Raw genomic sequence first — 111,508 nt, 5'->3', positions numbered from 1 at the left:
GAGGTCGACTTCTTTCCTTCAGGGACGTTTGGCTGGCCGCCGTGGAGGACGCCTGGGTCAGGGAGGTCGTATCCTCAGGATACAAGATAGAATTCGTCTCTCTCCCACGGGATCGTTTCTTCGAATCCCGGCCTCCAAAGGATCCAGCCTTGATCCCGGGGTTCTCTACGGCTATCGCCGCTCTCCTCAGTTCCGGGGTGATTGTGCCCGTTCCCGAATCGGAGCGCTTCACAGGGTTCTACTCGAACCTGTTTGTAGTGCCGAAAAAAGACGGCGCAGTTCGACCCATCTTGGATCTCAAGCTGCTCAGCAAGAGGGTCCGCCTTCGCCACTTCCGCATGGAGTCGCTTCGCTCGGTCATCGCCTCCATGGAGGAGCAGGAATTCATGTGCTCAATAGACATCCAAGATGCCTATTTACATGTTCCAATTTTCTCCGGACATCAGAAGTTCCTGCGCTTTGCGATTCGACAGCACCACTACCAGTTTGTCGCACTGCCCTTCGGTCTTGCCACCGCTCCCAGAGTCTTCACGAAGATCATGGCTGCGTTGATGGCTTTGTTGAGAGTCAGAGGCCTCGTTCTTTTCCCGTACCTAGACGATATTCTGATCAAGGCTCCCTCATTCCAACAGGCTCACCAAAGTTTGTCAATCGTCCTGGACACTCTTTCCAATTTCGGGTGGATCGTCAACAGGAAAAAGTCCTGTCTGGTTCCTACCCAACGCCTGGTCTTTCTAGGTCTTCTGTTCGACACTCGTCGGTCAAGGGTCTTTCTCCCACAAGAAGAGATTCTCTCTCTGCAGCAGGAAGTACGATCGCTGCAGACCTCGCGATTCCCATCCCTCCGTACAGCCATGAGGGTCCTGGGAAAGATGGTGGCGGTGATAGAGGCAGTTCCCTTTGCCCAATTTCACGCCAGGCCTCTCCAGCAGGCCATTCTGTCGAAGTGGAACAGGTCGCCTCGGTCCCTGGATCGCCCTGTCCATCTTTCTTACCGGATCAAGTGGTCTCAACTGGTGGTTGTCGTCACCTCTCATTCTATCGGGTCGATCCTTCCTTCCCATTCACTGGCAGATAGTAACCACAGATGCCAGTCTCCTCGGTTGGGGTGCTGTGTTCCGCAACCACACTGTTCAGGGTCGATGGTCGGATCGGGAATCAGCGCTGCCGATCAACGTTCTGGAGATTCGAGCGATCCGTCTTGCTCTGGTCCACTGGGAAAGGCTCCTCAAGGGACTGCCGGTACGGATTCAGACAGACAACGCCACAGCGGTGGCATATGTCAACAGCCAAGGGGGAACACGGAGTGTCTCAGCCCTGGCGGAGGTGTCCAAGATTCTTCGTTGGGCGGAGATTTCCGTTCCGACAATTTCCGCGGTTCACATTCTCGGCGTAGACAACTGGGCCGCCGATTTTCTCAGCCGCGAGGGTCTCGCGGCGGGAGAATGGTCCCTACATCCGGAAGTGTTTCATCTGCTCTGCCTTCGGTGGGGAACCCCGGATGTAGACCTCATGGCGTCTCGCCTCAACAGGAAAGTCCCACAATTCGTGTCCAGGTCTCGGGACCCTCTGGCAGTGGGCGCCGACGCCCTGGCCGTTCCTTGGTCCCAGTTCGAGCTTCCCTACCTGTTCCCTCCTCTGCCTCTTCTTCCCAAGCTGTTGAAGAAGATCAAGGCAGAAGGACTTCCGGTCATTCTCATCTCCCCGAATTGGCCCAGAAGGTCTTGGTTCGCGGACATTGTCAACCTTCTCGCGGACGCCCCCTGGAAGCTTCCAGACAGAACAGATCTGCTGTCTCAGGGTCCGATTTGCCACCCCAATTCTCAGCCGCTCAATTTAACGGCGTGGCAGTTGAGACCGAGGTTCTGAAACGAGCAGGATTTTCCGACCACGTAATTCAGACCATGATCCGAGCCAGAAAGCCATCATCTTCCAAGATTTACTACCGTACTTGGAAGGCCTATTTCACTTGGTGTGAGACCAATGACGTCGCGCCCATGTCCTTTTCACTCCCTTCAGTCCTAGCGTTTCTTCAGGCAGGATTGGATGCGGGGCTTGCCCTCAGTTCCCTGAAGGGTCAAGTTTCGGCGCTGTCCATTCTGTTTCAGAAAACGTTGGCTTCCCGTCCTCAGGTTACGACCTTTCTTCAGGGCGTGGCTCACACGGTCCCGCCGTACCGGGCGCCCGTGGATCCATGGGATCTTAATCTGGTTCTTGAGGTTCTGCAAGGTCCGCCCTTTGAACCCCTTAGGGATATTTCCCTTTCTCTCCTTTCTTGGAAGGTAGCATTTCTGGTGGCCATCACCTCCGTCCGGCGCGTGTCGGAAATTGGCAGCTCTTTCGTGCCGCTCTCCCTTTCTGGTTCTCCACCAGGATAAGGTAGTTCTGCGGCCTCCGCCCTCGTTCCTTCCGAAGGTGGTGTCCTCGTTTCACCTCAACGAGGATATCGTGCTACCGTCCTTTTGTCCGAATCCAACTCATCCCCGAGAGCGGTCCTTGAACAAGCTGGACCTGGTTAGGGCGGTAAGAGTCTATCTGTCTAGGACGACTTCCTTGCGAAAGACAGAGTCTCTTTTCATTATCCCTGATGGAGCGCGGAAAGGTCACCCGGCGTCAAAGGCCACCATTGCTCGCTGGATCAGATCGGCTATCCTGGAAGCCTACCGTGTTAAGCGTCGCGGAGCCCCTCCGGGTATCAGGGCCCACTCTACTCGGGCAGTGGGTGCCTCCTGGGCGGTGCGCCACAGAGCTTCCGCACTGCAGCTTTGCAAAGCTGCAACATGGTCATCGGTTCACACATTTGTGAAATTCTACAGAGTCCACACCTACGCTTCGGCGGACGCCAGCCTAGGTAGACGGATTCTGCAGGCCGCGGTGGTGAGTCCGCTGGCCTGATGGAAGTTTGTTTCCCACCCCAGGGACTGCTTTGGGACGTCCCAAGGTCTCTGTGTCCCCCAATAAGGCGAACGAGAAAACAGGATTTTTGGGTTGCTTACCGTAAAATCTGCTTCTCGGAGCCTTCATTGGGGGACACAGCACCCTCCCATGTTTTATAGCTCCTGTTCTTACTTTGGTTGAATGGTTACAGTTGAGTTGTTTATGTTGTCAACCTATTCTGTTACTTCTCCTACTGCTTTCTCACTAACTGAGGAATTCTCTGCCGGTCGGTGGGGTGTACACTGCGGAGGAGGAGCTAACCTTTTTTTGTGCATAGTGTCAGCCTCCTAGTGGCAGCAGCATACACCCAAGGTCTCTGTGTCCCCCAATGAAGGCTCCGAGAAACAGATTTTACGGTAAGCAACCCAAAAATCCTGTTTTTAATGTTTCAGTCAAAACCTAAGATAAAAACAAAGTGAGCAAATATTCTGTAGTAAATAAGTAACAGTACATGAAAATATCATAGCGTAACTGGGCAATATAATTTTGATTAAAAAAGAAGTGTAAAAGTCATCCCGCCAAGTCAAGGTGATCCTATTCTGATTATATCTATACTAATTGTAAAACTCTGCATTGCTGTTTCTGAGAGATTCAGCTTTGAATTCATATGGAAATGAGGTGCCAGTGCTCAGGAGAGGGACATTGCACTTGCAGCTCTCCCAGCCTATTACCCACCAGCCATCTGTGTCTAACAGGTTAGGAGAGCAGTCATCTAAACAAGAGGATATAGTTGGAGGATGGGGAATTGGGAGGGAAGCTGTGATTGCAATGTCCCACCTCAAAGCATTTGCATTTTCCATTGTCAAAACTGGAAAAACTGATTTCTTCAATCAAGGTATGGATTTAGGCAGCATGAAAGTATCTGCATACAGTACATGTCATTAGTTTGAGGAAAAAATCCTCATGAAATGTTCCCTTTGCACTGCGAGTCCATTGTGAGAAGAGCGCAATGCAAATGTTTGTTAAAGGACTTTCCACATACGTTCGGATGAGAAGCCAGACCAAAAACTCCATCTGCATACATTTTTCAGTATTTTTGCATATGTTGACGTTTCCAAGGGGAGCATTGCAACTTGGTCCCCTCCGAGGAGAAAGCTTAACCCTTAGATTTGTTTTGTATGGATGAGAAGCATATAGCCCAAAACATACAGGGGTTGGACAAAATAATGAAAACACCTAACGTGTTGTCATCATAATCTTCGAACATGTTATAAACATGCAAACCGTGACATATGGTAATGTTTTGTAGTTGATTATTTGTGGTATATGTATGTAAATTAACTGTTTGTTTTGCAGAATTGTAAGAACATTGATGAGAACCTGATACCAGTGGCAGACCTCTCGGATTTTCAAAGAGGCCAAATTGTTGGTGCTCGTATGGCAGGCGCTAGTGTAACAAAGTGTCCGAATGCTTGGCGTGTCAAGAGGTACTGTCTCCAAAGTAATGACTGCGTTTGAAAGAGAAGGAAAAACGTCCGCAGCAATGCACAGGTCCGGCCGAAAGTCGAAGTTGACTGAGAGAGATCGTCGGACTCTAAAGTGAATTGTGAGAGAGGATCGCAAGACCACGGCTTCGAAAATCACAGCTGAGCTCAATGAACACCTACAGAACCCAGTTTCCACGAAAACTGTTCGTCGGGAGCTGCACAAATCTGGATTCCATGGAAGAGCTGCAATTAGAAAACCGCTGCTCTCAATGACAAATTTTTCCAAACGTTTAGAGTGGTGTAGAAACCTCCAGAATTGGTGCCTCGAGCAGTGGAAGCATGTGATATTCTCAGACGAATCATCGTTTACCCTATTTTCGACCTCCGGCCGAGTGTCTGTTTGGAGACAGCCAAAAAGCATTCCATCCAGACTGCCTTCTCCCAACCATAAAACATGGCGGAGGTTCTGTGATGATCTGGGGTGCTATTTTGTGGAGATCCGCCGGGCCAATGATATCCCTTCATGGAAGAATTAACAGCCGTGATTATTTAGGCATTTTGGGCGACCAAGTGCATCCTATGGTTCCAGCACTGTTCCTGGAGAGGAACGCCATCTTTCAGGATGATAATGCACCAATTCATACAGCTAGAATCATTCAAGCATGGCACGAGGAACATTGTAATGAAGTTGAGCATCTCATCTGGCCCCCACAATCCCCAGACCTCAACATTATTGAGCATTTATGGTCGATTTTAGAGATTCAAGTTAGACGTCGATTTCTGCCGCCATCGTCGCTCAAAGAACTGGAGAGTGTTTTAACTAAAGAATGGGCTAAAATTCCTTTGGAAACAATTCACACTTTGTATGAATCCATACCTCGGAGAATTGAGGCTGTAATCGCCGCAAAAAGTGGACCTACACCATATTAACCTAAGTTTTGTTGATGTTTCCATTATTTTGTCCAACCCCTGTATTTTGAAGTGAAGTTACTGATTTGACTTCTTATTCTAAGTCATAGCAAGGGTTTATATTGACTCTAAAGCCCCCCGTCACACATAGCGATCTCGCTAGCGAGATCACTGCTGAGTCACAAGTTTTGAGACGCAACAGCGATCTCACCAGCGAGATCGCTGTGTGTGACACCAGCGACCGTCCCCCCTGCCGGTTATCGCTGATCGTCCTGAAATGGCCAGGACATTTTTTTGATCGCTGGCCAGCACGCATCGCTGCGTGTGACAGGTGGGAGACCAGAGATCTGCGCTGGTAACTAAGGTAAACGCAGGGTTTCTAAGCAGCACGCGGTGCTTAGAAACCCTATGTGTACCTTAGTTACCAGCGCGCTGATGCAGGGAGCTGGTAACCAAGGTACACATCAGGTTTCTAAGTGATGCGCGCTGCTTAGAAACCCGATGTGTACCTTAGTTACCAGCTCCCTGCATCAGCGTGCTGGTAACCAACGTACACAGAGACGCGCCCGCTCGGCGTCGCTAGTGCTGGTCGCTGGTGAAGCTGCCTGTTTGACAGCTCACCAGTGACCCTGACAAGCTGATATCGTTGTCGGGATCGCTGGGGAGTCACTATGTGTGACGAGGCCTTTAGTGTTACATCCAGTAGCCCGCGCTAGAGTTCCTGTCCTCTTCCTCTCTGAAGAGGCTACTTGCACTTTTAAATTCCCAGGGGAGAATTGCATGGCCTATTAAAGCGAACCTGTCACCTGTTTTGGCCGCTATAAGATGTGGCCACTGCCTTTCAGGGCTATCTACAGCATTCTATAAAGCTGTAAATAAGCCCCAGTCCGACCTGCAAAATAAGAAAAATTATTATACTCACTGGGGGGGGCTGTCCGGTCCGATGGGTGTCGCAGGTCTGGGTCCGACACCTCCCATCTTGCGACACCGCCCTCCTGCTTGCTTCATCGCTAGGCCTCTCTGACCTTTCCTGACACCTGCACACTGCAGTACTCCGTACGCCTGAGCAGGAGCGCGATGCCGGGGAGCGATGAAGCAACAGGAGGGCGGCATCGCAAGAAGATAGGAGGTGCTGGACCCGGACATGCGACACCCACCAGACCAGACCTCCCCCCCCCCCCCCCCGTGTGAGTAAAATAAAACTTATTTTTCAGGTTGGATTGGGGGCTTATCTACAGCATTATAGAATGCTGTAGATAAGCCTTGAAAGGTAGTGGCCGTATCTTATAGTGGCCAAAACAACTGACAGGTTCCCTTTAACCTCTTTATGCCAATGTGGAGCTCTCCAAAAGGAGAAACTTAAATCCTAAAAAAGTATAGGTGATACATTCACTCTAAGTGGGTTGTCCACTACTAGGTCAACCCCTTCTTAAACCACATATTCGGCCCGACAAAATAAAGCCGTGTTGACTAAGTTCCAGTGTTTTTGGCACTTGCGGCCCAGGGATGTGATGTGGTGTTGTGACACATGATGCCTGGCACCCAATCAGCATTGGCGTCACTGTCCCTGCCTTCAGACAAGCTTAACATGAAGAGTTAGTCCGGGATCAGCTGCAGCCCTGGCTTCCTCTTGATGATCGGTTTGTACAAAGGCAGAGACAGGGATGCCAGCGCTGTTTGGTTGCCGGCATCATATGTCACAACACCGCATCACAGCCCTGGGACCGCGAGTGCTGTCAACGCTGGAACAGAATCGGTACGGGAGGCGAGTATAGGCTTTATTATTTTATCAGGGCCAAGCATTTAGTTTAGGAGGTTGTCCTAGTAGTGGACAACCCCTTTAATACTACACAAGTATAGCTATTGTCTGTTCTCCCGATGTAGAGTGATGTAAATATATAAAACTACCGGCTATCTGCGGACGACGTAGTAAGTTTTGTTTTTTTTTGTTATTGAACATTTAGGTCGAAGTTTATGAAGTGTAAAGTGGCCATTGAATGTTTTCTAGTCTTTGGCGATATTTACAATTAAGAGTATTCACAAGTCCTAGACTCCTAACAGTGTGTGAGTCCTAGAGGAGCTTTCATAGGGATTATTGTATTCCCTCCTTCACCATAACCAATTATCACCTTGCTAGTGATGATACCAGTCAGTCCTGATTACACTTATTACTGAGCCACAACGATACACTGGAGAGCATGTGCAATCAATAAAGTGACACCTGCACAGATGGGGATTCTGGACACTCACAAAATACCAAATGTTTTTTCCATGCTGTATTCTAAGCCTGAGCAGATAATGATCTTCTAGTCAAAAAGCTTCCTATTATGTTGTTAAAACTGAGATGGAGAAGTATGCACCTGGTCCAAAAGTAGGTGCAGCCAGAGACTTCCACTCTGACCCAGATAGTTGATCGTGTGGTGATGGACAAATTCATCCACTCCCTACCCAGACAATTAAATACCTGGGTTGCCCAGGGCGACCCCTGGAATGCAGACGATTTGGTTGGCCTGATTGAGAGATACCAGTTTGTGGAGAAGTCCCTCCAGAAACTAGACATCGCTACTTCCCCGTACTGTGATACCCAAAAACGGGCAGGCTCACCACGGAGGGTGGCTAGGCCCACAACTGGGGGGCATCCCAACTCTGCTGAGGGGTTATCTAAGGCGCTTATGAAGGATGTGGTCTGTTGGCGGTGTTGCAATCCGGGACACGTAGCCGCCCAGTGTCACATGTCCCCTGAACCCATGGACTGTAACCTAGGCAGGTGCTTCTTTCATTCCTATCTGACCTGCAGCGTGGACTGCCAACCTGGCGAGGGGCCCCTGAAGAAGCAGATGAATGTGTTAATGCCTCACACAAATAATTATATAATCTGCACATATCCATGTCTCTTTTCTGAACTTGCTCCAGTTTTTCAATGTCTTTTTTAAAATGTACCCAGACTGGACACAGTAATCCAAGCATTCCAGATGAGACCTCACCAAGGAGGACTTGAGAGGGATAATTACTTTACGTGATCTAGACTCTGCTTCCCTTAATAAATCCTAGAGCTGTGTTTGCCTTTTTTACTGCTAGCAAAAGGAGAAAAAAGTTCCAGCACCAGGCGTCTCATTAAAATGAGGATATGCCTGGTGCTGGAACTTTTTTTTCCTTTTGCTAGAGTGGTATCCAGTCACTTGTTCCTGGCACCAGTGTTCATTTGGATTCCGGTGAGGCACCACTAGTCCCTTTCCCTGTTCCCAGTATGATGTCTTTTTTGCTGCTGCATTACACTGTTGACTCATGGGCAGTATGTGATCTATTAGTATACCATCATTTAAGTGCACCTTCCCATCTGCTTTTCATCTCTCTTCACCCTTCTCTGCCTCTATGAAGCCAGAGCTGTCAATCAAAGAAGAGAGGGATGGATATAAAAGAAAAACAAGTGGGAAGGTGCACTTATTTGTTTGGCTATACAGCAGAGCATCGAGTGCCTGTATTTTGTCGGGACAGAATGACTTCAAAGCAAGTCCCTTTTTAAATATGAATACAATGCTAAATAAGGCCGATGGTGGTCCCAGAGGTGACCCCACGTCCTCCCGCCATTCAAAATGTGATAGCATATACATGAAACATTGGATAGAATTCCATTTTATTTGCCCTCAGATGCATGAAAATGTAGTTGCAGAAATTCCTGCAACAAATTTACTACATATAAATCTACAGTTCGTCTGCTTGTAATTTAGGAATAAGTATTGCAAGTAGGGACTGACAAGTTACTGTACCAATAAGCAGTCCAGTTTAGTCTGTTCCCCGTACTGCCTAACAGCTGAGTTCTATTTCCACACACTTCTACTTCATGGTTACAACACTTGCAATCTGGCCACTTTTGGTCTGACTCAGAATCTTATGAAGGTGCCATGTTGAAAAGCTGTAAATGACGAAGCATGGCTGTGTATTCATTTTTTTTCACTCTTCCAGTGTTGACTGTAAAGATTGTAGGGCTATCTACAGAAGACTGCAGGTCCTGGACATAGGGACAGCCAGATCACCACTCTTCTCTTCTTTTTCCTCTTTCTCTTCAGGTCCCTTTTCAGCACTAACCTTTGAAGTGTCTAAATCAGTTGAGTCTAGAATAAAGTAACATTATTATATGGCATTTGTGTATTCTGCTCAAACACAATTATAGGAAAATAATTGTAATCGGCAACCTGTGGTTATATATTCCCTCCTGACCACTATTCTATCTGGACACATTCCTGACATTTTAAAGGGAATCTGCTAGTAGGATTTCACCCCACTTCTATTTATATGCACATGTCGCTCTTTCAAAGACTAGTCCAGCAATATCTGTACTTGAACAGTCCGTTCCTCCACTACTGAGAAATCACGATTTTAATTGATATCCAAAGGATACTGAAGAGCTATTTGTAGATCTGAAGCCTGTGTTACTCCAGCTCTATTTCTTTTTAAATGGTGCCTCGCCTCCTGCTTGACTGACGGACTCTATGCTGTGTGACTTCGGGCAAAGGAGCAATCAGTCAAGCAGAAGGAAGTGACATTGGACAGGAAATAGAGCTGGCGTGACAGAGGTTTCAGATCTACAAATAACTCATTAGTCTAATTTGCATATCAACTCAAACACTGATTTCTCAGTAATGGAGGAACAGACTGACCATATAAAGGTACTGCTGGACTTGTCTTTGAAAGTGCTATAGGCACATATAAATAGCATGGGGACGATATCGTGCTGACAGAGCAATTCTATGATTAAAGAAAATCTATGTATACAGTTTGTATGTTACTCATCCGGTTATTTATGCTACTACTGAGTTTTCATGAAACACAGAGAAACACAGTGTAACAAACGTATAAAAATACTCCGTTGTAAAAAAATATAACAATAAACAGCAAGTGCTAGTAAAAAGATAACAAAACAGGGCATTTAGTTGATACAGTTTTTGCAAAAAAAGTGTACTAAGCCGATCTACCAAACATCAAGGTATAGCCATCAGAGCTCTTGCAAGTTTTGTGAGGTCTCCACCCCTCCCTTGTGGGACATGCACATATAAAGCCGTCTTAGGCTTTGTGCCCACGTTGCGTTTTTTTAAGCGTTTCCGCAGTGTTTGTGCTGGCTCAGACTCTGCATTAACGCTTAAAAGAAGCTTCACATTAATTTGCATGCGTTTTTGGCTTTTTGTGCCAATGCATGCGTTTGTAAACGCTCAGGAATCGCTTAGGCCGGTTTCACACTAGCGCATTTTCAGCGCGCGCACGGCCGGGGGTAGCTCCGCCCCCGATCCGGCTCTCTGCCCGGCGTGCCCGCCCCTTCCTTGTAGCGCCGCCTCCTAGCGGACAGCGGCGCCTGCGATCGGCGCACCCTATCTTTAGCATAGGGTGCGCCGATCGTGCGCAGGCCGTGCGCTAGTTGCGCTTTGACCTGCGCTGCGCACTTTTGACGGTGCGCCGTGCGCGCCAAAATCAAACTTTTCGGATTTTGGCGCGCACGGCGCACCGTCATAAGTGCGCAGCGCAGGTCAAAGCGCAACTAGCGCACGACCTGCGCACGATCGGCGCACCCTATGCTAAAGATAGGGTGCGCCGATCGCAGGCGCCGCTGTCCGCTAGGAGGCGGCGCTACAGGCAAGGGGCGGGCACGCCGGGCAGAGAGCCGGCTCGGGGGCGGAGCTACCCCCGGCCGTGCGCGCGCATAAAATGCGCTAATGTGAAACCGGCCTCAGCGGCTAAAAACGCAGCATGCTCATTAATTTCCGCATTGCTGTGCGTTTTTAGCCTTTTCCAATGTTCCCACAAAACGTGCGGAAAAAAAGTGTCAAAAATGCGCGTCTTTTGTGCAAAAAACGCACGGAAATAAAACGCGCGTTTTCTGGGAAGGGGATCAGTTTCCTGAGCGTTTAAAAACGCTAATGTGGGCACATAGCCTTACACAGCGTGTCCACATCGGACATTACCTTTCTGAATCCTGCTCATATAGAAAGGTTAGGGACTGCTCTGATGGGTTTACCTTGACGGTTGGTAGAATGGCTCAGTATACATTTTTTTAGGCCACAATTAAGCTATTGGGGTACTGTTGTAGTAGAAACTCTACTTTCATGTTTCAGGCTCCTCAACAAAAACCATTGTTACATTCACACATGGCAGATTTGTTGCAAGGGTCCCAGAAACAACCTTGTACAGATCAATGGTAAGGATATTCAGAAGTTTGGCAACAAATCTGCTGCATGTGAATTCATCCCAACGGCTGCTGCCAAAATGCATTTAGCTGCTACTTGACAAAGTTTGTTGACCAAATAACCACATACCTTTTGTAAAGTTAGGATTTTGCTCTGATTGTTGGTGATATTGTCTTCCCATAATTTCCTCTTCTGATAAATGTAAATTCTTTAACAAGAAATATGTCCTCATTTTACCTTTGCCTTTTACTTCAATAACTCCTCTTTCCACTATTTCAAAGTCCTGAAGTTTCAGGGCACTGCGAAAGTATGAACTCGTGTCAATATCAAGAACCGTGCAAATCAGATTCATGTGTCAAAATCATCTACAATCAGAACAAAGCAACTCTCCAAAACGTGGAACTTATTCAAGACATTCTCCAGTCCTGATGTCACAGGTTTACAGTGACAGAGAGGAGCCACAGGACTGCATCATCTGATTTCGCCTACTCCTGCACTGAATAGAAGCACTTCACTTTCTTAGTAAACGGTGTAAATTTCTTTGGGCAGTGCAGGAGTTAATTGGCCTTGTTGAGAGCTCCTGGAGTTAAGGCTCTCAGCTGTACACTGTTAGCCACTCCCATCCCCTATATAATCTGGGTCCTGACTAACACACATCATCAGAAATAGCTTTACGCTGCATGGCTAGAAGGATAGGTGTTGGTGGTTATTGGAGTAGTCGATTGGTGGATTTATCTGTGACTGTTGCTTGGTTTTGTGAGTGTGATTATTCCCTTTCTTTTCCTACTTTGGTTTAACCCAATCCTCCACTCCCCGGTGCACACATCTGTTATATGTGTGAGTAAATTTGTATGTTTGGTATTTTCTGTAACTCCTGTTCATATTACCTTGTTAGTCTGGTTGTTGTATTACAGTACACTACTACTCTCCTCTTCCCTGGTTGGGGGATAGGTACAGACTGAGGGTGGATTCAGAAGTTAAGGCAAGGTATGTGTCCCCGGCAACTCCACCTTCAGAAGTAACCCAGGGAACAGGGCGAGCTAGGGAGTCCCTAGCGTTAGGGACAGGAAAGGAGCCCCTGGTCCCGGGACACGCAGGGCATGGTATACCAGTCTCTATTATGGATTTTTTCACTCACTGACGCCTTAGTTTCATATTATTTGCTATTATTTCTTTATATTACTTTCATCTTTGTATTGTGAGACAGTGAGTGTCTTTGTGTACATTAGAGTCTCGTACCCACACGGGAACGTCTATAAATCTATGCGCTTGCACTTTAATTAATCTGCTGCTATGCTCTACTCTTCCTATCCACTAAAATAGAAGTGGACTCGGTGTGTTACTCCTGTGGTATCACCTATCTAACGTCTCTAATTTGACTATTACTACATTTTTTTGTTGTTGTGTTTCATATATCTTTGAATAAATGATATAATTTTACTTTGGAACTTTTTCTACTCTTTTTCTTTCTGTGTGTTTATGTACTATGGGAGTGTCCCAAGCTACTATAGCCCCCCTCACCACTTGGTATATGGTTTAATGGACTAAGAATATGGTATCTGTTATGAAGATTTTGTTTATACAATTCTCAACTTGGCACATTTCTTTTAATAAAGTCGCAGAAAGTGTGAGCTATTGGGCAATCTGTAATAGGTGAACCCCTCAGGCAGCAGGGTCCAGGATCATCATCTTTGCCATGGTTTATCTCCATCAATAACTATATGCCTGACCCTCAGGCAGGAGATAAGCCACTGCCAGAAATGTCCTCTTGCTAAACATGAATGCTCACTCGGCTGAGCATTTCTGAAAACAGACCTAAGCCAAAATCTACACAACCTGTGTCAATAGAGCGTATCTGATGGTTTTCATATTGAATGGGACTGAGCAGCCTCCAATGTATGAAAATACCTGTAGGCTGCAGAACAAAAACAATTGCTATATATATTTTTTTTTTTACAAAACCTACTTGCAAAAATTATTGTTAACCAAAGTTACACAAATTTTTCAGGCACAGGAGATAAATGTTGCCACTAAAGGCCAACGTTAACTTATTATCATACAACCATCAACCATTAATTGTCCTCGCTGTTTCATCCAGGAAACTAATTACTGGCCAACAACAATTTGTTGAAAATTGAATCCACCGTGTTGAATTATTAGGCTGAAAATCTGAAATTTATGGTAAAGTGGCAGATATTTAGGAATAGTTATTCTTCATTGCCTAACCACTTTCTTATTCTTACTTGAAACTTGTTGGACTCAGGTGAATTTTATCCGGTACCCCATGACTTTCCATCCTAGAAGCTGTGTTCACAGTGTCTCCAAACAAGCAGTATCTTGGCATCTTATCTCCTACAACTCCAGCTAACACAGGTCCGGTGTGAATTCCAACTCTGATCTAAATTAATAAGTATTTGTTATATTACAAGTATGGAAATGGGAATAATGCATATGAAAAATTGAAGGTACTGGGTCATGATATGTCTTTTGTTTACCTGAATAGGGTCTCCAGATATGGGGTTAATAACCTCTTTTGCTGCCAATCTCATGCCCAAAGCAAAATTTGCAACTCTTTGCACATGGGTTTCCACAGCAACAGGTACTCCTCCAACCACCATGTATGCATCGCCAATAGTCTCAACCTAGGTGACAGATATATGATAAACGTGTGTATATTATACAAACATTATATTAACGTAATATTATACAAACACACTACTCACAAAATGTCACTGGTGGGAACACCCCCCCCCTTCCAAAATGTCAATGTCTCAGTAACTAGTCATGTGGCCTTGAGCATCAATTACAGTTTGACAAAGACATTTCATGCTGTTCACAAGTGGAGTTATTGTCTGCTGAGGCATGACAACCCACTATTCTTGAAGGGCGTCATTGAGGTTCTGGGGTACAGAGTTACAAACCTCTACAAGGCGATTCAGCTGATCTCATAGGTTTTCTATGGGATTCAGGTCTGGAGAAAGTACAGGCCACTCCATTTGAGGTACCCCAATTTCCACCAGCCATTCCCTAATGATGCGACCTTGCTGACCTGGAGTATTGTCGCTCATAAAGATGAGATTAGGCCTGAGTTGTTCATGCAGAGGCACAATGACTGGATTAATAATGTTATTCAAGTAGTATTGGCTTGTCACTGTACCTTTCACAAAGGGTAGGGCAGTTCTGTATTGACTAGACAACCTGCCCACACTCTAACACCACCAAAGGCTCATCTGGTGACAACAGTGGCTGATACATAGCTCTCTCCTTAACATCTCCAGGAATGTTGGCGGCCATCATTTTTGCTCAGTGTCAATCGAATTTCATCAGTGAACAGCACTGAGGTCCCTCGTCCAGAGTAGATGCTCCCCAGCCTGGTGGTGTGGTCAGGTACCTTGGAGGTCATCCAGCATGCAGACGACACGATGTAAATGGTTTCAAATGGTCTGACGTGACACTTGGGTGCCTCTCACCTCCCTTAAATGTGCCTGCAATTGGGTGGCATTCATCACCTGGTTATGAGGGCATTGTTCACAATGAAGAGGTCATCAGTATGCAGGCTTGGACTGGTCCACAGGAGAATCCTCTGGTGGGGCCCCTGTGCAAGAGTGGGCCACCACCCTTTTGTATGAGTAATATTTGGCAAAATATACTTGAATAGCTATGTACAGACAAAGGCAGCATCTTATTCATTTATCAATCTACCCAGTTCATTGTTAGATACGCTTGTGAATGAGGATAATGTCACATTTGCATGTAGTTGAAATGCGGGACCCTAGAGTTGGTTACTGGAGGGCCCTTGTTTGACACTGTCAGTGTGGGATGTTGCCAGAGGACGTCCACTTCTCTGCCTTTCTATTACTCTTCCAGTCTCTCTGTTACACCCTGCTGATGACTCTGTGACCCTCTAAGCTCAGTGGCCTCTTCCGTCTGAGAAAATCCTGCTTGAAGCCTCATAATGGCGAGTTACTGTTCATCAATTGTTAGGTGTCATATTGGTCTCATGATGTCAAAATGTGAACAGTCTGCTGTGGAAGACTGTTTAATACCAATTCTAAATGAATCCCGAAATTTATTGGCCAATTCATAGATCAAACACCTGTTGTGAATGTTGTCATTTACCTCCTTGTTAGAGAACAGCAAGTTGTGCAAAAAGTACTGAAACATTGAACAGTTGGACGTGTGCATTTCAAACTGTTTGATTCGAGTAACGAGCACCCGAGCAATTTACTATTCACTAATTCCTAAATTTTTGTGAGTAGTGTATATATCCAAAATATACACAGTCATGGCCGAAAGTGTTGGCACCCTTGATATTTTTTCCAGAAAATGAAGTATTTCTCCCAGAAAAGTATTTCAGTTACACATGTTTTGTTACACACATGTTTATTTCCTTTCTGTTTTATTGAAACAAGACAACAAAAGGTAAATTGGACATAATTTAGCACAAAACCCCCAAAATGAGTTGGACAAATAAACTTGTATATAGCAAAATATGTATATTTGCAATAATTTTCTGGGAGATGACCTTCACTTGATACACTGCTGATTTTGCAAGTTTTCCCACCTACAAAGAATGGCGAGATCTGTAATTTTTATCGTAGGTACACTTCAACTGTGAAAGACAGCATCTAAAAATATAAAACAAAAATATCACATTGTATGATTTTTACATAATTTGCATTTTATTGCTTGAAAAAAGTATTTTATACAATAAAATTTCCATTTTTGCGTTTATTTTTTGCTCCCCTTCTTCCCAGAGCCGTAACTTTTTTTATTTTTTCGTCAACATGGCCATGTGAGGGCTTGTTTTTTGCGGGACGAGTTGTACTTTTGAGCAACACCATTGGTTTTATCATATAGTGTACTGGAAAACAGGAAAAAAAAGTGCGGGGAAATAGCAAAGAAAGTGCAATTTTACAATTGTTTTTTTTACCATGTTCACTAAATGCTAAAACTGACCTAGCAATATGATTCTCCTTGTCATTACAAGCTTGCATATACCAAACATGTACAAGTTCTTTTTTATTTAAATGGTGAAAAAAAATCCAAAATTAAAAAAATAAAAAGTGCCATTTTCCAAGACCCATAGTGTTTCCATTTTTCGGATTCTGGGTGGGGACTTATTTTTTGTGTGCTGAGATGATGTTTTACATACGATGTTGTGATCATCTGTTACTGCATTTTATTGCAATGTTGCTGCAACACAAAACAATTAATTCTGGAGTCAGCCCTGCTATATGTAGCAGAATTGATCATCTGCTAAGAATGCTGGCCATGGGGCGGTGCTCAGCAGATCAGCAATGACAACCACAGGGGTCTTCTGCAGACCCCAGGTTGTCATGCAACTCCATCGACGCCCTGCGATTATGTGATGGGCATGCCAAATGGTGGGATTAGTGATGCGCATCCATCGCTGCCATTTTAAATGCAGCTGTTGGAGATTGATAGCGATGTTAACAGTGATGGATGGATTGGAATTCCACCCGTGACTGTTAGGAGCACTTGACAGCATTATATAAATAATATGCCGTGAAGGGATTAATATTTGGTACAGAAACCTTGATTTGCAATTACAGAGATCAGTCGTTTCCTGTACTTTTTGACCAAGTTTGCACACAGCGCAGCTGGGATTTTGGCTGACTCCTCCATACAGATCTTCTCCAGATCATTCAGGTTTCAGGGCAGTCGCTGGGCAACATTGAGTTTCAGCTCCTCTAAAGATGTTCTATTCAGCTCTGGTCTGGAGACTGGCTAGACCACTCCAGGACCTTGAAATGCTACATAAAGAGCCACTCCTTAGTTGCCCTGGATGTTTGTTTTGGGTCATTGTCATGCTGGAAGACAAAGACACAACCTATCTTCAATACTCTTACTGAGGGACGGAGGTTGTTGGCCAAAATATTGCCATGCATGACCCCAATCATCCTCCCTTCAATACATACTGTGCCCTTTGCAGAAAAGCACCCTCAAGGTATGATGTTTCCCCCACCATGTTTCACAGTTGGGACGGTGTTCTTGGGGTTGCACTCATCCTTCTTCCTCCAAACATGGCATGTGGAGTTGATACCGAAAACTTCTATTTTGGTCTCAGCTGACCACATGTCTTTCTCCAATGCCTCCTCTGGATCAACCAGATGGTCATTGGCGACCTTCAAACAGGCATGGACATATGCTGGCATGAGCAGGAAGGCTCTGAGTGCCCTAATGGTAATCTTTGAGACTGTGGTCCCAGCTCTCTTCAGGTCATTGACCAGGTCCTCTTGTGTAGTTCTGGGCTGATTTCTGACCTTTCTCTGAATCATCCTTACCCCATGAGGTGAGATCTTGCATGGAGCCCCAGGCCGAGGAAGATTGACAGACATCTTGAGTTTCTTCCATTTTCTAATAATTGTGCCAACAGTTGTTGCCTTCTTACCAAGCTGCTTGACTATTGTCCTGCAGCCCATCCCAGCTTTGTGCAGATCTACAGTTTTGTCCCTGGTGTCCTTAGACAGCTCTTTGGTCTTGGCCATGGTGGGGAGGTTGGAGTGTGATTGATTGTGTGGACAGGTGTTTTTTATATAGGTAACAAGTTCAAACAGATGCAATTAATACAGGTAATGAATGCAGAGTAGGAGGGTTTCTTAAAGAAAAACTAACAGGTCTGTAACAACCGGAATTCTTGCTGGTTAGTAGGTGATTAAATACTTATTTCATGCAATAAAATGCAGTTTAATTATATAAAAATCATACAATGTAATGTTCTGCTTTATTTTTATTTTAAGATTCTGTCTCTCACAGTGGAAGTGTACCTACGATAAGGCTAAGTGCACACGTACTTATTTGTCCTGCGGATTTTTCCGTGCAGATTTGAAGAAATCCGCAGGTCAAATGACCTGCATTTTTCCTGCGGATTTCTTCCTGTTTTTGTGCGTTTTTTTGCGGTTTTCCACTGCGGTTTTCCCCCTGCGGTTTTGGAGAATGGAGCAGGTGGAAAACCACACAAAAGAAGTGACATGCTGCATTTTTTGTACCGCACAAAAACCGTGCGAAAAAAACGCAGCGTCTGCACAGCGGTTTTTTTTTTAAATTGATTTACATTGTACTGTAAATCACTTTGCGGATCCGCAGGAAAACTGCATCTTGTGCACATGGCCTTAAAATTACAAATCTCTCCATTCTTTGTAGTTGGGAAAACTTGCAAAATCGGCAGTGTATCAAATGCTTATTTTCCCCACTGTATGTATACAGTATATATGTAAATACAATAAGAATCCCACACAAAATGCTTCCATATGCCTCTGTATTATATTGGAGGTATACAGATGTACAGAATCACAATTACAGCCTCATACTATTGTCCATCTGCTGTGCTTGTTAATATACATGCTGAAGAACTGTGCAGACTTTTACCTTGTACACGTCATGCACACTTGTCAGGTGATCAAATCTTGAATACATTGCATTAAGCATGTTGACTATTTGGATGGGCTCACAAGCAGAACAGATGTTAGTAAATGTCACTACATCACTGAACAGAATTGTACATGTTGGAAACTCACCTGTAAAGAGAAAAAGAATCTGTGAGTATGGGAGTAGGAAAGGATTCTTTACAGTTAGAGTAGTCAAATCATGGAATTCTGAACCACAAGAGATAGAAATGGCAAACAGTATGACAGCATTCAAAAAAGGGATACAGGGCACTTAAGGTTATGAATAATTTAGAACCAAGGTATGTATAAATGATGTGGGTAACGTTGAACTTGTTGGACGTGTATTTTTTTCAACCTCAGCAACGCTGAACATAGAAAAGTCGAATTCTAACCAAAAATATTTACTGCTATGTCACATAGTAATGAAATCTGGTGATGGCCTGGATTTCTGCATATTTTGGCATTTGAGGGATAACAATATCGTAGAAGTTTCATTAGGAAACATAAGGTACCTGCTTGGACTTTTTTGCCTTCCTTTAGCTGATTGGCCACATGCTGAGGAAGCATAGCGTACAGCAACGTCTCAGTTTTTTCCTTCTCGGCCTCCAGGTTTTTAGACAATATACGCAGCTCTTCCTTCTTGCGTTCCAGCTGGTTGGACAACTCCATTTCCGCCAGTCTTTGATGGTTCAGGAGAATGAGGTCTCTTGTCACATCGTGTTTGGCGATATCTGAAATGTGCATGTTCCTCTCCTCTAGTTCCTGCAGACTTCGCAGTTTTGGAGAACACATGTAGATCATACAATGTATGGAATCCATCCATATCATATGTCCTTTAAATTAATATTTAGTAGATATAGATACATAATAAGTACACGATAATCACAGGGGAAAAAATATAAAGACAAAAGCAGCACCAGACAAAAAATATCTGGCTAATTCATGCTAGACCCAGCACCCACTGGTTTTATAGAAAATTCAAAAATTGAGAAAGAGGCAGCACGTAAAGAACAAAAAAATTCTTCCTTGACAGGGGAATAAACAAAGACGGTTATTTTGAAGTGCTGCCTCTTTTTCAATTTTTGGATAATCTCAAGAGCCGTGTTTGCTTTGAAAAAAGGGAACAAGAATTTAAAGGGGGTTATCGGGCTTCGTTCAGTTCCCATTGAGGAAGTGAGCAGCGCTAGACAAGCCCTGTAACGGTTATGCAGATATTTTACCTATTACTCCAATACTACATATGAGATAAGAAAAGTGAAGCAACTGTCTGATACTGCGGTCACATTCTGTCACATATGTTCCATACTTCTTGCTCACATACCAAACGCAAGGTAAAGCACAAATAAAAGGGACACTACTGTACACAAGGTTCTTTGTAGTCTGTAACTATGTAGACGCTTAAATGGGTTGTCACCATTTATGTCTTCCTGTGTGTTGTGTTGTCACGTTGTCCTATTACTTCATTGTTGGTGCAGTGGTGAGATTTGGGTGAGGGGAGAAAGAAGGGTCATAGAGAGCAAGTGATGCTTCTTTAAGACTAAGGGCAGGTGCAGACGATCATATAACTCAGACGAATGCTGCCTGTCGTTTTGATGGATAACTCTCGTCCCCCATATTATTCTATGAGACTGTGCACGTGTGGCGCGCCTGAGGCTCAGTCGCCACAGAGGTACTACACCTTCTCCTAAGGTGTGGTGCCCCACCAATTAGGTAAGTTGGGAACTCCTTTCCACACTCCAACACCTGCACCCACACACAGGATAGTTCAGCAATGGACCAGATTGCGGCTCCATGCTTAGAGGATAGCAGAGCACCTTTCGTGGGTCCTTGCTTTGTAACACGAGATGTGCTGGGAGGTGGGTGGAGTTAGATATAAAAGAGGGGGAAAGTTTAGAATTACTGATCAGGCTGACAGAAGAGGAGTCTGGAGGAGAGCAGGCTGACAGGAGGTCAGCCTGAGGGGAGCTCAAGGCGGAGGAAGACAGTCAGTCAGGCGAGGCTGAGGACTGGTCTTAGTGGAACGAGCTCCCTAGGAGAGGAGAGAGAGGAAGGAGTGCTGCAGCTGCCTCAGTGACCTGAGCCAGCTGGCACGGGAAAGGAACTTTAGGAGAAAGACGTAGAACTGCAACCTAAGCTTCCATAAGAGAGAGAAGGAACAGCGCGGAACGAAGGAGTAGGAGAACAGAGAGGAGTTGTGGGTTGGAAGAGGAACCCTGCCTATAGGTTTTCAGCGCAAGGCCGGGGCCCGGTCCCCGAGGTTGTATGGACACTTATGGTTCTGCAGCAGACACCGGTGGAGTAGTTGGCTGTAAATGCATTACTCCCATCCAAGACTTGGGACACAACAGCAACACGGATAGAGAGCCGGGATCCAGGAGGTCCCTGATCAGGCTACAGCTGTCTGTCATACAAGTAGAGTTGTTAGGAACATCTGACAGGAGGAACTTCAGAGTAACCACGGTACTGGAGCTCTTCACACTAATAGGCGCAATAGCGGAGTCGTTCAGGACAGGCACATGTTGGCGGAGTGTTGGAGAGGAGAAGCCTGACTTGCCCGGGAGGTTGATTGAGTCTCTGCCCCGGAGGACACGGCACGGAGGCAGGCACCAGTGTGTACCACGAACAGTGAGTAAAGCTTTGGAACTAAAAGCCCTGGTGTCTTCCAGTCATTGTGTTCCAACACCGTCAGCACCGCTACATCTGGGTATCATCCTTTACACTACCTGCGCCTACACACTGCCCTGGGGTTACAGCTTCACCTGTGGGGAGCTATACCATCTATGCTGCAACACACCATCAGCCCCAGAGGACCTGCACGCAGCGTTGGCTTAACATCTTGCTTGCCAAACACCACAGGTGGCGTCACAAACTATTTCATCACAAACCACCATTGATTTGGGCGCCCAGGGCCACGGACTGGGTCACCTGCTGCTGTGACACATCCCGCTGATACCGGCCCGGTACCGAGTACCCCACAGCCCTGGGACGGGGCGACCCACACGTCTGACTTTTTACTCAGGCCGAATCGGTCCGAGGATGAAAACTGCAGCATGAACGATTTGCCTACGAATCGGATGGCACTTAGCCATTCAAGTTTATAGATCTGTGGGAAACATCCGACTGCACTCGAATTACTTGATTTTCACAGAAATTTTTTTTTTTAATTCTCCTCATCCTAGAAAAATGGATTACACTATGATCAAACTCTGATCGGAGTGTGATTTGCATAATTTGGACCAATTTTCTGTGGAGAAAACAATGGTCTGCACCTGCCCTAAGGGAGGGTCGGTTGTGCAGCACCTAAAGTATTTTGAACCCTATGAGAACTCAGATTTCCTCTCAGCAAACTAATTTAGGTTGCCACCATATTATATACCTCCCCAACACATCATCTGATGTCTAGAACAAGGAAGCACTGGCAAATTGAGGTATGAATATAAAGGAAACTCTGGGACTTTAGTATCTTTCATCATGTATTAGATGGGCTGAGCCAAGAACACATTAAATCCTTCGAAGACGTGGATGTGCCTCTGTACTGCATAGCTAATTTGACATCTGCACCTCTCGCCCATGACTGTGGTATTTGCTGCAACTGGATCAAATGTTAATTGGATTTAGTGATGGTTCTTATTTCAGCATGCCACAGTGAATATGTAAAGAGGAATCTGCATATACACTTTTAGATAACCCTTAAAGGGAATCTGTCACCCCATTTTTCCACTATCAGCTTCCGGCAGCGCCATCAGGGGCTTATCTACACCATTCTGTAATGCTGTAGATAAGCCCCCGATGTAACCTGAAAGATAAGAAAAAGGAGTTTGATTATACTCACCCTGGCGTTTGGTCCTATGGGTGTCTCCGTCCCGTCCCATGCCTCCCACCTTCATACGATGACGTCCTCCTCCTTGCTTCTCCCTCGGCTCCTGCGCAGGCGTACTTTATCTGCCCTGTTTAGGGCAGAGCAGAGTACTGCAGTGCGCAGGCGCTGGACCTCTGACCTTTCCCGACGCCTGAGCACTGCAGTAGTTTACTCTGCCCTCAACAGGGCAGATAAAGTACGCCTGCGCAGGAGCCGAGGGAGAAGCAAGGAGGACACCCACCGCCGCCCCCCGTTGAGTATAATCTAACGTGTTTTTCTTATCTTTCAGGTTTCATCGGGGGCTTATCTACAGCATTACAGAATGCTGTATGTTTTGAGTTCATTTTCCCCTTCACCTTTGATGTCTGATGAACTCCCTCTGCTGGTGAAGAGAGGTAGTGAAATCGATTGGGATGGGAAGAACCTGTTATCTGAATAGGCGGAGTGTGATTGGACATCTGGAATTTCTGAGTGGATATAAGGCAGCTGACGCCCTGCAGGGTTTGCTGGTGATCCTTTCTGCTCTGAGCTCTGGAATCCAGTTTTAGTTCCTGTCTACTAAAAGCTACGTTTTTGCCCTGCTATTATTCCATGAGATTTTGTCTGGTTTCCTTAGTGTTTGTATTCAGCCAGTCTCTGATCAGTTGATCTCTTTGCTCTGTTTTCAGAATATACCTGAGTGCTGATATACTGATTTTGAAGTCTAGCGACTTCAGGGCCTTTTTCCCTATCAGACGGTTGGGACATTTTTGGTAGGGTTTTTTGCGGATTGCAGCCAGCATCTTTTCTGTCCTGTCCTATCTAGTTAGTTGGGCCCCATCGTTTGCTCAGCCTGTCTTTCTGTCTGTGTTTGTGTTTTCATCTGTTTTTCACCGACAATACATGTTGGGGGCTGTCTATTGCTTTGGGGTCTGCTCTGGGGCAGTTTAGATTTCCCCTTTCCTTCTTTAGGCTTATATAGTTCTCCGGCTGTGACGAGGGGTCTAGGGCACCGTAGGAACCCTCCACGGCTACTGTTAGTTGTGGTGAATAGGATCAGGGGTCTGCAATCCGATAGCTACCAACCTCTCTGGTTTTCTGGACTTAGCTTGTATTTTTGTTTTCTCCTCCTCCGGTGACTCATTCTTAACAGCTGTAGATAAGCCCCTGATGGCGGTGGCCGCAGCTTATAGGCCGAAAATGGGGTGACAGGTTCCCTTTAAGGAGTTGTCCAGGCTTGAGATGAAAGTCTACACTACCTTTATTTGGTTGCAAACTTTTGCATCCTGATAGTGTGCAGTACGCTTGCTGTCAGGATTTTCCGGTGTTGCCCATGAGAGTGTGTAGTCACGTGACCATTAGTATGCGATTTGCATACTTGCGATCACATGCTGACTAGACATGCTCATGCACTTAGAGAGGATGAGCATGTCTAGTCGGAATATGAGAGGAAGTATGCAAATTGTATGCTTGCGGTCATGTGGTCGCCCACTCTCACTGACTATATCAACGACAGCGTGCAGTACACTCACCATATTGACTGACTGTAGCCTTTTATCCCAAGACTGGAGAGTCTTTTTAGCAAAAAGCATGGCTGTGTAGACCCTCTGGCAGCCCCTTTGCGCCACTGACTGAAAACAGAATATGCCACTTAACATTATCTAAGTGTTAAAACAATAGAAAGAAGCAGAAATGTATTCACTGTGCTGAATATCAATAATTGTAAATCACCCAGAACAGGCTTCATGTGCCTTCATTATTCCTGGTCTGCACCACTGAATTCTGAATGAGAACAGAGATCCATACAAATATATGGGGAAGTTACGACAACGTCACCTCTGAGCTTCAGCGTAGGCTGCTTCTTCCAGGACTCCGGCATCATTTCTCGCTTTGTCTTCAGCACAAATTGACTATTGGTGAACATCTTAATGTTTGAAATAGTGAAAGTAACTTGAGGGTGGACGATGGTGAAATATTCATCTAGTCTGATGTCAATAGTTTGGATTCCTGGGACATATTTCTGTATGTTTACTCCGGCCTGCCTTATTTTCAGCTGATCACAGTAGAAAATAGAGAAAAGCATATAAATAGGAATAATGACACTAGCACAATACAATGAGAAAATAGAAAGACAGTTTGATTTTCCTCACTTCACTTTCATTTCAACAAACTTTGCATAAATTAATAGTGCAAGGAAAATATGAAACTCTGAAATATATTGTATCAGAGAAATAATCTTCTTTCTCCACTTGTGAGCCACTTCTTACCATCCATCGCCTCCTGAATTCACAATCCATTCTGATTACAGTCACCTTTTGATGCACAGTGAAGAGCAAAAGGGTAACAATGTTTTGAACTTTAGACTTTCTGGCTCCATATCTCACCATCCACTACTACGTCGAATGTGAGACTGCCATCATTTTATAGACAATCATCTTGGATATCTCATACACAAATTTGACTTATAATTATAAAACATATGATTAGTTATGCAGATTCTTGTCAGGTCACTGCATTGTTACTGATTTGCTCCTTAACATCTAAATTTTTATTATTTTGTTATTATTTTGTAAATCCACTGTTATGCTGCAGCTCTGCAGGTAAATGCAATCTCCACAAGATGACAGCTGAGTGGAGGGAAGACAGAAATACTGCTTTGTGCAGACTAGCAGCCCTGCAGTGAGGCTACCACCAGGTGGCAGCAGAATAGTCAAACAAGCCGGGTCAATACTAGAGAGTAGTACAGTACCAAGAGAAATACCAAACTCAGAGTCAGAGGAAAGCCAAAAGGACAGTACCGGTCAGAAGCAGAAGTACCAGAAGCAAGAGCCGGAATCAGGTCAAAGTCAAAGCCAATTCGGGTACTGGGGAGTCCAAACACGAAGGGAAACACTGAGTCGGGACGGGGAGAGAAGAATGAACAGACACGGGCACAGTCGGCAAAGTCAGCAGGACAAATCAGGGTATACCCAGTCAGCTACTCACGCCGTAGGCAGAAAATATAGCTGACACTGCCTGCAGGATACAGTGCAGGGAAATAGCCGACCTGACGCCAGAACAAGGCAGAGAAAAGTTAACTTCTGACATGACCAGACCAGGGAAAACCCGGTCTGGATCATGACATCCACTTTTGGCTTTCAACACTGCCTGAATCCTTCTGGTCATGCTCTAGATCAGATTCAAGCATGTTTTGACCGAAATCTGATCCCAAGTCGCTTCTACACGTCCCCAAGATTGCTGCATACTGGTCGACTTGGGTACGTATACAGCTTTTTTCTTTAACTCTACCCATAGTGTTTGATTGTGTTTAGCTCTGGGGACTGTAGGGCCAATCCAGCACCTCTACTTCATTGTCATTGAACCATTTCTTCGCTAATCTCAATGTATGTTTTGGGTCGTTGTCCTCCTGGAACACTAAGTCATCCTTTTGACATGAATAGGACTCTAGTCTACGAAGTAACTCATCTTGTAGGATACTACTCACATATAGCTCAGCATTGAGACCACCATCGATCTTGGGCAAATATCCAACTTGTTTAGCTTTGAAACAACCCTTCCTCCAGCAAACTTGACATTTCCTTCATTTTCTCCGCTAGCCTCTTTTCCCCTTGTTTCTTCCAGACCCATTTGCAACCATCAGAGCCTAGTCTACTGACTTTCGTGTCATTGCTCCAAATCACCCTTTTAAAATCTTTTGCTGTTCACTTTTCGTACAGTTTTTCTAACTCGAGCCCACACTTCTTGTGACGATATTGACGTCGAGGCTTCTTCACCTTTTTTCAGGATACCGTTCTAGGCTTGTGTAATGTGTGTCACCCAGTGCTTGCATTGACATCTGTGATCTCACTATTATGAAGCATACGAGCCACCTCCTCTTTTCTTGGGAAATCTTGTTCATTGCTGATCCTTGATCCGGACCAATGACCTTTTGCTTGGAAATCAACCTAATAACATACTGATCTATTAGGGAATGTGAGAACAGGTTGTGTTTTGTAAAATTCAGGAAGAAAAAGATTTTTCTACCACCAGGAGCAAAACAGTAACAATGCAGTGACATGAGAAGAATCTGCGTAACTAATCATATGCTAAATAGTTGCAAATTAAATTTATGTATGAGATAGCCAAGATGAAGGTCTAAGAAATGATGGTAGTCTCACGCCCCCCGAAGAAGCAAGAAGCGAAACGCGCGTTGGGGTCTGCAGCCCACACCACAAATAGGTTGGTTTCTGTTTATAGGTTGACTATTTATCTTGTGCATGTATTCACCGCTGGCTTGATCTCTCTGGACAATAGCTATCCTCTATACTGTCTCACGGCCTTTCTGTCTGAGATTATCTAGCTGCTTCTGTTTCAGGATCTCTTTTCTTGTTGCAGACTGGCGGATATACATTTTTGATAGCAGTTGTGACTGACATTGGAACAAATTTTTCTCTATGCAATAGGCTTAGTTCCGCTTTTGGACTAATCTATTATGCACTATTGCCCTTTATATGAATATTGAGAAGATATTGTCCTCTGTATATAAAGGATATAGAGATAGATTTATATATATATTAACTTTCTGTATACCTCCTTTTTGTTTTTATGTAGGCCCTTTTATGAAATATGGCCTCTATTATGCACTATTGCACTTTATATGAACAATGTGAATAAATTATGTCTCTTTATAGAAAGATATATACATAGTTCTGCTGAGTGATGTCCATTTTAGTCACCTTTACATGCCTTTGTTTATATATTGCAATTTTTACCTTCACCTACATCTGTGTGTGGTAACTGGGTGTCGCTGATTCCCTTACATATTTCAAATTTTGTAATTAATCTTTCATAAACTTGTATTTTACCCTTTTTGGATAATAATAAAAAACTTCCTATTTTATCTATTGCTCCTGGTTTCCTTTTTCTTTTGGTTTATATCACGTTCAAAGCAGTAGTGGATGGTGAGATATGGAGCCTGAAAATCAAACGTTCAAAACATTGTTACCCTTTTGAACTTCACTGTTTATGGCAAACAGGAGGAGGGGGTCAAATAAATTGAGAGGCAGAGAGACAGATGCTGCTTCTTTCTTGTGTTTTATCCCAATCCAGTGGTGAATTCACAGCTACTCTGCTCAGTCCAGCTGTACAGTGTCACCCATGCTGCTGCTGCTTCTGAACATGTGCTAGATACAGACTTGGGAACAGGAATCCCTTATGTCTGTGTGTGCTGTGTATGATACGTCATGACAACTAGTCTCCTAATAGAGCATGCCGTGAGGAGAAATGCAGCACTACAGATTCACTTTAGAGTTGGCCATCCAACTTAGGTGAATGCTCCCCAAACTCTCATGAAAAATAATTGCCAAAAATATCTGGCAGCTGCAGATTTCCCTACTGAGCACACATATTTGCTCATATATGTAGTCCTCTAGCATAGTAGTATAGTATTTTGTTTGTTTTGTATGATAGATTGACCAAAGAGTAGAACTATCTCTGGGAGCCCCAGATAGATAGATGTGTCAGCATTGCTAAAATGTAAGGAGAAAGCAATATGTGAAATTTGTGAAAAAATGTACATTTCTTACATGTGATATATTTAGTGCTAATTTTGACTAGCAAGTAGGAGATTATGGTATACATGCTACCCAAATCATCCACGGACCCAACAAAAATGCTCCAATCCAGTAATGGCCAAACTTCCAGATACGACACTTATCAACAAAAGCCAAAATACAATACAAATGTGTGATCTTTATGAAACTTTGCTGATAGAATGCAATCCATGTTCTAAAGGGAAATATACAGATATGGTCGAAAAACTGACTCCACATAGCAAAATGTTGTGTGACATAGACCCCTGTATGTAGAAATGACCCAACACAACATAACATGTCCCTAAGGTGACACGGTCCATATAGCAGCATATGTTACACATAGCTATAGTAATAACTCCCACGTCAGGTGTGGTGGGCATCTAGTCACTCTGCCATTACCTTGACCACAGTAATATTTTATCTCGCCTGTCCACTTTTTTCTGCATTTTTCTTAGTGTTTGGTCTTTTTATTATTTTTACACTGTGTGATATTTTCTGTCATCTTCACTTTTTCTATTCACCATTCCTTGATGCTTATGTAAGCCTGCCAGGGGAGATTCTGGTGGATGTATGTGCAGCATATTGTGTTATATCTACAGTTGTGGCCAAAAGTATTGACACCCCTGCAATTCTGTCAGATAATACTCAGTTTCTTCCTGAAAATGATTGCAAACACAAATTCTTTGGTATTATTATCTTCATTTAATTTATCTTAAATGAAAAAACACAAAAAGAATTGTCCTAAAGCCAAATTGGATATAATTCCACACCAAGCATAAAAAAGAGGGTGGACAAAAGTATTGGCACTGTTCGAAAAATCATGTGATGCTTCTCTAATTTGTGTAATTAACAGCACCTGTAACTTACCTGTGGCACCTAACAGGTGTTGGCAATAACTAAATCACACTTGCAGCCAGTTGACATGGATTAAAGTTGACTCAACCTCTGTCCTGTGTCCTTGTGTGTACCACATTGAGCATGGAGAAAAGAAAGAAGACCAAAGAACTGTCTGAGGACTTGAGAAACCAACTTGTGAGGAAGCATGAGCAATCTCAAGGCTACAAATCCATCTCCAAAGACCTGAATGTTCCTGTGTCTACCGTGTGTCATCAAGAAGTTTAAAGCCCATGGCACTGTGGCTAACCTCCCTAGATGTGGACGGAAAAGAAAAATTGACAAGAGATTTCAACGCAAGATTGTGCGGATGTTGGATAAAGAACCTCGACTAACATCCAAACAAGTTCAAGCTGCCCTGCAGTCCGAGGTTACAACAGTGTCAACCCGTACTATCCGTCGGCGTGTGAATGAAAAGGGACTGTATGGTAGGAGACCCAGGAAGACCCCACTTCTTACCCCGAGACATAAAAAAGCCAGGCTGGAGTTCACCAAAACTTACCTGAAAAAGCCTAAAACGTTTTGGAAGAAAGTTCTCTGGTCAGATGAGACAAAAGTAGAGCTTTTTGGGCAAAGGCATCAACATAGAGTTTACAGGAGAAAAAAGAGGCATTCAAAGAAAAGAACACGGTCCCTACAGTCAAACATGGCGGAGGTTCCCTGATGTTTTGGGGTTGTTTTGCTGCCTCTGGCACTGGACTGCTTGACCGTGTGCATGGCATTATGAAGTCTGAAGACTACCAACAAATTTTGCAGCATAATGTAGGGCCCAGTGTGAGAAAGCTGGGTCTCCCTCAGAGGTCATGGGTCTTCCAGCAGGACAATGACCCAAAACACACTTCAAAAAGCACTTGAAAATGGTTTGAGAGAAAGCACTGGAGACTTCTAAGGTGGCCAGCAATGAGTCCAGACCTGAATCCCATAGAACACCTGTGGAGAGATCTAAAAATGGCAGTTTGGAGAAGGCACCCTTCAAATATCAGGGACCTGGAGCAATTTGCCAAAGAAGAATGGTCTAAAATTCCAGCAGCGCATTGTAAGAAACTCATTGATGGTTACTGGAAGCGGTTGGTTGCAGTTATTTTGGCTAAAGGTCGTGCAACGAAGTATTAGGCTGAGGGTGCCAATACTTTTGTCTGGCCTATTTTGGGAGTTTTGTGTGAAATGATCAATGTTTTGCTTTTTTCTTCATTCTCTTTTGTGTTGTTTTCATTTAAGACAAATTAAATGAAGATAATAATACCAAAGAATTTGTGATCGCAATCATTTTCAGGAAGAAACTGAGTATTATCTGACAGAATTGCAGGGGTGTCAATACTTTTGGCCACAACTGTATGTACTGTCTCTCCCTTTGGGTGTCTTATATAGCGTTACACAATTTCCACATGCAGAAGTCTGAGATGCCTCAGCAAGTTTTATTGTGACTATTCCGCTTTTTAACCATTTGTCATTTAAATATGCATTGCATTTTATCTGCACTGTTTAAAAGGGATCTGTCCATAGGATCAACCCTTCTAAACAGTCTATATGGACACATAGATCATAGGAAGCTGAATAAAGTGACACTTTAATATCTGAGATCCGATGTCTTAATTCCCGAGGAATCCACATTTTTCTTTATATGTAAATGAGCTGTTAAGATCTATGGGCCAGACATAGATCTCTCTGAGAATCTGTCTCTGAGACTTAGGGTACCGTTACACCTAGCGATGCACCAGCGATCCCGACTAGCGATATGACGCAGTCAGGATCGCTGGTGCATCGCTAGGTGGTCGCTAGTGAGCTGCCACTCAGGCAGATCTCACCAGCGACATCGCTGGGGTCGGGGGTCGTTACTTACCTGTCAGACGCGGCGATCCTGCGTTCTCCCGCCCGGCTCCACGCGTCGCTCGTCGTCACAGCAGGAAGCCCCAGCAGGAAGTGACCGACGAGGAATGGTCCAGCAGCTTCTCGCGCGATCAGCGATAACCAGCGGGGGAGCCGGTCGGAGGTAAGTATCACATGCAGCGATATCGCTAGCAATATCGCAGTGTGTAACGGGGGCTTTAAGGTACTGTCACACTTAGCGATGCACCAGCGATCCCGACCAGCGATATGACACGGTCGGGATCGCTGGTGCATCGCTAAGTGGTCGCTAGTGAGCTGCCACACAGGCAGATCTCACCAGCGACATCGCAGGGGTCGGGGGTCGCTACTTACCTGTCAGACGAGGCGATCCTGCGTCCTCCCGCCCGCGTCCACGCGTCGCTCGTCTCCACAGCAGGAAGCCCAGCAGGAAGCTGACGACGAGAAACGGTCCAGGACGTTCTCACGCGATCAGCGATAACCAGCGGGGGAGCAGTTGGAGGTAAGTATCACACACAGCGATATCGCTAGCAATATCGCTATAACGTCACAAAAACCAGGGACGTTACAGCGATATTGCTAGCGATATCGCTTAGTGTGACGGGGCCTTTACTTTAAATGAAAGCGGGTAGTACCAGTATGAGACATGTAAAACAGTAGAGCAGACTGTCAGTGATTACATATCTCACACTGGTATCTCCCCCTTTCATTTAATATAATCTCTGGAGGCAGATTCTCAGGAAGATCTATTTCCGGCCCATAGATTCTAACAGCTCATTTAAATATTAAGAAAAACATGGATTTCTCTGGAATAAGACATCCGATCGCAGATATCAAGGTATCAGTTTATTCAGCTTCCTATGAACTACATGCCTATATAGACTGCTTAGGAGGGTTGATCCTACTGAGAGATTCCTTTACAGATTACATTTATTTTTGTATTTTGGTGGTCAGATTCATGCCTTTTCTTGGTAGGTCTTGTATCCACATCATCCACAGTTTAATGTGCAGTCGGAAAATATCCACCAATTAACTTATAAGGAATCAGCAGTGATGTGACCAATCAATCCAGTGTGAGGGAGGAACAGCCGGACAAGCTCCAGTTTGTCTTTATGGCCTAAAACATACACGTTCAGTTTGCATCTCAGAGAGAAGACATTTTCTTAAATGTAAAAATATCTGCAGTAATCTGCAGTAATCACGCCATAAAACATAATAGATTTCCCAAATATTCAAAAAAAAAAATGGGGGCCCCCTGGAATAAAGAATTCACAATACCATTCACCTAGTCCCCTCTAATCACAGGAGAGAAGGAAAGAGAAAGGGAAAAAGGAAAGAAAAAAAGAAAAAAAAATCAGTATGGGAAGTCCTCAGGTGGCTGACAAGGATCCGTCCTTTGCAATGGGAGAATTAACAATTGCAGAAGAAATGTAGGCTTGGAATACAAGAGTTAAGTTTGTTTTATTAAATGTAGAATTATTAGAAACGTATTTAGAAGTATATATAGTGTATTATTGGTGGATATAAGGCTGGTATAAATGTATTTTTTTAATCAATAATAGGTAATAGTATGTTTAAAGCTGATTAAACAGATAGTTTTTTTGAGAGAAAATGAACTATTATTATTATTATCATGCATTTATATAGCGCCATTTATTCCATGGCGCTTTACATGTGAAAAGGGGAAATATAAACAAGTATAATAAACATGTGTAAGGCTAGTTTCACACTTGCGTTTATTTCCTGCAGCGCACGGCGCCACTAAGCCCCGCCCCCTCCCAGCTCCCTGCCCGCCCCATCCGGTCATCGCTGCCTACTAGCGCACATGGACGCTTGCGATCTGCGCACCCTATCTTTAGCATAGGGTGCGCAGATCATGCGCTAGTAGGATTTTAGCGTGCGCTGCGCTCTTTTGAAGGTGCGCCGGTGTGCGCCGAACGCAGCATGTTGCATTTTGGCGCGCACGGCGCACCTTCAAAAGTGCGCAGCGCACACTAAAATCCTACTAGCGCATGGCCAGCGCACGATCTGCACACCCTATGCTAAAGATAGGGTGCGCAGATCGCAAGCGTCCATGTGCGATAGTAGGTGCCGATGACCGGATGGGGCGGGCAGGGAGCTGGGAGGGGGCGGGGCTTAGCGGCGCCGTGCACTGCAGGAAATAAACGCTAGTGTGAAACTAGCCTAAGACAAGGGATACACAAGTACATAAGGAGAGGGGACCCTCCTTATGTAAACACTCCTGTGTTAATCCTAGATTTGGATATACCCATTCCTTTACCCTTCTAACCCCCCCCTATCTCTCCCATTACAATAAATAATATATAATATCTTAAGTATAGTAAGATATTGAAAGAAGTTATACTTAAAAGATAGAAGTGATATACCACATGCACAGATTGTTATTGTTGTTAAAAATGTTTTGTTTTTTTTCTTTTTGGAAAAATAAATTGAAATTTAATGAAAAACAATATCTGCAGTTTCCTTACTTCTTTGTCAAAAACAATATGAAAGGGGAACTCATTGCAGAACGCCTTCTCATCCATCCACAGTCTGCTGGGATAAACTGGCTGAAAAGTATTTAACAAACTTCCTGAAAAACAGATAATACGACAGCAAAATATGTATAATCATAATCACGTTTGTTTGCAAAAGATAAAAAAAAGTGGTGTGATCAGCTGCTGCGGGCATCTCCTCCACTTTGTGTCTTTGCAGGAAGTTATCCATGATGAGGCCTAAAATGTAAGAACTTAAGATGAGCGAACCCAAACTGTAAAGCAAGTGTTGGGTGCTGGACTCTGAACACGGACGTCTGGACGGAGATTTTACAAACTCCAAAGTTCAGGTCCCCATTTATTTCTATGGGTTTCGGGTTCAAGTTCAGGTACAGCTGTGGTACCAACACAAACACAAACTTCCACTGGTCCATTCCCCTTAGTAAGGACACAATTACTCCAACTGACCATGGTTGCCAAATAATCGCTTATTGTCTACATGCAAACTGATCGGCAGTCGTTTAATGGCCACACATCTTGTGTTTATACAGGACGATGTGCTGCCGAGAACAATGATTTTACTGCCAGCAGGAAATATCACATTACCTAACGAACAAGCATTTTGCTCTTTTGCCGAATTTTTGAACTCATGTTTACACAAGCCAATAATCCGCAAGCAAGCCGTCTACAGAACACTGGTTCATAATTATTGTCTCGTCTAAATGAGCCTTAAAAGGAACCGGTCACAAGAAAAAACATTATTAACCTGCAAGTATGGGGTTAATCTGCAGGTTAATAGTGGTTTTAGACCCTCGCTGCTGGGAGCAAATTAACTTTATTCCCCCTGGCAGCGTTTGGTGTTCAGTCATGGGGGTGGCGCTGGTGAGGGTCCAGTCACTGTGTATAAAGACCGGCGTCTGTAACCGTGCAACCGGCCCTGACTGACAGTCAGTGCAAGAAGGCGCAGTTACCGCCACCGCTCCTATATACACCAATTGGTGACTGAACCCGTGCTGGCGCTGCTTGGAGTCAAAATGCTATTAACCTGCAAAATAATCCCATATCTGCAGGTTATTAGCATTTTTTCACAAGCAGGTTCCCTTTATAAGAAAGAAAGAGGGGATATTCCAGCATCAAATGTAGTAGGTAAATAAAGAAAATATGACAAGCGTGTCACAACCCAGCAGTGAATTTTACTGTAGCAAACGCATTTCCTTGCAATGATTAAAGGCGACCACGCGTTTTCTACGGTAAAATTCCCTGCGGGGCTGTGACATGCTTGTCATTTTTTTTATAATTGCCTATTAAATTTGATGCATTTGAGAAGATCCTGACACTGGAATATCCGCATTCTCTCTTACAATTAATCCTGTGGCACGGTTGATTCCGAGTCTCGGACTTCCATGTGGGTGAACTGACTCTTCTGTTTTCCTTTGGTTTTCAGGTTCCCTTTATGCCTCAGCAGGTACAAGAAATAGCTTTTGAATGAACGATCAATCGTTTGATCGTTCAGTGGATGGCTATCTCTCCCGACTCTCTCAAATACAAGTAAAGGTCCCGTCACACACAGAGATATCGCCAGCGAGATCGCTGATTTTGTGACGCCACAGCGATCTCTCCAGCGACATCGCTGTGTGTGACATGGATCAGCGACCGCTCCCCTGCCGGGTATCGCTGATCGTGCGCCATTGTCCTAGGCCGTTTTTTTTGATCATTGGTCTCCCGCTGGCCAGCGCGCATCGCTGCATGTGACAGCGAGAGACCAGCGATCAGCGATGCTGGGAGCTGGTTTCCAATGTAAACATCGGGTATCTAAGAGTCGCGCGGCTCTTAGATACCTGATGTTTACATTGGAAACCAGCTTGCTCGCTGGTCCTGACTTGGTCTATGTGACAGCTCACCAGCGATCAGCTAACGATGTCCCAGCGATCCCATCCATGTCGGATCGTTGGTGGGATCACTGGGACATTGATACGTGTAACGGGGCCTTACACTTGGCTCGGCTGTGCACTCCTATTATCTCTATAATGAACATCTGTCAGACTCCTCTTATATCCTGGAGAACAAAACAATCAGCAGTCTGAAGTGGGACATGCAGGATCTTTCTCCCTCATGTGTACCAGGGCTCCCATCCAATAAGTGCTGTCCAGGTTGTCCAGGTCCTCTGTGAAAGTCTTGTCTGATAATTGAGGGGAGTTCACTCACCTCTTCCAAATCTGACAACATTTCTGATAATGTCCCAGTGGGATTTCTTTAACACTTCAATATTTTTGCCATTTGATTGCTTTACTCCTCTATAAGCCTGAAATATATAAAATGTTATAATTATTGACTTTGCCATGAAGTCTGTCAGTTTGAGGGAAGAAAAGCCCTGCATGTTCCCAACAAATCTGTCAGATTTTGTTATGGAGGCCATGATACAAATATGAACAAAACCTAATAACTCGAATGTGAGAAATAGCTGACCAGGAAGTCACCTTGTTCTGAATATCCTCTAAATACAGTGGGGAAAAAAAGTATTTAGTCAGTCAGCAATAGTGCAAGTTCCACCACTTAAAAAGATGAGAGGCGTCTGTAATTTACATCATAGGTAGACCTCAACTATGGGAGACAAACTGAGAAAAAAAAATCCAGAAAATCACATTGTCTGTTTTTTTTTTCATTTTATTTGCATATTATGGTGGAAAATAAGTATTTGGTCAGAAACAAAATTTCATCTCAATACTTTGTGATATATCCTTTGTTGGCAATGACAGAGGTCAAACGTTTTCTGTAAGTCTTCACAAGGTTGCCACACACTGTTGTTGGTATGTTGGCCCATTCCTCCATGCAGATCTCCTCTAGAGCAGTGATGTTTTTGGCTTTTCGCTTGGCAACACGGACTTTCAACTCCCTCCAAAGGTTTTCTATAGGGTTGAGATCTGGAGACTGGCTAGGCCACTCCAGGACCTTGAAATGCTTCTTACGAAGCCACTCCTTCGTTGCCCTGGCGGTGTGCTTTGGATCATTGTCATGTTGAAAGACCCAGCCACGTTTCATCTTCAATGCCCTTGCTGATGGAAGGAGGTTTGCACTCAAAATCTCACGATACATGGCCCCATTCATTCTTTCATGTACCCGGATCAGTCGTCCTGGCCCCTTTGCAGAGAAACAGCCCCAAAGCATGATGTTTCCACCACCATGCTTTACAGTAGGTATGGTGTTTGATGGATGCAACTCAGTATTCTTTTTCCTCCAAACACGACAAGTTGTGTTTCTACCAAACAGTTCCAGTTTGGTTTTATCAGACCATAGGACATTCTCCCAAAACTCCTCTGGATCATCCAAATGCTCTCTAGCAAACTTCAGACGGGCCCGGACATGTACAGGCTTAAGCAGTGGGACATGTCTGGCACTGCAGGATCTGAGTCCATGGTGGCGTAGTGTGTTACTTATGGTAGGCCTTGTTACATTGGTCCCAGCTCTCTGCAGTTCATTCACTAGGTCCCCCCGCGTGGTTCTGGGATTTTTGCTCACCGTTCTTGTGATCATTCTGACCCCACGGGGTGGGATTTTGCGTGGAGCACCAGATCGAGGGAGATTATCAGTGGTCTTGTATTTCTTCCATTTTCAAATTATTGCTCCCACAGTTGATTTCTTCACTCCAAGCTGGTTGGCTATTGCAGATTCAGTCTTCCCAGCCTGGTGCAGGGCTACAATTTTGTTTCTGGTGTCCTTTGACAGCTCTTTGGTCTTCACCATAGTGGAGTTTGGAGTCAGACTGTTTGAGGGTGTGCACAGGTGTCTTTTTATACTGATAACAAGTTTAAACAGGTGCCATTACTACAGGTAATGAGTGGAGGAAAGAGGAGACTCTTAAAGAAGAAGTTACAGGTCTGTGAGAGCCAGAAATCTTGATTGCTTGTTTCTGACCAAATACTTATTTTCCACCATAATATGCAAATAAAATGAAAAAAAACAGACAATGTGATTTTCTGGATTTTTTTTTCTCAGTTTGTCTCCCATAGTTGAGGTCTACCTATGATGTAAATTACAGACACCTCTCATCTTTTTAAGTGGTGGAACTTGCACTATTGCTGACTGACTAAATACTTTTTTCCCCACTGTACATGTTGGAATAATGGCTATTATTGTATATATTGCATCAACTACTATTTACTACTGTTTAAAGGGGTTCTCCTGTCCAAACTGATAAGTCTGCAGTCACTCTGTATGACTGCAGACTTATGAATCCCTCAGATCACACACGGTGCTCTGTGAGGATAAGCTGGTTTCTGAGCCGGGACCGGACAGTATGTGTACCTTATACTGTACCTACCCCCGGCCAGAGCCCGAATAGTGGGCGCAGCCTTGCTCCATACACTTGTACTAAGCGAGGCCACGCCCTGACTAGTGACAAGGCCATCAAGTAGGCGTGCTCGACTAGAGGGCGCAGTCTAGCTCCATACAAGTGTATAGAGCAAGGCCACAGCCACTGGCCGGGAGTATGTATAATGCATACACACCCTCTGATTCCAGCTCAGAAACTGGTGAATCCTCTCTGCTTACAGTGTGTGCACTGGGTGATGCATAAGTCTGCAGTCACACAAAGTGACTGCAGACTTATTGATTTGGATCGGACAACCCCTTTAATAGTTCATGAGTTTCAGTCTCCAGCAGAAGTGTTGTATTGCCAATAATACACTGTTAAAAAAAAAAAGCAGACAGAAAGTTCCTGCTCACTATGTGTGTAGCTGGAGCCCATGTTTACTTTCACTTTGCGAGCTGACAGACAAGGTGCTATCAGAAATACCAGTTGTAAGCTGTATTATGTTTGTTCCTAAATAAATATATATATATATATCCACTGATGAATGACTGGAGAGTACAGAGATTAATCTGCTGCCAACAATACATTATTATATTAGAAGAACATAACATATAATAAGTAGTTTCAGGATGAAAGTTTGTCCATTCAGCCAATCCTGCCTCCAAATTCATAGCCAGAGATATGCTATACTCCAGGTCTATTCTTTGTCCAATGTGATTCCAGCTTTACAATACTATTGACTATTAATTAGGTCTACCTGGTCTTGGTGAGGTTGTTCTTTATCATCCAAATTCTCTTTTGGTTTAATACTTTTCTTATGGCCTTCGCTCTTCTGAAAAACTTCAAATATGACATGCTCTCGCTTTCCGGTGCGCTCCCTCTCCTCAGTTTGGTAGATGATTCGCATGGTTACTTCACTATTAAAGAAATCTTTTGCCACAGATTCTATGATCCCTGGAAATACAAATGAATAGAGATGAGCGACTTTGCCTTTTTTAGGGTGGAGTCGGGTTTCATGAAACCCGACTTTCTCAAAAGTCGGGTCGAACGAAATCGGCCGACTATCGGGAAAAGTCGAAGGTCCGACTGAAACACGAAACCCAATTCAAGTCAAAGGAGAAGCAAAGTCGACAGGGAGTGGAGGACAGTAAGCACACCTACATGCCAGACCGCTTTTTTAAAGTGCGCAAAATATCTCTCTTCCCCCCCCCCCGACGCTGCACATGTCATCTTGTTGCCCACAGTGTACATCCTTGCTCAGTGGCTGAAAAAAGTCACGTGCAAGCATTCTGGGAAATTCAACTTTGATGCTTGTTTTGCCGACCGCATGGCCGACTTCACGTTGTGGTTGGGTTTCGGTCGGCGAAACCCGACTTTGTCGTAAGTCGGCGACTTTTGAATCTGGCCGACCTGTTTCGCTCAACACTACAAATGAATAATCAGTAGAAGAGAATATTAACCTGTTATATAAAACATCAATGCAGAGGCTTTTTTAAATCCCTCTGTTAGGCATCAAATATGTATGTGTAATATATACTGTATGCCTACATACTCACCGGTAGCCGTCTTCTCCCATTTTCAGCCCTGATCTGATAGTACATGACTACAGTTGTGACCATCCAAATCATACAGTGGTAGATGTGTGAAGCGGAGGTCACATTTTAAAATCTTCTCAATGTACCTCTATGGGAATTCAGAAAGAGGCTGTAGCTTTGATCTAAGACCCATAGACATGTATTGAGAAACGTGACTTCCAGAACATATAGTTATCCAGCGAGTTACGAAAGTCCTTCTTTGGGGATGAGACAATTGGAGAGCTGAAAGCAGATGATGACTCTGACCGGTGAGTGTGTAACTATATGCTTTACACTTAAAAACATGATCCCTAACAAAGGGATCGAACTGAAAAAAAAACCTGCTGGAGTATTGCTTTAATGTAATTCATTAAACAGTTGCAGTTTTTATACCTTTTCAGGTTGTGATTTTATCCTTGTGAAAATGTAAGGGAAATCTGTCAACATGTAGTTGATTCCTAATCTGACAGCAGCTATGATGCTAGTCACTTCTCACGGCCAAGACATGAGTCAGAATGGTCGCGGAGTCCAAGGTCAGAAGCTAGGAGGGTATGTCATAAACAGAAAGAAGAGACAAAAGCGTGGTCAGGTAACGTTCCGAGGTCAGAGTACCGGGAGGATAACGGCCCAGAGCTGAAGGGGTTGAACAGATGGATGGTCAGAACGATGTCCAAGGTCAGGCAACAAAAGATCATGCTTACAGAACTCAAGGCACAGGAGCACAAACCTCACAAGCTGAATGTACGTCTGGCAGAGGTCTGGGAGAAACAGCTCAGTTAAAATGCATGGCAATCACCTGGGATAATGAACACTTGGAAACAGCTGACGCCTCCCAGTCTCAGATTGGATAGTTGAGCTGTCAATCAACACACTTACAGCTCAAAACGCCCCTGTACGAGTTTGAATGGCCAAGCTGTCAATCAAACTAATGACAGCTTTCAGCATACCCCTATACCAGATTGGACGGCCGAGCTGTTAGTAACTGCACCCCAGACACAATGAGGGGTGGAACTGTGGCAGCAGCATAATGTAAAGACAGAAACTTTGATTCCAGTGATGTGTCACTTACTGGGCAGCTTGATGTAGTTGCTATAAATTAATTGTTTTATGCTGCCATGTAGTCTTCCATCTTCATCAACTCTATATAACCCTTCTCACTCCGTTGATTAGTAGCTTTCTGCCCAAGCACAGTGCACACAGAAAGCTGCCAATCAGTTATAGGGGTTATACAAAGGGGTTATACAGAGCTCAGCATTGAGAGAACTGCTAGATCTGTAGGGGATAAAACAGTGATTTTTATCAAAACTGCAGCAAGCAGCCCAGTAAATGATATATCATTGGAATTAGGGTCTCTGTCTCTACATTATGTTGCTCTCAGATGAGGGATGAAAAACCTGGTGACCAATTCTCTTTAAGACCGATACCAGAGATGATTCTCTGCAAATTATAACGTAAAATCTTCGATCTGTGATGCTATATTAACCATTGCTATGCAATACAGAAATACACAATCTTATCTACTGTATAAGTTGAAGAATTTATAGCATTTTGAATACAGGTTAAAAGTAATGACTTCAGTTAATCATCGTGATACATTGTGTAGAATGTAAAACAATTTATATGCACTGAATCAGTCACCTAGAACAAATGTTAGACAGCCGCAATTTAAACTTGGCCATACATTAGTAATACATTACTTAAAGGGGTTTTCTAGCCACATAAAAAAATACTGGCAATGTTAAAACAACAAAATGACCAATACCTGCCATTCTAATTCCGACTCTTACCTGGTCTCCCTCTGTTCATTAGATTAGATGACACCAAAAATATTAACCAGGTTTATAGTGTTTACATATAAAGATTCATTGTAAATTACATGTAAACAAATATTTATCATCGCAGCATTAACACCGGCATGTGCTTTATTGGTCTGATGGCAAATCTAACTGGTTGTAATTTATTAACTTATCCTCTCACAATCTGATAGCTTTAATAGCTGTGCTTGAACTGAGCGCTTCTGGTTAGTTAATGAAACTGGTGTGGCTTCACTTTCTGTTGTCACTTTGGATGCTGGAACATAACAGAAAAGTGCTAAATCTGAGAAAGCAAAACATAAATAAAAAATATGATTGATGATCTTACGATTTACTAATATATGGTCAAGTTTAGTTTTTAAATACAATCCTATTCAATGTATGGAACATCACTCACTTTTTATTAAACTTTATTCCAACCTTCCTATTAATACAAATTCCAATATGTCCAAGAACAAAACTATCCAGTCCACCATTTCACACCCCTGAGGAAAGCGAGGAAGAGGAAAAAAATATAATCACTTCAACAAATGTAGCCCTTTAGGCTGGTTTCACACAACTGTTTTTTTTTCTCATATATGGAAAAATGTTTGTGTTTTTTCGGTGCCATGGATTTTTGGGTCAGTTTTTAGCAGGGCTGTGGAGTCAGTAAGCCAAACCTGCGACTCCGACTCCTCAATTTCCCTTACACCGACTCCGACTCCACGACTCCGACTCCACAGCCCTGGTTTTTAGAATCCTTATTGAATCTATATTTCTCTTACAAAGAATTTTTTTTTTCTATCTATGCCTGCCAGATAGACAGTGAAATATGGACGGTACATAGATGACATCCGAGTGTTTTTCATTTCTTTTCACAGTGTCACTGACCTTCATTGACGAGTTTGCTCCTCAAAGTAGGAGGTCTCCATTCTTTTTTTTGGACAATCATTTGGTAAACATACAAAAAGGCACATTCATGGTTAGTACACAAGTACAACTAAAAACTGATGCATTAAAGGTACTGGCATCAACAAAACCCATATTGATTGATCTGAACTGGGGAACTTTATTAAATTCTCATAGTTGTAAAATTGATGCACAAGTTGAACCTGGATGTCAAGTGAAAGTTCCTGTGGGGAAGCCAACCTCATAACAAATACCAACTTTCAGAAATAAGTCTGGCTAATCAGCTTCACTTTCCCTACGAAAAGCATATGATCCTTGGCCAAGACAAGACTATAAAACCTTAAAGGGTGTGAACATTGCATTGCCAGAGTGAGAATGACTACCATCTGCCATGACAATAATTACATAACTTAGCTCCTACCTGGGACTATGTGGCATAAGCCTCTTCTGTCAGAGTAGTAATGAAGGAGCATGGTCCCATCACTCATCTTTTCCACTCGAAAGGATGGAGCATTCATTTCCTGTAGACAGTACAATAAATGGATATGTTGGACCGACAAAAAGGATTAGCTTATCTATGGTACTTTGTCATTACTTAGAAAGTACATCTCCCGACAGCAATCTAGTATTGTGTATTGTTATTTTTTTCATTTAATCCCTGCAGCATTGCTTTACAACCTGTTTTTGCATGCAGTTTTACGGTACATCTGTTTTCACTGAAGAATAAAAGTAAAATTGTCAGAGCCCACGTCCCTCCCTTTAATGTGGGCTCTGACGCTGAGCTGTGTGTAGCAGAGCCAATCAAAGTACTGCAGCTTCTATTCTCCCATGGAGACTCTTGAAGCATGCAAAAAGTAAAAAAAAAAAAAGTTTTTTAAAAAATATTAAAAATATAAAAAACTATAAAAGTTCAAATCACCATCCTTTCGCCCCATTGAAAATAAAACAATAAAAAATCAAATATACACATATATTTGGTATCACTACGTTCAGAATCGCCCTATCGATCAATATAAAACAAGAATTAACCCGATCGTTAAACGGATTTAACGAGAAAAAAAATTCAAAACATCAGAATTACTTTTTGGTTGCTGCTACATTGCAATAAATTGCAATAACGGGCGATCAAAATATCATATCTACACCAAAGTGGTATCAATAAAAATGTCAAAATGGTATCAAGAAAAATAAGCTCTCACCCAGCCCCAGATGACAAAAAACGGAGATGCTGCAGGTCTCGGAAAATGGCGTCTTTTTTTTTTTTTTACCAAAGTTTGGATTTTTTTTTCATCACTTAAATAAATAAGAACCTATACATGTTTGGTGAATATGAACTCGTAATGACCCGGAGAATCATAATGGCAGGTCAACTTTAGCATTTAGTGAATATGGTAAAAAAAAAACTATGGAATTGCACTTTTTTTTTGCAATTTCACCGCACTTGGATTTTTTTCCCCATTTTCCAGTACATGATATGTTAAAACCAATGGTGTCGTTCAAAACTACAACTCGTCCCACAAAAACCAAGCCCACAAATGGCCATTTTGACTGAAAAATAAAAAAAGTTATGGCTCTGGGAAGAAGGAAATTAAAAAACGAAAACGCAAAAACGAAAATACCTTAGGTCATGAAGGGGTTAAGGCTTATATACTCATTGGGTTTATTTAACCCTTTTAGTTGCTCCAACAAGTTAGTTTGAGGTTTTGCTCAATTTATATTTATTTTCTACAAAAGGCTGTTTAGTAGTGATGAGCGATTATGCTCATTACTTTAGTTTTCTGAGCATGCTCGGGTGTTCTCAAGTATCTTGGGCATGCTCGTAGATTAGGTTTGTGTCTCCACAGCTGCATGATTTGCGGCTGCTATACAGCCTGACCTTTTATTTGCCTTTGATCATCTGTTTGCCTAGCCACTTTGTCTTAATCCACTACCTTCTTGGAATTCTAACCCTGGACTGTAACCTGACTCCGCCTTTGCCTCATCCCTCTGTTTATGATATACTTGCCTAGATTTTGACCTTGGACTTCCTCACCTCACAGCTAGTCCATGAGTAGTGACTAGCGTCACTGTCCAGCTCCTGAAACAGGCATCACTTATGACTCTTCATATGAGGGATGGGGGAGAGACTGTGGCAGTGACTACAGTCTCTGCCCCCTGAAGACACTTCATTTGAGTATCCCATCATGCAGTGGGGATTCTCAAAATGTCATCAAAAAAGGAAATAGTAGATATTTTTAAAATAAAGCAGTCAGACAGTGTAGTGAGGGAACAGTAGAGACTACATTAAAGTATATTAGAAAATAGATTAGATTAGCATTTAAATAGATAGGCATTTAGGAATTTGTATTTTGGACCACCCATTTAAGGTTAAAAAAGCAGAGGTTAATCAAGTCCATCCTATAATCCTACAGTATAATTCTTAAAAAAAAATTCCATTAACCCCCTTCACCCCGAAACGTGTTTTCACCTTCCTGTCTAGTTCAATTTTTTCAATTCTGACCAGTCTCACTTTGAGGTAATAACTCTGGAACGCTTTAATGGATCCCACTGATTCTGAGATTGTTTTTTCATGACATATTGTACTTCATAATTGTGGTAAAATTTGTTCGATACAATTTCTGTATTTTTGAAAATATTGGAAATTTGGCAAAAATATTGAAAATGTTGCAATTTTTGAAATTTTTATTTTTATGCCCTCAAATCAGTGAGTCATATCACACAAAATAGTTAATAAATAACATTTTCCACATGTCTACTTCACATCAGCACAATTTTTGAATGATAATTGTTTTTTTGTTAGGAAGTTGTAAAGGTTAAAAGTTGACCAGCAATTTCTCATTTTTCCAACAATATTTACAAAACCAATTTTTTTTAGAGACTACATCACATTTAAAGTGACTTTGAGGGATCAATATGAGAGAAAATACCCAAAAGTGACACCATTCTAAAAACTGTTCAAAACCACTAACTTTTTTTCACAAAAATTTTAGTTTATACCCAATTTTTTTTGCTAATTTTCACAAGGGTAACAGGAGAAAATGGAGAAAGATTGCTGTGGGATTTCTCCTGAGCATGCCGATACCCATTTTCACAAGGATAGCAGGGGAAAATGGACCCCAAAATTTGTTGTGCAATTTTTCCTGAGAATACCGATACCCCATATATGGTTGAGAAACTGCTTTGGAGGCACAGTGCAAAGCTAAGGGAAGAGGCGCCATATTGGAGTTCAGATTTTGCTGGACTGGTTTGAGGGTGTCATGTCATATTGGTAAATCCCTAGAAATGCCAGAACAGCAGAACCCCCCATAGGTGACCCCATTTAACAAACAGCCCACTCAATACATTCATCTAGGGGTGCAGTGATCATATTGAAACCGCAGGTGTGTCACAGAATTTTATAGCATTGGGCAGTGAAAATCAAATTACATTTTGCCACCAAAATGTTGTTGTAGCCCCAGATTTTCACACTAGGAAATGGGTAAAAATGGGTAAAAATGGTACCAAATGTAGAAATACATCATATATGGCTGTACAGTACTACTTAGACACATGACGAAACTTGGGAGGGACGGAGAGCAGATTTTCCTAGATTGGTTTTGCAGACTCCATATACAGGGCACCTAAATGCTAGAAGAGAAGAATATCCTCTCAAGTGACCCCACTTTGGAAATTATACCCCTTTGAGAATTTATCTACATGTGTAGTGACGATATTGATTCCATGGGTGTTTTCCAGAAATAAGCAGTAGTGGATGTTTGTTTGAGAGTCCAGCTCACCCACGTCTGTTATGATTAAGGGCGTCTAGCCAGAAACGCGTAAACAATGTTCTGTTGTCTGAACAGCACTCAATAAATCACCAGAGCACTTCAGCTGGATCATTTCTTCTTTTATTACAGTAGTGGATGTTGCTGTGTCAAAATTGTAAACTGCCAGTGTAGTGTACCCAGTAAGTTGCAGCTCCCAGTATGTTGCAGTGCCCAGGTCATGCTTTGGAGACATGCATGACCTGGGTACTGCAGGGGGGTTGGACCAGATGACCCAGGAGGTCCCTTCCAACTCTACCATTCTATGATTCTATGACTATATGATTCTATGCATCTGTAAATTAGGTGGGCTGTTATCGCTACAAAAATGCCAAACATGTGGACGCTAAATGTCATTTAGGCAAACTCTAGGACTCAGAAAGGAGAGGACATTTGGATTTGGAGTGCAGAATTTGCTGAATTTCTTTTGGGAGGCAAGGAGCCATAGTACTTTTCCAGAGCCTTTCTAATACCAGTAAGTTGGAAGCCTCCTGTATTTCCTTTTCAAATTATGGTCCTGGATGGACACTTTCTTCTTTGTGGATTGAGTTGAAGCTTTTATTGCGAACATTTTACATAATGTTTGGGATCGCATTTATCCAGCGCTCTGAGCTGAGCACTTATATCATGGTGTCCATCTAAATCTCCGAGTGATGTGATTCAGATGAAACTCACTAAAATGAGTAAGCAGAGTTACTCTGGACTCCTTCTGGCCTTTGCTCAGCATCGGCCTCTTCAGACATGCACAAAACTAGGGCCGATGGCACTTTTATGCACACCTAAAGAGACAGAAACCACTGGATCACACGCCAAAGTCCATAGTGCCTCCATCTGCCTCATTATAGGGAATCTTTCACCAGGGGGTTCCATCTGAATCACATATTTCAGAGATTTACATGGAAACCCCAGTGCATGCGCTCAGTGTAGATTGCAGGATAAATGTGCACCAAGCCTTACTGCGATCTTTGGGAAGCAGAAAGGACAAATCAACAGCAGGTGAAGAATTGGTTTTATTTATTTTTTGTGCCGTTCCTCCTGCAGTATATGTGATTAGATGACTTTATTCTTCTGCTCAGTGTGATTACAGCGTTACCAGATTTATATCATTTTTTTATGTTTGGCTGCTGTCACACATTAAAAGATGCCTATTATTTGCATCCCCATATTTAAATAGCTATAGTTTTTCCATATTTCGGCTGACAAGATGACATTTTCAGATATACCATTTTTATTTACATTTGTCTTTTTGATCACTTTTTATTCCACTTTTTTTTGGCGGTATGATAAGAAAACAGTTTTTTGCCTCGTTTTCTTTTTTTACGGTGTTCACTAGAAAGGTTAACTAGTGGGGCAGTTTTATAGGGGTTATTCCAGATGTGACAATACCAAATATGTGTACTTTTTATTGTTTATTTTTGTTTTAAATAAATAGATGTATTCTTTGGATTAATATTTTTTTTTTCTTTATTTTGTGATTTCTTTTTTTAAGATTTTTACAATTTTTTTTAACTTTATTTTACCTTGTTCCAGGGAGGGGCATCAACTTTCTCTGCCCTGATCGCTGATGTAATAGTCTGCAATGCTTTTGCATTGCCAGGCATTAGCTCAGTGTCTCACAGGCAAGAAGGAGGTGTGTCAGGCGTGTCACGTTGTGCCAAAGGGAGCAGAGATGTTGCTCACTCCCTTTTCAATGCCCATCGATATCACTGTCACTAATGATAGCAGCATCAGAGGGGTTAAACGCCCACAATCGGTGCTAGCACTAATCGTGGGTATTGCAGGAGGGTGTCATCTCTCATATAGAACAGACACCTGCATTTGAACGTGGCGGCGCTCAGCATGTGCCCGTGCGATCGGCAAGCAGTATATATTTGACGGTTTCAATAACAATGCTCCCACAGTGAAGAGGTTCAAATCAAATTCTTTATTAACCCCTTCACTACCTTTGATGTACATGTATATCAAGGTAGTGTCCTTGCCTTTGATGTGGACTTGTACGCTGATCCCAATTCTTTCCCTGCACTTGATGGCTGACACTGCTAGACTAGACTTTGGATTTCAAGGTCACAGTCTGTAGGAAGAGTGGAGAGGCCACAATCCAAGCTGCTTGAGGTCTAGTGTGAAGTTTCCACAACCAGTGATGGTTTGGGGAGCCATGTCATCTGCTGGTGAAGGTCCACTGTGTTTTATCAAGACCAAAGTCAGCGCAGCCGTCTACCAGGAAATTTAGAGCACTTCAGGCTTCCCTCTGCCGACAAGCTTTTCTTTTTGGAAATGGAAATTTCATTCTCCAGCAGGACTTGGCACCTGTCCACACTGCCAAAAGTACCAATACCTGGTTTACAAACAACATTATCACTGTGCTTGATTGGCCAGCAAACTCACCTGACCTTAACCCCATAGAGAATCTATGGGATATTGTCAAGAGGAAGATGAGAGACACCAGACCCCACAATGCAGATGAGCTGAAGGCTGCTATCAAAGCAACCTGGGCTTCCATAACCCCTCAGCAGTGCCACAGGCTGATCACCTCCATGCCACGCCGCATTGATGGAGTAATTGATGCAAAAGTATTGAGTGCATTTACTGAACATACGTTTCAGTAGGCCAACATTTTGGATCAAACTGGTGTTATAAAGTATTCTAATTTACTGAGATAATGACTTTTAGGTTTTCATTGGCTGTAAGCCATAATAATCAACATTAACAGAAATAAACACATGAAATAGATCACTCTGTTTATAATGACGCTATATAATATATGAGTTTCACTCTTTGTATTGAAGAACTGAAATAAATTAACTTTTTGATGATATTCTAATTTTGTGAGAAGCATGTGTAGCAGGGCTGAAGCACTGCTATGTATAGCACAGGTGATCAGATGATCGAAGTTCCAAGTCTCCTAAGGGGACTATTAAATAAAGTAAAATGTTTTTTAAAAAAATTTTGAAATACAGTACAGAACAAAAGATTGGACACACCTAGAGTTGAGCGACTTTTGGTTTTTTAGGGTCGCGTTTCGTTTCGTGAAACCCGACTTTTCCAAAAGTCGGGTCGAGCAAGATCGTCCGATTATAGGGAAAAGTCGGGGTCGTCCCGAAACACGAAACCCAATGTAAGTCAATGGGGAATAAAAGTCGGCAGTGAGAGGAGGACAGGAAACACACCTACAGTGCCCATTTGAATGCCAAAAGCATCAATTCTTCTTACTTAAGCTTGTCAACCTTAATTAACTTCATAATACAAGTTACGCACTGAAAAATGGGGGTTATTTGGCTAAAGTTGTGGGGGGGGGGAGGGCTGGCTGCAGGTTTTCATGTGCCCTGGGCGAAAGAGCGCCCCTTTAACACATACCACAACTCATCATGCTCCGATACGGCAGAGAAATAGCGGTATAGTACAATGAAAAATACCTCACTTTTTACATCTCATGACGAGGCCCATCTATTTCTCCATACAGAATCATTGGTCCCATATAATGTTTGAAACAGTATATGATGAGCTCCACATAATGCTACAGTATATGTTGGTCCCCATGGATGAAGCTCCACTGTCTTATGGGCCCAAATAATGCTCCAAACATAATGGGCCCCATTTCTAATGCTCTAGTGTATAATGGGCCCTGTAAATGCTGCTCCAGTGTCTGATGTCCACCTTTGGAATGTTCCAGTGTATGGTGGGCCCCATCTATCATTCTCCAGAGTATAGTGCTCCCCAAAAATTGCTGTCCCAACATTGAAAACAATCAAATAAGTCTCCTCGCTAGGGAATCCCTGTACTTGTCTGGACAGGTGCTGTAGCTTGCTTAACAGCTCGCCAGCCGTTCTCACGCCCAGTATGGATTGCACGTGATTGCACAAAGGTTAGAAAGGGTACCGTATCCCTGGATAACATGTATGGATAGCGTACACATTCAAAATATATGTCTCAGGAGGCAGGCTCAGATGGTGTCAGGCCCAGTATGGATTGCACGTGATTGCACAAAAGTTAGAAAGGGTACCGTATCCCTGGATAACATGTATGGATAGCGTACACATTCAAAATATATGTCTCAGGAGGCAGGCTCAGACGGTGTCAGGCACAGTATGGATTGCACGTGATTGCACAAAGGTTAGAAAGGGTACCGTATCCCCGGATAACATGTATGGATAGCGTACACATTCAAAATATATGTCTCAGGAGGCAGGCTCAGACGGTGTTAGGCCCAGTATGGATTGCACGTGATTGCACAAAGGTTAGAAAGGGTACCGTATCCCCGGATAACATGTATGGATAGCGTACACATTCAAAATATATGTCTCAGGAGGTAGGCTCAGACGGTGTTAGGCCCAGTATGGATTGCACGTGATTGCACAAAGGTTAGAAAGGGTACCGTATCCCTGGATAACATGTATGGATAGCGTACACATTCAAAATATATGTCTCAGGAGGCAGGCTCAGACGGTGTCAGGCCCAGTATGGATTGCACGTGATTGCACAAAGGTTAGAAAGGGTACCGTATCCATGGATAACATGTATGGATAGCGTACACATTCAAAATACAGTATATGTCTCAGGAGGCAGGCTCAGACGGTGTCAGGCACAGTATGGATTGCACGTGATTGCACAAAGGTTAGAAAGGGTACCGTATCCCCGGATAACATGTATGAATAGCGTACACATTCAAAATATATGTCTCAGGAGGCAGGCTCAGACGGTGTTAGGCCCAGTATGGATTGCACGTGATTGCACAAAGGTTAGAAAGGGTACCGTATCCCCGGATAACATGTATGGATAGCGTACACATTCAAAATATATGTATCAGGAGACAGGCTCAGACGGTGTTAGGCCCAGTATGGATTGCACGTGATTGCACAAAGGTTAGAAAGGGTACCGTATCCCTGGATAACATGTATGGATAGCGTACACATTCAAAATATATGTCTCAGGAGGCAGGCTCAGACGGTGTCAGGCACAGTATGGATTTGACGGCCCAGATTACACAGCGGAGGAGCAGGGAGAGGTAAAGATTGCAAATGCTGGGGCCCTGCCCAAGCAAGGGGGGCCCACTCGTGGGCGTCGGTACTGGCACTGGGCCCCTCATAGTACAGCGGTGTGTCTGACGGCGGGTGTGCACCACCACCGTCAGAGACACTTGATTGCACTATGAGAGACCCTGTGCCAGTGCCCGCGCCCAAGAGTCGGCCTACCCACCTGTCCAGGGCAACGGCACTCGCACGGTGTCGTGCGGTAGGTGGTGACCCCGGCCATGGGGGGGGAGGCAGCACAGTTAGGGAGTTTTAGAAAGTGGCATATGTTGATGTTGGACATTCAGCTGATGCAAAAGGCGAAATAGGTGAAGTACCAGGAAGAGGTGGACCAAAGCAAGCCATTTTTCTGTCACCCTATGTGTCATCAGGGGAAGGTGGGACAAAATCCTTGGAAACCCATGCGTGGTTCATTTTAATGAAGGTTAGATCATCCACATTTTGGGTTGACAGACGGGTCCTTTTTTCTGTCAGGATTGATCCAGCTGCACTGAAGACTCTTTCCGATAGCACACTTGCAGCTGGGCAAGCGAGCTCCTGTAAGGCATATTGGGCCAATTCAGGCCGGGTGTCCAGTTTAGCGGCCCAATAGTCAAAGGGGAATGACCTGTGTGGGAGAACATCGATATGGGAGGAAAAGTAGTTTGTAACCATAGTTGACAACTGCTGTCTCCTGTCACTTTCCATCGATGCAGTATTACCAGTTGTGTGAGCGGTATTTGAAAAATCAGTCCACAACATTGTCATGAAACCCCTGTCTCCAACGCCACTTCTGCTGTGTGCACCACGAACACCTCTGCCAAGCTGCCCCCGGCCCGTACGGCTCGTGTGAGAACCATCACCGCTGCTGTGTGCTGGGAATGCCTCAAGCAACCGATTTACCAGAGTTGCTTGTTTATTAGCCAATATTAGGTCAAGGTTCTCCTGTGGCATGATGTTTTGTAATTTGCCTTTATAGCGTGGATCCAGGATGCTGGCCAACCAGTAGTCGTCATCGTTCATCATTTTGGCAATGCGGGGGTCCCTTTTTAGGATCCGCAAGGCATAATCTGACATGTGGGCCAATGTTCCCGGTGTCAATGATGCACTGCGAGTGCTGGGTGGAGGAGCACTTTCTGGCAAATCCACATCCCTCCAGTCACGCACAAACCCTGTACCAGACCTTGCCACGCCAACATTTTCACTTGCCCCTCGAGATGCATCCTCCTCCCCTAAGTAATCATCCCCATCATCCTCCTCCTCCTCCTCTTCTTCCTCCAGCTCGTCCAGGAGAGGTCCCTGAGCAGACAATGGCTGAATGTCATCAAGGATTCCCTCCTCCTCTTCCTCCTCATCAACATTGGCTGCAGACGCCTGCTCCTTAAGGTGCGTCAAAGTTTGCATGAGCAGACGCATAAGTGGGATGCTCATGCTTAGGATGGCGTCGTCTGCGCTTACCAGCCGTGTGCATTCCTCAAAACACTGAAGGACTTTACAAAGGTCTTTCAGCTTCGACCACTGCACGCCTGTCAACTCCATGTCTGCTCTCAAAGTGCCTGGCCGTGTATCCTCCCACAAATGCATTATGGCCTGCCTCTGCTCGCACAGCCGCTCCACCATGTGCAGGGTGGAGTTCCACCTTGTTGCAATGTCGATAATGAGGCGGTGGTTGGGAAGGTGGAGCAATCGCTGCAGCTTCTGCATACGAACGGAGTGTACAGGCGACCGGCGGATGTGCGCGCACAGTCTTCGCACCTTCTGGAGCAGGGCTGTTAACTCCGGATAATTTTTGAGGAAGCACTGCACCACCAGGTTCAAGGTGTGAGCCAAGCAAGGTATGTGGCTGAGTTTTGAAAGGGCTATGGCTGCCACAAAATTACGGCCGTTATCACTAACTACCTTGCCTGCCTCAAGATGTACACTGCCCAGCCATGACTCAGTTTGTCGCTTCAAGTACTCGGCCAGCACCTCGGCGGTGTGTCTGTCGCCCAAACACATCATCTGCAACACAGCCTGCTGCCGCTTTCCACTAGCTGCTCGATAGGGGGACACATTGTGTGCAACAGTGGCAGCTGCAGATGGAGTGCTCGTACGACTGCGCTCTGTGGACGAGCTTTCGCTTCTGGAGGAGGAGGAGGAGGAGGAGGGTCGAACGCCTACAGCCAACTGTTTCCTATACCGTGGGCTAGGCAGCACTGTCCCACCACCGCTGTCCCCTGTGGACCCTGCATCCACCACATTAACCCAGTGCGCAGTGATGGACACGTAACGGCCCTGGCCATGCCGACTGGACCATGCATCAGTTGTGAGGTGCACCTTTCCGCTCACTGACTGCTTGAGTGCATGGACAATGCGGTCTTTCACATGATGGTGGAGGGCTGGGATGGCATTGCGAGAGAAGAAGTGGCGACTGGGTAGGTCATAGCGTGGTACTGCATAGGCCATGAGTTCGCGGAAAGCTGTGCTTTCCACCAACCGAAAGGGCATCATCTCAAACGAGATTAGTTTGGCAATGTGGGCGTTCAAACCCAGTGTACGCGGATGAGAGACTGAGTACTTTCTTGACCTACTCATAGTGTCTGGGAGGGTGAGCTGGACTTGAGAGCTGCATATGGTGGAAGTAGCGGTGGACAGGGCGGACTGAGAGAGGGTTGATGATGGTGATGGAGTTGGTGTTCTTTCTGATGGCCTAGAATCAGTCTTTCGTTGATATAACAGTGGGATTCCCTGACTGCTGTGGTCTTGCAACGACACCTCAACATTTGCTGCTGTGCTAACCGGTGGACTTACAGTGGGGGAAACAATGTAGCGTTGCTGACTACCTTCGTTGTGATCAGTTGCACATGTGGCACTTGAGGTTTGGTGTTGTGTCCATGCTTGCAAGTGCATGCTGGTTAAATGTCTAAGCATGCAACTGGTATTCAAATTTTTCAGATTTTTCCCTCGGCTAAAGGTCTTTGCGCACTTCTTACAGATAACCTTGGCCTGATCATGAGGATTTTGTTCAAAAAAGTGCCACACTGCACTCTTCCTACTTTGGCAGACATTTTGCGGCCTAGCACGCTGTGATCTTTTGACCCTCTGGACAAGCTGTCCAGCAACTCTTTTGATGTTTGGAACCTGTCTTTGGAGTGCTCCGGGCCTGCCAGATAACAGCTGTTGCGATGTCGATGTCTGCTGTGGATGCTCCTCATCTGAGCTATTGGAAGCAGCACCCTCTTCCCCCAATGGATGCCAATCTGGGTCAACAACTGGGTCATCCATCACCTCCTCTTCTATGTCATGTGCACCTTTCTCTGTGTCACCGTGTATGGTGGTATAGTGTGCGGGAAGGGGCACCTGAGTCTCATCAGGGTCAAAATCTGGCTCTGTACACTGCGAGGACAATGTAGTGCTCTGAGTGAATGTACCAGCAGAATCATCCATCAGCGGCTGTGCATCAGTGCACTCCATGTCAGATTCATCTTGGCCTGGGTAATTCACCATTTCACTTGATAATCCAGGCATGGTATGTGAAAACAGCTCCATGGAGTAATCAGTAGTATGGCCTGCGTCATCCTTCAATCTTGGTTGGGGTGAAGGACACAAGGAAAGGTGTGGTTCATGAACATGAGCCTCCAATGACGACTCAGTGCTTTTACTTTTTACAACTGAAGAAGAGGAGGCGATAGAGCTGGAGGCTGAGTCAGCAATGTGAGACAAAACTTTTTCCTGATGCTCTGCCTTTAAAAGCGGTTTGCCAACTCCTAGAAAACTAAGCGTTCGAGGCCTTATGTAGCCAGACGATGACGCAGGGTCAGCACCTCCTGCATTCGGTCCTATTTTGCTCTTGCCACTACCATCAGATCCACCACCAACACCATCATTACCAGCTGCCAACCCCCGCCCAATTCCACGGCCTCTTCCACCAGCCTTCCTCATTTTTGGTAGAAATGTAGACAAAATCCAACAAACTATATAGTAATGTAAAACAAGGTACAAGGTGTCTATAGGACAGGGGAGATTTAGAATTTCTGCACACACTTGTGGACAGTGGACACTTTTGGATTGTGTGAGGCCCACTGATATCTGAGCGCTATGTGACAGGCTCGATGGCACAGCTGCCTGTGACCAAAGTGACGAGAGGATAATGGAGATTTTGAATCTCTGCGCACACTTTTGGACACTGGACACTTGTGGATTGTGTGAGGCCCACTGATATCTGAGCGCTATGTGACAGGCTCGATGGCACAGCTGCCTGTGACCAAAGTGACGAGAGGATAATGGAGATTTTGAATCTCTGCGCACACTTTTGGACACTGGACACTTGTGGATTGTGTGAGGCCCACTGATATCTGAGCGCTATGTGACACGCTCGATGGCACAGCTGCCTGTGACCAAAGTGACGAGAGGATAATGGAGATTTTGAATCTCTGCGCACACTTTTGGACACTGGACACTTGTGGATTGTGTGAGGCCCACTGATATCTGAGCGCTATGTGACACGCTCGATGGCACAGCTGCCTGTGACCAAAGTGACGAGAGGATAATGGAGATTTTGAATCTCTGCGCACACTTTTGGACACTGGACACTTGTGGATTGTGTGAGGCCCACTGATATCTCAGCGCTATGTGACACGCTCGATGGCACAGCTGCCTGTGACCAAAGTGACGAGAGGATAATGGAGATTTTGAATCTCTGCGCACACTTTTGGACACTGGACACTTGTGGATTGTGTGAGGCCCACTGATATCTGAGCGCTATGTGACACGCTCGATGGCACAGCTGCCTGTGACCAAAGTGACGAGAGGATAATGGAGATTTTGAATCTCTGCGCACACTTTTGGACACTGGACACTTGTGGATTGTGTGAGGCCCACTGATATCTGAGCGCTATGTGACAGGCTCGATGGCACAGCTGTGACAAAAGTGACTAGAGGATAAGGGAGATTGGATTGGTTTTAAAAAAGCAGTTTGCGGAGCAGTGGGTAAACAGCAATGCCAGCGTGTCAGGAAGCCTTAAAAGGCAGCCCAACAACCAACACCACTGATACACCACAATATAGCCTCCCCTTGCACTGCACACACAGTGACTTGTGTGTTGTGCAGGCCAAATCGCTAGCAGCAGAAGCAGTTTTTTGTCTTCTTCCCTGCCTAATGCTCTCCCTACAGAATCAGCAGCAACCTCTCCCTATACTAAGATCGGCAGAAGTAAGATGGCGGTCGGCGTGCACGCCCTTTTATACCCCCTGTGACGCCCACCAAAGCAAGCCAATCACTTGCATGCCCTTCTGAAAGATGGTGGTGACCCGTGCCTAGGTCATCACGTTGCCCACAGTGTCCGTGGATCCTGATTGGCTGAAAAAGAGCGCAAAACAAACTTTTGAAACGCGACTTTGGCGCGTAAGTCGCCGACCTCGTGGCCGACCTCATTCTAGGGTTGGGTTTCGTTTCATGAAACCCGACTTTGCCAAAAGTCGGCGACTTTTGAATTTTTTCGACCCGTTTCGCTCAACTCTAGACACACCTTCTCATTCATTGTATATGAAAAAAAAACACAGACGTTCAAATCAGCCCCATTGAAAATAAAGCAGTTAATAAAAATACACATATTTGGTATCGCCGAGTTCAGACATGAAACCCCACAGTTAGGTATATTTTGATCACCACAACATTGCAATAAAATATGATATTTTGATCCCCTCTTATTGTATCATCCCCAAGATGGTATCAATAAAAATGTCAGCTCAAGGCACAAAACAAAAAATAAGCCATTACCTAGACCAAGGCAAAATTCCATCTGTATTCAGGGAAAATATTCAGTACTTACTACAATTATGACAATCAAAATAAATCCCTGGATACAAATTGTATCAGCAATAATCTAACACTTGTAACTTGTGAAATTTTAAGGGAACCAGTCCCTTCTTGAAACTGTCAGCCATCACAGCATCATGTTATTTGACATAGTAGTATATTATGTAAGGAATTACCTTATAAGAAAGCGTCAGGTAGCTATGAAGAGCGTCAAGATTCTCAATAAACTCCGTTAGATTCCCTCCCAAAGTTCGTAACATTCGATCGTATCCAGACTGCTTACAGAAGGAGAAGAAATAAGCTCCAAATAACTTAAGCACTTCTTCCTCAGATACATCTGTGAAACAAAGAATAGCATAAATAATAGCATAAAGTGAACATAATTACACAAAAAGGGCACATAGGTATAAGTGAAAAAAAATTACCTTAAAATGAATCTGTCACCAGGTTTTTGCCACCTAATTTAAGAGCAGCATAATGTAGAGACAGAGACTCTGATTCTAGTGATATGTCTCTTACTGAGCTGCTTAGTGTAGTTTTGATAAAACCACTCTTTTACCTGCTGCACATCTTTCAGTTCTCTGAATGCTGAGCTCTGTATATTCCCGCCCACACCATTAATTAGCAGCTTTCTGTGTAGACTGTGTATAGGCAGGTAATTACCACTAGTGGACTAGTAACCCTGCTGCCATTTAGTTCTTCATACTCATGAGTTCTGTCCCACCACTGATTGGCAGTTTTCAGCCTACGAATAATGTACACAGAAAGCTTCCAATCAGTGATGTGGGTGGGTTATACAGGGCTCAGCATTCAGAGAACTCATAGATCTGCAGCAGAGAAAATAATGATTTTATCAAAACCACACCAAGCAGCTCAGTAACTGACACATAACTGGAATGTGGATTTCTGCCCCTGCATCATGCTGCTCTCAGATGGGGCAGAAAAATTAACTGGTGACAAATACCCTTTAACCCCTTTCTGATATCGGACATAATATTCCATCCATGTCCCTGGGCTTATTTGACCAGAGACGAAATATTATATCTTCGCGATCACCCGAGCACATAGGGGGTGTGCGGGCGATATCTGCCGGGTGTCAGCTGATTCTGACAGCTGAAACCCGGCACTAAGTGCCAGGAGCGGCTCACAGGCCGCTCCCAGCACTTTAACCCCTGAAATGCTGTGATCAAACACAATTGCAGCATTACGGAAGGCGACAGAGGGCTAACAGCCCCTCTGCCTTTGGATCAGAAACCCCGCGGCGTGACACGGGGTCCCGATCATTGCCATGGTGACCCGACGCCGTCATGATGACATCAGTTCACAAGACCTACCAAAGAGGGTGATCATGCCCAGTGCATGATAAGCAAGTTTGTCTGTCAGTGCAGAGCTGCTTGATCTCCATGCTGCAGAAGCGATCTGCCTGCAAAAAAATGATTGTTCTATATTGAGACTAAGCAAAGTAAAAAAGTTAGAAAAAAAGCTAAAAAAATGTTTTAAATAATTGTAAAAATATTTGAAAAAAACAAAAATATTAAAAAATTCAAAAGATATTGTATATCTAAATAAACATTTCAAATAAATAAAGAAAAGTGCACATATTTGGTATCACCACATTCACAATGACCCAGTCTATAAAACTGTCCCACTAGTTAACCCCTGTAGTAAACACCATAAAAAATAAGTAAATAACAAAAACAAAAAACAATGATTTATCATCATACCGTTGAACAATAAGTGGAATAAAACACGATAAAAAAGCGGATATAAATAAACATGGTACAGCTGAAAACATCATCTTGTCCCACAAAAAACAAGCCCGCATACAGCTGCATCAGCAAAAAAATAAAAAAGTTATAGGTCTCACAATAAATCAATGCAAAAATAATTATCTTTTCTATAAAAGTTTTTATTTTATAAAAGCGCCAAAACATACAAAAAATATAGATGAGGTATCGCTGTTATCGTACCGACCTGAAAAATACAACTGCCTTATCAATTTTACCACACGCGGAATGGTATAAACCCCTCCCCCCAAAAAAAATCTTGAATTGCTGGTTTTTGTTCGGAATAGAATGCAATCAAAAAATGTCATGTGCCCGAAAATGGTACCAATAAGAATGTCAACTTGTCCCGCAAAAAACAAGCCATGACATACATGTCTCTGTGGGCCAAAATACGGAAAAACTATAGCTCTCAAAATGTGGTGATCCAAAAACTATTTTTTGCAATAAAAAGCGTATTTTAGTGAGTGACAACAGCCAAACATAAAAACTAAATATAAATCTGGTATCGCCGTAATCACACCAACCCAAAGAATAAAGTCGCCTAATTATACCACACGAGGAACGTCATAAAAAATAAATAAAACCAATTCTTCATCTGCTGTTCGTTTTTTCATTCTGCCTCCCAAAGATCACAGTAAAGGTCGGCGCACATTTATCCTACACTCTGCGTTAAGCGCTTACACTGGTTTTTCCGTGTAAATTTCTAAAATATGTGATTCAGACGGAACCTCTGGTGGAAGATTCCCTATTTATTTTCAGATAAAAAGCATAGACTCAGGAGAGATGTGTGAACTGTGGACAACGGCCGTTTCACGCCAACTGCGCTTCAACGGGTCCCGGAGTCAGGTAACAGGAAGGTCGAACTAAATACACTTGTGGGGAAGGTGACTTGACGGACAGACGTGACTGGTAGTAGGAGGGGATTGTTTGTGCACTAGAGACGGAGATTGACAGGATAGAAGGGTGACAGCTGGGAAAGGTGGATAGGAGAGTGCAGAACCTAGAAATGACCACAAAATGGCAGAGGGGAGTAGCTTAGGGCTTAACATCAGCTTACGGCTTGAGAAACGCTTAGCCATGGGGGGCGGGGAGATAGGAACCCAGGAGGGGAATTCCCGGTGAGAGAGGGGACAAATAGGACTGGTTGGGGTTCCAGGGAGGCTAGTCCCGGGAGGAGCTCGGTAGAAGACGGTGAAGAGAGAAGAGCTCGACCAGGGGACGGACAACAAAGAGACAGTCAGGGGGGTGGCTGTGACCCGACGGACCACAGGACAGACGAGGCCCCGGGTGTACCGATTGGACGACAACCTCGGGCAGGTGAAGTGCTGGGGGTGGATTGGTCTAGGACAGCCCCAGCAAAAGATCCGTGAGGGACATTACTTCGACTGGTGCAAAGGTGCAGGTACCCGGGCCTGGAGACAGAGAACTGTAAAGAGGCAGCGGTGCGTGGTTGTGGTCGTCAAGAGGACGACGAATAAATCCGGAAATGTTACAACTGAAATCTGTCTCCGCCTCGTCCTTGCATTGCCTGGTGTCTGTGTCATCCGGACAGTGTAAGCAGTGGTCCACCCCCCAATCCCGGCCCCTATCACATTTTGGCGTAGTCGGCAGGATCACCACCGCTAAAACGACATCTTCCGCGGCAGGCCTGAGCCTGAAGAACCCAAAAGGACTCGGACTGCTCCCCTGTGGATTACAAATACCAGTGGATTACAAGACTGCTCACCTGGGGATTATAAATTGGAGACTTTGTTCCGGATCATCGCTGCCATCACAGGATCCGGGGCGGCACCAGAAGCTGTCCAATATGGCTGTGGTACTCCAATGCCGGGGAGAGGCCCGGGCATTTGCAGTTGTTCTGGATGGACTGGGGCCATCTCCAAGGTACCCCCGGGGGGAGAGGTGTGCGTCTGGAGACCGCCGCCCCCTCATACTGGACCCCGGCAGATGGGTGGAGAAGTCGGCCATCGCCCCACCCAGGAGCGGGAGTGGCCCAGGAGGGAAGACCGGCTGTGGCTGCTTGGCGCCATTCGATTGTTGCCCACCGGACGTGATGCGACTCTGCAGTTGCCGTGGCCTCGGATGCCTGGAGTGGCGGTGGCGTCGGGAGGTCGAGTCTCGCTGGGAAATCTGCTTTCTGGAGTCATGGACAGTCCTCAAGACATCGGGCGGACAAGAGGAGCGACTGCAGGCCCTGTGGGAGCAGCCGCCGAAGACGTCACCTGGGAGCCTCCCCGCGGGACCCACGAGCCTGGAGGCTAGCCTTTCCGGACGGCGGGGTGAAGATCGGAGGCTGCGGGAGGAGCCGCGGGGTGACGTGTTGGAGGCTGCGGTGCCGGGGAAGGTGAGAGTTCCCCCTGGCTCTGCAAGCGGCCCCCACCGCCTGGCCTCCCCGCGCGGCCTCCTGCGTTGCTGTAGGCCCAGCTGCGGAGGGCTCCGTGGCCTCAGCTGGGCTGAACGGTGCTTCCGCCCATGTCCCCGAGCCACCGTGCCTGGCGGCACCACGTCCGGTGTCGCCGGTGCAGAACCAGCCCGCGGCCGACGCTGCTGCGTTCCACCTGCCAGCAGCGGCCTATCCCCTGAAGCTGGCCGCCACTCCGTCCCTGACTCCGGTTGCGGCCTGCCCCACGACCGCATCTGCGTCACCCCCGAAGTCGGCCGCGGCCTGCTTGTCGGGCCCTGCGGCCTACCCATCGGGAACCACGGCTGCCCCTGCCCGCCGCCCGGCCCCAGCGGCTGCTGGGCCACCGACATCTACAGCCGCCTCTGCCCCACTCTCAACCCTGGCTGTGTCCCGCCCACCGGACTCCAGGGCCTACACTGGACCCTCCGTCTGGGTCGCGGAGGTCATACGGAAGAAAAAGGCCAGGGAGTAGGAGGTCTGGAACCTGCTCCATGAGAGAGGGGAGGCTGGCATGGCGGCTTCACGATCTATGGGGCGGCTCGTGTACACCAACCTAGAGAAAAGATACCGGTTCATTCGGGACCTCGCAACCGGCCAGAAGGTGTACATCAACGTGACCTCCATCCGTCACGGCTGGGCGTTGCGAGAGGGGGACTTGGTACCGTACTACAAAGAGTACTGTCCCCGCGGCTACTATGCGGTAGCCGTAATTGCAGAACCCGAAGGCCACGAACCCCCGTAAAAAGGACCCCTAGAGACACTCCCTGCATCCCGGAAGCTCCACAGCTGTGGGGCCCCTTGCTGCCGGCTATCAGGAGATGGCCCGGACTGTCGGGATTTCGCTGCACCGTTGTGCAGGCCACGAGGACAGTTTTCCGTCCAGGTTACAAAGAATGTTTTTATATTGTTTGATCTTTTTCTCCTGATATAGCGGGGATGCGGGGAAGGGAGTATTAGTGTTAAAGGGAGGGGGAGTATTTGTTTTAAAGATGCTGTGGGAAAATATTGTGTTGGAAACAATGTTAATGTGTTTGAAAAAACCCCAGAAAAACAAAAAAAAAAAAGAGAGAAAAAGGGGTTACTCCGGTTGAGTAACTCTTATGACTATTAAATTAAAAGTAATAGTATGTTAAGAGATGATTTAGTGAGTAGTGTGTATAACAAATAAAAATGTGTGTAACAGGTTCCGGGTACGGGGTAGATGCGACGAAGACGCCGACCATGACTCTTTTAAGTGAAGGACGAAGAGAGGAGGGATATCGAACCAGACAGTGGTCCGTCAGTCAGGTCCCCGACACCACGGACACCCCAAAAGGATGGGCAGGCACCAGTGATGACCTGGTAGGCAACAGGCCTCGGTCCTGGCATTCCGGACAGCTGAAGGCAGTAGAAGGGGAGAGCAGTGGGAGGTGCACGCAGTAGAGTAGTCCGGGTGGACCTCGCCAACCTGAAAAAAGTTGTCACGTGGCGAGTAGCAGTAGGCTGCTCAGAGCATGGTGCTCCCGGTTTAGTTCGGCCTCCGTGGGCAGCGGATTTGGCCCAACGACCGGTCCGACAACAGACTGTGGACAAGCTTCAGAACGACGTAGGTAGGGAGTACAATTGTCAGGACGACAATGGACAAAGGGAGGAGGAGTGTGGGGAAGGTGACTTGACGGACAGACGTGACTGGTAGTAGGAGGGGACGGTTTGTGCACTAGAGACGGAGATTGACAGGATAGAAGGGTGACAGCTGGGAAAGGTGGATAGGAGAGTGCCGAACCTAGAACTGACCACAAGATGGCAGGGGGAGTAGCTTAGGACTTAACATCAGCTTACGGCTTGAGAAACGCTTAGTCATGGGGGGCGGGGAGATAGGAACCCAGGAGGGGAATTCCTGGTGAGAGAGGGGATAAATAGGACTGGTTGGTGTACCAGGGAGGCTCGTCCCGGTGAAGAGAGAAGAGCTCGACCAGGGGATGGTCAACAAAGAGACAGTCAGGGGGGTGGCCCTGACCCGACAGACCGCAGGACAGACGAGGCCCCGGGGGTACCGATTGGACGACGACCTCAGGCAGGTGAAGCACTGGCGGTGGATTGGTCTAGGACAGCCCCAGCAAAAGATCCGTGAGGGACGTTACTTTGACTGGAGCAAAGGTGCAGGTACCCGGGCCTGGAGACAGAGAACTGTAAAAAGGCTGCGGTGCGTGGTTGTGGTCGTCAGGAGGACGACGAATAAATCCGGAACTGTTACAACTGAAATCTGTCTCCGCCTCGTCCTTGCATCGCCTGGTGTCTGTATCATCTGGACAGGGTAAGCAGTAGTCCACCCCCCAATCCTGGCCCCTACCACACACTCACAGGTGTGAACACACCTCCTAGTTACTGACACCTACTCCCACTTAATAGAGTGAACAAAATTTTGAATATACATATAATACAATTAAAACACAATAACTAAATACAGAAAAACACCTAGACACTGTTGATATCATTATAATTTTTACAAGAAAACAGACATATCAATTTTTTTATTTAGTCCTAGTGGTCCTGTGGCATTAGACCGCAGAATCCATCTGGCTTCTCTCTGTAGGAGAAGTCTGCGATAATTCCCTCCTTGCTGCGGTAAAAAAAACTCTCTCTATTCCTGCAAACAGCATCGATTCTGGGTTGCCCCCATGCACTTCTTTTATGTGATCAATCAAGCGAGGAACCCCTTTTCCAGAGGATATGGAGTAAAAATGCTCCCTAAATCGAACATATATGAATATTTAGTTATGCCTTTCAGCCTCTGCAATGCCCCCGCGGTATTTCAGGAATTTGTTAACGGTATCTTTCTGGATCTCTTATATCCCTGTGTCATGGTTTACCTGGATGACATCCTCGTCTTTTCTTCGGACTTACCGACCACAGGAGAAACGTACGCCAAGTCTTGCAGCGTGTGAGGGAGAATCGTCTATACGTCAAGTTCAAGAAGTGTATTTTCGAACAGACCTTCTTACCCTTTCTGGGGTATATTATCTCTGACTCTGGCTTAAAGATGGATCCTGAGAAGGTGTCCGCCATCCTCAATTGGCCGCAACTCCTTGGTGTAAGAGCCATTCAACGGTTCCTTGGTTTTGACAACTATTACAGGCAGTCTTTCCTCATTTCTCCTCCTTGACTAAGCCTATCTCGTCTCTTATCCGAAAAGAGGCTAGCCCTAATGCATGGACTCCAGAGGCCGAGAACGCTTTTCTAACCCTGAAGCAATCCTTCTCAACAGCCCCTGTTATTCATCGTCGGGAGGCTAGCAGACCATTCATTCTCGAGGTGGACGCTTCTTCCACTACAGTCGGTGCTGTGCTTTCCCAAAGGTCCTCTGCTGATTGGTTAGTTACCTGTGGCTTTTTCTACAAGGCGTCCTCTACATCAGAACGCAATTATTCTATTGGAGACCGTGAGCTATTGGCCATAAAGATGTACGGTCTCCTATAATTAATAACCAGGAAAGGCTAGGCAGACAGCTGCGGCTGATGTTAGTAGCCTAGGAAGGGGCCATGGGTACTGCCGCCCCAGGATAAAAACATCAGCTCTCAGCCACCCCAGAAAAGGCACATCTATAAGATGTGCCAATTCTAGCAAATAGCCTCGCTCTTCTCTCTTGCAGGGGTTGATGTTACCTTTCTAATGTTAAGTGATATCAAGCCCAGAGGTTAGTAATGAAGAGGTGCGCCCATTAGTAACCCCCATATATATTGCATAAAACACACACCCAGAATAAAGTCCTTTAATTGAAATAATTGCATGATGTGACCATACAGACTGATATCCAGCAGAGAAACTGAGCAGCCTCTACTACGCGTCTACTACGCTAGCACGGTGGGAAAATTTCCATGTAGATGTAGCAGAGCTAAACCTGTCATGGGACAAATGGATTATTATCTTCTCAGCAGACAGGTGAGGAATAGTGTTGTTTCTTATTTTAATTATCTTGCAGGGGACAATGGCGTCACTGTAATGGGTGATGCAGTAATAATGGTTTATTTAAGATTTATTATTTATTATTCTGGGTATGTGTGTTTTTATACAAAATGACTATGGGGTTAGTAATGGGAGTATCTTATAGACACCTCTCTATAAATAACCTCTGGGTTTGATGTCACCTGACAATACAAACGTGACATCAACTCCCCCAACTATTACCCCTCTTGCCACCGCATCAGGGCAAGTGAGAAGAGTAAAACCAAGTGCGAGAATTGGCATATCTTATAGATGTGCTTTATCTTGGGCGGCTGAGAGCTGATCTTTTTAGCCTTGGAGTATCCCTGGCCCCTTCCTAGGCTATTAATATCAACCCGCAGCTTTCTGCCTAGCCTTTGCTGGTTACTAATTATAGGGGGACCCTGCGTCTTATTTTAGGGGGCATCCCTCATTTTAATAGCCAGGAAAGGTTAAGTATACAACTTTGAGTTGATATTAATAGCCTGGGAAGTTCCATGGGTATTACCCCCTTCCCTGGCTATAAACATTGGCCCCCAGTCGTCGGCTTTCCATCTGATGGTTAAGAAAATTACTTGGGAACCCATGCCATTTTTTTCACAAAAATAAACATTTATTAATTAATTAAATACATGTACAGAAAGCTACACAAGCACTGCACTAATCATATTTGTGACAGACATCTTTATATCTATCTATTCTATGTGTATATGTGGTGCCCCTGAGGCTCAGTCGCCACAGAGGTACTGCACCTTCTCCTAAGGTGTAGTGCCCCACCAACTAGGTAAGTTGGGAACTCCTTTCCACACTCCAACACCTGCATCCCACACCCAGGATAGTTCTGTAGGTCCGCCTAGCAGCTTCAGGCTGGGGGTAGCAGAGCACCCTTCGTGGAACCCTGCTTCGTAACACGAGATGTGCTGGGAGGTGGGTGGAGTTAGTATAAAAGAGGGTGAAAGTGAAGAAGTGTAGGTCAGTCTGACGGGAGGTCAGGCGAGAAGGAGTTCAGTTCTGATGTTAGTTTTGAGTTCAGTTTGAGTTCAGTTTAGAAAGAGTGCTGCAGCTGCCTCAGTGATCTGAGCCAGCTGTCAAGGGAAAGAGAAGAGAAGGAGAAAGACGTAGACCTGTAACCTAAGCTTCCATAAGAGGGAGAAGGAACAGCGCGGAACGAAGGAGTAGGAGAACAGAGAGGAGTTGTGGGTTGGAAGAGGAACCCTGCCTATAGGTTCTCAGCTCAAGGCCGGGGCCCGGTCCCCGAGGTTGTATGGATACTTATGGTTCTGCAGCAGACACCGGTGGAGTAGTTGGCTGTAAATGCACTACTCCCATCCAAGACTTGGGACACAACAGCAACCGATTTGCAAGCCAGGACTCTGAGAGGAGTCCCCGATAGAGGCTACAGCTGTCTGTCATACAAGTAAGGTTCTAGGAACATCTGACAGGAGGAATTCCAGAGAACTACGGTACTGGAGCTCTTCACATTAAAAGGCACAATAGAGGAGTCGTTCAGGAAAGGCACATGTTGGCGGAGTGTTGGAGAGGAGAACCCTGACTTGCCCGGGAGGTTGATTGAGTCTCTACCCCGGAGGACACGGCACGGAGGCGGGCACCAGTGGGTAGCACGAACTGTGAGTAAAGCTTTGAAACTACAAGCCCTGGTGTCCTCCATTCATTCGTCGCTAACACCTTCAGCACCGCTACATCTGGGTACCAGCATCTATACCATTCTGCACCTCTCCTCATCCATTGCACCTACACTGCCCTGGGACTACAGCTCCACCTGTGGGGAGCTACACCATCTTTGCTGCACCACACCATCAGTCCCAGTGGATCTGCATACAGCGTTGGCTCAACATCTCACTTGCCAAACACCACGGGTGGCGTCACGAACTATTCAACTAAGCTATAACACTATTGACATCACCGCCATTGATATTGGGCGCCCAGGGCCACGGACCGGGTCACCGCTGCTGTGACACATCCCCCTGACACCGGCCCGGTACCGAGTACCCCGCTGCCCTGGGTGTGAGGGGCGACCCATATATACTATATGTAATCCATCTTCTCTGTTCTGTCGGGTCCCGCTGTGATTTTACTGTATGTGGCTGCTGAATTGTTGGCTTTTCATCTACCGTATCTATCTGAATAGAAAAAAATCAGGCAGCACTCCAGTTCAAGGAAAAATGTGTACTTTAATACAGCACCAAGTGGTGCAGCGTTTCGACCTCACAGCACGGTCTTTGTCAAGCACCGTGTTGTGAGGTCGAAACTTTGGACCACTTGGTGCTGGATTAAAGTCCACATTTTTCCTTGTCCTGGAGTGCTGCCTGATTTTTTTCTATTTATATTTTTACGTTGGACAACCGCATTACTCAGGAAGTATTGCACCCAAAATCTGCTCAAGTTTGTGCTGCTGTCTGTTTTTTTCTATTTATCTATCTATCTAATATATATATATATATATATATATATATATATATATATATATACACATACATACAGGTGCTTCTCACAAAATTAGAATATCATCAAAAAGTTAGAATCGTAGAGTTGGAAGGGACCTCCTGGGCCATCTGGTCCAACCCCCTGCTCAAAACAGGATTCACTAAATCATCCCATGTCTGTCCAGCCTCTGTTTGAAGACTAGGGATGAGCGAGTACTGAAGTATTCGGACTCGCTATACTCGTACCGAGTATACCCTAATACTCGGGTATTCGGTACGAATAGCGAGTCCAATGATAGTCAATGGAAAATGCAAGTAATTGTCTGCTTCACCCTTCAAAGTGGTCTGGGGGCTGAGGAAAACGCTAAAAAATGTGTAAATGTTAAAAAAAAATGTATGTTGTAAACAAATGTATATAACATGGGGGCACCTGGTCAGGGGCTGCACGATTGTTTTTACCCCACTGCTTCACTAGAATGCACAAACACTATTTTAAGCCCTTTGTTTTTTTGCTGGAAGAGCGGGACTCGTACGCCACTTACGCAGTACCAGTGATATATCAGAAGTGCCGTGAGAGCGAGTGATGATGGAGGCAATCTGCCCTAGGGGTAGGGACTGTGTTATGGTTAAACCAGGAAGAAGCCACCCATCATCATCATCACAAGGGATTCACAATTATAACGCTTGGACTACTGTCCTTGTTGTGCCACTGCCCAATGTGTAGGCATAGATTTAGTGTCTTCCAAACATTAGCCATAGGGGCTGTATCATGGTTGATGAAGGAAGCAAGGCAGGTCTGAAGGGCCTAACAATTATGATAGAGCCAGGACTACTAGAATAGAGGTGGCCGTGCCCAGTGTCCAGACAAAGCCATAGTGTCTCCAAAAATTAGCCCAAGGGGCTGTATCATGGTTCATGAAGGAAGCAAGACAGGTCTGAAGGGCCGAACAATTATGATGTAGCTAGGAGTCGGACTACTAGCATAGAGGTGGCCGTGCCCAGAGTCCAGGCATAGCAATAGTGTCTCCAAAAATTAGCCCAAGGGGCATGATAGCATGGTTGATGAAGGAAGAAGGGTCTCACTCTCATCACAAGTGCCTCCGATGGGAAATATTAAAGTAACATTGATTTTAGCTTATTGACCATGAGGTACATGTGTCAGAAGCAGGTTTTGAAAACATGTGTAAGAAGAAGAAAAGGGGCTTGTATGGGAATGGAATGGGATGGATGTGATCACCAATTTAAAAAAAAACCATTTTGGGTGAATTTAGGTTGGGATACTGTCATCTGGAGTTCTTAAATACTGTTGCGAAATCCAGTCCTTGTTAAATTTTATCAGAGTCAGCCTGTCTGCATTCTCTGTAGTCAACCGTGTGCGTGTATCTGTGATGATTGCCCCAGCGGCACTGAAAACACGCTCTGACATCACACTAGCAGCAGGGCAGGGCAGGCCAGCACCTCCAAGGCATAGAAGGAGAGGTCGGGCCAACTTTGCAGCTTGGATACCCAGTAATTAAACGGTACAGAAGCGTCAGGAAGGACGCAGGTATGGTCACTTAGATAGTCGTTGACCATCTTGTTCAACTTCTCCCTCCTTGACATTGCTGCTGTTGCAGCTAGTCCTTGGTGATGAGCCGGTTTATTGAAGATGGCCCAGTTTATGGACATTTTACCACAACCTCTTTTGGACCTGCTTGGCGTATCTCTCCCCATTAATGCATGCTGTTGCACAGAGCTGGTATCTCTGCTAGCAGTGGTGTCTGTGGGTGCTGTTGCTGGGTCGCCCTCCCAGGGCTGTGGGGTACTCGGTACCGGGCCGGTCTCTCACAGGGAGGTGTCACAGCAGCGTTGACCCGGTCCGTGGCCCTGGGCGCCCATGTAAAAGGGGTTGAGTGGTGGAATAAAGTTTATGAGTGATTCGTGACGCCACCTGTGGTGTTCGGCAAGGGAGGTGTTAAGCCGACGCTGCAGACAGATCCTCTGAGACAGATGGTGGGGTGCAGCAGTGATGTTATAGCCCTCCACAGGTAGGGCTGTAGTCCCAGGGCAGAGTAGATGAAGAGAATAGGGGTTGAGGAAGAGGGTGCAGTGTCTGGCACAGAGATGTAGCAGTGCTGGAGAAGTTGCAGAAAGAAGGCAAGGACACAGCGGAATGTAGTTTCTGTTATGGTCGGCGGAACGCACCAGATATAAAATAATAAGAGGTGCGTTCGCCGCCCGGGGTCCACCGTGCGGTAGTTGGTAAGACCGCTGCTGGGCAATGGCAGATGCACCAGAAGGTGAAGTAGTGCGCACGGGTTAACGTCACCCGAACGCTAGGAGCGGCTCTGTTCAGACACAGAGTCGCTTGCCAGAAATATATACAAAGGTGCTGGCCCTGTTATCGTCACAGGAGTCAGCGTGTGGCGTCGCAGCCGCGAACACCAATAGCTGCTGTTAATGCAGCGCAGCGGCAACTATAGCCGCAAGCGTCGGCGCCGAGGACCGGGCACCGACGGACGCTAGTGTAGGCGAAGGAGCACTGTGGCGTAGCTTGCCTCTACCTGGTGCTGACCTAAGAACACACTCTGTCACCAATCGTATTATCCGAGGGAAGGGGTTTCATAATGAGTCAGCCACCAGTCCATGCATCCGTCACCATTCACACACATAGCAAGATAAGTCTACACTAGCGCATCGCCGAGCCGCCCTGCGGGCTTTTTATAGCGATGCGCTTCCGGAACCTTCCATTAGCTTGGGAAGGACCAATCAGATCCGACGCAGGACCTGAGCATGTGACCCCTGCTCTCCAGTGAGAGGTCAAGTTGCGGGCATGCCCAGTAGCACGGCATGAGGACTTAGCCTCAGGAGCGGTTCCCTGCAAAGCAGGTTGCGCTGCCATTGCTGCACCAGAGGTGGCAACAACATCCAGGCTGCCAGAGCGAGTCTGAGCAGCAAGCCTGGCTCGCCGTGTTTGCTGAGCGACACCCGGAGCGGTCGAGGAAGAATGGGAGACCGCAGGATGTCTGGCTCTGGATTCCCGCTGTGCAGTGCCAGGAATCCGACGCCTAACAGTTTCTTTACCTTTACTTTGTAAGTGCAGTCCAGGGTCCAGATTACAGATGGCACAGGAGCTGATTAGCCTGGAAGCAACTTAGGAATCTCTCTGTCAGACGGGTTGTGTGGTCTCCTCTCTAGCGCTTATTTTTAGGTACTTGCAGTACGGTGTTACACTGAAGTTCCACTTGCTTATTCTCTTTAGAACTCCCTCGTATGGCAGGCAGCTGTAGCCTTCTATCTCCTTTGGCTCACACGTCGCTGTGGTGCCTCCGAGTCTTAGATGGGAATAGAGCATTTACAGCTTCCTATTCCTCTGGTTTCTGTTGCAGGACCGTCAGTATCCATACAACCTTGAAGACCAGGCTCCAGATCATGCGCTCTAGCTGGGAATGAGCCTCAACTCTCTGCTCAATCTTCCCGCTCCTCTCTTTCATCCACACACTTCACCCTCCTCACAGAACTAACTACTTTTTCCCCTTCCTGGCCCCCAGAGAGCAGCTCTTCCCCCAGTTTTGGTTCAGAGCTCCCTCTGCTGGCCTGGAGTGGGAACTGTGTTGTGTGTATTGATTAACTACTAGAGAGACCCTTCATTGCTTCCAGGCATGACATCACACTCCCTAGGAGGAAGGTAATGCCACTGTGGCGACCATACTCCTGGGGGCACCACACTCCCCCCTAGTGCAATTCAGTACTCCCGGACTGAGAAAACATGTAAAACATATTAACAAATTAACAATTGTAACTGTTACAAGATTTTAAAAAAATGAAAAATTACAAAAACCAAGCTCAAAAATAGTCCCTGTGACGATTAGTCCATGCGTCAATGTCCATGGTCCAATTCCTGAGCAAGTTAGTAACTACATATGAGTAGAGTGTTGACCACACATAGTCCTGTGGTCCAGCTGTCCATTGAAACAAAATAAAATTGTTCAAAAAGGGTTCTTACAGAGTCTCTGTAGGCACAAAACGTAAAACGTTATATATTTACAGGTTAACACTTACATTATTTATTTAGATACGAAACCTGAGGGGTGGTATACCTTGGGTACTACGGACAGACCTGCGTAGCACTGGTGTGGTTGGGGACCTCACTGATTGCATGGTGCTAACTACTGGTGTAGTGTGTGTTGTACTGGATACACTACTGGTGGTTCTGCATAACACAGGGATACTAGATTTCCTAGGACTACTTCTACTCACTGTGGGCATGACAGATTCACTACTGGCAGGGTGAGAATTCTCTTGTTCCACTGCTGGTGTAGCATCCGCTGCCTGAATTTCCTGATTTTCAGAATTTTCTTGAGTCACTTCTTCTTGCACTACCAGTTGGGGAAAGGTCAAAACTAGCACCACTATGGCTTGATTCACTCTAGTCCAATTTGCAGGGAATTCTATGAGTACAGTACTGACCTTTTCTTCTTCTTCTTCTATGGGCTGAAGGTTGTTTTGCTCTTCCATTCTGTCCTTTAGTTGGTCAGGGCACAATTTCTGATGATCCATCGCTACTGTTGATGAGGTTTCTCCTCCATCCTTACTGATAAGGCACACTTTGGTGTTGTCGAAGTTTGATGGTAAGACGGTGTAGGGTTCAGCTTCCCATTGGTCATCCAATTTATGCATCCTTCTTTTCCACCTTAGGACTTGTTCTCCTGGTGACAAGGGAACAGCAGGTGCATGTTGATTGTAGTTCTTCTCCTGCTTTTGTCTTGCCTGAGCTAGACTCCTTTCTACACACTCTTGTACTCTACGGTACTGCTGTTGTCACTCTGTATCCCAGTCAGCATCTGGTGATGTTACCTCAGGTGTAAGGACTCCCATATCCAAATCAAAAGGTAACTTGCCAGGCCTTGCTCTCATTAGGTAGGCTGGAGTGCAGTTGGTGGAATTCACAGGTATGTGATTGTAGAGGTCAACCAGATCTGGCAACTTCTCTGGCCACAGATTCCTCTCTTCCAAAGGCAAGGTCTTCAGTAGGTCGATCACCACCTGATTCATCTTTTCACACATGCCATTGGTCTGTGGATGGTACGGTGTTGTCCTGATCTTCTTGCAACCGTACAAGTTACAGAATTCCTAGAACACTTCTGCCTCAAAGGCTGGACCTTGATCTGTAAGCACTCGCTCGGGGTATCCATGTGGTCGACAAAAGTGCTGTTGGAATGCTCTGGCTGCTGTCCTGGCTGTTTGATCCTTGACAGGCACGACTACCAGGAATCTCAAGTAGTGGTCAACGATGGTAAGAGCATAAACGTAGCCTGAACGGCTTGGAACCAGCTTCACATGGTCCAGGGCTACCAACTCGCGTGGTTGTTTTGTTATTATTGGCTGAAAAGGAGCTCGCTGGCTGTTACGGTCCTTTCTGCGCAGGTTGCATTGTCCACACTCCCGGCACCAATTTTCAATGGCCTTCCTCATTCCAGCCCAGTAGAATCTCTCCCGGAGCAAGGCTTCCAACTTCTTCCATTCGAAGTGTCCAGCTCCATTGTGGTATGCTTCCAGGACCATTGATGCCTCCCTCTTTGGGACTACCACTTGCCAGACCAACTCATGAGTGCGGGCATTGATACTCCTCCGACACAGCTTTCCTTCATAAATGAACAGCTTGCCTCTTTCCTTCCACAACTGCTGGGTTTCTTCAGGAGCATCCGACTCTGGGCGTGAGTCAGCTTGTGACTGTAGCTCCTTCACCAGGCGGACTGCGGGGTCGTTATCTTGGGTTTCTGCCCAGTCATGATGAGGCAATGGATTTAGGGTGGCCTGCTACATGATAGACCGTCTGTTTCTCACTCCTTGGGCACGTTGGGCCGCAATTGGCCGGTGGAAGGCAGGTAACTCTATTTCTTCGAGTGCCTCAGGGTCTTCTCCTGCATCTGGCAGATTTGGCATTCTGGACAGCGCATCAGCATTGGCATTCTTGTGCCCCTCTCGGTACTTGATGGTGAATTCATAGTTAGACAGCCGGGCCATCCATCGCTGCTCCAGTGCACCTAGTTTTGCAGTTTGCAAGTGAGTCAACGGGTTGTTGTCCGTGAAGATGGTACACTTGGCTGAAGCTAGGTAATGCTTGAATCGTTCAGTCACAGCCCAGACTATGGCGAGGAACTCCAGTTTGAAGGAACTGTAGTTGTCAGGGTTGCTTTCAGTGGGACGAAGCTTCCTGCTGGCGTAGGAGATCACAATTTCTTTGCCATTCTGTACCTGTGACAGTACTGCTCCCAGTCCCACGTTGCTGGCATCAGTATACAACACAAATGGTTGGTCATAATCTGGGTAGGTCAGAACTTCATCTCCTGTGAGGGCTATCTTCAGTCGAGTGAAGGACCTCTCCAGTTCCTCATTCCATTCAAATGTAGTACTCTTCTTCCTGGCTTTCTTGGGCTGGCCCACCAGAAGATTTTGCATAGGGGTGGCTATCTCAGTGAAGTCTTTGATGAACCTTCGGTAGTAGCCTTCCAACCCGAGGAATTGACGTACTTCATGGAGGTTGCTGGGCTTCTGCCAGTCCCGGATGACGGTGACTTTGTCAGGATCCGGTGCCACACCTTCTGCACTCACCACATGACCGAGGTACTGTACCTTGGGCTTCAGGAGGTGGCATTTGGATGGCTTCACTTTCAGGCCAAAGTTGGACAAGGTTTCAAACACCTCAGCCAGGTACTTCAGATGGTCTTCATAATTCTTAGAGAAAACAATGACATCATCAAGGTACAACAGGACTGTCTCGAAGTTCTTGTGTCCAAGACAGCACTCCATTAGCTGTTGAAATGTCCCCGGGGCGGTGCAGAGCCCGAATGGCATGTAGTTGAACTCGCAGAGACCCATTGGTGTAGTAAACGCTGTTTTCTCCTTGTCTGCCTCTGCCACGGGAACCTGCCAATACCCACTAGTGAGATCTAAGGTGGAAACATAGTTACCAGTTTTAAGTGCGGCTAATGACTCTTCAATTCTGGGTAATGGGTAGGCATCTTTATGTGTAATGCTGTTAATTTTTCTGTAATCAACACACATTCTCATGGTACCATCCTTTTTTTTCACAAAGACTATTGGGGCTGCCCAGGGGCTACAACTTTCTCTGATCACCCCAGCCTCCTTCATTTCCCGCATCATACTTTTGGCACATTGATATTGTGTTGGGGGTATAGGCCGGTACCTTTGTACCTTTCTTTAATGGGTGGATGATCTCCAGTGGGGATATGGTGTTGAACCCCTTTTGCCTTCCCAAAGTCTAGGGGGTGTTTACTGAATACCGGCTCATACTCCTGAGTCACTCGGTAAACCCCATTCTTTTGGTTTGAAGGGGTGGAGTCAGTTCCCACCTGCAGCTGCTGACACCACTCCTCCAGCTGCTTTACAGAGCCATTGTCCTCCACCTGATCGGATGAGACCAAGGGCTCTGCTGCCCGTATTGCATTGTTACTGACAGTAAGCAGCTTAGCAACTGTGGCATACCGAGGTATTGTGGCCTCCTCCTCCCCACAATTCAAGAGGCATACAGGTACTCTCCCTTTGCGAACATCAACTACCCCTCTGGCTGTCAGGACAGTGGGCCGGCTATCAGAGTACACTGGCTCTACCAATGCTTGGTAATCTTTTCCTCTGAGGCCTATGACTGCCCGACACCAAATTAACATTTCACATCTGGGGGGTATCGCAATGGGGAAAGAATCACTCACTCTGACGCTGCCAATTTCTCCACCAGACAGTTCTACCTGCTGTCTTTGCATCAGGGCCTTGATCTCCTTCTACAGGACTCATTGTTCACTGGAACCAGCAGTCTTGGCTACCTGTTGCAACAAATCAATAACCTCGGAAATACAATTTTCAATCACATTGGTACCTAGAGTCATCATAGGGTTACATTCTCGTCGATCAATATCTACAACTATCAGACCTTGATATTTTAACTCTACTCGCCCCACTTTAATAGTAATCTCTTTACATCCTACTTGCGGTAAAGACTGACCATTACTGGCAACTACTGTGAGTTCATCACTTGGGCCACGGGTAAGTTCAGAGTCAGCCCAATACCGCTTGTAAAGGATATATGGCATAGTTGTCACCTGAGAGCCAGTGTCCAGCAAAGCGTTCATGAAGATGCCATCAATCACCACTGGGAGGACTGGTCGTCCTCCAACATACTTGGCTCACCAGTTCTTTGGGCCTTGTGGTCCTACTCCTGGGGGTTGGCCCTCTGTCCCAGGGGTTGCTCGTTTAAATAACAGAATCTTGCGATGTGGCCTGCCTTGTGGCAGTGACGACACATTGGACGTCCGTCCTGGTCATAGCAATCGTTGTTTATCCCTCGGAGTGGCGGGATCCTCTTCTTCCGTAGCCACGGGGCATCCTCTGGACTGGAAGCCAACTGGATCTTTTCCTTTGAGGACACCTGCAGGGACTGCACAGTTTTAGCAAGTGCAGCCATACCTTTGGTTAACTCCTGGACCTGAAGACGGATCTTTATCCAAAGTCTGTGCATCAGCCTCCGCAGGGCTGAGAGGAAAAGATGCTGCCTCCTGATGGTATGTGATCGCTGGGCGCCTAGGGGGCGCTGGACGGCTATCAGTTGGTTCATGCAACACCTGAACAGCCCGGTCTTTGAAGTCTGCGAAGTCCAGATCAGGGTTCTGTAGGGCTATGATGCGCAGCTGTGCTCTGTGGGGGCTGGATAAGAGTCCTTCAATAAACTGCTCCTTTATCAGTCTGTCTCCATCTCTCACACTGTTTGGATCAATCTGCTTGAATGCTCGCAGCGCCTCCTGCAGGTTAAGAGCATAGTCCCGTATACCGTCCTGCGCTCTCTGCTTACATCCAAAGAATCTCACCTTGATCTCAGCTGCAGGACGGGTGTCAAAGATGCTTCTTATTTTGGCCAGAATCTTTTTAACAGTCTCTTTATCAGTGTCCTGCCAGGCTTTTACTTCCCTCTGTGCTGCACCAGTTAGCTGCCCAATAAGGATGTTCACTTTCTGGCCTTCAGACAAAGGATACACCTCAAACAAACTGCACAGTCTCTCTTTAAATTCACTCAGGGTATGTGACTCCCCTGAATACTGCGGTAGCCAGGCTGCTCCCAGTATGTAGGGCATAGATAGCGGCATTATGGGGACCGCTGCGGTGGACCCTGATTCTTGTGGCGCTGTGGAGGCAGCGTTGGCTGCTGGATGCAGCGGCGCTATGGGAGCCGCAGCTGCGCTGGGCCCTGCAGCTTGTGGCGCTGGGGGGTCGGCGAGGGGTGTCCATCACCGCGTCTGCGCCTGCTCGGACATTCTCTTCCCCCCTAGTTAACGTTGGGCCAGGCCCTGGGTTGCGCTGGCTTAACGGTTGGATGATCGGGGGACGCCGGGGCTGCAGGCCTCTGCTCCTCCCACCGCTCGCGCGCTGCTCTCTTCCCGCGCGGCACTTCACTTCTTCGTCCTCTTCGGCTGGCTCCGCCCACGACGGCCCGCCTCTTTGGGGTTCCTGCGCACGCCAAGCAGCGGGATAATGCACACAACACAGTCTCTGGCACACAGGACCCGGGGACACCAGGCTCCGTAAATCCTGTTTGTGACGCCAAAATGGGTCGCCCTCCCAGGGCTGTGGGGTACTCGGTACCGGGCCGGTCTCTCAGAGGGAGGTGTCACAGAAGCGGTGACCCGATCCGTGGCTCTGGGCACCCATGTAAAAGGGGTTGAGTGGTGGAATAATGTTTATGAGTGATTCGTGACGCCACCTGTGGTGTTCGGCAAGGGAGGTGTTAAGCCGACGCTGCAGACAGATCCTCTGGGACAGATGGTGGGGTGCAGCAGTGATGTTATAGCCCTCCACAGGTAGGGCTGTAGTCCCAGGGCAGAGTAGATGAAGAGAATAGGGGTTGAGGAAGAGAGTGCAGTGTCTGGCACAGAGATGTAGCAGTGCTGGAGAAGTTGCAGAAAGAAGGCAAGGACACAGCGGAATGTAGTTTCTTTACCTTTACTTTGTAAGTGCCATCCAGGGTCCAAATTACAGATGACACAGGAGCTGATTAGCCTGGAAGCAACTTAGGAATCTCTCTGTCAGACGGGTTGTGTGGTCTTCTCTATCGCATATTTTTAGGTACTTGCAGTACGGTGTTACACTGAAGTTCCACTTGCTTATTCTCTTTAGAACTCCCTCGTATGGCAGGCAGCTGTAGCCTTCTATCTCCTTTGGCTCACACATCGCTGTGGTGCCTCCGAGTCTTAGATGGGAATAGAGCATTTACAGCTTCCTATTCCTCTGGTTTCTGTTGCAGGACCGTCAGTATCCATACAATCTTGGAGACCAGGCTCCAGATCATGCGCTCTAGCTGGGAATGAGCCTCAACTCTCTGCTCAATCTTCCTGCTCCTCTCCTTCGTCCACACACTTCGCCCTCCTCACAGAACTAACTACTTTTTCCCCTTCCTGGCCCCCAGAGAGAGCAGCTCTTCCCCCAGTTTTGGTTCAGAGCTCCCTCTGCTGGCCTGGAGTGGGAACTGTGTTGTGTGTATTGATTAACTGCTAGAGAGACCCTTCATTGCTTCCAGGCATGACATTACACTCCCTAGGAGGAAGGTAATGCCACTGTGGTGACCATACTCCTAGGGGCGCCACCTTGCCATCAAATTATCAACAACAGCCTTCTTGAAGGATTCCATTGTGAAACCCATTGGTGACTGCAACAGCAGCAAAGGAAATTTGTCCTTGTACCGTGGGCCTAGAAAGGTGGCCAACCAGTATAGGTTGCTATTGAAAATGTGGATTACGCGAGGGTCTTGGCACAGACAGTCAGATATATAGTGTGCCATGTGTGCCAAGCTGCATAGAGGCAAATTTTCTGTGACCCCTGAAGGAGGAACAATACCCATCCTCTCCTCAGACTGACACTCCTCCTCCACCTCCTCTTCAGCCCACCCATGCTGGACAGACATGAAGCTGGGGTTTGGATTCCCCTCTGTATCATGACGTGTCCCCTCAGTACCACTGAAAAAGAAGTCCTCTCCCTCCTGATTTTCATCATCATCTTCATCCCCCAATGTTACCTGATGATATTGGCTGGGCTGGGTAGGATCACCCATTGTGAAATCTTGCTCCATACCCAGCTGCTGGGCATGCAAAGATTCCATTTTTTGATTCTGCAGAGATTTTTTCAGCAGACATAGCATAGGGATGGTTACACTGATAATATCCTAATCACCGCTCACAAGCTTGGTGCAGTACTCAAAGTTATCAAGCACCTCACAAATATCAGTGATCCACACCCACTCGACAGTTGTTATGTGTCTTGGCTGAGTCTCAGTGTGACGGGCATGTTTAAGCTGGTATTCAGAAAGTGCCCTCTGCTGCTCACTTATGTCACGCTCGCGCCCTGGCTGAATGGCACGAGCCGGGGGTTGTGGCCCCACTGTGCCACAGACCAGACTACCCTGGAAGGGGCGTGACTGCAACAGCTACCTTGGTCTTCACTGGAGCCTCTGATGGTGAGGTCAGGCTTGTGCGGCAGGTAGCTGCCGGGTGCCACTCCAGGGTGGTGTCTGGCTGTGGCTGCTGATCCCACTCGGGAACAGGACACCTGGACAGGTGCGAGTGACAAGCAGGCTGAGACACTGGGCAAGCAGGCACGGCTTGGTACACTGGCAGGCAGGCACGGCTTGGAGACACGGCTTGGAGACACTGGGCAAGCGGGCACGGCTTGGAGACACTGGGCAAGCGGGCACGGCTTGGAGACACTGGACACGGCTTGGAGACACTGGGCAAGCGGACACGGCTTGGAGACACTGGGCAAGCGGACACGGCTTGGAGACACTGGGCAAGCGGACACGGCTTGGAGACACTGGGCAAGCGGACACGGCTTGGAGACACTGGACACGGCTTGGAGACACTGGGCAAGCGGACACGGCTTGGAGACACAGGGCAAGCAGGAGTGGTATATGAGAGAACAGGTTTGGACCTGTTCACACAGGAGATGCAGGTATGGATATAGGCAGGAAGGTGTGGTATATGAGAGAACAGGTTTGGACCTGTTCACACAGGAGATGCAGGTATGGATATAGGCAGGAAGGAGTGGTATATGAGAGAACAGGTTTGGACCTGTTCACACAGATGTAGGTAGGCAGAGCCGCAGGAGTGCGGAGCAGGCAGAGCCGCAGGAGTGCGGTGCAGGCAGAGCCGCAGGAGTGCGGAGCAGGCAGAGCCACAGGAGTGCGGAACACAGATAAAGCTGTGAGGGTGCAGATGCACACACAGGGAGGACACAAGGAAAGACACGGCAGAGAAGGAACCACAAACAAGGAGACTGACAGACAGAGGTAAGACTGAGTTCAGACAGAGACACAGGGGCAAAGACACAAGGACCAGGATATTCTGAGACAGAGCACGGACAAGGTACAGGAAACAAGACTCATGGGCCAGGATATTCTGCCTCCTGGCAGGCAGACAAGGTACAAAGCGAGACAGAGTATTCCTACAGAGAAGGAGATACACAGAACAGGGCCTGGCTAGTTCAGCAGCAAAGCGCTAACTGAGTTTAGACATTGCACAGGCAATGTTTCAGTGGGAGTGGTGAAACTAAATAGTCAAGGGCTCCAGGTGATTGGTCAGGGACAGATTACCCAGGTGCACCCAGACTGCATAAGAACCAGAGAGTTCAGGCGCCGCCCCCCTATACACACAGTCAGGAAACATGGAGAGCAAGCAGGAGAACAAGAGGCATAGCACATGGAGCTCAGGGCTGGCAACAGACAGATTTCACAGCATGGCTTGAAGCAGAAAGTAAGTTGGTGTGCGGGGGATGGGAGGCCATGCAGTGACGCCAGCAAGGTTGTTACAGTACCCCCCCCTTTACGGCCCCTCTTCTTTAAGCCTGCTAGAATGGCCTGAAGAAGGAGTATGGGACCACACACAGTCCAGGTTGACATGACATCCTTTAGGTAGGGTGGAGTATGTGTGCCATCAGGGATCCCAGATTGCCCGGTTTCTTGGTGCCCAAGGGAGTCAGTTTCCAACACAGAGGGTACAAAGACTTCTTCCTCCTGATTGGCAGAAGGCAGGGACCTGGAAGCTTCAGACTTGACCCCTACATCAGCTGGCCAGCTAGAAACAGAAGACACCATCACCGAGTCCGACTTCCGCCCGATGTGCCAGAAAAATTGGACCTCCTCCTCCCGGTTGGTGAGAAATGGAGATAGGTAGGTCACTGCTCCAACATCTTCACCCACCTGCCAAATGGAAGCTGGAGGCATACATACAGGGAGCCACTTCAGCCTGTTACCCTGAAAAAACTGGACCACATCTTCCTGGTTAGATAATGGGTGAAGCTCTGTCTTGGGACCTTCACCCCTGGGCCACAGGGGAGCTGAAGGCATACACTCAGGATCCATCTTCAGCCCTCTATCCTGGGGAAGACAATCAAGAGGCAGGGGTGCTCTTGGGAGCAGGACACTGGTATAGTCGCTGGGGGCGTGTGAGGAGACTGAGACCGCCTCCCCCTCTTCAGGGGCATCCTCACACCTTGACTCGGCGACTAGCAAACCAGGCGAAGAAGACGACTTTGCTGACTGAATGTGACACAAGGGAACCAGACACCTCTCGTCACTTGGTTGTTTCAAGTGTGGTGCCTTGCTGGGTCTCCAAACATAAATGGGCATCAGGATCTCTGGTTCAGAATGACCCATGGGCATACCAGACAGCAAATGGAAGACGAACTTCTTCGTATACAAAGCTCCGACCTGGAGCTGTAGTTGTCCTTGAAGGACTAGACTGTTCTCCAATAGGGCTCGGCCACCTCGAGACAACGCCCACGCCGGCTTCGGGAGCTGTATGACAGAGACCACACACTGACTCTGTAAGACTGGCGACTTAAATACACCAAAGCTCCCTGAAGGCAGAGAAACAGCTAAAGAGTTTAATGGAGAGGGAGTACTCTCGCCAGGGACAGCCTCTTCTACTGGCCCAGGGTTCTGGAGTACAGGCTTCACAGGACAGAGGCCAGATTCCGGCTGCAACTTGGCCCGCTTCTTCTTTTTAGACCTCTTGGATCTTGCACGGGAGGCCGCATCGGCAGACTGTGGAACAGGTGATGGCTGGACTGTCATAGGTGGTGGAGACGATTCATCCACAGGTTCCTCTTGTCTCTGGAAGCTTGGAGGGGAAGACTTTTCAAGAACAGCTGGACGAGGCATGTCGAACACTTTACGGAAGGCCACCAGGAAGGCCCCCAGGCTCAAGACGACAGGATCCCCTGCTTCCCAAAGGGGACAGATCCATATCAAGGCATCACCAGCTAGGTAGGACATGATATATGCCACCTTGACACAGTCAGATTGGAAACAAACTGCATTCTGCAGGATGTAGTGCAGGCACTTTTTCAGGAACCCTTGGCACTCTTTGGGGTCCCCATAGAACCTAGGCGGATCTGCTGGGTCGTGCTCTTCGTAGGCCAGGAGCTGTTCATAGATGACCTTGGAGACTATGAGTGGTTCAGAAGTCTCCACAATTGGAACCACACAAGGCGGAACAAACTCTTCCGGTGGCTCACACTGGCAGGGAGAGAGTTCATGACGCTCTGCGAGCGGAAGGACATGGGACTCAGCGGGGACCATGGCCTGTGCAAACTGTCACGCTCGCGCCCTGGCTGAATGGCACGAGCCGGGGGTTGTGGCCCCACTGTGCCACAGACCAGACTACCCTGGAAGGGGCGTGACTGCGACAGCTACCTTGGTCTTCACTGGAGCCTCTGATGGTGAGGTCAGGCTTGTGCGGCAGGTAGCTGCCGGGTGCCACTCCAGGGTGATGTCTGGTTGTGGCTGCTGATCCCACTCGGGAACAGGACACCTGGACAGGTGCGAGTGACAAGCAGGCTGAGACACTGGGCAAGCAGGCACGGCTTGGTACACTGGCAGGCAGGCACGGCTTGGAGACACGGCTTGGAGACACTGGGCAAGCGGGCACGGCTTGGAGACACTGGGCAAGCGGGCACGGCTTGGAGACACTGGACACGGCTTGGAGACACTGGGCAAGCGGACACGGCTTGGAGACACTGGGCAAGCGGACACGGCTTGGAGACACTGGACACGGCTTGGAGACACTGGGCAAGCGGACACGGCTTGGAGACACAGGGCAAGCGGACACGGCTTGGAGACACAGGGCAAGCAGGAGTGGTATATGAGAGAACAGGTTTGGACCTGTTCACACAGGAGATGCAGGTATGGATATAGGCAGGAAGGTGTGGTATATGAGAGAACAGGTTTGGACCTGTTCACACAGGAGATGCAGGTATGGATATAGGCAGGAAGGAGTGGTATATGAGAGAACAGGTTTGGACCTGTTCACACAGGAGATGTAGGTAGGCAGAGCCGCAGGAGTGCGGAGCAGGCAGAGCCGCAGGAGTGCGGAACACAGATAAAGCTGCGAGGGTGCAGATGCACACACAGGGAGGACATAAGGAATGACACGGCAGAGAAGGAACCACAAACAAGGAGACTGACAGACAGAGGTAAGACTGCGTTCAGACAGAGACACAGGGGCAAAGACACAAGGACCAGGATATTCTGAGACAGAGCACGGACAAGGTACAGGGAACAAGACTCAAGGGCCAGGATATTCTGCCTCCTGGCAGGCGGACAAGGTACAAAGCGAGACAGAGTATTCCTACAGAGAAGGAGATACACAGAACAGGGCTTGGCTAGTTCAGCAGCAAAGCGCTAACTGAGTTTAGACATTGCACAGGCAATGTTTCAGTGGGAGTGGTGAAACTAAATAGTCAAGGGCTCCAGGTGATTGGTCAGGGACAGATTACCCAGGTGCACCCAGACTGCATAAGAACCAGAGAGTTCAGGCGCCGCCCCCCTATACACAACAGTCAGGAAACATGGAGAGCAAGCAGGAGAACAAGAGGCATAGAACATGGAGCTCAGGGCTAGCAACAGACAGATTTCACAGCATGGCTTGAAGCAGAAAGTAAGTTGGTGTGCGGGGGATGGGAGGCCATGCAGTGACGCCAGCAAGGTTGTTACAACTTACCCTTGCCAACATATGATATGTTGAGTTCCACCGTGTTGGCAGGTCGCAAATCAGTCTGTGGTTTGGCAAATTAAATTGCTTTTGAAGCGCTGCAAGACCGGCAACAGCGGTTGAGGAGTGGAGGAAATGGGCGCAAAAACGGCGCACCTTCTCAAGTAGTTTCGGCAAGTCCGGGTATGTTTTTATAAATTTCTGCACCATCAGGTTCAGCGCATGAGCCATGCATGGCACGTGTACCAGCTTCCCGAGCTTTAAAGCCGCCACCAGGTTACGCCCATTGTCGAAGACAACCAGACCAGGTTGGAGTTGCATTGGGGAGAGCCACTGATCGGTCTGTTGTTTCATTCCTTGCCACAGCTCTGCTGCAGTGTGTGGTGTTTCACCTAAGCAGATCAGCTTCAGCAGAGCGTTTTGCCGCTTTGCCGATGCGCTGCTGCACAGCTCCCAACTTGGGAGTGATGTGGAGGGTAATTCAGCATAGGATGACGAGGTGGAGGAGGAGGAAGAGGGGAGACTGGACGTATATGATGAGGCGGAAACCCTGATTGAGGTTGGGCCCGCTATTCGTGGCGTGGGTAGGATATGTGTTGATGGTCCAGTTTGAGACTTTGTCCCACCCTCCACCAGGTTCAGCCAGTGTGCCATGACAGAGATGTATCGTCCCTGGCCACAATTACTTGTCCACGTGTCTGTTGTAAGATGGACCTTCCCTTTACGGTGTTAGTGAGAGCACGTTTTAGATTGTTTAAGTCGTGCTGGTGTAGCGCGGGGACAGCACAGTGGGAAAAATAATGCCGGCTGGGAACCGAGTATTGTGGGGCAGCCACAGCCAAAAGATCACGGAAAGACTGTGTCTCCACAAGCCTAAACGGCAACATTTCCATGGCTAGCAACTTGTCAATGTGCGCGTTCAGTATTTGTGCTTGTGGGTGCGCGGCTTGGTATTTACGCCTCCTTTCATACATCTGGGATCTTAGGCACGGACAATTGGACGCTTTCCTGGGACAAACAAGTGGATGAGCTTGTTGTGGCCTGTGTCTGTGCAACCGCAGCTTGTGAGCAAGAGGTATGATGATCACCTGCTTTCTGCCCAGCAGATTGGTGAGGCCGTCTCACAGGCGACATGGCAGTGGTTTGACCCGCAGTCGCAGACACTGATTTGGTACCCTGTTGTTCAGTCCACCGACTAGGGTGCTTGGCTGCCGTGTGTTTCCGCATACTGGTGGTGCTTTGGTTGCCTTTGCCCTGGCCTCTGCTCAGCTTCCTATGGCAGATGCTACAGATGACAACATTTGGTTCAGAAGGACTATCAGAAAAAAATTTCCAGACAGAGGCTGAACGCACCCTTACCTTGACTTGGAGCACAGAGGGATTGCTCTTGGCAACAGTTGACACACTTCGCACTCTGCTCAAACCAGTAGCCCTTGGTGCCTTTGTTGGTACTACGTATCTACCTTCATCCTCTGTGCTGCTGTGCTGGCTATGCGTGCCAACAGCCCAGGTCGGATCGGTGGTCTCATCATTGACCACCTCGTCGTCCATGTCATCCTCCTTCCGTGTTGATATTGGCGACTGGACAGATGGCAACTGTGTGTGTCATCACCGTCAGCCTCCACCTCTTCACCCGGTATATCACGTGGATGAAAGAGGCTTTCTGCTGGACGTGGGGTTCAAACATTTGGCCATCTTCAACAGACGATAGCCCCTCACGTTCCTCTTCAATGTCACGCGGTGAGAGGCCAGAGGCAATGAAAGAAAATGGACCAAAGAGATCCTCGGAGTGACCAAGGTTGGGGTCAAATGTTCCCTGTGACTCCTGACCGGGTGATGAACTAGGAACAGGTTGAGAATAGGATGACCCAGCGTTATCTGTATGGACAGTAGACTGTTTTGTCATGGACGATTGGGTGCTGCTAGAACATTTCGTGGAGGCCTTGTAAGCCATCCAAAACAGTATCTGCTCTTGTTCTTCTGGCTTCCAGGTCCGTTTATGTTCCAGACTGGGAAATTTCGCCAGGAAACTAGATGCATCAACGCTCTTCAATCTCCCAGGCTCTGTGCCTTGTTGGGCACCAACGACCCCACGTCCACGTCCCTGTCCCTTCACAACAGCCTTATTAGGAATTTTGGATTTTTCTGCCATAGTTGCAGATGTTCAGATGCAGATATTGGGGAACAAGGAGCAGTTAGTGCTTTGTGGAAGGTAGCACTACAGCCTAGTACTACTTTGTGCTTTACAAACACCACCGCAGCAGCAGAAAAAAATTGCCCTGAGGTCTAAGGTGAGATTACGCACCCCAGGAACCACACAAGACAGCGGTGCTGCCACTAAAAAATTGCCCTGAGGTTTAAGGCAAGAATACGCACCCCAGACACCACACAAGACAGTCGTGCTGCCTGCGTGTCAGTTGTGCAGTACCGTACGTGCATACTATTTGCTGTTATTATGCGAACGTAGCATGGTAGCAACACAAAAAACTGCCCTGAGGTTTACGGCAAGAATACGCACCCCAGACACCACACAAGACAGCGGTGCTGGCTGCGTGTCAGTTGTGCAGTACCGTGCGTGCTATTCGCTGTGAATGCAGCACAGCAGCAGCACAAAAAACCTGCCCTGCAGGGGTAAATATGACCTAAAAAAAGCTGGGAAAACGGTCACTACTCGGTCCCTGACCTTATATGTTCAGCTCTGAAAAGAGCTTTTGGGTTTCACAGAGGATTTCTGGCTGATTTGAACCAAAAAACACAACTCTCCCTAGCAGCTGCTCACACTCTCCCTACACTAGCTGTGTTCTGCATCCAATATGTGCAGAAAATGTCGGCGGCAGACAGGGCTTAGTGCCAGGCTATGATTGATGACTCATAGGAAGCTGGGCGGCCAGCCAATCATAGTAATGCCGCCCACAACCAAGAAGGGTGCGGCATTACTGCGATTGGCAAATGCTGGGCGGGAGAACCGAATAGCGAGGCGAGTAGTGAAATACTCACTTTGGTTTGAGTACTGCGAGTACCGCAATACTCGCCGAGTACCGAATTCCCACGAATATGCTCGCTCATCCCTACTGGCAGCCTGTTCTACTCATTGATCACTCTAACTGTCAAAAAGTTTTTTCTAATATCTAATCTGTGTCTCCTCCCATTCAGTTTCATCCCATTGCTTCTAGTCTTTCCTTGTGCAAATGAGAATAAAGATGATCCTTCTACAATGTGACAGCCCTTGAGATATTTGTAGACAGCTATTAAGTCTCCTCTCAGTCTTCTCTTCTGCAAGCTAAACTTTCCCAAATCCTGCAACCTTTTCTCATAAGACAGGGTTTGCAGACCAGTCACCATTCTGGTCACTCTTTTCTGAACTTGCTCCAGTTTGTTGATGTCTTTTTTAAAATGTGGCGCCCAAAACTGGACATAGTATTCCAGATGAGGTCTGACCAAAGAGGAGTAGAAGGCAATATTGACTTCACGTGATCTAGACTGTATGCTTCTGTTAATACATCCTATAATTGCATTTGCCTTTTTTTGCTGTCACACTGTTGACTCATATTCAGTCTGTGATCTATTAGTATACCTAAAGTCTTTTTCACATGTGCTGTTGCTTAGCCCTATTCCTCCCATTCTGTATATGCTTTTTTCATTTTTATTGCCCAGATGTAGTACTTTGCATTTTTCCCTGTTAAAAATCATTCTGTTAGTTGCTACCCACTGCTCCAGTTTATTTATATATTTTTGAATCCTCTCACTTCTCTAGTATTAGCTATCCCTCCTAGCTTTGTGTCATCAGTAAATTTAATCAGTTTACCCTCAATTCCTTCATTTAAATCATTGATAAAGATGTTGAACAATACAGGGCCCAGGACAGAGCCCTGTGGTACCCCACTTGAGACATTCTTCCAACTGGATGTGCAGCCATTTACAACCACTCTTTGGGTCCGATCACTAAGGCTACTTTCAGACATCAGTTTTTTAGCATCAGGCGCGATGCAGCAAAAAATGTAAAAGCCGGATCCGGCGCTGGTTGTCACCGGATCCGGCTTTTATCCCATAGACTAGCATTATCGCCGCATTGCGCCTGATGACCATGCGGCATGTCCGGCTTTTGCCGGATATGGCAAAAAATGCCTGTCCGGCGTCTGCAAAAAGCATTCCCTGCAACGTTTTTTTGCAGCGCCGGAACGGCTTTTTACATAGCGCATGCCCGGACACTGTGAGTGTTAACCCCACAAGTGCCCGGCAAGAGAGAGATCTCTTTCTCTCTCTCACCCGGACACTTGTGAGAGATCTCTCTCTCTGTCGCCCGGACACTGAGCGTTAACCCCACATGTGTCTCTCTCTCTCTAACCGCCACCCCTTCCCCTCCCCTCCCCCCATACCCTTCGGCGGCTGTCTCTCTCGTCCCCGATGTATCTTCATCCTGCGGCTCCTTTAAATCCTGTCCGAGCCGTATCAGACGCCGCATACATATCCGGTGTCACCGCTACAGGCCGGATCCGGCAGCTCGGCTTTTCGCCACACGCCGCCGGACCCCACACACCGGATGTCTGAAAGTAGCCTAAGCCAGTTTTGAATCCACCTAACAGTTGTCTTGTCCATTCCATACTTCCATTTTTTCAATAAGGATTGTGTGAGATACTTTGTCAAATGCTTTGCTGAAGTCAAGATATACTATATCTACAGCATTTCCCTGATCCACTCAATCAGTGATTCTGTCATAGAAGGAAATTAAGTGAGCCTGACATGACCTATTAGTTACAAACCCATGCTGACTCTGTTTAATCACTTCATTCTTATCCAGGTACTTACATACATACATTAATTTATTTCAATTCTTCAATACAAAACGTGAAACTCATATATTATATAGAGTCATTACAAACAGAGTGATCTATTTCAAGTGTTTATTTTTGTTAATGTTGATTATAATGGCTTACAGCCAATGAAAACCCAAAAGTCATTATTTCAGTAAATTAGAATATTTTATAACACCAGCTTGAAAAATGATTTTAAAATCCAAAATGTTGGCCTACTGAAATGTATGTTCAGTAAATGTACTCAGTACTTGGTTGGGGCTTCTTTTGCATCAATTAATGCATCAATGCATGTGTGCAAAACTGTAAAGCACTGCGGAATACGTTAGCGCTATATAAAAAAAGATTATTATTATAAAGATCAATGCAGCATGGCATGGAGGCGATCAGCCTGTGGCACTGCTGAGGGGTTATGGAAGCCCAGGTTGCTTTGATAGCAGCCTTCAGTTTGTCTGCATTATTGGGTCTGGTGTCTCTCATCTTCCTCTTGACAATACCCCATAGATTCTCTATGGGTTTAAGGTCAGGCGAGTCTGCTGGCCAATCAAGCACAGCGATACTGTTTATTTTAATCTAGGTATTGGTACTTTTGGCAGTGTGGACAGGTGCCAAGTCCTGCTGGAGAATGAAATTTCCATCTCCAAAAAGCTTGTCGGCAGAGGGAAGCATGAATTGATCTAAAATTTCCTGGTAGATGGCTGCGTTGACTTTGGTCTTGATAAAACACAGCGGACCTACACCAGATTACATGTCTCCCCAAACCATCACTGATTGTGGAAATTTCACACTAAAGCAGCTTGGATTGTGTTCCTCTCCACTCTTCCCTCCAGACTCTGGGACCTTGATTTCCAAATGAAATGCAAAATTTACTTTTCTTGTGGAGTGTGTCAATGACTGCCTTCTGGACATCTGACAAGTCAGCAGTCTTCCCCATGATTGTGGAGCCTACTGAAACAGACTAAGGGACCAATTTAAATGCTTAGGAAGCCTTTGCAGGTGTTTTTTGTTAATTATTCTAATTTACTGAGATTTTTTTTTAATTGTATGAACATATATTTCAACATCATATAAGAATAAACAATGAACAATAAACAGTGATTGAAAAGAACGTGGTCCACCCTGGGTAACGCTAAAGGACTAACACTCTCGAGGACTCAACAATCAAACTACATCTAGATCTCTTGGCCAATATGTTTTATCATATTTGATAATTTACTGAGATAATGACTTTTGAGTTTCCGTTGGCTGTAAGCCATAGTCATCAACATTAACAGAAATAAACACTTGAAATGCTGTAAATCACTCTGTTTGCAATGACTCTATATAATATATGAGTTTCACTTTTTCTATTGAAGAACTGAAATAAATTAACTTTTTGATTATATTCTAATTTGTGAGAAGCACCTGTATGTATGTATATATATATATTATGATTTAAAAAGAGAAAACACAGTAGTTTGACAATAAATGGCTTCACCCAACCACTAACTTTGAGTGGAGAAAAAGTTTTGGGGTTATCAATCATTTTCTCTGAAAAAAATGCCAAGAAAGCAAAAATTCTGCCGGGGTATATAAACTTTTGAGCACAACTATATATATGTGTGTGTTTTCAAGAATTTTTCCTTTGAAAACGATGTGTAAATGACAAAGAATTGCCCTATGTAAAAGCTCATGTTAAAATCACATTGCAATCGGAACTGTACTGCATTCGGATGTAAATCGGATGCTAGGTGTGAAAAATCGGATTGTACTCGCATGACACTCGTCCGTTTTTTCGTTCCTAATATTGGAACATTTTTTTTTCGCACATATGGGTATGAGCCCTAAGTGTAAGCTGCAAAAAAGCATAACGTCACTTGCTATAAAGATAGGAATAGAAATTAGTCACCATAGAATTGAATTTTGTACAATGGACGTTTTTTTTTTGCTGCACTCTCCTAATTGCCTAGGATCAAATAATCAAAAATGTCTGGCTGCAAAAAAAATACATTTTGATACTAAATAATATAGATCATAGAATGGTTTTATATTCTTCTCTTCAGATTTTATTCATTTCATTATCTTTTACTCAAGTACCAAGACTTAGTCATTTATAAAATATAATAAGGGTTTCATTATCAAAATGTAATTATATAGAGTCCCTCGGAGTTGGCTGCTAACAACAGTGATTCATCCTATGTAACTGTCTAAAATTAGTGCATGACTCACTTTATTTTGCCTTTATGCGGATAGCGATAAAACTTTTTCAGTAAATCCGCTTCAATCTTTGGTCGTGTACTTTACCACTCCATGACATGTATGGACAGAAATGTATTAAAAATCTAATTGGGATCTCTACTCACTATGGTAGGCACTGCACTAGTTAAGGAAAGTGCCTCTGACTGTGGGGCCCCTTCTCCCCCCTTTTTTCCCCTGGTGGCTGGGGCGCACGTTGCCTGATCCCCCAGCGTTTCGGCAGGCTGAGGGTTAAATTTTTGGTGTGCTAAAGGTCAATAGGAGCAGGAAGGGGTTAGTACAGCCCCTTCCTGTGGATATAAAATGTGGGAGCACAGTCAGCTCCCCCTCTTCCCCCGGATTTCTGGGACCTGGATGCGCTTGTCCCACCCTCCCTCCCCTTGGTTTTTTCTTTTTGTTTTATGTGATGTTTGTTTTCTAATGTCAATATCTGTTTCTTTTCTTGCAGAATTCAAGTCACAGCGGTGAAAAGAGGAAAGGCACAAGGTTACGGCTCACTGGCTGACTTGCCTGTGAATAAGCAGCAGGGCATTAGGCGGCGAGCGCGTTTTAATAAAGTTACGTGCCATTTAAATGTATGTTCCAAATAATTCTAATAAAGCTGTGACCGACCTTCACCCATCAATTTTGGTTCTCAAGTTTGTTTTTGTTGTCATGGGTGGGGGGAGGGAAGTGCGCCAAGGGGTTGTTTTGTTTTAATAGTCACTGCAGTCTATGTATACATGGAAATTTGGCAGGTAGATTACTACTAGATTACTCTTTTTATGTAGAATGTGCCAACTTTGGCTGATACATAAAAGTTCCATATAAGTTTTGATAGATGCCAAGTAGTGATGAGCGAGTATGCTCATTGCTCGGGTTTTCCTGAGCATGCTCAGGTGATCTCCAAGTATTTTGGCGTGCTCGTAGATTTAGTTTGTCATCGCAGCTGCATGACTTGCAGCTACTTGACAGCCTGAATACAAGTGAGAATTCCCTAACAAACAGGCAATCCCCATATGTATTCAGGCTGTCAAGTAGCTGCAAATCATGCAGCTATGGCAACAGAAACTAAATCTCCGAGCACACCCAAATACTTGGAGACCACCCGAGCAATGAGTGTACTTGCTCATCACTAATGCCAAGTCCTTCTGGGCTTGGAGGTCCAGAATGATATGGGTTAGCAAACAATAGCGTTGTCAAGTCAAGAGTAAAGTACACAATGGCCCCATGTTACCCAAGAAACACATTTGCTGCCAGTTCTGGGCCACACAACCAGTGCCCCAATGACATTGGATGAGAAAAATGTGATTAAAAATTACATTAATCTTTTTGACTGGTTGTTGAATTAAAAAGATCTATCACTAGATTTTACAATACAAACTGTATACTTTATTAAATGTATACAGTTTGTATAGACCTGATGAGGCTGGTGTTTGAACATCCATGTCAGAATGGTTGCTTAATCCTGATATTAAACCCTTCCCACCAACAGATATAACTGTACATCCATACTGTAAGTGGTTTACCAAGAGGAGTTGTATCCCCGACATCCGCAGTAGGAGTCGGCTGTAATGCACAGCTGAGCTCCTGCTTTATAACAAGCACTATAGCCCCTCAGATGCCACTATCTCTACCGCCAGAGTCCCTGCACGTTGCGCTCCTCCCCCGGCAGGAACAACAATTCAGTCACCGCGAAGGCCCCATATTCCCTCCTCCTTTCTCCTGCTGCTCTTGCCCAGGGTATGCGTTTAGCTCGCAGATCCCTGGGCACTGTGCTTAGGGTGCCCTGTTCTAAAGTGTCCCCAGCCATCAGATGGAGGTGCCTGTGCCACGTTGTTAGTCTATCTCCCAAACACACTTGAGAGTTCTAACCTAGTGTCTGTCTGTCCCTAAGCTCCTTGCCAGTACGTGCCTTGTTTGTCTGTTTTACAGCTTGATCCACCAGCGCTTGCTGTTGGATCAGCCTGACCTACCTGTACCAGCTGTGCCAATCTATATATCAATTGGACCCAATTGAACCAACCATGCCAATCTGTATATCAGCCGGACCTGCCTGTACTAGCTGTGTCAATCTGTATATCAGCTGGACCCATCTGTGCCAGTCGTGTCAATTTGTGTATCAGCCGTACTAGTCCACTTCTGCCAGTGCCTGCCTGCATCAGCTGTCCTCTTCCTCTGGGTCATTCCAGCTACCAGTCCCTTGGGGGGTCAGCTGCAGTACGTCTGTGGTCTGTCCTGGAGTAGCACCTGGTGTTCATCGGGAGCAAAGTCTAATCCCACCATGAGAGGCTCTAGTGAAAAGTCAGGTGCTCACTCAGTCAAGCCCCTCCAGGCTCTCCTTGGACCATGGCACAGTCATTCCACCACTTCCGTTACAGTTTGCACAGGCTATGGAATCCTCTGGCTCTCAGGCCTCCTCTATCTCTGACCTTTATCAGCAGGTCTCCCACCATAAATACTAGTACGATAAAATCCCTTTTTGCCTCTGAACAGTAAACAGCCATCTTGATACGCTTTCGTCTCTGACCGCACCTACCCAAGCAATGGGATGAAACTGAATGTGAGGAGACACAGATTAGATATTAGAAAAAACTTTTTGACAGTTAGAGTGATCAATGAGTGGAACAGGCTGCCACGAGAAGTGGTGAGTTCTCCTTCAATGGAAGTCTTCAGACAGAGGCTGGACAGACATCTGACTGGGATGATTTAGCGAATCCTGCTTTGAGCAGGGGGTTGGACCAGATGGCCCAGGAGGTCCCTTCCAACTCTACGATTCTATGATTCTATGATTCTATGATTCAAGCGGTGACTACCTTGACCATGACCCAACAGTCTGCCAGCTATATGCCCGCCTCTGGACACTGTCTGTCAGTGGTGACCTTGCCCTATGTCGGAGGTTAATTAATCAATGCATGCTGCACTTCGAACTCTTGCTTCACCAGTTAGTCTCCGACCGGGCGAAAGTGGCTTTCATCATTTCCCATTTCATTGGCGAAGCCCTAGCATGTCTTAATGCCCTATGGTAGAGAGGAGACCCTCTTGTGTCAAACCTCCCTCTCTGTTCTAGAGGCCTTCCATAAGGTCTTTGACGAGCTCAGCTGTGCTTCTTCTACAGCATCTTCTCCACTCAGGCTGCGCCAGGGTAACCAAACAGTGGACCTGTATGCTGTCCGATTTCGTACCCTGTCATCCGAACTTTCCTAAAGCATTTCCTATATAATCATAGGACTGCATGTTTAAGTCCATATGTGGGACTAGGAAGTATTATAAAAAAAACTGTTTTTAAGTGTCAAAAAAAATTGGAACAAAATTTTAAAAGAATAAAAATCCCAGAATTAAATTTTTTGGAAAAAATGTACTTGTGCAAAAAACAAACTTTGCAAAAAGAACACATACTTAGTATCAGTGTGTTCATGATAGCCCATATTATAAACATTTTTTTTCTTTATCCTTCATGGTGAGCACTGTTAAATGGAATATGAAAAACTTAGAATTGCTGTTTTTGCTTACTTTTCCTGACAAAAAATTGAAATAAAGTGATCAAAAAGTTGCATTTTATCAAAAAATGATATCAATAAATAATACAGCTTGTTACACAGAAAACAAGCTCTCATACAGCTCTGCAAAATGGAAAAAAAATCAGAATGGGCTGTTAGAATATGATGGTCATCAGATCTCGCTTAATCCTAAGTTTTACTTTACTCAATATCTCACCATTTCAGTTCAACTGTAAAAATCATCAACTTTTGACTTTTGTTTCCCGCCGTGACCACAGGGGCTAGCGCTAGATGTTTGATAGTGTGTAAATGGAAGTCAACACAACCCCCTTCAAATAATGAGTTGCACGCATCTAGGACGTGCGAAGTATGGAACATTTCCCTTCTTTATTGAATAACACAACTGATTGTTTTCAAGTGGTCCGAAGTCTATGGGACACATGTTAGTTATAAAGGAATTGTTAGCGATCAGGGCTATGTAAAGTAGGCCTGGTAGTAATGGCGGAAATAGATTTACCTCCTTCTGCCCCCTCACTCCACCCTCATGTGTCAATGTCTTGTCTTGTCATTACTCAGGTTCAGTGTTTGATACAAGAAATGGGTTCTTCAATGTTGAGTTCATTTCCTGTTACTAATAGATTACTAAGGCTAGTTTCACACTAGCGTATGAAGGAGCTGCGGAGGGCTGCAGACTTCCTCAGTGAAGCTCTGCCCCTTGCCGCACCTCTTCTGGTCAGCTCCACCTCTGTCGGCATGTGGCCTGCGTACCCTATCTTTAGCATTGGGTACACAGGTCGTGCCGATGTATGCGGATGCCTGCGCATGCATCTTTTTGACGGTGCGGCGACCTGCGCCAAACGCAACGTGTTGCATTTTGTTGCGGTTGCCGCACCGTCAAAAAGACTCATGCGGAGGCATCCGCATAAATTAGCACAGCCTGTGTACCCAATGCTAAAGATAGAGTACGCAGGCCGCATGCCGACGGAGACAGAGCTGACCGGAAGAGGCGCGGCAGTGGGCAGAGCTTCACTGAGGAAGTCCGCAGCCCTCCGCAGCTCCTCCATACGCTAGTGTGAAACTAGCCTTAGCCAAACTAAGATGTAATGTTAGCTAACACTTTGAATATTCTCTAAGCTGCTTTTGCTGTAACTTTAGATTTGAAAAATTTAATAAAACTCAGTTGTAAAAAAAAGAAAAAAAAGAACACGATGGTAAAAAAAATATACATATATATTTTTAAAGTGATTTTCTAGTGCAAAAGCAGTAAAACATAAAAAAGTATAAATTGGATATTACTCATACCGACCTGCAGAATAAAGTTAACATGTAAATTTTACTGCACAGGGAACTCTGCAGAAAACATCATTAAAAAACTATTCCAGAACTATTGTTTTCTGTTCATGCCTAGTTTCGAAAAAATTATTAAAAAGTGATCAAAAAGTTGTATGTATCCAGCAAAAACGACAGCTTGTCCTGCAACAAAAATACAACAGCTCTATCTGCCCATCTGTTGTAAGTATCAGAATATAGTGACCAAAGGTACCAAGACATCAAATATTGAATTGGTGTTGCTGTGATCCTATCAACCTGCACAATGAAAATAACATTTCAGTTGTTTAAGCATAAATAAATAATACATGAATAAACAAAATGTAAAAATGCTGTTTTTTTATTTTGCCTCGCAAAGAGTATATTAAAAGTTGATCAAAAAAGTCACAAGTATTACATAATATTGCAGGAAAAAATATAAATCTTTGTACCGTGTTGGCCAGTAGATAGAAAAATATTAAGATCTGAGAGTCCTCAGTGGTTGATACCTTTCGAGCCTGTTAAGGTCTCTTCATCAAGCATAGCATGTCTTTGCCTGATGAAGAGACCTGAGTAGTCTCGACAGCTTGCAATGTGTTACCATCTTTTCAGTTAGCCATTAAAAGGTATCAACAACTGAGGAATCTCACTTCTGAATATTTTTCTACACAGTCGTACCAATGAAAACTTCAGTCATCCAGCATATAGCTCTACTGGTGACAAATTGTAAAACGTAGGGCTCCCAGAATATGGAGACACAAAAAGAAAATTATTGTGCAAAATAATAAAATATAAATAAAATTATAGAAATCTGACATTACTATAATAGAATAAAATTAATACTTTATGTTTGAAGCTCGGCAAATAGTGTCACAATTAAAATGTGTAGGAATTGCTTTTTTGTTTGGGAAATTGTTGTTAATAAGGTATATGTACCCTAAAAGCACGCCACTGACAAACACAGTTCATCCCAGAAAATAAAAAAGTTATAGTCGTACAGTCAAAACTTTGCTTTAATGCCAAGGGGTTAATATGAGCATTTAGTGAGTTAAGCTATAGAATGAAATAACTCATGAGTGCAAGTGCATTCAACCTCAACCCATCCCACCTAGCAAGCAGCTTGTACAAAGCAGAGTGAGATTTCAGCAGCAACAGATGGGAGGGACACTGAGGACCACGACCAGTCATTCAGGCTAGATGGGCAGAGATTGACTTTGGCTATAAAATCCTTTATGAAAGTTATTCTAACATCTCAAAGAAAATACAACATCCTTAACCTTAACCCTTAACAGGTCAAAGAGATCTGTTTAATTTTGTATGTAGTATATATTGTGCAATCTGGTGTCAGATCCCCTTTAAGATTTAAATAACTGCCACTTACTAAGCATTCTGCACGCTTCTTTGACCATTCTCAGTGTAATAACATCATCATAAACTTCATAAGTCATAAACGTATCCTGGACCTCAGCAAGACTTCTGCAAAGGAAATATAATACCTTCACTTGTTTCTGCTCTTACAGACAACCTGGGATCTCATATGATAATGTGAGAAATCGACAATCAGTAAATCCCTTTCTTTAAAAATTATATTCTCTTACCCCCCGCCCCCCAATAAAATCACTCCCATGTGGCACAAATAATGTGCATGAGAAATAGCTAGACTTATGTGGCCACTTACTTTAATTTTTGCCAGGTGTCTTCTCCAAATTGTTCTATCACAAGTGATTTTAAACAGGTATTAATGAATCCATACTATTAGGAAAAAAAAAACAGAATTATGCACTGATGATGAGTGCTGAATGGTTGTAAAATGCAAAATATAGCAGTCTATTTTATTTACAAATTTAATATTTTTCAAGAAAAAATATCTAAAGATAGAGATAGATAGATGATAGATAGATAATAGATAGAAAGATAGATACTAGATAGATAGATAATAGCTAGAGATAAATGGAGATAGATAGATAATTCTACATTAATTGATTTGGAAACCTACCATGTTTCTCAGTATAATGATGGTGTGGCCGCTCTCTGAGTTGTTAGTTGTAATAATCTTCTCTGTCACCGGTGATATAATGTAAATGATGCCAAGAAAACAGATTATGTGCAGACACCTGGCACGTGAACACACCTGCTTGTAGGAGGGAAGATGCACACATGACAATAGCTGAAAATGTATATTAAAAAGCAATGTTCTAGTTAAAATCACCGTTTATTGGAGCTAGAAAGTTTGAAGCTTTATAGAACTTGTAGAAAAAATTATGGTTCCATTTTCCATGATCAACAACCAGCAAGCAGCTATGTCCTACATAGTAACATAGTTATTAAGGTTGAAGGGAGACTTTAAGTCCATCTAGGTAAACCCATATCCTATCCTAACCTGCCCTAACATGTTGATCCAGAGGAAGGCAAAAAAAAAACCCCATGTGGTAAACTGTAAGCTTCACATTGCGGAAAAAAATTCCTTCCCGACTCCATATACGGCAATCAGACTAGCTCCCTGGATCAATGCAATATTAAGGAAACTAGTGTATATACCCAGTAATATTATACTTTTCAAGAAAGGCATCCAGTCCCTTCTTAAATTTTAGTAGGGAATCACTCATTACAACATCATATGGCAGAGAGATGTCCTGAAGTGTTACTATGTTTATTTATATGTTATTATGTAATTATAATTATTATTGGTAGTATTTATTTTATTGCAATTATTGCATGTTTCAATATAAAACTGGAATCATTTTTCCAAAAAAATACTGTTTTTATTTTATTTTGACTACCGGCATGCAAACTCTAAAACCTCTGTGTTGTTTGGGCATCTAGGCATAATGCTGGGGGATAATAGGAAAAGACTCAGCTTTCCTTGACAATATTGGCTGACGGGGGTACGAGAAGCCGGACCTGCGGCACCCAGATGATTTCTGGCTAATTTAAATTTAAACCAGGGTTGTCTTTGAGAGAAAAAACACTTTACAGCCTCATTCACACATGCTTATTTAAACATATATATGAAAAAATGGTACCGGTGTCATCAGCGTTTTGGAGCAATGTATGATCCGTGTCCATTTTCACCATCATTGTGTCATCAGTGATTTTCATGGATGATAAATAAATAAATTGCAAAGCTTCTCCTTCTACTTTCAATGTGAAATACGGACAGTGCTCTGATGAGATCGTGCTGTACGTGTTTTTCACGGACCCATAAACTGGAATTGGCCCTTTTCATCCCTGATACTGGGAAAAAATGGACATGTCTGTGTGTTTTGCACAGTCACACGGTACGTGAAAAACACAGACATGAGAGTAGCACTATCGATTATAATGGGTACGTGTTCTGGGTTAAAAAAAACTATTGAACCTGTACATGCAACCCAGACATCTGAATGAGGAGGGCAGCATGGTGGCTCAGTGGTTATCACTGCAGCACTGGGGTCTTAGGTTCAAAGCCCACCAAGGACAACATCTGCAAGGAATTTGTATGTTCTCCCCATGTTTCCTCCGGGTTCTCCGGTTTCCTCCCACTCTCCAAAGACATACTGATAGGAATGTAGACTGTGAGCCTCATCGGATGATAATGTATGCAAACTGTAAAGCGCTGCGGAATATGATAGTGCTATATAAGTGAATAGAATCATAATAATAGAGGGGGGCCCTCATTTGGGACCTCCATCAATTTGTAGAAGTAGAGAACAACTACTGAGAGCGTAAGTGTTTCCATAGGGTAAAACGTCCTGGCATTACACAGATGGCTCTTATTGTGATGGGCACTAAGTAATGCTTTATGCCACATGTGGCGGCACAGCAGGGGAATGAAAGACAATTGCATTCTCCAGCAGATACCCAACAATCTCTGCAAGTGTGCACAATGTATATATCTGTTTTGGGGACTGTTATATTTTTCATGTCATAGAAACTGAATACAAGAAAATTCAGTCTTGCTCCTATTTTCATCCCCAGCTTTGCTACATCTTGTCACCCTTGCTGATGTTGACTATATCTATATCTGTCTGATGTCTTGTTTCATGCCATGTAAGATGTATCGCTCATCAGTTTTGACCTTCTCATAAATGTGAAAGGGGTATTTTTTGCTCCCCTGGGCTCCATTGACTGGGGGCAACTGCAATCCCTGCACACACTATAGTTCATAGATAAAAGTTTCCCCAAAAATAAATATTTATAAAAAGTTAAAGGGATTGTCTACCCCTGAAAAATGTACAGCAAGCCCTGCAGCTTGGTGAGCTGTAATGATATGAGCACATCATTAGGTTTCAACTCCAGCCGTTGTCAAAAAATTACATGTATGCAATTTGTATGCTTGTGGTCAGGTTCTACCTGGAGTCTCAGCGGCTTCCTAATGGAATCTATTGAATGCTTCATTGTGCTTCATGGCTATGTTAAAATTCAAAAATCCTCAAAATTTACCCGATTTGGGTGAGTTTTGCTGCAAAATCTCAGTTTAAGTTGGTGTGTATTCATACTGATTTGCTTTTGGAGCAGAAAGTCTACAAATCCTCCTCAAATACTGAAAACTTTGTTCTGGTGATGTATTAATGTACTGATGGTCATTCTATTGATGTATTCATATAAGTACACCATAAGTCCCAGAACAGGCTAAAGTCCTGATCTATTATCACCGGGTGTAGCAAGTCCTTAACCACCCCGACCTCATGCGATTCAACCCCACAGTTAGTTTGCATAGTCACTCTGGTAATGGGATAGTCCTTGGAGTCCCAATGGATAAAGTGGACGCCCACATGTTTCCCTGGGATCAACTGGTGAGGTAGTGTGGCCCTTATCAGGGTCATCAAACTCCCTGAGTCCAAGAGTCCTGACACCAGTACTCCGTTTATTGTCACGGGACACATTTGCAGCCCCTCACCAGGCTGATATCCCACCTGCAGTGTGGACTAGGCATAGTAAGAGCAGCACCTCCCTAGGCTGCAGTACATCTCTTCGGTGAACAATGGACAACAGGCGGCTATATGTCCCAGACCAAGACATCTCCAGCACAGCAAGTCTTTACTCATGGCCTTTGACAATCCCTCGGCGACACCTTGGGATCTAGGACTCCCCCCAGTGGTGGCTCTACTACCCCTCTTTTAGAGGTCAGGTTTCCACTGGGTACCCCAGTATGGGGATGCTCCACCCCCTGGCTTTCTTAGGGACCTCTCAACCACCTGGTACTGTTCCACTAGGCTCACCAGTTTGTCCGCATTACGGGGATCTCCCTGGGTAACCCAGGTCTGCACCAGCCTAGGAAGGGAGTGCACGAACCTGTCCAAGACAACTTGCTCAACCATCTGGGCTGGAGTGGAGGAAATGCGGCTGCAACTACTTTTGCACCAGATGCAATAAGTCAAACATCTAGGATCGAGATTGTTTGTTCCCATAATATGCCCAGTAGTGAATCCTTTGTGCTCTGACGGACATAGTCACTGCTGCGCGTGCCAAAATTTGGTTTTTAATTTGGCATACTCCTGCGCATCCTATAATGCCAAATCATAATAGGCCTTCTGGGGCTCACCAGTCAGATAGGCCAGCACCTCCGCCCACTGCTCTGGCGGTAGCTTCTCACGCTCCACCACCCGCTTGAACACAGTTAAAAATGCATCCACATCATCACTTGGGGTCATTTTTTGCATGGCTTGTCTTACCGCCTTCTGGACGTACATGTTGTCACCTGGACTTGGGGTAGGGGCTGCCGGCCTTCCATGAACTGCTTGTGCAATCTGCTTCTGGTGCTGCTGGTGCTGCTGCTGCATCTGTTGTACAGCTCTGACAAAAATTAAGAGACCACCACATCAAAACCCTGTCATGGGCAGCCCATTCTCCAGACCTGAACTCCATTGATAACCTCTGGAATGTAATCAAGAGGATGATGGATAGTCACAAGTCATCAAACAGGGGCGTGGCCTGGAAGCTCATGGTGCAGGCTGCATAGTCAGGGAGCTCCTGCAGACACGAGCTACCACTCGGCTTCAAGCGGCTCAAACAGGCTGATTTTGTCACCTTTGTCTACTAGAGGACCCAGGGAGCACATAGCATGACGCGAGGACCCCCGAAACTGCGCAGTAACCCGGCAAAGCTTACAGATTTCTACAGCAGGGAAGGGCTGCAGCAATCCAAGATGGCACCGGCATCTCACTCAGGCTCTGCATCCTCCCATCCCTCCTCTAGGGACATCAGAGAGACAGTGGCGATGGAAACAGAAGATATTCCTCTTACCCAGGCCACAATGCAGCGCCTCTTGTCCTCCCTCAGGAAGGCTCTCCATGACGATATGAAAGGTATGATTGGGGAGCTTAGGCAGGACATTGTTTCCCTGGGTGACCGCACAGACCATATTGAGCAGAAAATGGTGGAATATGCGACTGCTCATAATGTCCTGGCTGATGATTACTCTGCCCTAGAGGAACGTTTTTCGACTCAGCAACTTAAACTATGGGATTTGGAGGACAGATCCCGCAGATGTAACATAAGACTTCGTGGTATTCCTGAGACTGTTAAAGAGGCTGATCTGTCTGATCACTTTACGGCCTTTCTCAAAGTGGTTCTCCCTGATGCTCAATCCAGGCCCCTGGGAATAGAAAGGATTCACCGGGTGCCCAAACCCTCCCACATTAATCAATCTCTTCCCAGGGATGTGCTTGCCTGTCTCCACTCTTTTAGGGTAAAGGAAGATTTCATGCATGCAATGAGAGATCAGAGAACCCTTCCGGAGCCCTTTTCAAAAATTGCTGTTTTTCCGGATCTCTCGGCAGGGACCTTAGCCAGAAGAAGAGAGTTTGCGCCCCTGTGTAAGATGTTAAGAGAAAATAGCATTCCTTATAACTGGGGTTTTCCGGTGAAGATCCGATTTGTGCATATGGAGACAAGATACGTTTTTCACTCACCTAAGAAGCTGGAACAAGCACTTTGTGATTGGAACCTACTGGTCTCCCCAAAGAGGGGTAGTCCACAACCTGGCCGAGTACAGCCTTCGAGAAGAGTAAGAGCGGACTGGGAGAAGGCAGGTTGACCTTCCTAAAACTACTCTAGGTGGCACACAGCCTTAAATTCTTCTTGTGGCCTCTGTCTGCAGATGGCTTTTCTTTCCCTGATGCAGCGTGGGAGAATGGTGTATTCAAAGGGACCTGGTTTTCCCTTTTTTTCCCTCTCCTGGTGCTGTTTATCTGCCCCATTGCAGTATTCATACTGCCTGTTACGTTTACCTAGATGTTCTTTTTATTGTCTGTTTACTTGTTTCCCTCATTTTGATGTGTATTCCTTTTTGTCGTCCCTGGGTGTGTCTGGTGAGACGTGTTCTCCACAGTTTCGAAACCTTTTTTAGACATGACAGTGAAACTTGTTTCTTTAAATGTCAGGGGGCTTAACTCGCCGTTTAAACGCTCTATGTTGTGGGAGGAGGCTCGCCGGAATAAAGCAGATGTATTGTGTATACAGGAGTCCCATATGCTCGAAGGGGACAACCACCGGGTCCGTAGTCTCATGTATCCCACGGCCTTCTTTGCCAATAATACTTCAAAAAGGGCTGGTGTCTGTATCTTTGTTAAAAAGGATACTCCTTTTCAACTCCTCAATGAGATTGCGGACCCGGGAGGGAGATTTATTATTCTGAATTGTGTTATAGATGGTTCAGCATATTCTATTGTTAATGTGTATGCCCCTAACCTCTCCCCTGTGAAATTTATGAGAGAATTGTTAAAAGTTGTGGAGGTGGAGGCTAGAGGCGGAGTTATTATATGTGGTGACTTTAATGTTGTCCCTTCAAGGGCTTTAGACTGTTCACCGCGCTCAAAAGTGGGTCGAGGTGAACTGAGCTCTCTCTGTTTGGAAAAACATTTACATGATGTCTGGAGATACTTACATGCTACAGAGAGGGATTTTTCCTTCTTTTCCCATAGACACAGCTCCTACTCCAGAATTGACTACTTCCTAGTTGACAGCAGAACTCTCCCGGCATGTGTTTCGGCGGAGGTGGGAACAATCTCCTGGTCAGACCATGCTCCTGTCAGTTTGGAAATATCTGTGGGGTTTCGGCCATGGACTCCCTGGCAATGGAAACTAAATCCTGCTCTTTTAACTAGGCAGGAGGTGGGGACGGATGTGGAGGCGCAGCTGGCGGAATACTTCTCTATCAATGATAATCAGTCAGTTTCTGATGAAACTATATGGGAAGCCCACAAGGCTTTTGTTAGAGGCCTCTTTATACAAAGAGCATCCCAACTTAAAAGAGAGCGCGAGCACACTAGAGCGACCTTAGTGGCTGATTTGCAACGGTTGGAACGCATTAACAAGCTTAACCCGTCCCCTTTGGTCTCTAAACAACTGGCCTTAACCCGTTCACAACTCAGGTCCTTTCTATTAGATCAGCATGAGAAGTATTTGAGGAAAATGAAAACTTCTTTTTATGCAATGGGGGACAGAGCGGGTTCATTACTTGCTAAACGTATCAAAAAGAGGGAAAGGTTAGCTCATATTGAGGCCTTGCGAGATCATTCTGGAACCCTTATACGTAACCCCATCGCTATAGCTGAGGTATTTGCACAATTTTATTCTAAATTATATAACTTAGAGGGAGATGTGAATACCCCGCTTCCATCACAGACAGATATCCAAACCTATCTAGATTCCATCTCTCTCCCAAAATTGTCGCAGACCCAACTTGAGGCCCTTAACTCTCCTTTCTCTTTATCTGAAATAAAGCAGGTTATAAAAACTACTAAACTTCATTCCGCCCCAGGTCCAGATGGACTTCCTAACGATTATTATAGACGTTTTTCTTCTGTTCTTGCCCCGTACCTCCTCCGTACTTTCTCCTCGTGGCAAAGGTCTGGGTCGGTCTCTGCTATTTCCCTTCAGGCTACCATTGTCACTATACCCAAGCCAGGTAAATCTACAGAAGACCCGGGAAATTATCGTCCCATCTCATTACTGAACTGTGATGTAAAAATTTTTTCTAAATTATTGGCATCTAGATTGAATGTAATTACCCCGTCCCTGGTTCATCCAGACCAGGTGGGTTTTGTGGCCGGTAGGAGGGCTGGAGATGGCACTAGACGTATGATTGACGTTATTGATGTGGCTGAAAAGATGGGTGTCCCCGGTGTGCTTCTCTCGTTGGACGCAGAGAAGGCTTTTGACAGGGTACATTGGGGATACCTTAGCTCTGTCCTTAAAAAGTTCGGTTTTGATGGCCCAATATTGTTGGCTATTCTGTCGTTATACTCTAACCCTAATGCTAGGGTGCTATCTTCAGGTTTTTTGTCCTCCCCCTTCCAGATCACTAACGGAACCCGTCAGGGTTGCCCCCTGTCACCGATTATATTTTCTTTGGCTATAGAACCCCTGGCTGAGTCCATAAGATCTAACAAAAATATTTCAGGTTATCATATAGGTTCACACCACCATTTGATTGGCTTATATGCAGATGACATTATTATCACTTGTACTGACTTGCATAAATCTTTACCGGCTGTTATGACTTCTCTGTCCTTATTCTCAGCAATTTCCTTTTATAAACTTAATGCGACTAAGTCTCTTATTTTTCCCATAGCAGTCCCTTTGCCGCTTCAAGAGAAACTGAAAACAGAACTCCCCTTTACATGGCGGGATGACGGAATTCCATACTTAGGTATAACCCTTACCCGCTCAAAATATATCGCCTCAACTAACCTGGGAAACTTGGTCTCAGCTCTAAATTCCGAAATCTCTAGACACCCTTTACATGGTTTTTTGTGGATAGCCCGAGTCCAAGCCTTTAAAATGTTTCTTCTCCCTAAAATTCTTTATTATTTTAGTTCCCTCCCTATTGTAATTCCTTCCAAATTCCTCACTAAACTCCAAAATATTACTAACCAATATATATGGGCTAATAAAAAACCTAGAGTAGCGGGTAAAATTATGTATCTTCCATATACGGAAGGTGGCATGGGAGTTCCCTACATAGCCGGGTATTATAAGGCTGCTGTTTTAGAAGCGGTGAAAAAGTGGTGGTCAACCCTGCTTGAGAATTTGGGCTGGATACAGATAGAATCCAGCTTTGTCGAAGGGTCCTCATTACGGTGCCTACTAGAGGCAGAATCGCTTCGGCCGACGCCTTATTCCCCTCCGCTAATTACAATGCAGGCCACCCTTATAGGTTGGAGGAGAGTGGTGGGAGATTGGATCTCACTGCCGCCGAGCCTGATAAATATCAAGGCCCTGTCCTTTCACATACCCTATATTGATCTCCTTCCCTGGATGAAGGCTGGTATCCACTCACTGGGAGATTTGTTGTGGGAGGGTACCTTCTCGTCCTTTTCCAAATTATGCTCGAACTTCTCTGGTATAGAGAAAACTGTTTTCCAACACTTCCAAGTGAAACATTTATTATCATCAATACACCGCCTCTCCTTCCCTTTATTACCTGTATGCCCCTCTTCTTTTCAAAAATTTCTCCTATCCAACCCTCACCAGTACAAGGGCTTATCTGCTATATATAAAGCTTGTAATAACCTTTTATTTCCTATAAGACCAACTTATATGTCGAGTTGGGAGGAGGATTTATCTTTTCACGCCTCAGATGAAGAGTGGAGAGCGGGAATAAAAGCAATACAGCGGGCATCTAAATGTATCAACCACCTTGAGACACTAAAAAAGATTCATCTTAGATGGTACTATCCTCCGATTACTTTATCTAAATTTGGAAAGAATTTCTCCCCTTTGTGCTGGAGACAGTGTGGAGGAAGAGGTACTTTGGCTCACATGTGGTGGAAATGTCCTAGTTTGACTCCCTTTTGGTTAGTTGTCTCAAATTTACTTAAATCTGTGACGGGTATTGATTTCCCTCTATCTCCTCAACTGGCAGTTCTAAACATTGGGATCGAAACACTTCCCCTAGAATTCGTACCCTTGGTCTCGAATATATTGATGGCTGCTAGGATTAGCCTCGCTGCTAAATGGAAGGCCCCGCTCCCGCCTACCCTCGCGGAGTTGGTGGTCAGACTTAACTCAACATTTCATCATGAGTACTTTCTTTCACTAGATGCAGGGGTCAGAGACAGGGTAATGAAGAACTGGGCGGGTTGGGTTTCCCACCCCTTGGCATCTCCCATAAAGTTTAGTACTTAGTCTATACATCGGATCGGATTAGGATTTCTTGAGTCTTACCGGATCCCCCCCCCCTCCCTTCCTTTTCCTACGGTCTCATTGTCTGATATTGTTATTGTTGTTTGCATTTTTGTCTGTCTATAATATGATCTTTGGTTTTCTTTCTGTAAGATCATTTCTGTCTTTGAAAAATTCAATAAAAATTAATTGGATAAAAAAAAAAAAAAACAAGTCATCAAACAAAGAAGAACTGTTTAAATTTTTGCGTCAGGAGCGTTGTGAAAGACTGGTGGCAAGCATGCCAAGATGCATGAAAGCTGTGATTAAAATCATGTTTATTCCACAAAATATTGATTTCTGAACTCTTCCCGAGTTAAAACATTAATATTGTTGTTTCTATATGATTATGAACTTGTTTTCTTTTCATTATTTGAGGTCTAAAAGCACTGTTTTTTTAATTTTGACCATTTCTCCTTTTCAGAAAAAAAAATAAAATTATTGCTTGGAAATTCAGAGACAGAAGTTTGTAGACTAAAAGAACAATTTACATTTTACTAAAAATATACCTATAAAGAGAAAAATCAGAGAAGCTGAACATTTGGAAGTGGTCTCTTTATTTTTTCCGGAGCTGTATAAGCAGCTTACTTGTTTCTTGTTGCCTTATCTGTTGCTGCTGTAATTGTTGCTGGTGTTGTAGTTGCTGTTGCTGCTGTAGCAGATGTTTGAGCAGGTCTTCCATCTTGCCTGATGTCGTACACTGGCTGGTGGCCGTCAAGCGTGTTCGCTGGTAATGCTGCCCACACTTTTAACACCACCTGTGGTAGATCGAATCACTCTACTGCATACGGAGGTAGTCACGGGAACACTGTGGCTTTAAGGATGAACTTGGTTTATTAGATACAGCATAAACCAAGTTTTAAGCACAAAATAAACACGGCCCTCTGGGCAAAGCAGCAAAACAAAATGGTAGCACTTTGTGTTGTCTTTGCATTAGTTGGGACTCAGTGTACTCAGGTCAGCAATGTCCTTTAACAAACACCATGTGCACAAATACTTTCCTGGAGTCCTTCCTCTCCAGTCACTCAGCACTCAGACTGCCTCTGGAGCCCAGATATTTAAGCACAGACCATATGACTTCTCACCCATGTGACTCATCACATGATTGTGACATCACACAGGTCCTGTCAGATGTGATGCCGGCTCTGCAGGTGGCGATAAGGTAGACACCTTCCCACCCACTCTATGGGTGTCCGCATAAAACCTGCCCATTTATGCAACTTTAGCTTAAGCCTCGCATCACTTTAGTGCGCTGGAGGAAAAATACTCTGGCTTTATATCACTGACACCATTAAGCGTAGTGACACATATCTCCCCTCCAGGACTTTATCAGTGACTTTGTAACAACCCCTTTAAATATTTTTGTGGCTCTTGGGATTGGTTCAGTATGGCAATTTGGTCCTTGCACCAAAAAATGTTGTGCACCCCTGTTCTAACGTGTGAACCTTCCTTAAGCCATTATCCTTATCTATCTATCTATCTGTCTACAGCTCTGGAAAAAATTAAGAGTCCACGACATGTAAACCATGTCATGGGCAGCCTATTCTCCAGACCTGAACCTCATTGAAAACCTCTGTAATGTAATCAAGAGGAAGATGGATAGTCACTAGCCATGAAACAAAGAAGAACTGCTTAAATTTTTGCACCAGAAGCAGTGTGAAAGACTGGTGGAAAGCATGCCAAGACGCATGAAAGCTGTGATTAAAAATCATGGTTATTCCACAAAATATTGATTTCTGAACTCTTCCTGAGTTAAAACATTAGTATTGTTGTTTCTACATGATTATGAACTTGTTTTCTTTGTATTATTTGAGGTCTAAAAGCACTGTGTTTTTTTTATTTTGACCATTTCTTCTTTTCAGAAAAAAAATACAAAATTTATTGCTTGGAAATTCGGAGACATGTTGTCAGAAGTTTGTAGACTAAAAGATCAATTTGCATTTTACTCACAAATAAACCTATAAAGAGAAAAATCAGACAAACTGAACATTTGGAAGTGGTCTCTTAATTTTTTGCCAGAGCTGTATCTATGATAAAAAATAAGGAGCCATCACCCCCCAAAGATAATATAACTTAATTCAATAACATTTTGTTACATATACCATATATATTCGTGTATAAGCTGAGATTTTTTTTTGCTGAAAACACCCCCCTCGGCTCATACACGAATCATTGTTCCAGAAAGCCGGCGAGGGAGGGGGCTTCCAGAAGACATCAATACTCACCCTCCGTCGCTGTTTCTTCATCCCTGCATCTCTGTCCCAGTGCTTGCAGCTCCTTTCTGTGTTCAGCGGTCACATGGTACCGCTCATTAAGGTAATGAATATGCAGGCGTCTCCACTCCCATAGGCAAGGATCGCATATTCACTACCTTAATGAGCGGTACCATGTGACCGCTGAACACAGGGAGGAGCTGCAAGCACTGGGACAGAGATGCAGGGATGAAGAAACAGCGACGGAGGGTTAGTAGGATGGGGGTATGTGAGCCATGCAGGGGGAGCTGTGAGCCATGCTGGAGGAGTTGTGAGCCATGCTGGAGCATTTGTGAGCCATGCAGGGGGGTTGTTAGCCATGCATACAATAGGGGGAGCAACACATAGTAGCACAGGATGGGGGAGCCACACATACCAGGACAGGATGGGATGAGGGGAGTCACACATAGCAGGACAGGACAGGGGGAAGCCACACATAGCAGAACAGGATGGGGGAGCCACGCATAGCAGTACAGGGATGAGGGGACAATGCATACCCGGCTTATACTCAAGACAATAAATTTACCCAGCTTTCTGTGGCAAAATTAGGTGCCTCGGCTTATACTTGGTTCAGCTTATACTCGAGTATATACGGTATATGTTTTTGTTATTTAAAATATTAATATATGTATATACTGTATATGAATAGATATCCACACAACAGGAGGTGGCCTAAGGGCAGTGTGGAGCGTTGAAAAGATGGCCCAAGTGGAGTGCTGAGGAGACATCCTTAGGGCAGAGAGAAGTGCTGAGGAGATGGCCCGAGGGCAGAGAGGAGCCCTGAGAAGACGGTCCAAGAGGAACATTGAGGAGACATTTTAAGGACGGACAGGTATGCTGAGGAGATAGCTCAAGGGCAGAGAGAAGCAATAAGGAGATGGACTGCGGGCAGAGAAGAATTCTGAAGAGATGGGCCAAGGGAAGAGAGGAGCAGTGAGGAGATGAACTGAGGGCAGAGAAGAGCGCTGTAGAGATGGCCTGATAGGAGAGCTAGGGAGAGGTTCTGAGGTCAGAAATGAGGCCTGAGGAGATGGTCGAAGGGCAGAGAGAAGTGCTGAGGAGACAACCTGAGGACAGAGACAAACATTGAGGAGACGACTCAAGGGTATAGAAAAAAACTGAGGAGACAGATTAAGGGCAGAAATTGCATAGACTGATAGGAACAAAAACTTAGGTTTGAAATGTGATGGACACCTGGACTGAAAGTTGATGGAGCTCATTATAGTAGGTGATGATGGTTGGTCTCTGCTGTGCGTCTGATGACATATCCATCCCAAGTTGCTTTCTATTGATTTCCTACTATAATGAACAAGGCAATAAAAAGTTTTGGCAGTCATGTAATCACAGCCTTCAAGGGTTAGCAATTCCCTGCTTTTAAAGGGGCAGTGCGCGCACATAGTTAAATGCCGACAGCCAGTGGGAGGCATTTAGTATAAGAGTGCACCAACAAGATGGCTCCCAGCCAATAGCTGGAAGGCATCTTGTTTAAAAGGCATCCTCACCAAAAGGTAGGTGTCAAGCAACCAGGTATCAGTAGGTAATGTGGTAGTCTGCTAATGAATTGTGAGGTCCCTGGTTCTGGTGTGGCCAGTGTCCTGAATCTGAAGTCTCTGGTCCTTGTGCGGGCAGTCCTGAATCCGAACCCCTGGTCCATGAGTGACCAGCGCCTGAACCTCTTCCCCCGGTCCATGTGCTGCCAGTCCCTAAATCAGTAGACAAGACTCGAATGTTTGAACGTGTACCTATCTGAGTATTCCTTGTATCCGGACTGTCCTAACAGTCTCTGAATCATCTCTGTCTGGGGTCAGCACTTGCAGTACCGGGGACCGCCTAGAAGTGGCACCTTACTCCACCATCAAGAGCTCCAGTGAACTTCAGGTAGCCTCTTAGCTATACCCCTTCCAGGTAAGTCCAGCCCTGTGGCAAAGTGGGTCTATAAACCACGTGGGCCACCTGCGTGCATCACAACAGGTTCCCTTTTAGGGTGTGTGCACACGCTGCAGATTGGATTTGGCCGCTGCGGATCCGCAGCAGTTTTTTCTGCGGGGTACAGTACCATAATATCCTATGGATATTAAAAACCGCAGTGCAGATGGTGCGGATGTTTCCGCGCGGTTTTCCTGCGGTTTCTAAACCACAGAAATAATTGACATGTCAATTCTTTCTGCAGATTCCGCTGCGGTTTGCCATCTGCTCCATTGTGGAGATGAAAAACCGCAGGGCAAAACCGCATTACACAAAGAGGTCAACATTTTTTCTGTTCATTTCACAAAAGTGGTAACAGTATGTACAAACTTATTGATTTAATTATGCATTAGCTTCTCAACAGGCCTGCTATTGATAGTAAAGTGAATTCAATGGTGACATGACAACCAATATGGCTGCATTTCATGTTGTCACGTTTGCAAACATGGTTGCCCCAACATGCCAATAGCTCTGTAATTAAAAACTCTGAACACCAAACTTTGGTTACTGTTCTAACCTCTGATTTACTAATATATGGATAATTTTTTTATATTTTTTATTTCACTGGAAAAAAAACATAAATTGATGTGTGAAATTTAAAGAGGAACATCACATTACATGATAAAGAGGAAATGAGTGTTGTTGTATAAAGGCAGCATTCCTGAACACGACAGGTAATTGTCATATTTTAGAAAAGTAACTTACCCTATATTCTCATCAGAGGCATCAGTTTCCTTGCAAGTCCCCTTCCTCTCTGAAGAGACAATTTGCATTCTTGCAAGAAACGGGAAAGATGTATATCTTTGTACCGTGTTAGCCAGTAGATAGAAAAATATTCAGGATTGAGAGTCCTCAGTGGTTGATACCTTTTAATGGCTAACTGAAAAGATGGTAACACATTGCAAGCTTTCGAGACTACTCAGGTCTCTTCATCAGGCTAGACTAATACAAAATCTGAAGTCACATATTTATGCACAATACAGCCTAAAA

At 45.4% G+C, this 111,508-nt stretch overlaps 1 protein-coding gene across 1 annotated transcript; it reads right to left on the bottom strand.

The window, feature by feature from the left end:
• Nucleotides 1-8,918: 8,918 nt before the first annotated feature.
• LOC141096602 (guanylate cyclase soluble subunit beta-2-like) lies at nt 8,919-100,915 on the bottom strand. The gene is made up of 16 exons (XM_073583340.1): nt 100,678-100,915; nt 97,150-97,211; nt 96,832-96,905; nt 96,535-96,629; nt 56,874-57,034; nt 42,513-42,612; nt 38,557-38,769; nt 35,712-35,765; nt 33,501-33,604; nt 24,536-24,752; nt 19,374-19,694; nt 18,842-18,990; nt 13,945-14,091; nt 13,693-13,847; nt 11,579-11,748; nt 8,919-9,385 (listed from the first exon to the last, which is right to left on the bottom strand). Exons 1-16 carry the CDS (start codon nt 100,913-100,915, stop codon nt 9,264-9,266), a joined length of 2,382 nt encoding a protein of 793 aa, XP_073439441.1. The 3' UTR covers nt 8,919-9,263.
• Nucleotides 100,916-111,508: the final 10,593 nt, after the last annotated feature.

This window comes from Dendrobates tinctorius, unplaced genomic scaffold (assembly GCF_039654945.1).
Source record: "Dendrobates tinctorius isolate UK_male_01 unplaced genomic scaffold, ASM3965494v1 ptg000075l, whole genome shotgun sequence".
In the NCBI taxonomy this organism is placed as follows: domain Eukaryota; kingdom Metazoa; phylum Chordata; class Amphibia; order Anura; family Dendrobatidae; genus Dendrobates; species Dendrobates tinctorius.
Note: the sequence above shows the minus strand (reverse complement) of the source record. Positions and strands in the feature narration are given on the sequence as shown.

Bases quoted from the DNA above. Each gene is read 5' to 3' on its own strand.
- LOC141096602 (XM_073583340.1), bottom strand. From the start codon at position 100,915: ATGCAGCAGCAGCACCAGCAGCACCAGAAGCAGATTGCACAAGCAGTT. The intron at 19,695-24,535 runs GTGACGTTGTCG...ATTAATTTAAAG, and splicing joins GCCTACGCTGAAGCTCAGAG to GACATATGATATGGATGGAT. The intron at 11,749-13,692 runs GTAAGAATAAGA...ATACTTTCGCAG, and splicing joins CTGAGTCCAACAAGTTTCAA to TGCCCTGAAACTTCAGGACT.